General features: G+C 35.7%; 1 protein-coding gene and 1 long non-coding RNA gene across 2 annotated transcripts; one reads left to right on the top strand and one right to left on the bottom strand.

The window, feature by feature from the left end:
- Positions 1-63872: 63872 nt before the first annotated feature.
- LOC149144754 (uncharacterized) lies at positions 63873-65634 on the top strand. Its single transcript, XR_016265051.1, has 4 exons — positions 63873-64228; positions 65077-65167; positions 65321-65374; positions 65499-65634. It is a non-coding gene; the product is annotated as an uncharacterized LOC149144754 (long non-coding RNA).
- Positions 65635-71510: 5876 nt separating this feature from the next.
- Positions 71511-124380, bottom strand: LOC149144753 (FRIGIDA-like protein 4a). Its single transcript, XM_089452261.1, has 5 exons — positions 124254-124380; positions 73113-73338; positions 72439-72455; positions 72207-72307; positions 71511-72089 (listed from the first exon to the last, which is right to left on the bottom strand). The coding sequence occupies exons 1-5, from the start codon at positions 124378-124380 to the stop codon at positions 71511-71513; spliced, it is 1050 nt and encodes a 349-aa protein (XP_089308387.1).
- Positions 124381-144179: the final 19799 nt, after the last annotated feature.

Genomic DNA, 144179 nt, shown 5'->3' with positions numbered 1-144179 from the left:
GAAATTCCGTCATTGCAATTAGCCATAGAATTACTCCCATATACTCCTGAAGAAGAGAAATGTTTCTTGTACTTAGCTCAGCTAGATGAGAATCGACGCACTGCTGCAATAGCAAACGAGACTCATGCAAAACGAGTGAAAGCTCAGTACGATAGAAATGTTACACCTCGTAATTTTTTAGAAGGAGACCTAGTTTTATTATATGATCAAGCAAATGATAAGCTAGGCGCTAGAAAATTGGTACCTATGTGGCATGGTCCTTACATTGTTAAGCGAAAGCTGGCAAAAGGGGATTATGAATTAATAGATTTTGACAGTGTCTCTTTGGGTAAACCCAGAAATGGACTCTATCTGAAGAGATGTTATGCTTAAGTTCGGTGTGGAGATTTTTTGTTCGATTAATTTCTTTACTGTTGGTGTGTTTTAGATTAGAAAAGTGTGCCTAGTTTAGAGAGTGCTCTTATCATGAGTCCTGCTTATCTTGATTTTACTCTTGATATTGTAGATGTCAACGTCTCTTCAAACATACATTGGTTTTGCTGATGGTGCTTGTCGTAATACATGGAACATTTCTTTTGCAACTTGGGTTATCTATTCACCCTCTGATGAGTTAGTATCTATGCATGGGGTAAGCCTCGGTCAAACAACGAATAACATTACAGAGTATAGTGCAGTGATTGAGCTATTATCTAAACCCATTTCATTTGGGATTCAGAGTTTTATTGTTAGGTTGGATTCTGAACTTGTTGTATTACAGCTTAACAGGGTTTATGCCATTAGAAATCCAATGTTATTAAGGTTATTTTTGAGAGTTCGTTTCTTGGAACTTGAATTTGACTACATTGAATATCAACATATTCCAAGACATTTAAATACATTAGCAGATGCAATTGCTTCTATTATGATAAATAGACATTTGCAATAATCAAAACAATAAATTTAAAAACATTCAACAACATGTTACACAAGATAGCTCATAATAATGATATATCATAGCATAGAAGTAGTGTTTCAAAATATACATCGTATTCGATCATAAGTTTAAAAACACATTATGATCGGCAAAAATGATAATACAAAAGTCAAAATGTCATGAGTCTACAAAATCGATCATCCTATCCCTAGTGATGATCATGATAAGAAACCACTTCTTAGGCCACCCTACATAAGAACCTCCTAAAAGGTCTTGGGACCCCAACCACATATCTCTGCAACCTAAGTGGAATATCATGTATATCTATCTCTGGAATATCTAGCGTCAAATGCTCTAGATGATGCTCCAAACCAGTTAGGATCTCTGCTGATTGGTCCTGTGGGGCTAGTGCTGCTGCAGCTGTGTGTCTCCTCTCGAAAGGCTGGAGAGCGGCTAGTCGTTGTGGACCCACATTTGCATTTAAACTTTTAATTATCAGTTTTGGACGATTTAAAAATAAAAAAGTTAGAACTTAGAAAGTGTTGAAAATGATTTTACCTGAATCATCCCATTGTTCTCCTAGTGCTAGAATCATGTCTGGGTCACCACGATAATCCATCCCAGCGTATGGAAAATCTTGAATCGCAAAAGGCTGGTTGTTCAACCAACGAAAGTACTTGGGCAGAAATCGAACAACCTCTATACCCTCCTCAGGGTGGCAGGCCATCAAAGCAACCCAGCGAACTATCCTAGGCTCTCGAGGAAGACCAGCATCAACAGGAATGTGCTGCGGGGCTAGCATGGGGATCCTCTCTAGAGCAAAACTGATCACGATGAATCCATATCCAAAAATTTTCAGTTGTCTGTTCTTTGGTCTGGTTAGTTGGCCTTTCACATTTGCCAACATAGCCTCACACCAGTTGAATATTCTGCCTCAAAAAAAGTCTACTGCCATCTGCATCTGGGATCCTGTAGCCACATGCAATGCTACACTCCCGCACAGCCTGGTAACAGTGAATGCAATGACCTTAAGTTCAGGATGGCGAATAGTTTTAATATCAATCCGTTTTTCCTTAGTTTGATCATCGCAAAACTCTAATCAGAGACTAGTAACAGACCGGCCACCTATTCTAGTCCCAAAAAGAGATAATTGTTCGCCCCTCTTGGACAAACCAGTAAAAAAATATATGTCCTCTAGCTCGATTTCGAGCTGGTTGCCACCAATGATGAAACACTGGTCCTGTATGTTCCATCTGTCTACCAGCCATTGCAAGATGTCTACTTGGGCCCTCATACCCTGTATGCCCCAAAACTTTAACAATTTGCATGCTCTCAATGCCTAAATTGTGGGCATATGATTTAATGAGGCAAAATCCACATCCTCATGCTCGCATTCTCGCCATATAAGCATTTTGAATGTCCTACAATGCATAAAAGAAATATCAGAACCAGCTAGTTCAAAAAAATTTGGGCAAAAATGGAGAAAAATTAATTTTAAATTCATTTTCACAGGGTCTACGCCCGCTAGTTATAGACAGTGCGTAGGTGCGCATGGGCTGTAAGCAACAGGTGTGGATCCACAACTTTTTTCTTTGTAGAAAAAAGTCGGGGCCCGCGAGCGAATTTTTAAACCAATTTTTCCATTAAAAATTAAATCTAAAGCCTAAAATCAAAATGTAAGCAAATAGAATGCAAGATAAGGAGGTCGTGGATTACCTGGAGCTGACGATTTTTTATTCTGATGGACGGATTTTCCAGAATCTTCATAGGAACTTTCTTACCCAAAAGCTCTCACTTTTCACTCTGAACTCAAATGGTAAAAATGAAGTTGGAAAACCCCTTTTTATAAGTTTTTTCAAATAAATGAATTTTTAATTTATTTATTTTTCACTTTAAAAACGCAATTTTTAAATCATTTTATTTATCTTAAACAAGTATGTGTAATGTTTTGAGTTTTTGTGCAGAATATTGGAATTTTCAGGAAAATTTATCATTTTTCAACAAAGAGCATACTTTTATCACTTTTATGGACTCTTTCAAAAATTTACGAAAAAGCGAAACATTGGAGTCCTCTTTAAGCTCTTTTCAGACTCTCGAAAATTGAAAAGATTTCCGAGAACTTGATCTTTCAAATTCGTTAAAATAAATGAATAATCATCCCTTCAGTATTAGTTTACCCATTTTATGGACTGAAATGTACTATTTACGAAAAAGGTACACACTAACTAATTACAGTCAATAAAGTCCTCTTTAAACCCTTTTCAGACTCATTAAATATGAAAAGATTGTCAAACACTTGTCTTTTTCAGCTCGTTAAAGTATTGAAAAGTCATCCCTTTTGTATTATTTTATCCTTTTTCAGGCCTAAGGGATTATTTTACGAAAAGGTACCCCATGGATTTTTCTTAAGTTTTTCTTCTGACTCCCTAAAATTGAAAAACACCGAGTTTTTCCTATACTGGACTTGTTAAAATTTAACAGTAAAGGACCTGTTCAATTTCAAACAGGAACGAACCACTCCTTCTTAGGGTTTGAATTTTAAACTAAGTTGGACTCATCCGAAGGATGAGCTTATAAACAAGAAAATGTTATCCTCCTCAAGCTTGTCAAAAATAAATAGGTACTTGCCAGAAATTGTGGGGGAAAAGAGAGGAAAATGAACCTATTTGTTACACTTTGTTTTATAAAAACCCGTCAACCACTCTTGAACACGACACTTTTTGTTCACCTGGGTTGGGAAAATCCTTTGCCTAATAGTTAATCAAACCATATTGAAAGTCTTCAGCCGGTTTCTGGGTATTAGCTTTGGGTCAATTGCCACCAAACCATCTTCAGTGTCGTTATGCGCTCAAGAGAACAGTTCAAACAAACCATTCATCTGCAAAATATCTGTCATCCATTTTGACCATCCCTGAGTCAGTCCTTTCTAATATATTTCTTCAAAACTTGATCTATGATTTCGTGTTGTGAGCTTGCCTACGACGGATCACTTTCTATCAACTTCAGCTCATTATCTAGGAAGTTGATCTACAAATTGTCAGTACCTTGAAAGCTGCATGCCATAATGGCAGTTTTCTCACCTTCGATGATAGGTTGCATCATTGACCTTCGATCGAATGATTTTATGACATGTTCGACTTCGACACATTCATTCACATGGATAGAATCATACTAGTTCAAGAAACGGAAATCAAGACCCTGGATCTAGTTTCTATCATCCAGGATGCGAGGAATTTTGTTACTCATTATGCAATGGACTATTCATAAACAAATGACTGCATCCATACTTTGTCTACACATGTCTATACTCTTTATGTATTACAAAATCATTCCTGTATCAGAACAGTTTAGTTAGTTTTGATCTGAGTATGGGAATGCCTACCTCAGCGATGATATGTCTCTATATATATTTTGCATTGAATGTTTTTATAGGTTCCAACTGGGGTGTTGACAAGATGATTCTTGAAATGATAAAGTACTTCACTCTTCATACATGAAAGACTTCATCTTCATCTATTACAGACTTCGCACTTTAGGGGGCAATTTGTTGCACTAAAAAATGTCACCTTGACATTCTGCAATCCGTGTGAGTCCATTACCACTCATACTTTCCTCCTTTGCAAGTCTAAAGCCTCAGTTGTTCATATCAAGCCTTGAAAGTACGAGAAAAGCCTTAAAAGTCTCTAAAACTCTGGTTTCGCATCTTCTCTTTGCATTACCTGCAGTCCCGCACCTAATGGTCATGTCCCCTATGCACCTGACCGCTCTGTCCTTGTGTTATGGGTGCGGACCCCTGGAAAGTTAAAAAGGCGCGAGTACATTCTAAAAAAACTCACTTTCAGTTATTTCTAAAAGCTTCTGGAAGGAATATTGAGGTGGAAAGTTCACCCTCTTAAGGTTCATGCATCCCATACCTTAAGGAGCTAACCCCTTGATGTGAGGAGCTTATCCCTTTGAAGGAGGATTCTATCCCTTCATAGATGGAACTGTAACCTCCTCCTCTGCACTATAAAATGAAGCAATGGGCTGGTTACTAGGGAGGTTAAAAGCTGAACATTTTTGAGGTGAAATGCCGCTGGAACATAGTCTTCTTTAGTTGAGCTTTTATGGGGAGAGATTACATACCTCTAAGATCTCATTTGGAAGAGAGCAAGGCTTGTCAAAGTAAAGGGAATTCATGTTTCGGACCCCAGGAAGAGCTTGTTCAACATCAAGGCTGAAAAGGTTGTAAGGTTCTTCTACTTCAAAATTAATACAGATAAGTTTGTTTTTCTCAATAAGTTGTTCATTTATGGTTTATTTTATGGATTCCTTGATCACCATAATAGACATGATTTATGATATTTGCTATGCAAGTGCTATTTGAGGTTTGCGTATTTGTGATTGTAGGTCTTTAAAGATAACTCTTTCGGACGATTGAGGGATAACTACAACAAAAAAGCGTTGGATCTAAGGTAGGTTCTTAACCCCTTTATAGCATTTATTTGTAAATTGCATATGTCTAGAGAAAGATAGATTTGTTTGTCAGTTTCTTGCTAGATTATCTTGTGATAATAGGGAGATTGGTCTTGTCTGCAAGATCGGTTTATCCGGCCAACAAGGACTACAACTTTTGACAAAACAACACCAATTACAAGTCCTTGTTGGCCTTGGTTTTCCCGAAAAACGTCGTTTAGGGCCTCAAAACAGATCTGGAAGTTTAGGGGTCAGAAAACTACCAAAAATAGTAAACTTGCTATAATTAAGGAAACTGAAAAATTGAAAGAGACAGTGGTGGGGTCCCAGTGGAATAGGCGAGTGGCCACCAATATCCACCTGGATCACATATTCCACCATTCTTGTGTTTGGTGGAGAGGAACGTTGATTATATAGAGAACCGAGATTTGTAAAGACAGTTGCAAGGGCCGATTGTTCAAATAATGCTCCAATGTATGGTAAAGAGAAGGATTTCTCTTGTTTGTTGTTAGAGGAAAATGATAAAATCATGGATGAAACATAGGTGGAATGTTTTGTTCAGCTAAATAAACAATCACTAGAGTGTAATAATGTATGAAAGTTATACTTTGATGGTTCTTATTCCAGGGAAGGAAATGGGGCGGGTGTGTTGTTGGTGTCTCTAGAAGGTAGTCTGAATCCTCATTCTTTCAAGCTAGAGTTTGAAGCCGCTAATAATTTTGATAAATATGAAGATCTTTTATTAGGTCTACAAGTTTCCAAAAATTTCAACATTGGGTGCTTCGCAGTGTTTGGAAATTCAAATATGGTGGTGAAGGGAATCAAAAATCAATTCCAATCTAAACATCCAACATTGAAGGGTTATCAAAATGAGGTATGGGATTTGATTGAGAATTTTTTCCTAGCCTTTAATAGCCATTTTTTTCCCATAGATAGAAATCATATGGTTTAATCCTTAGTTTTAGCTACTATTAACTTCAAGCCTCCTCAAAACCCCTTTCTCAGATACAAAGTTGAGGTCACGAACAAACCTTCAATACCAGAAAATGTCAAGTATTAATAGGTCTTTGAATATGAGAAACAAATAAAATGCTTCATGGAGGTTATTGGATAGTTTTCAAGCCCAATGATTGACCAGGATGATAAGGAGATGACATGTGAACAACAGGTTGGTTGGGCAGAAACCATCGATGGTCACAAGATATTGCAGCTAAAGGGGAATATCATCCCCAAAGGATTGGTTCCATTGGAAAGGATTTTTAACTCAAGTGATGTGGCTACTAACCCAACTAAGTAAGATCTTGTGTTGGTATTATGATACAGGTGCTGTCCTTGATGGCAATTCACTCAGATGAAAGATCACAGTACAACAGGTTAACAACAAAGAATTACAGATCAGACTACACAAAATGAAGAAAGATAGGTATACGCAGGTTCACCTTAAGCAATCTACATATCCACGCAGGTTCACTGACCACAAGTAGCATATATGTACACACGCAATTTCATAGAAGGAAAAGCGTGTATACCTTGGAAAACTAAGTTTTTAGTCCGAGGTATTTGGTCCATGGTATTTTGATTCATGGTATTGGTCTAAGGTATCTGGTTCGAGGTATTGACCCTAGATATTTGGTCCAAGGTATTGGTCCTAAGTGGTTTTGGTCCATGGTATTGAGAAAGGCCTAAAACTATAAAAGGAGGAGAATATCATTAGGCCAGTCATGCAAGTATCGAATATCTGATGAAGTGTGAGATCTAGTATGCAAGTTATTGGCTTATAGTGATGTGCTTGATCTGAACCAAGGATGAACCTTAGCAGTTGATGAAGGATAAGATCTAATGATGGATCTAGATCTTAAGGCTTGAAATGAATTATCATTATGTGGTTAGATCATGTATAGTCTAGATCTGAATATTGACGCATGTGTTATTCTGTAAATATTATGATTTGGGTATAATTGAAGAATAGCTGCAGAATTTTGAATTAATATTTGCATATGTACACTTTGGTTGGCTTTAAGAAAAGTAAGTATACATGCAGGTTCGACACATGGAAGTAGTGTATACCTTATCAAGTATGTTTCAGTTGTTTTTGTTTGCTGTTGTAGAGTTTTGTGTTTTGGTTACTGTATTCTAGTGACAATATTCTGAATGATCATATTGATTATGATTTAACGATGGGTTGTCAAAGTGATTGAATGATTCAGTTGTCGTTGATTCAGAGAGTGATGATTATGTCTCAGTAATTGGTTGATGCAGATGTATTTGATGATTGAATTGCAGTTATGATGTTGTTGATGGATCTAATATGAAAATTTATGAAGCATGGTCCTTGGAGGAAGAAAGAAGGTCGTAGAAGAAAAGACTCTGTCCAAGTATGTTTAGAAAAATCATCTAGAAACTCAAATTTTAGAGGGAAAAGAGGCAGGTCTACAAACAAGAAGAACTATTATAGAAACCTCAAGCTATCTATCATTACTATCCTCCACTAAACCTCAAAACGTAAATGAAGCATGCAAAGATGAATGTTGGGTCAAGGCCATGAATGAAGAACTTAAGCAAATTGAAAAGAATAATACTTTGGAATTAGTTCCTAGACCTCATGATAAAAATATCATAGGAACTAAATGGATATTCAAAAACAAGCTGAATGAAAATGGAGAAGTTATTAGAAACAAGGCCAGACTTGTTTGTAGAGGGTATGCTTAATAAGAAGGTATAGATTTTGAAGAAACTTTTTCACCTGTTGCTAGAATTGAAGCCATAAGGATGTTTCCTGCTCTTTCTAGCTTTCAAAAATTCAAAGTATTCCAAATGGATATAAAATCTACTTTCCTTAATGGAGATTTAGAAGAAGAAGTCTATATTGAACAACCAGAAGGATTCATTCTTGGAAATGATGCAAAACTTGTATGCAGACTCAGAAAGGCTCTTTATGGTCTTAAACAGGCTCTAAGAGCCTATTATTACCGCCTTCACAAATATCTACACCAACAGGGTTTTTCAAAAGGGTCAGCTGATAGCAATCTATATACAAAGATTGACACTGATAAATTACTAATAATTGTTTTTTATGTTGCTGATATCATTTTTGGTAGCAATGAAGAATCCACGAGTCAAAATTTTGCTTCAATAATGTAGCAATAATTTGAAATGTCATTGCTTGGTGAACTTACCTATTTTCTTGGTCTACAAGTTCAACAAAATAAAGATGGTATTTTTCTTTCACAAACCAAATATCTCAAACAGATCTTGAAAAAGTATGGCATGGAAGATTCTAAACCTGTATGTACCCCAATGGTAACAGGATGCAGTCTCATCTCAAATGATGAATAAACAACAATACATCAACCAACTTACACATCCATGATTGGCAGCCTGCTTTATCTAACAGGTACCCGACCTGACATCATGCATGCAATAGGAATAGTTGGAAGATTCCAAGCAAATCCAAAGGAATCACACCTTTAGATGGTCAAAAGGATTTTTGAATATCTTCAAGGAACACAAAAACTTGGTTCATGGTATCCTAGAGATACAGATCTTACTCTTCATGCATATACAGATGCAGATTGGGCAGGAGGTGTTGATGACAGAAAAATCACTAGTGATGGTGCATTCTATATGGGTTCCAGGTTAGTGTCTTGGTTCAGCAAGAAACAAATTTCAATTGCGTTATCTACAGTTCAAGTAGAATATGTGGCTACTTCATCTTGTTGCACGCAACTACTTTTGATGATGCAAACATTGTAAGACATTCAGATCACATGCACTCCACCCATTTCCATTCTATGTGATAATAAAAGTGCCATCAATATTTCAAAGAATCCATTCATGCACTCCAAGACCAAGCACATACCCATCGAATACCATTTTCTACGTGAACAAGTGCTTGAACAAAAGGTCAAATTGGAATATGTTCCCTCCAAAGAACAGATTGTTGATATATTCACTAAACCACTACCCAGAGAGACATTTGAGTATCTCAGACAAAAGTTGGGAGTAGTTGCTACATCATCCTGCTGTTAAATATTTTTCAAAGAAAGGTGATTATATGCATGTTTCCTAAAATGAAGCGTGTACACACGCCGGTTTCTATGGGTCAAGGAGTGTATATGTTTTTCAGGCAAGAAAAAAAATGTGGCAGGCTCTGATATGGGTGCTCTGACTAATATTGATGATATGCTCTGTTCATTAATTTTATCTGACTAACAAAGATGCCTTGATCTTTGACCTGTTAAAAATACACAGGTAGCATCCGTTCAGGGGGAGCATTAGCCTTCACTTACATTCAGCATTGTTGGCATTATGGTTGTTGAGTCCAGTTATGGCTTCAAATATTTATACCATTGGCTCCTCAATCCATGTAAAAGTCTAGGGTGTGATATGTCTTCTCATACATTTGAATGGGTCCTCTTGGACGAATGATGTATTTTATATCCCCACTTTACATGGGATGGATGATGTAATATTTCTTGTTTTTCTCATTTATAAACAATTGGTATATCCCCACTTGGTTGGGTGGATGAGTCAAACTTAGTATATCCCCACTTGGTTGGGAGATGGATGTATGTATGAGTCATTGATGATAGGAAGGTCATTGGTGATGTATGTATAGAGTTATGTTATTCTTCTCAAAAATATTTTTGCAGACTTTGCTTGTGCTCAGGGGGAGCATGGACTCAATCATGGGAGCTCAATCAGTACATTTCAGCATAATAGAATTCAGTATGTACTGAGGGGGAGCATGACTAGCATAATGTATGTCAAAGGGGGAGCATGACCCTTTTCCCTTGATGTCAAAGGGGGAGAGTGACTTGGTGTTGTTGTTGCCATCAAGTCCAAAGGGGGAGATTGTTGGCATTATGATACAGGTGTTGTCCTTGATGGCAACTCACTCATATGAAAGATCACAGTACAGCAAGTTAACAGCAAAGAATTACAGATCAGTCTACATAGAATGAAGAAAGAGAGGTATACATAGGTTCACCTTGACCAGGCTGCGTATACATGCAGGTTCATAGACCACAAGTAGCGTATACGTACATGCGCATTTTCACAGAAGGAAAATCGTGTATACCTTGGAAAACTAAGTTTTTGGTCCGAGGTATTTGGTCCAAGGTATTTGGTCTAAGGTATTGACCCTAGGTATTTGTTCCAAGGTATTGGTCCTAAGTGGTTTTGGTCCATGGTATTGAGAAAGGCCTAAAACTGTAAAAGGAGGAGAAGATCATTAGGCCAGTCATGCAAGAATTGAATATATGATGAAGAATGAGATCTAGTATGCAGGTTATTGGCTTATGGTGTTGTTCTTGATTTGAACCAAGGATGAACCTTAGCAGTTGATGAAGGATAAGATCTAATGATGGATCAGGATCTTAAGGCTTGAAATGAATTATCATTATGTGGTTTGGTCATGTATAGTCTAGATATAAATACTAACGCATGTGTTATTCTGTAAATATTATGATCTGGGTATAATTGAAGTCTGGAATAGCTGCAAAATTATGAATTAATATTTGCAGATGTATACACTGGTTGGCTTTGAGAAAAGCACGTATACATGTAGGTTCAACACATGGAAGTAGCGTATACCTTATAAAGTATGTTTCAGCTGTTTCTATTTTCTATTGTAGAGTTCTAGGTTCTGGTTTGGGTTCTGGTTATTGTATTCTGGTGACAGTATTCTGAATGATCAGATTGATTGTGATTTAATGATGGGTTGTCAAAGTGATTGATTGATTCGGTTGTGGTTGATTCAGAATTTGATGATTGAGTTTCAGTAATTGGTTGATGCATATGTATTTGATGATTGAATTGCAGTTATGATGTTTTTGATGGATCCAGTCTGAAAACTTATGAAACATCATCCTTGGAGGAAGAAAGAAGGTCATAGCCTTCTGTAGGTCACCGCCTACATACTAGTAAACATATCGGCTAGTACAAGAGTTAGGGGGTTGTAGCTCCCTTCCTGTAGAAGCTAGAGAAAGAGAGAAGGTTGTAAGCTTCTACAAGTAGAAGCCTACGTACTGGTATAAGTCTGCACCAGTACAATATTGTAATCATATTTTCTTATTATTAAAAGAAGACAAAGATGACAACAGTAGGTGGTTTTCACCCACATTGAGTTTCCAACTTATATCTTGGTGTTCATGTGTGTTTCTTATGTGTGATGCTTTATTCTGATTTTACTACATTGTCTAATAAATCTCTGATATACTGGTTAAAGTTCAATGCATGATAAATTGGGTAAATCAAAAGTTCTCTGCATATATGCTGGTTTCTTTAAGTACAATTGCAGATACATGCTAGTTCACTTAGTTGAAGTAGCATATACAAATCTGTTTGGGAAATTAAATTATTGATCTGATAATACTGATTCACCCGCCCTCTCAGTATTATTTCCAATAGCTTGAAGAAGATGTAGAATATTGTAACATTGGCACCGAAAGAGATCCAAGAATCATCAAATTAGTTAAAGAAGTTCCTAGGGAATACAAAAACAGTCACCTGAACCTTTTTAAAGAGTACATGGATGTGTTTGCCTAGTCATATGGTGACTTAAATACTTTTTATTATGGTTTCATACAATGCAAATTTACCTTAAAAGACATAATGAATCAATATAAGTAGAAGCTTAGACAGATTAATCCTTTGTTGGTCCCATCCATTGAAAAGGAGGTGAAGAAACTATTACAGACTATGATAATTGTGTTGTTAAGGTACTTAGATTGGGTAGTGTTACACAACATTTTGTCATTGTCCCTATACTCCCTGTTCCTTGATCCTATAAGAAATCTACAGTCAAACCCGCATCCTTTGCCTTCATGAATAAACTCCCATTGTGTCCCTCTTCATGAGCAAATAAATTCCCTTTTGCACCATTTCGCCTAAGACTTTTGTTTTGCCCGGTTTACAAGACCGACACTAATGGCCTTTGTCTCCCCCGCACCGATGTGTAGAGATTATCACTACTCCTCGTGCTGAATGAAGCGATTGAGCTGTGCTTCATTCACGCTGGTCCTGTTATGGAAATTTTTTTAAACTAGAGCTAAACCTTCCAGCTCTAGATGCTTCGTAACAAAAGTTTGGTAAATGGTTTGGTCGAATGGGGTCGAGGATGACAGTTTGGGCTCCTTTCCCCTATAATGATGGAACTACCTCAAGGGATAAGTCCTTCTCCCATGAGAAGAGGATCCATCTCCCATCCATATTTCCTATATAAAATTCCCTTCTTCCCAAGCAGTCCTAGTTTCAGTCATAGTTTTTGGTTGAGTGTTGATGATATTTTGGTTTGGAGTAGGCAAGTAAGCTATTACTAGTTGTAGCTATCTAGTTGTGTGAGGAAGAAGTGTGATTTGTTTTGGAGTGAAGCCTAAAGGGAAGAGCCTTAAAACTATTGTTGATTGAGGCCATCATGGAATGCTAGCAAAAGTGTGTGGGAACCTGGTCTTGTCAGAGGAGGACTGCAACGTCAAGACGAATGGTTGTAATCTCTCTTTGATATTAATATATGCAACTATCAATTCATTTCTTACATGTTTTATAATATTACATATTCATGGCTTAATGTTTCTTGACTTGTTAAGTAGGTTGAATTGCAATTTGTCTATTATCATGTTTGTTGTCTATTGTTGTTTACTTGTTTCGGGAGCTTGAAGAAGAGATTGTTGGAGCAAGCAAGAGAGGACATCATCAAGCAGGATAAGAGGACCAAGAGGTAGGCCCTCTTAATTTATTCTAACCTAAGGAGATCTTCCATAGAATGTATCTATTGTGGCTAGACCCATTATTAGGCTAGAGGAATTCGTTCGTGTCCGCACTTATAATTTTAATTCACCACAAATTGGCGACTCTGCTGGGGAGTTCCCAATCCTTTTGTTTTTCTTGGATTTCATGATTTCGTGAGAAATTTTCTAGTTTCATGTTTTCCCTTTGGTTCTCTTTCTTTTCTTGTGCTTACTAGTCTGAGTTTAAAATTCATAGTAGCAGACCTGGTCCCTATTTCAAAAAAAAAAAAAATCCTTAGCTCCCTCGATCAACGCACTTAATCCAATGATAGTCGCGCCAACCAGCACAAGTTACTGAGAAACAATCGCGATGACTAGCCTCTGGCGCTTGTTGTCAATTAGGTAGTTGCACTGATGCCTGTAAGTGAAGGTTAGGGTTTGTCCCCAATCTTGGCCAGTGTGTTTTTTTGTTGTGGTTTTGACCCCGTAAGCCTTTTAGACTGTTTTCTCCCTAACTAGAGAGCTTCATTTAGCCTGGTTTGTGTGCTTTCTTGGTTTAGCCCACCCTCTGATGTGTTAAGCCTAGCCCTGTCTGAAGTTCTTTTTTTTTCCTTTTAATCCCTCGATCGACGCTATTTCTGGCCAAAAATATGCGCCAAAAAGTCATCAACGCTAGTTGAAGTACTGGTCATTCGTGTTGATCGACGCTACTTTTGGCCCAAAAGTAGCTTTGGTCTCTGAGTTAAGAAAAATCAAAATTTCTCCCATTCCAGTGCCAGTGTGTCTTGACCCTTAGACTCTCTTCTTCTACGTAGAAGTGACTAAGATGCTTTGTTTTCAATTGAATGAGTGAAAGAGTCTCGTTTGTTATCTTATTTCAAGTGTCTCTTTTCTCATTCCGAGCATAGATTACATTGCTTGGTTTGTTGATTGAAGCTTTTATGTGTTTGGTTTTGTCGATTCAAGGAAGAAGTTGCTTTTAGTTTCATTTATCATGCTTTGGATTTGATTGATGCTTGTTTGTTCGGAACTGTGAAATTTTCATTAAAGTGCTTTATGTGAAAGATTCATTTTGCATTTTATGAAAAGAATAACATCATTCCAGTTTAATTAAGTGAAAATATTGCATTAGTAACATCATTAAGAAGCTATAATTTCATCAGCATAGGCATGAAAAATGAAATGAAACTTATTTTGTTGTTAAGGGAAGATTAAATGCATTTAGGAAATGCATAAGTGGAATATTTCATTCCTTCATTGTTGCATTGGTTGTGTGATATCTATCTCTCATTTAGTGACAACTTTCATCGAAGACAAAGATCTCATTTCTCATATAGTTGTATATAGGAGTTTTCATAGGACAACAGTAGGGCCTTGTAATTGAGACCTAATTCTAGATAAACCATTAAAATTTATCGAATTAACCTAAGGAAGCATTGAAACTTAATGCTCACATTTAGTGGTCTAGGCTAGAGACGTGTTCCAACATCTTTAAACCTAGCAGCTGTCATTCGCTTCGGCATTAGACAATGCTAGTACGGACTTGTGCTCCCCATACCATCGTGTATATAAAGGGAGACCCCACTAGGTCTGCAATCCTTTATCTGTAGGAAGCCGAGGCTGCCACCTTGTAAACGTGACACACCGAACATAGCATTTGATGAGATTGCCTTCCCATACTTCTCGGTTTGCCGAGAGGTATTTTGTAGTTCACAATTACCTAGTAATCCTTTTGCCTAGATTATCATGAGTAGTCATTTTTTATCTTTACTGACTCTTTAAATTTAAAATATCATCGAGCACTTTTTGTTTCAAGCTCGTCAATTCTGAAAGTGACTAGAGTCACCTTTCTTCCTTTTCTTGACTCTTAAAATATGAAAAGGAAAATTTTTGTTTTAGTGTCTTAAAATTAACTGCCCACGAAATAAACTTGGTTAAAGTTATCTTCCTTAGTGATTCTTTAGGGTCGATTCCAATGCCAACATTCCTAGAGTCTACCAGTCAAGGGTTTCCCTTGGATGGAAATCCTGGTTCTTTTCCTTCTTTGGGTAATGTTGGTGCTCCTTATATGGCAATGTTGTCCCTCCCTGGGTTAACCATTGGTTTACCTGTCTAGTTATTTTCGACCTCGGTGGTCCTGAGTGTCCCAACTCCTGCCCCGACATTTCCTTCATTCAAATCACGTCACAATGATTCTAAGGTTGAACTCTCACCTTCTTCCCCTGTTTCTTCATCTTCCCCTTCTACTTCACTTGGTGAAAGTTTTAAATCCAGTAACCAGGAGGCTAAGAAGAAGAAGAAGTGAAATAAGCAAGAGGCCAACCATGTAGCTATTACTCCAAATGCACTTCCCATCGACAAACCTTCCGATCCTCCACGGAAGGTCAGATTCCCTTCCAAGGTGTGTAAGGGTGACCATCTCCTTTGAGGCTATCTTGGCATTCCCAAAGTCTTAGAGGTATGGTCTCAAGACCTGGATCGGCCATCCCCATCGACCTCTGGAGATCATGTCGATGTTGCACCTTCGGTTAGCAATGGTAAGAAGAACGGAAAGATTAGATTCCCTTGTAGGTTATGTCAAGGAGAGAATCTTCTTCACCTTTGTCCTCTTATGGAGAAAGCTTCCAAACTTTTGGAAAACCTTGCAACTCCTCAACCCCAGATTCTTGTTAGTTATCAGAGGTTTTCCTCTGACCCTCTCTTGGTTGGTAAAGAGATTTAATTGGATTCATCTCTTGCCCATCCTGTTCTCCCCGAGCGAGACTCTCTTATGTCCGTTTATGACCAACCATTGGTCGAAAAGAGTGTCAACTTGGTTTCGCCCCCAATTACTCACTCTATTTTGGAAGAGAGTGGTGATCATACTGGTCATGTTCTTCTTGTCTCCTAAGATTCTCACGAATCGAAGAGTGACCCTCTCGTCCTAGTTGTTCAAGAGAGTCCTTCTATTCTTGCAGAGCATGGGGGAAATCATATGATACACCCACCAAGTAGTTTTTTTGTCTCTTTCGATTGGGTTCCATTGACTGCTTTCTGCCTCCCATCTTATGTGCCTTTCTAGATCACAGTACAAGCTAATAATATGGTAGTACCTGGAACTATATTAGATGAAGGTACGTCTGTTAGCATAATGTCTTCTACTACTTGGCAAGCTTTGGGTTCCCCACAACTTGTACCAGTCACCCAGAATCTGTTGGCTATCAATGAAGGAACCAGTGAACCTTTAGGGATCCTTCCAAAGTTCCCTATTACTTTGTTAGGAAAGACCGTCTATATAGACATGATGGTAGTCCAAGGTCCCTTAGATTTCAATCTTCTCCTTGGACGCGACTACATTTATATCATGGGAGCTCTTATTTCTTCACTTTTTCGTGTGGTTTGTTTTCTCCATGAAGGGAGAATTGTGACCATTGATCAAGTGTCATTCATTTGTCACAAGGTGCCTCCTTTACAACCATCATCCCCTATCGGTTCTTGTTTGCAAGAATTACCTTCCCTACCATAGGTCAATTATGTGGTTATCTGTTCCATCTCCACGTCTATTGATGATCACATAGATGGTATAGTACATTATGTACTGGGGGCATTGGAACTGGATTTGACTTTGGTACCAAATGACATGTATTCCTCCCAGAGCATGGTCCTTCCATCTAGTGAAGACATCTTGGGAGCCATGTGCTTGTACGATCCATGAACAACTATATGAGGATAGTTCCTTTACTGTGTCAACCTCGTTAAAAAATGAAACAAAGGGTGTGAGGATAGTTCCTGGTCTTGTGTCAACCTCGTTGAAAAATGAAATAAGGAGTCATGAGGATGGTTCATTGTATTGTATCAACCTCATTAAAAAATGAAACAAGGGATGAGCATAGTTCCTTTTCTTGTGTCAAGCTCGTTAAAAAATGAAAGAAGGAGTCGTGAGGATAGTTCTTGGTCTTGTGTCAACCTCATTAAAAAATGAAACAAGGAGTTGTGAGCATTGTTCTTTGTCTTGTGTCAAGCTCGTTAAAGAATGAAACCAGGGATCGAGGATAGTTCTTTTACTATGTCAACCTCGTTAGAAAATGAAACACCTCCCTTTTCCAAATCGAGTCTTTGATTAAGATCTCGTAAAACCCGAGTCGAGTCTTTCCAAGATCTCATAAGTGAACCTTCATTCCATCCAGCTGGTTGATTGAAATGAAGCTTGGGGGGCATGTACGTCGATTGAGTCATTATGCTAGGGGCATGCAAAATTATAGCAAGCATAGTTTTTCGTTTCAAGCTTGTGTAAACATGAAACCGAATCCAAGCAGAGTTCTCCATGGTTCAAGCTTGTGTAAAAATGAACCCATGACCAATTTACATCTCGTGATTGCTATTTTTATCAGCTAATTTATGCTAGATGAGCCTTGGTTATTTCATTTCGTCACCACCATCTCTTTGGCTAATCATATGCTTTCACTTGGTTGTTTCTCCTTTCTTGAGGGACCACAACGATGAGTGGTTTTATTAGCCAGCCTCTTAACCATTACATGTTTTGACTAGTTCCACCATTTCTGGAACCAGTTGCTACCCTTTATACCACACATTCCTATAGGACGATTCAAATTTAAGCTCTTTTTTGAATCGTAAAAAATGTAAAGATTTCCGAGTATTTTTTCCCTTTTGACTCGTTAAAGAGAATAAAAACGGGGGGTCCGCTTTTAGCTCTTTTACGACCCTTTAAAAGTGAAAATATAGCCTAGCCCTTGTTGTTTCGAACTCGTTAATGGATGCAAAACGTCGTGCGCCCAGTATAAGTTTACCCCTTTCTTTGGCTAGGAGGCACTATTTACAAAAATTGTACTCCTTGACTGAAATGGTCAAGCGGTTCTCTCAAGTATTTTTTTCTACCTTTTCGGGCTTGAGAGACACAAATGTACGAAAAGGGACCATGTGAAGTTTTCTCTTACATGTATTTTTCAAACTATCTAAACATGAAAAAGATATCGAGTTACACCTTTGTCAGACTCATTAAACTATTAAACGACATTTGATTCGTCACCATGACGAACATGAGCTTCTCCTTCCTAGGGCTTGTTAAAATTACTCGATTGGATTCGTCTGAAGGATGAACTTACAGTTCAAGCATATGCTATCCCCTTCAAGCTTTTGATCAAAAAATAATTGGGGTTCTTGCCAGAAATGGTGGGGGGAAATTGGGAAATCTATAAGTCGTGTCGGCAGCTCACTCTTGAACATGACACTCTTTGCTTCGTGTCTTGTTGGTACTTCCTCCTTTGCATCGTTTACCTTCTTGGGTTTGGATCATTCATTTTTGCCTTCCATTTGATCTGTGCCACATCATTATGACCACTGATCCCATGGATCCAAAAGCTGCCAAACTTCCAATTTGTGCCGCCGATATGTTCAAGAGTTGTCCTTTTGCAGTTACACTTACCTCTGATTCTCTATATCATCCAAAATCATTTTGCATCCTCTCGTCTCGCGTCGGTGATGTTGGATTCATTATGGCCCTCCTTCGACACGGTCGCTTTCCATCGACTTCAACTCATTATCCGGGAAGTTGACTGAGAGACTCCCTTCCAGTACCTTAGAGATTGCATGCCCTAATGGTAAGTTCTTCGCACTCGACAACAAGCTCACATCATTGGCTTTCGATCGAGTGATTTCACAGATGTTCAACTTCAGTTCCTCTATTCACATTCTGTGGATTGTTCCAATAGTACCTTGAGGACCATTGTAATTATTGGTGGTTTCTCTTGCGCTTGTTAACATTTCACATCATTAACTGGTAACCAAGTGACATTTTAGCATCTTCGATGTCAACACATCTATTTGCATGCTAGGATTTGTACTTTCACTAGGTCATTTTGGAGCGCAAGACCCTGGACTCAAATCACAAAAGTCCAGGTTGTGAAATTGTGTGACATGGTTATGATGATATGCATGTCTCTTTCAGATGGCTGGCTGTAGCCAGAACATGAGTTACCATATGTGATCCTTCTCAGTATTGGATGGTTGTGACCATACCTTGGTTTCATTATGATCCTCTTTGACGAATGGTTTCACCCATACCTAGATCCATTTACATGATCATTCTCTATATGGCTATGTCCATGCCACTATTCATGTATCATTTGATAGAGGTCTCAGTATATGTATATGTACTTTATTGCGGGTTTTCTAACGGTAAACCGGTTCCTCGCACTGAATTATAAAGCATTTCATCCCTCACTCTAGTTCAGCCTTCACACTTTAGGGGGCATCTATGACACAACATTTTGTCACTATGCCTATATTCCCCATTCCCTGATCCTAGAGGACCTCTACAGTGAACCCCACATGCTTTGCCTTCATGAAGAAACTCCCATTGTGTCCCGCTTCATGAACAGATAAATTACCTTTTGCACCATTTCCCCCGAAACTTTTGTTTTGCCTAGTTTACAAGACTAGCGCTAATGGTATTTGTCTCCCCCGCACCGATGTGCAGAGATTAGCACTACTCTTCGCGCTGACCGGAGCGACTGAGTTGTGTTTCAGTCGCACCGATTGTCTTATGGAAAGTTTTTTAAATTAGAGTCGAAGCTTCCAGCTCTAGAAGCTTCACAACAGAAGTGTAGTAAATGGTTTGGCCAGTTGGGGTCGAGGATGACAGTTCTGGCTCCTTTCCCCTATAATCATGGAACTACCTCAAGGGATAAGTCCTCCCATGAGAAGAGGACCCATCTCCCATCCATATTTCCTATATGAACCTCCCTTCTTCCCAAGCAGTCCTAGTTGCAGTCATAGTTTTTGGTTGAGTGTTGATGATATTTTGGTTTGGAGTAAACAATCAAGCTATTACTAGTTGTAGCTATCTAGTTGTGTGAGGGAGAAGTGTGATTTGGTTTGGAATGAATCCTAAAGGGAAGAGCTTTAAAACTATTGTTGATTGAGGCCATCTTGGAATGTTAGCAGAAGTGCGTGGGAACCTGGTCTTGTCAGAGGAGGACTGCAATGTCAAGACGAAGGTTGTAATCTCCCTTTGATATTAATATATGCAACTATCGATTGATTTTCTACATGTTTTTTAATATTACATACTCATGGATTAATGTTTCTTGACTTGTTAAGTAGGTTGAATTGCAATTTGTCTATTATCATGTTTGTTGTATGTTGTTGTTTACCTGTTTCAAGAGGTTGAAGAAGGAAGTGAAATATTGCTGGAGTGAGCAAGCGAGAACATCATCAAGTAGGATAAGAGGACCAAGACGTAGGCCCTCTTGATTGATTCTAACCTAAGGAAATATTACATAGAATGTACCTGTTGTGGCTAGACCCATTATCAGGCTAGAGGAATTCATTCGTGTCCGCACTTATAATTTTACTTCACCTCAGGTAGCGAATTTGGTTCCTTGTTAGGAAGAAGAATGAATAAATAAGGTTATGTGTTGACTTCAAGAATCTAAACAAGGCCTCGCTAAAATATAATTACCCTTTTCCTAAGATGGGCTACATTCTATAGAAGGTGGGAGCGCTTGCTCGAATGTCCATGATGGATGGCTTCTCTGGATACAACCAAGTCATTCTGCACCCATAAGATCATAAGAAAACCACTTTCACTACACACTGGTGAACATTTGTGCATGCAAGAAATCCCTTTGGCCTCATAAACACAGGAGCCACTTTTTAGGGAGATATGGATATATCATTTGTTGGAGTGCAGGATAAAGAGCACCTCAAGCATTTTCAACTCACATTCGAAAAATGTAGAAGGTATGGTCTATCCTTAAATCCTAAGAAATAATTGTTTGATTTAATTGAAGGAAGGTTATCAGGCCACATTGTGGCAAAATAGGGAGTAAAGATTGACCCCAAAAGGGTGGAAGCCATCAATAACATTCCATTACCAAGAAATAAGAAATAAATTAATGTCTTCTTGGGCAGAATCAACTTTTTAAGAAGGCTCATCACAATTATACTGAAATAGTCAAAGAAATCACAAAGATGCTAAAGAAGAACAATGAGGTAAAGTGGACAATAGAAGCTCAGGAATCATTCTCTAGAATCAAAAAGTATTTTTCAGAGGCCCCAGTACTAGTCAACCCAGAGTTTCAAAAACCATTTTTCATCTTTTCCTCTACTTCTCCTCGAATGGTGGTTGTTGTCTTGGTGCAAAAAAATGATGAAGGACATGAGCAACCAATTTAATTTTTTAGCCAGGTTCTACAAGATGCTAAGCTAAAATATAATATTTTGGAGAAGCAGGCCTACACCTTAGTCAAAGCCCTGAAATCTTTCAAAATTTATGTCTTGCAATCAAATATAACATCTTATGTTCCTCCAATTTTTGTGAAATATATCCTTGTGTGGGGGAAAGTGAAGGAAAAAGAGGTAAGTGGATTTCCAAGATACAGGAATATGACATGGATATCAAGCCTACCAAATTGATCAAAGGGTAGGGGTTAGCTAAAATCTTTTCTGAAGAAAACTGCTAAGCCTTGAGATAAACTTGTTGGTAGGGAAGGATGGAGGAAGTGGAAAAGTAGAGGAACAATGAAAAATTGATGGCTCAACGTAGAAAATCCAAATGTAATGCCTTGTCTCCAATTGGTATAAACATATAGTCCATTATTTACTTTTATGAATTTCCCAGCCAATTTTCATAAAGTTAAATATAGGGCTTTGAGGCTACAAGCCTAGAAATTTGTGATCTCAAATGGCCAACTATATTGGAAATACCCAATGGGGATTTGGTCTTATATCTGGTAGAATAAGAGATCCATAAAGTAATTGTTGAGTTCCATAATTGTGTCTGTGGAGGACATTATAGTTGGACAGCTACAACCCACCAAATTCTCAAAGCAAGCTTTTATTGATCTAAGTTCTTTGGTGAAGTGCATCTCTATGTCCGAGCCTATGACAAGTGTCAAATGTTTGAGGAAAAATAGAGGTTGGCTCCCCTTCCTCTAATCCTAGTTTTTGTAGAAGAACCTTTCACAAAATGGGGATTAGACGTAATTGTAGAAATACATCCACCTGCTAGTGGCCAACGAAAATGGATACCCACAACCACTGATTATTTCACTAAGTGGGTGGAAGCTACCCGAGCTATAAATGTAACTGATGCAGTAGTCATCAATTTTATGGAGGAAAACATCCTCGCCAAGTTTGGCTTCCCAAAGAAAATTGTCACTGACAATGCTTAGGTGTTCAAGCCAACCAAATTTATTAAATTTATCAAAAGCTAAAACATTATAGTAGGGCATTCCACTACCTATTACCCACAAGGAAATGGATTGGATGAATCCTCTAATAAAACCTTAGTAAGGATTCTGAAGAAGACAATAAAAGAAAATTAGAAGAACTGGGATTCACAGCTGAAGTTTTCCCTATGGGATAATAGGGTTACCACCAAGAGGTCCATTGGGAAATCTCCTTTTGAATTAGTGTATGGGAAAGCTGCAATTTTCCCTATATAATTAGCAATGCCAGTAGCTAAAATTATACAGGATGTTGAGGAGGAGCCAAATTATCTAACTAGGAGGATTAATCAGCTAGTACAACTTCATGAAAGAAGGGAACATGTAAATCAGAATTTGATGAATTATCAGGAAAGAATGAAATATCTCTTTGATAGAAAAGCAAGGGATAGATCCCTGTAGTTAGGAGATTTGGTACATAGATGGGATGCCAAAGGAGAGGACAAAGGAAAACATGGGACGTTCGATCCCTTATGGTTTGGACCTTTCAAGATACCTGAAGCAAAGGGAATCAACACCTTCTTGCTGGAAAATTTGGATGGTGAGGTGCTTGATCAACCTGTCAATGGGAAGTTTCTCAAGCTTTATTTCTAGCATTAAAAGTGTCCATTTTCATCCATTTTATATACCAATGAGCCATTGTATATAACAGTAATTCTTTAATTTCTTAATGTTTTTGTTTTTTCTTTTTATGTACTTGAATAAAATGACTCCATTCACAATAGGTATAAGGCACAAATTTGACAGTTCTCAATGCATTTATTTCCATACATTGTCCCCAATTGGATTTGATGTTGTATCTATAATACTTTCTTATATTTTTGTCGAATGGTCCTGTTTTCCATCCATGATACAACAAGGAAGAGGTGTAGTCTTCGTCGCTCAAAGGGAAATAAAAAGGGAAAGCTAGCATATTGAATGACCATTTCGAAGAAGGAACAACATATCGGGGACTGATATCAGGTGGGAAACCCAAAATTTCAGGAGCTGGAATTCAAATGAGAGCTGAAAAAGAATGTTTCGAAATATCAAAGGCCGAAATGAAAATGTGTGTCGAAATTTCGGAGTCGATCACATTGGAGCATCATATAGGAAGAACGAGAAGGAAGATATACTAGGGCCCAATACCAGAGGGCTGGACAACAGAGCATAGGGAACATCAGAACCTGAATCTTAGAGGCTCAGTGATTTCGACACATCGAGACCTCGTAACCCTTTAAAAATATAATTCTTTAAAAGCATCAACATTGTTGTGAAGGGGAAAAACAAAGGAAATCGTTTTAAATTCAAGGACACCAAGGACCCTTTCTCTCTCCTTGAGACAGGACACATGGAAGCAAACAATTGTCTCATAGGAGTTGATGAGGAAAATGACATCAACGTGATTTGGTCGTACGGTGGACATGTGGCAATTTATTTCAAAATTTTTGAGGGCCTAATGGGGAAAACCTGAGTGACACGTGTCACCACCAAGGAGGCTCCACATGGAGATGATGACGTCAGTGTGACATCAATTCGGAGGTCAGCAATTCAAAGGAAAGAGATTTCATAATCCCCTATTTTAATTGTTTTATAAAAAATTCTGATCCGATGGAGGGGCTCTGATATTGTTATCACTTGGTCATGAGGGATCAAGGGACCATGAGCATAGAAAAGGTGAAGCACCTAGGTGCTATGTTGAATAGGGGAGGTCGGAAATCTCGGAACCCTTTTTGAAATTCCATATTTGAAAAGATCTCTATGAGAGGGTTTCTGATGTGTTGTTGGTGTTTGGTTTTGAGGGCCCAAAGAACCAAGGGTGTGGACCAAGGTCAAGCACCCAAGTACTACAGAGCCCATTGGAAGAGGGAGACATCGTAACTTTGGTTTAATTTCCAACTCAAAGAAGTTCTAATGGAGGGGCTCCAATGTTATGTAGCACTGGGTCATGAGAACTCAAAAGAACCGAGTGCTTAGGGTGGGTAGAGCACCTAAGTACTAGGAAGGAATATCTAAGCAAAGAGATATCAAAACTCTATTCTAATTTCATTTTAAAAAGGTTACAATAATAAGGAACTTTAATGTGTTGGTGGCACCCGGTTGTGGGAGAATTAAAGGAACCAAGGTAGAAGAACAAATATAAAGGGAGATAGGCCCCCGGCGGGAGCTCAAAGGCTTAAGCTCCCAAGTTCCCAAGCCACCAATCTCGACACCTGGTGATATGGAGATAAGCACGAGAGGGCTCTAGGAATTGGAACTTTGGAGTTTCATAACGACATTTTAATTAAAGTTATAATGCACCTCAATTTTGAAATTGCACCATTGGAGTGTCAGGTTATGTACTAGGCTCTGATAGCATACCAGACAGGAAATAAATGGATGGATAGATCAACAACTAGGTCACAAGGTGCCTTCAGTGCCACCAGGCTTGATCACAGCCAATTCCAAGAGGGGAAGTTTCAAGTTGTTAAAGGGAGAAAGAGACATGCAAACTAGCCGAAAATTCTGGGGGGAAATCATAATAGAAGTATGGCTAGGTCATCAGCCCACCACTGATCCAAACATTTGAGCTTGACTCTGCCTAAGGAAATTAGAGGAATTGACATGGATATATTTTGTTTTTTCCATCACAACACCTCACGTTTCTAATGTTTCTTTATTTTGTACTTTTTTTCATTTTCAAGAAGAGAATCATATATGTTTTGTAATCATTAGGACATCTACATGCTTAGACAACTATAACATTTTAAGACGTTTTGTAAGTTGTTTTTCTTTGGTTCTCCTTATAAAAAGAGGGAGGAAACTCATTAAAAAGGGTCCCAAATTCTGCTCTCAAAGGTTCCGAAGTTTGAGTTCAAGAGTTTTGAACTCTATTTTCAGAGGAGGTGATGCAGGAGCATCTCGCTCAGGGAGATCATGGCTGGAGTATTTGTCTTTGCAGGCAAAATGAGTTTCAATTAGTTTTTTTTATTCCATTTAAATTTCTAGTTAACGACATTTAGGACCTTATGTTAAGTTTAAGGCTGTCTCAGCCCACTGTTCATTTTTATTTACCGTTCCTTTTATTTTTTGTCTCAAATAAACTTTAGAATACAGAAAATGATGAATAGTTATCAATGAATAACTAAAATGTAACTACTAACTATTTAAATAACTATACATTGATCTTTAAGAGAAAAAGGAAAAGGCCACTGTAATCATCCATCATAGTATTTGAATAAAAAAGGAAGCATGCAATCATTTTAAAGAAAGAAAATCTGAGTCTATATATTTGCAGCTTAAATTTATTTAATCAAGTTCATCTACCCATTTCCTAACAATGACAAAGAGCAGGCATTATCACAGAGGCAAGAAGAAAACGCGACCGAGTTCCATAGAACAACAAAGAGGGTTTGCAGAAGAGTCAAATACAACAAGTATCTATAGGTACCAACAGAGCTCGTAACATTTCCATTTACCATTTACTTTTCAAAAATCGTTTTGTATATACAAATATAAAAAATTTACAGTCGAATACAGTTATAAAAACACAGACAAGCTACGAAACAGAGGTCCACCATAACAGTGCCAAACACATGAATTCACCGTAGAACCGACATAAATACAGTTTCATAAGTTCACAGCCCGGATGCATAAATACACAAAACCATGAAACAGTGAGGCCGAATCCACAACCCTCGACAATAGAAGACTACTAGTAGAAAATGTTTCGAAACAGATAGATAGAGAAACGACAAAGCACAACCCTACCCAATACACGAGTGTAGGTGTTAGAGCACGAGACCAGCAATCGGTGAGCCCAGTGATTCTCCTGTCGTGGCCACCAAACAAGGCCATCAAAATCCAAGTAACAGAGCCATGAAAAGAAATTGAAGATAGTGCCAAGGATTTAAAGAGAGCTCACTTACCAGAGGAGCCGAGCCTTGCTAACGGAGGAAGGAAGCTGCGGACCAAGGTCATAGTCACAGAGCGCCCACTGCTCACAAGGAGCAAGAATAATCAATAACAATAGAAAACAAAGCACAAGCTTAAAACATGGAGGGAGATCTTACCTCTGTTCGAATGCCGAATGAAAGCTAAGAGTCGAGCCACCCCACGACCATGAACTACAACAAAATGCCAAGCTTACTGTCAAACAACAAGGCAAACACTTTGAAATCAATAACATAATCGAAACCAACATACAACAAAGACCCACAAGTACAGGACCCAAAATCATAACCAGAGTTGAACAAACGAAGACCAAAGACTGAGACCAGGGGTCCCAGACCCGAAACTTCAGAACCGTTCTGAGAACAAGGAACATCACCAAAGTGCGCAAGCAGAAACCCTCACAGAGGACCATCCCCAGAGCTGGACAAGCGAAACCCTCGTGGAGCAGCAACCTGAGACCAGAAGCCAAGACCTCACCTCGACGGAGCAGCAGAGCACCGAAGCAACAACAGAATGGTCAGGGTTAGGGTTTCTTCAGTATAGTGAAGAGGCAAGAGAAGCAAGACCCGAGGACAGGATAATTGTCCTCACACCATTAAATCACCAGTACCACGCCATAAAACCAATCAACAATAAAATCATCCATGCAATCACCCAATTAATGATATGCCGTAAGTGATCACGGTTGGGCCCATTAGGAGGTTTGAAATTTTGTTCTAATTTCTTAGTCTTGAGGTTGTTATTGTTTCTTTGGCAAATTTTTCATGTTTAGGCCTGCGATCTGTTTTCTTTCTAGAAGATTAATAAAGAGGTTTTGCTGATTCCAAGAATTTGGAATATATAGTATGTGTTCTTCCTTTGTATGTCATTTCATATGTGTGACTCTTCCTTAGAAATTGTGTAAGTAGTAGTTGTTGGATTCACTTATAAATCATGGATTTACTATGTTATATTGTAGCAGACAGTACATGAGAGATTACAAATTTACTATGTTATCTTGTAACATAATGTACCCATGAAATATTGAGCCGAAAACCTTAAAATGCGTTCCATAATTTCTACATTCCATTTCCTTATTCTTTCATAATTCTGTCGGGATTTGTTGCATAGGATTATGTGTTTATCCAACCCTTTGCAGTAGGTTCCTTCCTTATATTTCTTCTTTCCATATTTACTGTAACAACAAATTAAACTTGCATTCTCTGTACATCGGCCACCAAACCTTAAACATTTATTTTGGGGAATGATGTCTTGTTACTACATATACTATATCTACCTCTGAGAAAAAGTATTGAACCAGATTTAAAATCATTTTCCTTTGTCTCTTAAGTAGCAATGAATTATCTTCAAGAGAGACTAAGATATCTTAGGCACTAACCTCTCCTCAACACAGGAGTTGCCTCTAAAAACTACAACAGAAAATAAAATGAAATTGAAAATTTTATTCAAAATACTATAAACATATGTAATGTCTTGTGTCAATTCATAAAAATAAATAACATTTCAAAACCAAAATATTATAATCATAATAATTTAATTTTAAAATCATACTAAAACAAACATTAAATTATTATATAAAACTAAGGCACAACCATTAAACTCTTAAAATTTATAATAATAAACCTACCTATCCCTTCTGAATTTAACTTAATGTAAAAATATATAATAGTAAACCTACTCTACCCCTTCAGAATTTGAATCTACTCTTAAAATTTATAATAATAAAGCTACCCTAGCCCTTCTAAATTTAACTTAAAAATTTATAATTATAAACCTACATTACCCGTTATGATTTTGAATCTATAATCGACCAGAAAGATAAATAACATTTCAAACATACTTCAACCCGAATAGAGAATAGTAGCTCGATCACATTCTGAATGAGAAAATTTCTGAAACTACCAAACTCGTATCTTCAGGTCCAAAAGGTACAAAAGTTTAATATCGAAAGCAACAAAAAGAGGTCAAATTGTCATGCTTTCAGTGCAGTGTTAACTAAGAATGCTTTCAGTGGTGTTTTTTTCTATGTTTGGCGCACTGCTGACCGAATTAAGAGTCTGAGGAAGCTAGGAATTCCTAGCATGCAATTTATCCTTTTCTTGCTTTATAGAAAAATATAGGAGACAAAGAGGAGAACTGAATAATATATTTAATTATTAATCATGCCCCACGAGGAATAATTACCCTCTGACCATGTCACAAACTCATCTGATGGCTTTTTTTTTTGCTGGATTTTGTTAAAAAAATTAAAATTAAAAATCAAAATATTAGAATGTTTAAATTTTAATGTAAAGAAATTTAACAACATCAAAACTTTTAAATATTCTAAATTTTAAAATTTAACACTTATAAGTTACATTTTAAAAAAAATTTATCATATTTTATCATGATATTTCTATTAGTTTCTAAACTAATTTATAAACTTTTTAAATAAAACTAATAATACTAATCTAATTTATAAACTTTTTAAATAAAACTAATAATACTAATCATGTTCAACTAGCATACCTCTTTTGTCGCGGAAGCCGTGTAATTTTTCAGCATAATTTTTTTCTTCAAAGGGTAAGCCCAACTCTACTGCTTGGTCTGAAAATCACTAGATGTTTGGAGACCGGGGAGTGGAGCGCGGTGGACGGGGAGCCGATCTCATTTGAACAGGTGTCTGAAGCCATCACTCTCCTCCAATCACTGCATTATCCAGTTTTCTACTGCCCCGACGATTGCTGCTCCATGCATGAAGACAAGGGTCCGTTGCGGTACATGTCTTAAGCTCCTCCATTTAACCATGCAAGCTTTTTTTCTGGACTGAGACTCTCGTCGTTAAATCCTCTCTCTTGCGACATCCTGCCTTTTTTCCTCCCCTCGCCTCCTAGGCTGGGGGTCTGCGTTTTCCTCACTTTCTCCATGATCCTTTCGGGCCATCCGAGGCTAGCCTGGCTTATCGTCTTGTTTTCTTTCTTGGCTCTTCGCTCCTTCGTGCTCGCGGCTTCTCCGGTCAGGTATCGCTTCTCCTCTCTGTTTTTCATTAAAAAGTATTGCGATTAGATGCTTGTTATGTTTTTTGTCAATTTTTCATGATATTCCCTGGGAAGTTAGTTTCCTCACAGGCAGAGACGACTAATGCTCCTGCTCATCTGATAACATGCTGAAGTCTTTTTTTAATAGATTTAGAGCATCTTTCTACGTCTACAGTCCCTGTTCAGATATCCGTTTCCGCATTGGCAAATGGTGGTGTATCTTCCATGTCTATTGTTGTTGTTGTGATTGCAACAGTCAGACGGAAGCATAGGCATTTTGGTCTATTGTTTAGGCCTTCATAGTCTTAGGTCTGGAGAAACACAGTTATTCAGCTTCTCCTCATCGAGCCGTCAGATTTCAGCTCTGTCTGCTGCCATTCATCCCTTGTTCGAACCCCCTTGGCTCACAGAGTTTGGTGGAAGGCCTTCCTACCGGAATTCACTGCCGGATAGTTGCCAGATTTTCTTTTCAAATTGGATATCAGTCCAATTAAAGTCGCATTAACTTCAAGGAGTGTAATTCTGCCACCCTTTTCTGCACTGAAGGTTCTCGACTCCAGGCAAAATGACATATTGACGGTTATATTGCCTCTCCTCTGTCATCCATTTACTTCAAGCAGATCCTAGAATTATGTCCTTATAGTTTCCTTCTTGGGGCTCGGGGTACTCTCATCCAGAATATCATTAATTCTAAATCTAGCTACTCTAACAAAATCTATTGGAACCCTCTTGGCGGTACTTTTTCCTATAGATTATTCCATCCTGTGATCTCATTATCCAGGTTTATTTGCAGTTGTTAGTACCGTTTGTCAGACTCATTCCCATCACCCTATTTGTCTCATTTATGTCGGTTGACGGTGACTCTCCGGCCACGAGGGCTCTTTTCTCGGCTACCATTGAGGCAGAGGAGGCACGTGAATCGACTGTCATTAATTCGACCTGGCACACCACGGTGGACGAGATGTTGCTTCAATCCTGTAAAGCCTTATCACCACCTCTTTGCTTTGGTTTGGTATCGGCCAGAAATGGTCCTATTCCCCCTTCAGGTAGCAGTGATCAAGATAAGGAGAACCACCCAAAGCAATCATGGAATCCGGTCAAAACTATCCCTCCCCCTAAAGTGGTTTCGGTCTCTGGTGCAACTTTGTCTGCTCGTATTGACAGCCTCCAGAAGCTCGCTCTCATTGGCAAATGGCATTTCCCAGTGATGGCCGAGGATGAGATGAGAGCATGGCTGTCTTCTAAATGGCTCCCTCTGATTGGCTATATCCCAGTCATTTCTCGTTTGATGAAAGACTGGTTTTCCTTTCACTTTCAAAAGATATCTGATCTAGAAATGATCCTCAACAAACCTTGGGTTGTAGGCAGGAGCTTCTTGTTTCTATCTCGTTGGTATATGGGTTTTGACCCTCTCAAAAATACCCCATCAAGTTTCATGATTTGGGTCAAACTCCCCAACTTACCGCTGGAATTATGGTCTGTGGAATCTCTTATGGAGATAGGTAATTCAGTTGGAAAATCTGTTTACGTTGATCCTTGGGTCAGAGGCGAAAAAGATAAAAGAATTGCTTGGGTGCTCATTGAAAAGCCCTACAAAGGGGGCTATCCGGAGCAAATTGAGATCACTTGGGAAGGCTCATCGATCTGCCAAAGACTAGACTATTGGGGAATCCCCTTCCGGTGTTCTCTGTGTCATCGCACAGGTCACCTTATTAATAATTGCAGGCTCCATTTTAAAAGGAAAACTAAGCGTTTTCCTCTCAGGAAGGGTAGAGTCACTGTTGTGGAATCTCAGTCGGAAGACACATAAGGACTTCTCAATCATGTGCCCTCCCAGGTTAAATCCTCTGCTCAGACCTTGTCCCATGATCCGCCCTCTCCGATATTGAATCGTCCGTCCATCCCTGAGCCTTTTGATGACAGCCCGGTGCCCTCCCGTCCCCCCATGGCTAAGGGCGACTTTATGGTGGGGTCTTGTCCCATTATTCTCAATTCTCCAACCCCTCCATCGGCCACACCCCCCGCTCATCTTCCCAGAGGCAAGGAACCTATGCCTATGCCCACGCCTGTAAACTCCCCGATTGAATCGTCAATTAACAAATCCGACAGCGATATTGATTTTCTCCTTCACAGGAATCTGCCGATCCTCGAGCCTTTAACTATTCATAAGCCCTCCTTTCCCTCCATCAGCCCAAATTCAACAAAGAATATCACTGTGTTGATGCCTCGAAAATCGCTGCAACAACATTGGGGGATAACCACCCGGTCCAGACCTTAAAAGCAGCTCCTTTTCCGTTTGGTGTGGTGGCTCCGACTGTTCATCTAGGTCCAGTTACCTTCTCCCTATTGCTATTGGTTTATAATGTATCTTTAACTACCAATAGACAGGGACATCAGATCACTTCTTGCTGATCAGGCAAGAGAATGACCTTTAAGCTGATTTGGGTTCAGCCAAGCCACAACTAAAGTTTTGCCTCTTCGAGAAGAGGACTTAAAAGAATGTAGAATTTATTCTAAATGCAAGCTTATTCTATGATGCAAGCAAAAGAAACTAATCTAAATCCTATCTTAATTAGGTAGATATAGATCTAACCCAATTAAGAGCAAGATAATTAAAGTATTGAGATTTAAATATGTATTGTTTATAATGAATATCAAGTTAATGAATTAGTTCTATTAACTGATATTATAATTACCAAAACACATCCCATTGAGACCTTTTAACTGAAATAATAAACCAACAAAACATAGGAAGTAGTTCACATAAATGATATTGATTATCAAATCAGCAAATCCAATAATTAAACAATAATATGTGGAAATAGTTCACAACATATTACCATTCAATAAATCAGTTTTAATAAGGCAGATTTCTGAATAAATAGTTACTCAGAAATCAGAAATTAATCCATAAGAACAGAGATATATAATAACAAGATTGAGACAAATTACCCATTTTGACAATAGTGCACAAACATGAATAAAATGACACATTCCTATTACCATAAAAATAAAACTGATATTTGAAACAGTAGTATTAGAAATACCAATTTATTGCATCCATTTCTCTGTCCTTGGTCTCCAACAGCCCTTTACATTGCTTGAATTTCTGCCTTCAAAACTAGAGCCACAATAGTGCAAGCTTTGTTCTTCATGCATAATTCAATATACAAAGGGAAAATCCTCAATAATCCCCAGATCTGAGATTTTTCACTCCTCCCTCCTACAACTCTAAATTCCAATTACAATAGTGCTTTTAGAAGCTCTAAAATTGCAGAGGAGAGCAGCCCTTTTTACATTCTGCAATCAGTTATTTATAATATTTGTGAAGGAATTTTTGGAGAGGAGAGTTTGTTGAAGAGAAATCTGCCAAATATAATTTTAATTGCTCCTAATTCTGATCTTCAATTGCTGGAGCATTCTCATTGCTTGAAATCCTTTTCTACATATCTCTTCCACTGTTTTCCTGCAAAAGAAATCAAAATAAATTAAAATGCAATCAAAATATCATTTCTGGCAATTAAATCCAATCCAATCAAATTCTATTTAAATAAATAATTAAAAACAAAATATAAGCTCTGTATTGATGCTTGGAATGGTTCGATTGGTAAATGATATCATTGACCTATGGATCTGCAATTAGAAGAAGCTTTGGACAAATGAAATTCAAAACAATAACTCAGAAAATTGATTTTGTTTTCAAAATTCGGAGCCTGATCTTCTGCCTGATTTTTGGCCCAATAAATGATCAAATCTGTTGGTGAAACCTCCTTCAAAATGTTCTCCTTGATTTTCTCTTTCCAATGAGCCGTCCTGGGCCTCATTTGTCCAAGTATAACTCAATTTATGAGCTTCCAAAGTTGAGGAGTCAAATCTGGCATAAATCTAGAAATTCTGCTGCTGGGCTAAAAAAAATGTAATTAAAAACTAATCCTAAATTAGTCCCTAATTAATTCTAATTTAATTGCTAATTATTAACTAAACTAATTATCAGTAAACTATTTATTAATTTAACTAACTAATATTTAATTAACTATTTATAAACGAATTTAATCTAATTACTAATTAATATTAATCTAACTGATATTTTAAATTTTAATTAAACTAATTAAATATTAAATATTATTAATTATAATATATTACATATTACTAATTTATTTAATTAATACAACATACTATTATATAAACTAATGTTAAGAATATACTAACCTACACTATTTTACTATATCTAATATATATATAAAATATTAAAACTAACCATATCTAATACGTATGAGTCCATGGAACAAGTCGTTTGACCCAATCATATAAAACTTTGCTTTTTATTCCCTTTTCGCTATCGGCATGAGAGGATGGATGGGTTAACGAACTTGTTTCGCATACATATAAGTTCCGATGCGAACGGTTATTGCCTTTTGCTTCATCGCATCGGCAAATCGGGAAGGAGGTGTCGGGGCTTTTTAATATAATGCGAAATGCCGATGCGATATATCGCATCGGGGGGTGGGTTATGGGTATATCGGTGGCTTTTAAAATATGTTGCGAATAGAATTCCCGATGCGATTATTATTTATTTTTTATATTTTTTTTGTTTTAAATTTTAATTTAATTAAATTAATTATATAATATATTAATTAATTTAAAATTTAATTTTAAACTTAAATTTTTATTTTTATGAACATAAGTTTCTAAACTATAGCTACTTGGAAAATAAACGAAAAATAAACTGCAGCCACTTGAATGTTTAGATTTTTGAGATTAAGATTTGATTTGGCAATTGGAGTGAATTTCTTAAAACCCCGATAATTAATAATTTAGCTGCATGATTAAAAATGAAAAATGTTAGTAAAAACTTGCTACGGGTTAATATTTAAACTGAATGCGTTATTGGACAAATTTATTTACAAAATGCGATATTGTACATTTTATGCATTTTTAACCCAGGCTAGATAAATGATGAGATTTCAAAGGAGTGCCATTTTCAAACCAGTTGACCAAATGAGGCGAAACAAGCGTCGATGGGAAGCTTATAAAAAATCGATTCTAACAAAGCAATCAAAACAAGAATCCAACGAAAACTAAAAATTAACAAAAGTGTAGGGCAATCAACTAAAATAAAAATCCAAAAAAGGTGCCTAGCCCAAATTTTTATAGAAAGGGTCCCCATTATTTGAAGTGAAGAAGTCAAAAATGGGGGGTTGTGTTTTTACCACAACAATGGCGACACACGGGAGAAGAACCAGTTATCTCTGCTTGATATGAATGAGATTTTCCAAAAATTAAAGTAAAATAATTTAAAGAAGAGAGGATTATGCTTGAAATGCTTGACTTAGTTCATTAGTCTGAATAAAAACCAGAATCATCTAACTGTAATTTTTCTTAAAATTCCTCATAAATTAAAATATTTCGAAACTCTATATCAGTCATTAATTAGCTGAAGGGATAAAGCAGGGGTCACTTTACAGCTTAGCTTTCAAAATATACTCATTTGTCACAGGTAGAGCCACTGTTGCCAGCAAACATCCATAGTTTCGACAGGGTTACCTTTTAATCACCAATGATTTCAGAATCCCATCTTTTTAAGAATTATTGATCTAGAGATAAATCCATTTATAAATGTTTATTTTCTTTGAATTTTTATTTTTTTTATTTTTCTTAAAAAGCCATTGTCCTGGTTTGGTGGCCAGATAGTTGACAATGCCATTCACTGGTTAAAATTGGACTGAACAAGCTGGTTCGTGATTAGACCCCTTGTCTTATAATTGTTGGCAATCATAAGCCATTACCCTGGTTTGTTTAGCAGTGTTGGTAATGCCAGCCTATTTTCCCCTATGATCATGGTAAGCAGGCTCACGATGAGACCTCCTATCTTTTAAGTTTAAATATATTTCTGGATTATTCTCTAGAAAAATAAGACTTGTTGAGACAGGGAGAATCATTGACTCCTTAAGAGTTAAGAATGACAATTTCAGAGTTAAAGGTGCTTTGCTGTAAAGTGTCTTTACTTGGTTAAAAATAACTTTTTTTGACTGATAATAGAACTTTGAAAGATCTTAATAAAATTTTGAAATCTCAAAATGATTATAGTTTGATGAAAAAGAAATTTTCCAGATTTTATGATACTTTGCTAACTTCTCTTGATTGATAATCTCTTCCTTAAGTATATCTACTTTAATAATAAGAAAATCAAACTTTACTAAGAGATTTAAGAAAAAGCTAATAGGTGACTATTAACAATTTTTCTCCACGTATCCTGACCATTGTTAGGTAACAAATAGGCCTTCCATATAAATCATGGCAAAGTCACCAAAATCAAAATTGAAATCCAAAGGAAAAGAATTCTTATGCTAAAATGAGAAAAGAAATCAGCAAACGAAATTAAAATGAAGAAATGTGAAAAATGAAAGAAAATCCAAGTTTCAAAAGATAAATTCAAACAAGAATGCTTATACCAATGTCTCAACAATATGAAGAAAAAGAAAATAATCATGTAATCATTCCTTCTTATGTTGAGATTTAGAAAAATCATACCTTGCAGGGTTGTAAGTGTTTTTTGGCTTTTTTGGATAGCAGCAACTGTAAAATTCAGCCACAATGAATACTTTCTGTCTGATATGAATCTTCTTGTTTCCAAGCATCATCTTAATCATTTTCTAAAAAGGAATGCTTAAAGAAACAGATTAAAGGTTCAGAAACTTCCTGGTGTAGCTGTTTCGATGAAGATTATCGCTTCTTATTGAAATAAAGCCAGGAGAAGAGTATGGACTTTGAAAATATGATCTGGCGGAGGATTGGAAACTTCAAATGGAGAGCTGCAAAACAGAGTTTTGTATCAGCATAATTTGAAAAACAAAAATGAAACTAGAGTGATGAAATGGAAATTAATGAAAGTGGGTACACGAATCTTACCATTGGATCATTGCTTTTGATCTTACCTGAAAGGTATCAGTTTCTCCAAAGTGGCTAACTTCTTATTTTAATTAATATTAAAAACATAAAGAAGTCAAACTAACCAAAATCATATAACCCCAAAATCATTATTTATTTTATTTAAACTAAAGCAAGCAATAAAAATAGAATGCTTAGTGCTCAACGGATTTGAAATTAAAAGAAATGCATCAGAAATGCGAATGAGAATTTGCAGCAATGACTGTTTCTCAGAATATCATAAGTTTCATATAAATTCCATGATTTTATAAATTGACAAGAATCAAGACCAAATTCAAGATAATAAAATTTAAATATGAATATAGAGAGGTCTTGAATTCCATCTTTTAATTATGGAATTATATATTTAAACTAAAATGTATGAGAAATTGAAATAATTTGAATATGCTGCAAATTGGTCATTAACTGCTTTCTTACCATAGTGGTTACCCAAGCTCGCTTTAACACATCGCCTCATCAGATGATCCACACAACATGTTTCTTCACCATGCTTGAATTTTAATTTGCAAGACTTTACCTTTTGTTGCTATGCCATAAATTGATTGAATCTTAATGGCTTAGAGGCATGCATTGGAAGCTATCGCATCAAAGGTTGCAATGGCGAATCGCCGATATGAAAATATGCGATGAGAAGTTGTGCTATGAGATGGAGCGATTGCATCATTAAAGAAATATTATATCGGGGTGGGGGCATATTTACACTGTGCTTCCCACATCGCGCATCGCACATGGCAGAATCAGAGATTTGATGTAAGCATAAATAACAATGCGACGAAGCGATTGCGATATCGGCGATTAGCAAACTTTTGGTACCCGATATAACACGATATGATTCTTGCGATGCCGATGTGCGATGAATGTCGTCGCTAATCGGCGATCGACAATCGGCACAATCAGCAATCTTGAGCACATGATGTAACTATTCTCGATACGCCGACATGCGATGAAAAGTGGACCCGATAACTTTATAATGAAAATTTGATAATATATCGGATCCAAGACATCGGCCCTTTAAAAGTTATGCTCTTACCATTATTGCGATTAAACGGATGCGATAGTTTTTAAACTTTGATTTGAATTTCATATCGGGTCCGGAATTATGTGTTTATCGCAATATTGGTAAAGTCGATTATCAGAGATCGGCGATTCATGTTCATGGAAGTATACTTCACTTGGAAAGCTTCGATATGCGAAATGTGATATGGCATATGAGTAAGATAATACATCGGAGGTATTTGATGAGCAAAGAAATGCTAAGAACTACTTCCAATGAAATCTTATGATGCGAATGGTCTTTTGATATTTCTTGGAATTTCAATTGGGTTTTCTAAGTGAATAAAAGCAAAATTTTAAAATGCTTAAATTCTAATGCATCACAAATAAAATTTCCCTGAGCCTGTTGCAAATTTGAAATGGGTTTGCTGCTTACTTCAAGTTTTGATAGCAAATGAAAACCTGCAAATAAAACAGAACGAGAAATAAAAATAAGCTGAAGAAAAGAGGAACTAATAAGAGATGAAAATGAACTTGTAGATGCGTACCTGGAAGGAAATTGTCTGCAAATTTTACCTTATGAATCTTCAAATTCTTCCTTTGATTTATCAAAATTTTGACTTTGTTCAAAATCATCTCATCATTTATTCTAAATCTAAGTTTGCAATCAGCCTAAATAAAATCTGTTTATTCATGTCCAGGGAATATAAAATTTATCAGAAATAAATATTAAGCTATGCTTCCCTTTTGAAGTGAAACAACAATTTATTACCTCTGCTCATTGCGAATTAATCTTGAGAAGAATCTGTATTATTGCAGTGACTATTCAATAATGCCTTCAGTAAATAAAGATGATGCATTTTACAGCATCAGATAATAAACTAAAGATCAGAATGGGATAAAGCCACTAATTGAGGAAAAATGTCAAAACAGATTTGAATGTGTGCACTTGGCAAAACGGATATCCTTAAGATCAGCTTTTGGCAAATTCCGAGGAAGATAATATGAACTTCATATGATTACCGTGAAAGGTTGGACTGACTAATAATGATGGAATTAAAATTAAGCTTATCATAGACAGTCATTCATTTCATGGGATAATGAGATCATGAAGCTTTTATATCTTCAACCTTTATCATATAAATTTTAAAAGAAAACCTTAGAAGGAAATCTCAAAATAAAGAAAAGTGGCTTTGAAGCGATCGATGCCATGTGCAACTTTAATTGAATCAAGAGATTATTCAGAATAGGCAGAGTAGAGGTATTGCTGTAAGAAATTTAAAAGAAAGCAAGAATTAAAATTTTCTGATAGGGAAAAATGTTTTTACTGAACATGTATGAGAAGGCTGATTGCTTTGTTTTATTTTTTTAATCTACAGAACTAATGCAAATAAATTAACTTCATAAAACAAGCTAACTAAGTTAATTCTACTCCTATTCTAACCATATACATGAAAATGACTAGGTATAGTCATATTTCCAGTGTAACCATTCTCTCATTTTTATTCCCGCGTTTATGTACAGTTCAAATGTTAGTAATAAGAATAGAAATCTAACTAAACTAAAGAAAATAAATATGAAATCAAAATGTACAGTTATTGTTAGAAATTTAATTAAAATCTCTCTCTCCTAAAATTTCCTTTCCAATTGACTACCAATTGGATCATAAAAATCTAGATGGATTTCTATTAAGGATTGAGAAATGTTCAAAGGAAGAGATAACAGGCTAGATTTTGAAGATGAGCTTTTAAATTCAAAGGCCTGGAAAAAATTGTTAGTGTTATGTACAAATGTTAAATCACTGTCAATTTCACTTGAAGGAAAAATTTCCAAACAATTTTCAAATGAGTCAATGAAAAATGGATAGAAGCCTTTCAAATAAAATGACAATTTATTAATTGAATTGAATTGCTGGCCAGATTGCAAAAATACATTCTCTTGTTGATATTGCCTTTGAGAAGATAGAAGCTTTTGATAAGCAATGAACATCGATTGACATTGATATGTTAACAGTTTTCTATGTTCATGGTTATAATATGAAACTTCAATTTCCCAATTCGGCAATGCCTCAATTGAGTGTTTGATAGTAAGGTATTCAATATGCCAGCGAAAAGTGTGGAAATTTTGCAAAATAAAATCAGAAAATAAATCTAAGTTTAAACAAAATAGCTGTGAAAGAAAAACTAAAATGAAATCACTATTTGTACAACTAATGTTACAGCACATTTGGGATCGTTTTGAAATTATTTCATTTTCACAAGGAATGGCCAGAATTATGGAATTTGAATAATTTTGAATTCCAACTTGTGAAATAGAAAACGAATTATGATTATGAATAGGAATGGGAGTTTGATCCTCATATGAATCATAAATTGGACTGCTTTCAAGAATAATGAAATCATGAAGATAATTAGCTACTCTAAAATGAGGATTGGTTGGGATAATTTCTAAATTGAAGCGTTCCTCATTCTCATATGTTATTTGAATTTTATCATGAGGATTCTTTTGAGAAAAATTGAAATCAACATCCTCAATATCAGAGTAATCATCATAAATGACCTCACAAGACTCTCTAGAATTCCCTTCAATCTCATCCAATATATCCAAACAAGGAGGAACAAGAATTTCATGTTCACTAATGGCAAAAGAATGATCATTAATTACTTCTCTATCTTGATAAAAATTTAATGGTAATTCATTTAGATCAGCCTCTGTTTTTTCTGAAATATCATTAATACCAAGAGGAAAAATATTACCATCATTGAAAATATCAGGATAAAGGGAAAAATGTGAACCTGAAACAATGCGTTTAAAACTATCTCTGTTTGAGAATTCTTGTGCATTATGCTCATTGTAAATTTCAGATTGCAGATCATTCCTTTGCGTGCATATGCTTTCTTGAAGAACGTTGCTTTGCTTCTCTGATTTTGGCATTTGCTCATCATGGAGAAATTCAGAAATTTGTACAGCAGTTTGCAGTTTATTTACTTTGATTGCTTCTTGTACTTGCTGATTTGCGATTTGATTTTCCGAATTTACTTCAAAGTAGATATCAGATTTCAAGGCGGCTTTTTCTCCAAAATTGCTATTGTTGTCTTCTTGCATTTGAATGGAAATATTTTCCAAGCTTTGTGAAACCGCTTCATCAGCATTTATTTGCACATCCGTGTTGGGATTTTCATTTATATTGGAAGGGGATGGAACAAATATTGAATCAATCTCATATGGATTGGGAATGGTTGGAAGAGAACAAATATATTTAAACCAATGTAATGATTCTTCTTCTGTAGGTTTATCTTCATCCTTAAATCTTAAACAATTCAAGTGAAATCGAATATGAAAATCATTAACAAACTCATTTTTAAACCTTCGTAGATTTTCAATTTCTTCACATACCTGTTCATAATCAAAGCCGTCAAATTTACAAATGAAAATTGTAACAAATTGATCCCAGCTATGGATTGAGGCAACTGGAAGAATTTTGCACCAGTTTCTGGCTTTTGCCGCAAATGTGAGAGTAAAAATTCAGCATAAGATGCCTTCATCAATTCCTTGAAAATCATAATTTGAAACATTTTGAATAAATTGAAAGACATGATTAAAAGCAGAAGAATTTCTCTTACCATTAAAATTTGTCTGAGACAAGAGTCTTACCACTTCGAGTGGAGTATTGGAGGATGGACGTCCATGGATACAACTCCAAATTGGAAGTTTAAGAGGAGGCATAAACAAAATGTTAAAATTGAAAAGACTCCAATAGACAAATTTCTCAGGCCCTCCTTCTAGCGCCAAAAATGTTGATGCCTCGAAAATCACTGCAACAACATTGGGGGATAACCACCCGGTCCGGACCTTAAAAGCAGCTCCTTTTCCGTTTGGTGTGGTGGCTCCGACTGTTCATCTAGGTCCAGTTACCTTCTCCCTATTGCTATTGGTTTATAATGTATCTTTAACTACCAATAGACAGGGACATCAGATCACTTCTTCTTGCTGATCAGGCAAGAGAATGACCCTTAAGCTGATTTGGGTTCAGCCAAGCCACAACTAAAGTTTTGCCTCTTCGAGGAGAGGACTTAAAAGAATGTAGAATTTATTCTAAATGCAAGTTTATTCTATGATGCAAGCAAAAGAAACTAATCTAAATCCTATCTTAATTAAGTAGATATAGATCTAACCCAACTAAGAGCAAGATAATTAAAGTATTGAGATTTAAATATGTTTTGTTTATAATGAATATCAAGTTAATGAAGTAGTTCTATTAACTGATATTATAATTACCAAAACACATCCCATTGAGACCTTTTAATTGAAATAATAAACCAACAAAACTCAGGAAGTAGTTCACATAAATGATATTGATTAACAAATAAGCAAATCCAATAATTAAACAATAATATGTGGAAATAGTTCACAACATATTACCATTCAATAAATCAGTTTTAATAAGGCAGATTTCTGAGTAAATAGTTACTCAGAAATCAGAAATTAATCCATAAGAACAGAGATATATAATAACAAGATTGAGACAAATTACCCATTTTGACAATAGTGCACAAACATGAATAAAATGACACATTCCTATTACCATAAAAATAAAACTGATATTTGAAACAGAAGTATTAGAAATACCAATTTATTGCATCCATTTCTCTGTCCTTGGTCTCCAACAGCCCTTTACATTGCTTGAATTTTTGCCTTCAAAACTAGAGCCACAATAGTGCAAGCTTTGTTCTTCATGCATAATTCAATATACAAAGGGAAAATCCTCAATAATCCCCAGATCTGAGATTTTTCACTCCTCCCTCCTACAACTCTAAATTCCAATTACAATAGTGATTTTAGAAGCTCTAAAATGGCAGAGGAGAGCAGCCCTTTTTACATTCTGCAATCAGTTATTTATAATATTTGTGAAGGAATTTTTGGAGAGGAGAGTTTGTTGAAGAGAAATCTGCCAAATATAATTTTAATTGCTCCTAATTCTGATCTTCAATTGCTGGAGCATTCTCATTGCTTGAAATCCTTTTCTCCATATCTTTTCCACTGTTTTCCTGCAAAAAAAATCAAAATAAATTAAAATGCAATCAAAATATCATTTCTGGCAATTAAATCCAATCCAATCAAATTCTATTTAAATAAATAATTAAAAACAAAATATAATCTCTGTATTGATGCTTGGAATGGTTCGATTGGTAAATGATATCATTGACCAATGGATCTGCAATTAGAAGAAGATTTGGACAAATGAAATTCAAAACAATAACTCAGAAAATTGATTTTGTTTTCAAAATTCGGAGCCTGATATTCTGCCTGGTTTTTGGCCCAATAAATGATCAAATCTGTTGGTGAAACCCCCTTCAAAATGTTCTCCTTGATTTTCTCTTTCCAGTGAGCCGTCCTGGGCCTCATTTGGCCAAGTATAACTCAATTTATGAGCTTCCAAAGTTGAGGAGTCAAATCTGGCATAAATCTGGAAATTCTGCTGCTGAGCTAAAAAAAATGTAATTAAAAACTAATCCTAAATTAGTCCCTAATTAATTCTAATTTAATTTTTAATTATTAACTAAACTAATTATCGGTGAACTATTTATTAATTTAACTAACTAATATTTAATTAACTATTTATAAACGAATTTAATCTAATTACTAATTAATATTAATCTAACTGATATTTTAAATTTTAATTAAACTAATTAAATATTAAATTTTATTAATTATAATATATTACATATTATTAATTTATTTAATTAATACAACATACTATTATATAAATTAATGTTAAGAATATACTAACCTACACTATTTTACTATATCTAATATATATATAAAATATTAAAATTTAACCATATCTAATATGTATGAGTCCATGGAACAAGTTGTTTGACCCAATCATATAAAACTTTGCTTTTTATTCCCTTTTCGCTATCGACATGAGAGGATGGATGGGTTAACGAACTTGTTTCGCATACATATAAGTTCCGATGCGAACGGTTATTGCCTTTTGCTTCATCGCATCGGCAAATCGGGAAGGAGGTGTCGGGGCTTTTTAATATAATGCGAAATGCCGATGCGATATATCGCATCGGGGGGTGGCTTATGGGTATATCGGTGGCTTTTAAAATATGTTGCGAATAGAATTCCCGATGCGATTATTATTTATTTTTTATTTTTTTTTGTTTTAAATTTTAATTTAATTAAATTAATTATATAATATATTAATTAATTTAAAATTTAATTTTAAACTTAAATTTTTATTTTTTTGTTTTATTTTTATGAACATAAGTTTCTAAACTATAGCTACTTGGAAAATAAACGAAAAATAAACTGCAGCCACTTGAATGTTTAGATTTTTGAGATTAAGATTTGATTTGGCAATTGGAGTGAATTTCTTAAAACCCCGATAATTAATAATTTAGCTCCATGATTAAAAATGAAAAATGTTAGTAAAAATTTGCTACGGGTTAATATTTAAACTGAATGCGTTATTGGACAAATTTATTTACAAAATGCGATATTGTACATTTTATGCATTTTTAACCCAGGCTAGATAAATGATGAGATTTCAAAGGAGTGCCATTTTCAAACCAGTTGACCAAATGAGGCGAAACAAGCGTCGATGGGAAGCTTATAAAAAATCGATTCTAACAAAGCAATCAAAACAAGAATCCAACAAAAACTAAAAATTAACAAAAGCGTAGGGCAATCAACTAAAATAAAAATCCAAAAGGTGCCTAGCCCAAATTTTTATAGAAAGGGTCCCCATTATTTGAAGTGAAGAAGTCAAAAATGGGGGGTTGTGTTTTTACCACAACACACTGCCAGAAAAGAGAAGAAAGGGGATTCCCGCCATTTTAGAGGCAGAACTACTGTTTCAGACCGCGGCGTTACCAACCTCTCCCTCGTTGAAGTTCCAATCTCTGAGTCTCCTGCGCCTCAGCCTCTTAGAGCATGCATGGCTGGACAGCCTTCTAAATGACCTTCCTCACTTCAATGAATATCAGGGGTTTGGGTGCCGCCCCTAAATTTCTGGCACTCAAACAGATCTTCTTGTCCGCCCACTCTCATATCATCTTTATTCAAGAAACCATGCACTCCAGTCAGATCTCCATTGCCTTCTTCCGAAGGATGTTTCCATCCTGGTTCATCGTTGCTTCTGATGCTGATGGGTTGTTCGGAGGATTGGTAGTGATGTGGGATCCGTCTCGGGTCCAAGCTAAGGCCTATAAATGCTGTGCCGGCATCCTTATCTCAGCTTTGGTCAGGGGTCAACCTAAGATCTTAAATATTTTGAACATCTATGTGCCTTACAGGAATAAATCATCCTTTTGGGAGCTGTTGTTTGCGTCTGAATCCTAGATATCGAATCTCTTTTGATTGCAGGGGATCTTAATATAGCATTGAATTCTAACGAATGTTGGGGCAACTGCAGGAAGTCTGATCCTTTCGCTGACAGAGTTCGTTCGGAATTCCTTAATAGGAACCTGATTGATGTAATTCCTAAAAAGATGGCTCCTACGTGGAATAATTGCAGGTCCGGTTCGGGATTCATTGCTAAATTTCTCGACCGGTTCATCATCAATGCCAGTGTAATTGATCAATGGGGTATGCCGATGGCAAGCACTAGAAATGACTATACGTCTGATCATCGCCCCATCTTCCTTGAATGGAGGATCTTGGACCGCAAGCTGGGTTACTCGTTCAAGTTTAACAGAACCTATCTAAAGGATGAATCGTTCAATGCTCTTATAACAAAAAAATGGGATGAATTAAAGCAGGTCGAGAGAACATCCTTCTCTACCTTTCGTGATAAAATTCACTCGCTGAGAGAGGCTGCAAAAGACTAGATTATCAAAAAGAAGAGGAATGATAAAAAGGCGCTTGAAGACATAAAGAAGGAGATATCGATTATATCTGACTCGGCTCCCTAAGACTCTATGCCTTTTGATCAAAAAATTCATCTCAATTCCTTGGAAAAAATGAAACAAGCTTTGCTGCTTAATGAAGAAGCATCTTGGAGGCTCAAAAGCCGAGCAATCTGGCTCAAAGAGGGTGATCGTAATACAAGATTCTTCCATAACTTTGCAAATGCTCGCAGGATGAGGAACTCGATTTGGAAGATCGAGGACGAATCCGGAGGCTTTGTTTATTCTCAGCAGGACATCGAGAGGGAGGCTACAAAATTCTTCCAGAAGCAATACAGGAGGCGGCCTAATGAGATTAATGACGTCCTTTGGATGATTGATCAGGTTCCTGTTATGTTCGATGAAGCAGCCAATGTAGAATTTTTCAAGGCCATCACGGAAGAGGAACTTCATGAAGTCATAAAAAAGTTCCAAAAGGACAAAAGTCTTGGGCCAGACAGATGGCCAATAGAATTCTTCTCTCACTTCTACGACTTGTTCAAAGATGATTTGTTGGGGATGGTAGACGCAACCTGTATGTCAGGGAATATCAACAGCACTCTCACAGCTACATTCATAGCACTCATTCCTAAAAAGGAACAGTCTGATTCACTTGCAGACTACAGGCCAATTGCATTGTGCAATATCCTCTTCAAAGTCATTTCAAAGATTATTGCTGAGAGAATGAAGCCGGTCCTCAACTCTTTCATCACCAAGGATCAATATGCGTTTTTAAAACACAGAAATATTCTAGATGCTCTCGCCTCGGCCCAGGAATGCTTGTTCTCTGCTTTATCAAAAAATATTGATGCGGCTGTTTTCAAGGTTGATCTGGAGAAGGCGTTCGACTGTGTGGACGGGGGGTTCCTCTGTATTCTTCTTGGAAAAATTGGTCTGAGGTCTCAAGGTATCAATTGGGTAATGGCCTGCGTTGAGAACGTTCAATACTCATTTATCATAAATGGATCCCCTTCATCTCCCTTTAAAGCTGAAAGAGGACTCCGTCAAGGATGTCCTCTCTCCCCTCTTCTCTTCATCCTAGTCATGAACACTCTCAGTTCGCAGATCAACAATGCATTGGCTGAGCATTGATGTGTCCCGATAAAGATCTGCAAGAATATCTTTCTTTCCCATAATCTGTTTGTCGATGACATTCTAATTTTTGCTATGCTTTCTAAATCTAGTTGGTTATGCATTTCAGGTATCTTTCAAAGGTTCCAGTCCATAGCAGGTTTGGTCATTAATAGGGCCAAATCCACATTATATCACAACGACTCTAATGTGGAGTTGGCGCAGTGGATTGCTGATCTTTTTGGTGTCAAATTGGCATCAATTAAAGGCGGCTTCAAATATCTGGGCTTCTTCCTCAAGCCTAAAGCGTATCGTATCCAGGATTGGGCTTGGCTGATCGACAGGTTTTACAAAAAATCTCAAGATGGGAGCTGCGCTTTTTATCCCTTGGAGGCAGACTCATCCTGGTTCAATCGGTTCTCTCCCAGCTTGCGGTCTACTGGGCCCACCTCTTCTTCCTGCCTGCTGCTATTGTTCACAAAATGGTCTCATTATCTGCAAATTTTTTATGGGGAGGACGTTCTCAATATTCAAAAATTCACTTGGCAAAAATGGATTTAATTTCCAGACCGAAGAGGTCGGGCGAATGGGGTCTCTTGCATCAGCGGTCATTCGGCAAGGCCCTTCTCTGAAACTCTCTCCACAGAGGTGTCTTTGGTAACAGTAAATGGAGTGCTATTATTAATCAGAAATATTTGAAGGGTCGATCCATGGTTTACTGGTTCAGGAAAAAGTCTCTTGGCTCAAAAAGGGGGTCCGCTATTTGGCTCGGATTTAGGAAGATAAAGGACCTCTTCTTTGCCTTTCTCAAATAGCGCTTTTCTTCCGGCTCCAACATCCTCATCGGTATTGATCCTACTGTATACGGCCTGGAAAGCAAGCTCTCCCCCGATCTGCTTGCTGTTTTACACTCGCGGGGTCTTTTCACATGGGATAAACTGATATCGTCGTGGTCTTCTTCCTTGCCAATCTGGAAGGACGCTAATGAACTTGGTCTGCCTCATCCGCTGCGACAGTCTTGGGAGCTAGCGACAAAGTTTTTTATTGACATTAGAATCAAGCAGACAGGCTCCTCTGATGAATTGTCATGGACTAAGCAGAACTCATCTCTTCCAGTACGAGTCAAGGACTTATATGAAGCTGCCTCATTAAACCTTCAGGCACAGCCCGCTCCATTCTTCCCTTCAAATTTCTGGAAAGCATCATGCCCGCTCAAGGCAATCTTATTCTCTTGGCTGTTATTTTTCAACCGGAACCTCACATGGGAGGTCCTCCGAAGAAAGGGATGGTCTGGACCAAGCAGATGTGTAATGTGTGGACAAGCGTCTGAATCCAATGACCACATGTTTTTACTGTGTCCTGCTTCAGCTCTAATCTGGCATGAACTTTCTATTTCACATGGTTTTTCTCTACAGGTTTTCTCTACAGTTCAAGAGGCTTTTAAGTGGTGGAGCGCCCAACGCCCTGAATGGCGATCATTATTTATCACCACGTGTTAGTGCCTTTGGAATTGGAGGAATCCCTGCATTTTTCAGGACTCCAAGGCTCCTATCAGCTCCACGTTGGTGCACATTTCAGCTTTGCTCCTGCCCGCTTGTCAATGATGTTTCTTCTTCAATCATTTTGTTTCTGTCCCCTCTCATCTTTCTTTCTCTGCTCTATGCTGATGCTTTCTCACAGCTCCACCTTTTCTTTTTTGGAAGACAATCTGATTGTCTTCATATTTTGGGTCTTCACATAAGAATATGTTATGATCTCTATCGACTATGTCCCAGATTCTAGCTTGAGCCAGGCTTCAGCTATACTTTTCCTGCATTTTCAGTTCTGGATGCTGACATGTAATGGTTCTATTGTAAATGCTCATTATATTTTCTTAATATAATACTGTGATGATTTTCTCTCTGAAAAAAAACTCTACTGCTTGGTCGTTCAAGTCGAGGCTCCATAACTGAGTAATTTTGCATTGGAATTAAGAGCATAAGGTTGAAATAATAATATATCCAATTTTTAAATAAATTTAATTGAGATAGGTAGTTACTTAAATTTTAATAAATATTATTTTATTTTATAATAATAAAGATTTTTTTAATGTATGAGAAATTCAATCATAATTGTAATAGTGAGGACAATTATTTTTTGTTGCTATGTGCGGATGCAAACTGACTCATTACAGTTATTTAAGGAAAATCAAGCCATTCTGAATTGCTTGCTGGTAGTCCTTAGGGAGACAAACTTTCACTCTTCCATATGGCCTTGGACCAATAACATGTTTCCTTAAATTAAATAAAGACAAATTTTTAAGAAACAAAAGCCACTAATAAAATAAAATAAAAGCTACATAGTAGCAAGTACCTGCCTCCTAGCTTAAATATCATTTAAGTAAATAAAACGATTAATGAAATGTTGTATTGTTAAATGGCATCACACAAAATTTAAAAATATAAGTAGTTAATATTGTTTATATATATATATATATATATATATATCATTTTAAATTGAAAATATGTATATAAAAAAAAGTAACTAAGAGAAATAGAAGTTATTAAAAAGTCCATAATAAGATCTCAATCAATAATCTTACAAATAAATAAATTTAAATAATAGTAATAAAAAATAACAAAAATTGAATTCCCAATGTTAAACTATGGATAAGGGGCATAAATTTTTGGTCAAAGTCAAACAAATTCACTGTCCAAGAAAAACTGAATGAGTAGTACCATGCTTGCAGTAGGTATAATAAATTATAATTTAATTATTTTTATATTTTTTTCTAATTTTGATAATGTTTTGATCCATGTCTATTATAAATTAATGCTTATTTACGTTATGATTTTTTTTTTTTAATTTAATAATATTTTAATCAATATCTATTATGAATGAATGCCTATTTATATTTAACAACTATTTCATATAGCCATAATATTATTATTGTGTTTACCAACCAGCCATAATATTATTATCGTGATTACAAAGTTCAACTAACTTGGATACTTTTATTGCAATGCAACTCAACTAGTCCATCGCCAAACTAGGAGTGCAACGGGTGCTTTCAGGGCTCTATGACTATCGACTCCATGCCGACCACGACTGTTATGTAAATGAGATGAATTAGCTGCTGCTGAAATGGTCAAGGCACATATACACTTATCTGAGGATGAGGTTCTTTAATCTACTTGGGTTCAGTATACAGTCAAATTGGGTTACTTGTTCATCTATCTTTTGATTCCGAATAACAGGTCAGTGGAGAGTGGTTGAAAAAGTTTAGGAAAAGTAAAAAGTTAATTTTAAGGAAAAAAGTTTTTGGAAAATAAAGGAATTATTGAATTAAAGAGTATGTTTTTAAAGTTATGTAGAAAAGAATGAGTATATTTTTAAGTTAAATATGAGAGAATGAGGTTTAACATGAAATAGGATTAGGATTTAGGAAAAAAACTGAGTCCATTATTTCTGGCTTAGGTAAGAAGAATAGCGAATCAAATGTTTATTTATTTTTAGAATATCCATTTACGACATAAATTTGGCTTGAGATTGAAGTATTGATTTAAGAGAATCACTTATGGATAAAAAACAAATTATTAATTGTTTTCAAGATTACTTCATTAAGAGATCACTAGAAACATTGTATCTTATTTATTTTAATTACTTAGGCAATTTGGCACATGCACAATGTTAGTGTCTTTAAAGATTCTCTTTAGCCTACCTTCAAAGTATTACAATGTTTGAGCACCTATATCTTAATATAAGCTTATGAACTTTTTGAATAAAGTGATATATTTGGGCTTTTTTGAAGGGACTAATCATGACAGTTGGGTTTTGTTTTGTATTTCTTGGACTTTCAATACAACTCTAGGAAAGCAAATTTAAGCCATTGTTTTAACATTGAGGTTGAATTCAATGCATTATGTGTTTTTTTTAATTGTGTCATTGATTATTTTCATAAGTTAATAATTAAATGGATCATTGCTCATGAGGTGATTAAGGTGGGCCTATTTCATATAATGCAACAATAGAACACAATCTTATTAGAATTTTAGAGTGTCAAGTTTTGACACATTTTTCATGAACTAAACAATAATGTTGATAATCTATCCAATGATGCATTTTTCATTGGTGTAAACATGTTAATTTCATAAGATTTTAATGAGGGAGAATTTCTCCATAAAAGGGAGAGAGAATTCTAAGAATTATTTGTCTCACTAACATGTAATAATTAATATTCTCCTTTTCTTTGAAGGACATGATACTATTATTTATTTTTTTAGCCTTGAATATGTTCATTTTATGTATCATTTTTAGTTGGTTTGAGTGTTGTTTAGATAGTGGTCAGATACCTATGCCATTGCTATTTAAGGTCATCCTACCTTATAGCTTTGGTTATGAACCTTTTTATTACTTTTGGATAGCACAAAATGCCTAAAAAATATCAAAAATTAAAAATTATATACATGTTACAATTAAACCAAGTAAAAAAAAATGTATCTTTGTGCTATCAAGTAGGATATAAAATCTCACAGGGTGTAGAATAGACGGTGATGCACCCAGAATAGACAGTGATGGGGTGCACTCTTAAATTCACTTAGTGATGTGAAGGTCACGTGTTTGAAACTCTGTGGGCAAAAATCTAGCCATGTTAAGGGTTGGTGTGGCTTATCATTGGGTAATTTTGATGGCTTAGATACCCTTAGGACATGATTTCCCAAGCCTAATCTTATCTTTGGAGAACACAAACAACTTGGAAAAAAATATATGTGATATAAAACATGAGATTAAATATTCAAATCCTTGTGAGTTAAGCCAAAAAAAAAATAAGATATTAATAATTTAACATTTACAATTATAAAAATAAAATTTTATACGAAATAAATTTCTAATTTGTAAAAAAAATACAACCTTTCATTTTCATAACATAAAATAATACAAAATATTAAAATGTTAACCCGTCATGCATATATCATAATGTTAAAATTGGTTAAATATCATTTCATATGGATAAAAATATTGCATATTAAATCTCTCGAATGATAAATTAATTAAATATCATTTCCTTGACCGGTACATTAATTATTTTTATTATTTTTATTTTAATTTATTATATAATTTATTATTATTTTAAATATATTTTAAAATAAATGAATTTAAAATTATCAATATATCTTAAAAAAAGATTATTGAAACCAGATAACGTTTAGAATACAGCACCTTTCATAGATTCACTTTTTCTTTAAATTATGTAGATAACATTTTGACCAGATTAATAATGTTATAACTGAAGTTTAGAGCGTTAGAGTTGCTTTTCTCGGGTTTCTTGTGCTTCCCAAAAAAAAATTAGTGTACAGTACTTACAAAAAAAAGTATTTGCAGCCCTTCTGCTTGCCATTAACCAGCACGTCTTGTTTTAACAGTCTTGTGCCATCCTGTTTCCCTTCGCTGCTCTCATCGCCGGCTGTCGAGGAATAAACTCGTCAATCAAATGATGAGGGGCGGAATTATCAACGCCAACCTTTCCTTGTAGATGTTCTATCAGCTCCTGATCTGTAGGGTCAAATTTTCCTCCAAAAGAGAGCCGGTAACAAACAAGCATCTCGTTCTGAGCATCTACTCATATAATTTTATGGGCTAATATTTTGTGCTCCCCTCCATTATTTTGAGCTAAATAGCAGCGCAGATTGTTAGCTATGGGGTTTAAAGAGTTAGCTCAATATTATTGAGCATTTTATTAATTAGAATTAATAAATTAGAGCATCAAATTTATCAAGATTCTGCACAATCCCATCCACATTCTTTGAATTTTTTGAATAGGATTTTTATGAAGCAAAAACATTGGCGGAAAAGAGGTTATAAGAATACCATCCACCATTGATACCCAAAAGCATTCTTGAATTTTCAAAGAGTTTACAAGAATACCCTCCACCAATAGGCAAAAGCATCTCTTGGATTTGATTTTCAAATAATTTACAGCAACGTCATCCACCAATACTCAAAAGCATCCCTCTGATTTTCTTGATATGGTTTCTAGAGAGGAAAAGCAACCCGCTGAAATGAGTGCAACCACATAAATTGTTAAAGAATGGTAACAATTAATGATGTAATTTTCTGAGTGAATTTAGTTTTTCCGTTCACCCAATTGTGAAACTATAGGGAGCTATGTAACCAAGTCTTTGTATTAAAATGATGATTGACCAAGAGGCTTGATATAACTTGGAGAGTCATTTTTGACTTTGGAGCAATAAGAATTCCAATCCCTTGCCCCATAGAAGTTTCTTTACATAATGTGAAGGTTTTACCATGTAAATTTTTGTGTTAGTTTATGTGATTCAATTTCTATTATTTATACATTTCTTTCTTAATTAAATGTTAATGGGATCAAAATACCAACAAGTGGTATTAGAGCCCTAAGTTGTGAGGGTCCTAAGGTTAATTTTTTTTAAACTTTGTCCACCCATAGAGTAAGAAGTTGAGTAGGTAAGAAGCATGTCTTCCATCCAGTGATCAAGAAACATGTTTTTCATCAAGGTTGTCTGTCATTAAGTGATCAAGAAACTTGTCTGTCATCAAGCAATTAGAAAGCCGCGGATAAGAAATTGAGAAGTTAACCCATAGTGAAGAGTCATTCGTGATAGAGTAAGGAGTGAAACATTGATGAGTCAGTCTGCGGTGCCACACCTCACTCAGATTATTGGTATTATGAACCTATGCTAGAAGTGGTCTTCCAATGACTCTATAGAGTCCTTCAAATCTTGATCCTAATGTGAATGCATTTCTCATAGGTGAATCAGTAGACCAAGTCAAAACTTTTCCTTTGATGAAGGCAACCCTCATCACTTTATCTTCCATTGCAGATATAGATACCAAATTCTTCATTAATCCTCATACATACATAACATCATGCAACAGAACCAATTCCCCATAATTCAACTAAAATTTGACGGACCCAAAGCCTTTCACGGGATGAGTGGAGTTGCATTCAAGAATGATTTTCAGCTTAGTCTTCCTCTCCACCATATTAGAGAGGACTTCCTTGTATCGAGATAAATGATGAGTGACCCTACTATCAACCAACCAACTATCCCATGAATCCGGTGGAGAAGAACTAGTAAGGGCAGAAATAACAATGTATTAAGATTTATTTACAACATTACTTTCATACCTGGGAGCTCTTGACTTCTTTTGAGGAGGATGATCTTCTTCATGGTTGCTTGAGGAATCTCTTCTTCTTCTTTCATATCTTCTATCGTGGTTATTCCTTTGACTGTGTTTTCTTCTATTATTATTGTTGTTGCTTCTGGTGTTGCAACATGGCCTTTTTCTTTTCCCGGGCTAGTCTCGAACATAATGACCTTTCTTATGGCAATTATAACATTCAATATGAGATAATGATCTATCATTCCTTCCTTTTGCACTATGAGAAGGAGACTTCCTTGATGGACCTCCTTTTCCCTTCTTCCTTTTGTCATGACTGATATATGCAATGGGCTCTCCCTCTTCATGCTTTTGAATCCTTCCTCTAGCTATCTAGAGGATCATGCATCCTTCATTGAATATATTCCAGCACATCATTGTTGTCATCTATGATCTCCAACTTGACCTTCCATGCAACAAAGTTTGATGCATCACCCAACTTTTCATGCTCCTTGAAGGTAGAGGAAGACATCTTGACCTGGACTAGGCAATATTATTTCTAATAATGAGGGCTTCAGTTCTTGTCTTCATCTCGGCTTGTCCTTCACCTTAGCTCAGATAGCATGTTAATTTTTTTGGTTGTTCTATGTTGTATCAATTACTTTAGCCCAAATTACTTCTTCATTAACAATGCATCAAATTATTAGCAATGTAACCAATCATAAATTGTAACAAAAGATAGAACAATGTATGCAATGACAAAGAAGACAACATCACAACCATAAGAGACAACAGATTGGCCAAGACCAAGGAAAAACCCCACAAGGGGAAAATCCCTTTCAAATTTTCTTCTTTATTAGATCGTCATAAAAAAAATTCAAAAGAGAGTACAATGAGTGCAATACATAAATTTGCAGCAGAGGTTTACAGAAACAAATTGCAAATCTATAGAACAATAGAGAGAAACCCTAAATCCATCATATCACTGAAGCCAACAGAAAGAAATTGCCAAACCCTAGATCAAAATCCAAGACACTCCAAGTGAGACTAACTGCGAGCATCTGAAACTCCTTGGATGATCCCTCAGCCACTATGTGAGGGTGTCTGTATCTGCCAAGACACTCTCAGGAAGGTTGTATGCATGCATCCAGAGTCAAACTCACCCAGATCTGCTCCAAACCCCAGACGCTATCTTCTAGTTATTGTGCACGCATCTGAGAGTGCCTAGACACTCCCTTGACTACTCTGTTTGAGAATCCAGGGACTAATAATGTCTGATTTACCTTTGAGACCCTAGACACTCCCTTCATGCCTATATGCAACCGTCTAAGACATTTTGGACTCTCTCTTAGTTACTGTGTGCATGCATCCAGGGACAAAAAAGCTCATTTACGTTCCTGTGTCTGAGAACTAGAAACCCTAGATCTCTGTGAGCTTCTCCCATGTGATTTCGGACCCTTGTGTGAACTTAATCCGTCAAACCTGTACGAACCAAGATAGAAGAGAAGAGTAGAAGATGGCTTGATGAATGTGTGGAAATGAGCTTGAGGTATCTTATATTTATTGGCTTCCATGAGGGTCCACTTGGGGTTGAGGCCAACCTGACCAATTTCACATGTTCTTAGGGCCAACCCATTCCATTATACATGAGTGAATAAAATAATTCAAAAATCAACTTCCTCTTGTCCAAATAGGGTGATATTTAGCTCGATTTTAGTCGTCTCAAAAAGAGGAATTTAATGCAATCATCATCTCGGTCATCTGAGCTATCCAAGGTGGAATTTAAAGGTAGTTGAAAAAATTAACAAACGTAGGCTCTGATACCACTTTATAACATGCCCTCCTACCCCTTTGTTCAATCTCGAGTTGTAATAGGTGTTACTTATTATTTGAACCAACCCCAATAATCTATTATGAAGATGGGGTCACCAAATTCACCTTCTTCCATTGTGTTAAAACTAGAAATTAATGCCACCATTGCATTTAGTTCAAGAGATTTCCAGCAATATAAAATTTATCTCAATCCAATTCCTCAATTTAAAGTTATGCCCTTCTGAAGTTTGACCGATCACGATATGCCACATCAGCATTGGGCTACCACATTGCACCCATGTGGCAACCCCATGTTGTCCACATGGTACTACCACAACATCCTAATGCAAATCCTTGACACTATGTTCTCTTACATAGCAAACCCTCCTCGTGATCACTACCACATTGTCTCGGATGCAAGACCCACAGGGCCTTCTCCTTGTGTTTTGTAGGCATTCCCCGTTATGAGAATTTTGGGTCGATCTCGCCTCTCACCATCCTACCAATGATATTTTGTATGTGAATAACAATGAGGCTATTATTGGTAAGTGGTAGACATTCACATGTGGTCCCCATGTTCCCTGATAAGTCAGCAAAAAGGGCCCATTGGGTCAAGTCTATTTCCTACTACCTAGTCATTTACCATCGCAGTGATCTACACTAAAAAGGGCATCGAGTGATAAGTGACATGTGGTGAAAACCATTTGGTCCATCTCTCATCCAGCCTCCACCGGAGTGTACACTTGGTTCACATCTAGTGCACATCAGGCACACATTTAGAGCACTTTCAAAGCCTATCATAAACACATCTGGCGCACACATCTAGTGCATGTCTGGTGCACATTCAAACATAGTTACAATTTGGTAAATATCTTAAGACTTGGGATATTGGCCCAAACACCCAACTTTCTACATGAGACGATCGAGGCCTAAACCTTGGCCTCCATTAGTGAAATGAGCCTAATGGTCCATTCTCAGGGGTTTGATATGCATTGTCTCACTATGGTGGTTTATGAGTGAATCATTTAGATTTTTCCTTCAAGAAAAAAACTACACAGTAAATTGTTCAAAAACTTATAGCCTCCATATAATTTCATGGTTTACAAGCCTACCATTACAACCATACAACACTCAGCTACCATCATACACTTAACTTATAATTCATAGACATAGTAGTAGCTCCATGGTGCTACAATCTAGTGGAACTTAACATTCAAGATATCCAATAACAGGTTTAATAGCAACATTCATCACCCATATATGAATAGACATGACCATAGCAACATTCATCATTAGAACAAGGCTATCATACCCTGAAGCTCAATACTCACAATTTTTACTTATCTGAATGAGCTAAAATGGCTAGAAAATGAAGGATGGAATTTGACTCTCTACCCAACCATAGGTAAGCTACATTATGGCCTCCCTTGTAGCTAACCATCCCCAAGCCACGTCTAGAGTCTAAGGGGTGAGGGGGGTATAGGCTTCAAAAAGCTCACACTAAGGCTTTACAAAACCTTCATGGTGAGGATTCACTATTCGGGTGGTTTATCAATTGTTCTCAAGAAGTAAGCACCACAACGACCCTTGACCCCTTTTCTTCCAAGAAAACAACATAGGACTTCACCCAAGGTTCATCTATGGTCTTGCATAATTATAGGAGATTGAATCCACCGTATAGGAAGTTTGTTAGCTAGATATTCAAGGAAATCACTACAGGAGTCTGTAGCCCATTGTTCAGCTGGCTTATCATCTTACTTAGCAAGAACTAAGTGGCTTATTAGCTTTCCAAGAAAGAAAATAGTGGTTTATCATCTATTTCAACAAACAACAAAGTGGCTTAGCTTACCTACCTAGTGGTTTATCATCCTTCCAACATGCACCCAAGGGATTTATTAGGCCATTCAACAAGCACTATATAGTTTTAGAAATTATCGATTAATAACTTCAATATTTATTAGCTTACTGACCAAAAACTAAGTGGTTCACTTCCCCATTGAGCCTCCCACTAGCCATATTGGCTTAGACACACACAGTCTAGTCTGAGTCATTCTTCTCCAAAAATTATCTTCTATCTTTTGTGTGTCATCCTTGCATCCATCCATGTTGTTATATGTTTATTCTTTCCAATCATATCTCCTCTACTCTTCTTGTGATCCTAAACCAAACACCCGATCCCCCAGTTCTCTTGCATGTTGACCTTCTTCTCCTCATCCCAATGTAGCCTCCCTTGACCCTCAGGGATGATGGGAATTGTCCTTTTTCTCTCCATGCCCACTCGAGAGATTTATTAGCTATCAACATAGGTTACTAGAGTTAGGGTGGTTGAATGATATATTGAATTGGCGTCTATGAAGGAAAATGGACTTTGTGTTTGATAGCTAGCGTTTCCTACTTCATTATTTTCTCGTCCATCACTGTGGGTTAGGAGCATGGTTTACGATGCGTGGAAGCATAATGGTTTGGTGTTGTAGTGGCTAGTCTTTTCTTGGCCATAGCCAAAGGGACTTTCAAGTTGTTAGACATGGTGGATAGGTTTGTTCTCTCCAACTGCTCATTACTAGTCTCAACAGATAGGGAATGAATTTGCATTGTTGTCTCTTATCAAGAATGGGTTTGTTTTGCAAGAAATAACATGTTGCAAATATATTTTATGGGAGACAAAATTTATTTGATGGTTTCCTTTTGGTTTTCCTTGAGGAAGATGCGGAGAGTGAGCCTAATAGGGTTGCAATTTGTTTGTCCCTTATGCTATGTTCCAGAGTCCCCTTCATGCTCAGCCTTGGGGGTGCCAAGGCTAGTGGTGGCTCACCTATCTATTCACAAAAGGGATTTATTCCAACCAATAATTGTCAAATGGTCCATCTTTTCTTAGTAGAATGAATCATAGGCATAGTGGAAACCAATTTTTTCTAGATTTTCATAAAGAGTGTCATGGTAAATCGTCCCTTTTTCTCGAAAAAAAACTCACACTCTATAAAGATTCTAAAATAGATTATAGAGAATAAATGGGGCATCCATGTAACCCTTTAAAGTATGATATATGATGGAAATTTGCTCCATGAATCTTTATACAATAAAGATTATTGCATCATATGGAACTCAACCATAGTTTTGAACTTGAAGCTACATGGAGGAGCTCTAAGATTCAGGACACAAAATGGACTAGTTTCCTACAAGGATGAATAAAAAATAAAGGATTCCCTTCGTTTTGAACAACCCCAAAAAAATCTAGGATCTCAGATCCAAAACATCCCAAGATCCTACATTGTAGAGAAAATGGAACAAGTACCAACCTTGGAAGTAAATATTTCATAGGTAAACTCTCTCTTTTCTCCCATCCAACCCAAGGATATTATTTGTAATTTTAATGTTTTTTGGCCCAAAACTAAAGCATTATTCCAGTGCCTTTTTTCTTCTTGGGTTCCAAACAACGATATCTATTTATGTTCCAAAGGCTTCTTCATTGTTCAATTTGATACACAAAAAGGCCTTGAGTTTGTCCTGAATGAAGGGTCGTGGTTTTGGGCTAGTGCTAGGCTCTTCATTATGCCATGGTTCCCAACATTTTATGCTACAACTATGTTGGTCCCTACAATTCTGATATGGGTGAGACTTCCAAATATCCCTCTTCCTTTTTGGCACCAAAAGGTCCTAGAGGATATTGGAAACAATCTTGGAAAATTCAATAAAATGGATCTAGAAAGAATAGAGAAAGCCCTATTTACTTTTTCCATAATTTATGTAGAGATAAACCTTAGGAAATATCTACCTCACAATATTCATATGAAACAAAAAAGCTTCCAATGGACCAAAGTTTTAGATTATGAGAAAACGATTTTCATACTTACAAATAGGACACTTGCATAACACATTCCCACGAGAGAAAAATAATCCAAAAAAGATGAAAAGGAAAGCCCATAAGCCAAAACAATGGCAATTTCTAGATCCACACCTATAAGAAGAAGAAGAAGAAGAAATCCTAGAGATTCAACTAGTCCAAGTAGAAGTGGATGCTTAGGCTCAACATGACAACCAAACAAAAAGGGAAGTTACAACTCATATCGAAATTAAAACTCTTATTCAGAAGGATACTAATTTAGTTGAGATCCAGGCATCTTATGGGTTGGGGGCACCAAAAGAGAACATCTATATAAGAGTTTAGATTCAAACAAAGAAACCTCAACAAAGACATCAAGAAGTGGGTTGGAAATGGTTTTTGTTGAACCAAACATTGATGGATGGCATAAAGTGCAAAAAAAGAAAGGAAAAAAAGAGAAGTTAATTGATTTATTTTACACTTAATTGTGATTTTTCCTTGATGTAATTTTTTTAATAGTTTTTTTAATTCGATCATTGTTGAGAGGCGCATTTCTCGAATTTTTTTAGCATATGAAAAATGTAATTTTGTTCCTTCAATCATTATGAATAATATTACGGGTGTTTTTCTATGAAAAAGGAAAAAACTCGAGTGAGGGTGATTGTTGCAGGTTTATTGTGTTGTGTGTGGTTATGTCAAGGCCCTTCATAAGCCCTTCCTCCTTCAGAACTCTGAATCAATGTCCCCTCCTCAATTCCTCAAATAAAATAATTTTTTACACAATTTCACATAAGTTTACACAATGGCATTTACATACATGGAGCGTAGAAAAACATGCTTTTACAAAATTTATGGTTGAATTAGTGTTCATAATTTTGCAAGTTAATGATTTGTTGAATCCTTTCCATTAATTTATTAAAATGCTAAATTTATTTTGAATGAAGGTTTGGGTGTTTTATTGTATAAAGATGTCACATAATATTGGTACTGGAAGATTGTTGTGATATATCCCCTGCAAAAGGAGAAAGAACATACTAAATAGAATTGATTGATTTTCTCCTCAATCAATCTACTTCTAAATGTAGTTATTTGATTTAAAGGATAGGGAAAGAGTATTTTATCCATGTTAGTCAATTTCCTTTCTACGAAGATAGAATCCCATCACTAGGGACCTTTGGTCCTTGTAGAGTAAAAATTTTCTCAACATTATAGCAACTTATATTGAAAAGAGAACTTCTAAGCAAGGCCAAATGGCACTCCAAGGAGAATGTAGAGGAATTGTTTCCTCACCTCCTTCAATAAAATATATTAAGGACCAAAAAGCCTTTCCAAATAGGAAGATATGATTTAAGATAGATCCTTAAATTGTTTTTTTTTTTACTATAGTTTTTCTAGTGGAAAAACTAGAGTTTTTTTTTTCTTAAGTAAAAAAAGCTGCATTATATTCATATATGATGTGAATATACATCATGGGGCAGATATTGTAAGCGAGATATACATCATAGGCAGATAGTATATGGAAGATATACATCATGGGTCAGTTATAAAATACATCATGGGCAGATAGTATATGGGAGACCATATGTCAAATAGAAACTGATGTTAAGACTACATTCCCTGTGGAAGACAATGAGATCTTTTGCCCCCAATGAGATAGAAAAAGACCAAAAACCTCCCAAAACATAACTTATATATGAAGATGTCTGCAAAAATCCTCAGAAACATAGATGATAGTAGAAGGATGGAAAAACCAAAATATTTACAGGATTATCTTCGTACCTGATGTAGAGTGTCATATTAATAGGACTAAAAAGGTGCATTCAAATCTTACCAGAATTTGGGGAATAAAACTGTTAGCCTATACCAGGGAGACTAAACTCCACAATTTCATGCTGAATTTCTCCCACAGAGATTTGTACCTGCCATGATTGTTCTGTAGTGGAGAGACCTGCTTTAGATAGAGAATCAACATCTATGTTGTATGCTCTTTGAATATGTTGAATGGAGTAATCCTGGTGAGCATGCCAAATATATGATATTCTATGCAACCACCCCAAAAGATTGATGTTCTGAATGTGATGAACTGATTTCACATGATCAATAATCAGTTCATAATCACCAAAAATATGCAGTCCAGGTATACCAAGAAAGTCACAAAAGTAAAGGAAGCCAGCTAATGGAAAAACTAGAGTTATGAGCCTATAGAGACCATTTTATTGGTATATCCCACTTTGGTGTTCTAGATTTGAAAAATTTTCAAATCCTAATTGAGCCTTTTGATGGTATTTTTTTATGTCAAAACTTTGTTAACAAAGTTCATAATGCCTTTTCTATGTTTGGCGCACCGCTGTCCGAATTAAGAGTGTGGGAAAGGTACGAATTCCTAGCATGTAAGTTATCCTTTTCTTTATAGAAAAATACACGAAACAAATAAGATAACTAAATAAATCAAAATTCAACCAATAATGTCAGAAGATCTGGTTTGATACCGTCACTCCTATCAGAAGATTACAAATTAATTTTATACTATTCTGCGAATAAAACGAAAACAGTCGGAAGGAACCACTGACTGTGGGATAAGCTTCCTGCACCTGTACGCGGCCATGATAATATATTTAATGATTGATCATGTCCCATAAGGAATAATTTGCCTTTGCCAAATATATAATTTATTGATGCTATAAATTAGTTTGTATGGTACATTTTTTTGGTTAGAATTTGGTAAAAAAGTTAAAAAACAAAAATATTAAAATATTTAATAATTTTTTGATAATAGAAATAGATTTAGTAATATCAAGACCCCAAACACTCAAAATCAAAAAATTTAATAATTTTAACCTAATTTTATCATAATTTTGTCAAAATTTCTATTATTTTCCAAACTAATTTATAAACTTTTTAAACTACACAATCCTAATCTTATTCAATTAACCTACCTTATTTGTCATAAAAATTGTATTCAAAGATATTTCAGCATTTTATTTTTATTAAAAGAGTAAACCCAACTCTACTGCTTCATCGTTCAAGTAGGCCGCCATAAAGTTGAAATTTTGCATTGGACTTAAGATTAGTGTTGAAATAATAATATATTTATTTTTTAAATAAATGTAATTGAGAGGGTTAGGTTTAAATTTTAATGAATATTATTTTATTTGATAATAATAAGATTATTTTTCATGGGATGAATTTTTATGATTTTTACGCCGTAAGGCGTTTCCCTCTGGGAAGAACTCCCTTATATGCCACCGTGTCCTATTTTCGACCATTGATCTGATGTGTTAGACGATTAAAAGAGATTGTGTCGTTGGATCAGATCATTATAGTTGGAATTTTAATCAGCGCTGGTTGAACTCCCTGTTTATCTCATGCTGGAGAGATTGCCCGCTCGAAACCCTTCACAGAAAGTAGTGATGGCTTTGTTGGAGTTTCGATTTCCTTGGCATCTTCTGAATTTTCTATAGTTATCTGTAGACAAATTTCCTGGCTACCTGCTCAGTTTGAAAATCCCAATTCAGTGCGGATAGACCGCTTCAATTTTCTGTCTGAGTGCAAAGATCTGCAGGCCCTGAGCGAAATTTTGGATTCCCTCAAATCTAAGGGTTTTGTTTTGCCATTCAGTACCCGCAAACAACTTTGCTCTCAGCTGCTCCGCCGAGCCCTTAACGCCAATTCCGTTGTCGAGGCCCAGAGTTTGGTGGATTACGCCAAATGCATTGTAGATTTCAGTTGTCATGCCCTCACGGAAGCAATGTTCGAATTAGGGTTTGGAAAATCCTCGAATGAGAAGATGCTTTATGTTGTGGAGGAGAAGATTTGCAGCTTCATTTTCGATCAAGATCGTCTTTTAGAGGTATTTAATTTACCTCATTTAAGGTTCAGGATTGAATTTTAAAGTTCAGTAGAGATCGACCAGGTTCGTAATTCATATCTTAGAATTTAAACTGCAACGATAGGTTGGGATTCATGATTTCGGTTTTAAGGATCCATTAACATTGTGTTTAGAGTATAAATGATGTATTTTAAACTGCATATCTGACTTAGGAGTCTAGGGTTTAGACTTGAGAACGCCAACAGGAAACGGCTCTGTTCTAGAGTGCAGGTTTTAGATTTTATAATTCGAAGGTAGCCGAGAGTTAACGTTTAGGATTTATTATTAAAAATGGGGGTTTAGGGTTTAGCGTTTAACGTTTATGTTCAGAAGTTAATGGTTATTTCATTTTGGTGATTTTTAGTATGTGCTAGAGAAAGAGGCAAAGGAGGAGGAGGAAGCTTTGATGAAGTCTAGACTAGCAATTTATCTTGGAAATGGATTGCAATCTAAAGATTCAGAGACCAGGTTGTTGGCACTTAAATTGGCATGCTCCTGCTGCTTTAATTCCAGACTCATTTTTTTCAGGCTTCTACCTATATTTGAGATGGCACTCTATCATGAGGATTGTTCCATGCGTGAATATGTGCTGGCATGTCTGATGGATTTGATCTTTATCCACCATTCAACTATCCATTTACAAACTGTCTTCCATTTTATTTCCCCCTTCCTGTATGCTCCAACACCTACCCTTCAGCTTGCGGCTATTATTGGTTGCGGTAAGTTCTGTTCATCTGTGTCTAGAATACATTTGTTTTGATGCCACATTTTTGTGCCTCTTTCTTCTACATATTTATTTTGTTTTTTTGGGTTTGATAGCCTAGGTATAGGATCTGCTTTGGCATCCTACTTGTTTTTATACTGATGTGCTTTTAAATTCCGATTTACCTGCTTTTATGTTCATTGGTTTCAGATTAATAAAATTATCAAATCTTATCTTTTTCCTCACGTTAGAATTTTGGTGAATTTCATTTAGTTATAATTTTGATGAAATTGATAGTGTTCATAATATTTCCAGGGTGCCTTCTCCTGTATGATTGCTTCCCAGCCGAAACAGAGTGCTTATTGAGTATAATGCTTCAACGCCATGTTTATAGGCTCCCGGATTACTGTTCCCTGTGAGTATCTCCACTCTTAATTGAGAGCCACGAGAAATTGTTTGTCAACTTTGGATTCCTATCTGAGTGAAATCTGTTATGCATCAGCACAAGTGCTAAGAATGAAGAGTAGACTGACAAAATAGTCAGCCTGCAAGCATGGAACAATTTCAACCAGTAGGTTTTTACTATTTCATTCATTTGACAGCTTGAGAATGGGCACCATACTGTAATCGGTAATAGGGCCTTGGAAGGGTATTAAAGGTGACAGATGCCACAACCAAGTATACTGATAAAATCCTTGATGTATCTCGGGGCACTGTGTACATTATCTGTATCTTCATATAGGTACAAAGGATTGCATTTGCACCATTTTCAAATTGTTTTATATTTTAGACCCTGTACCATCTGAGAAATGGACCAAGCTGAGTATCATGATGTATATTTTGTATAACTACGACACATTTGGTGTGGGCCTGGCTCTCTTTCCCAAGGGTAATAATCAAATTGTAAATCTCTCCTTGCAGAAAGTTTAAAGCCCTAGTTGCCCTTGTGTTGCACACAGATAGGGCACTCCTCAGACAATTTAATTACCTACACCAACAGAATTCACAGAAATGGCAGCCTGAATCAGTTATATATGTTCTTTCAAAAATATATGGATTTAATAATGCAAATGAGTGCTTGGTTTATCTCACATTTGGCACACATTTGAAACAAAATAAGTGGCTACATCCTAATTGCTTCGGCTCCACAACGGCATCTGCACATAGATTTATGGGTAGAAGTTTCAGATTTTTTTGTCTGTTGTTAGAATACAGATAAATCATTGAAATAACAATGTAAAAAAAACGAATATTCTAAGTACCCAGGCATATAGAACAAGTAAGTTCCTTATCGATAGCAGATTTTGATGATGCTTGTGTTAAAACTTTGGAAATAGTGGGCATGTTCCCCATTGTTTTCTCTGTAGTATATAATACTGTTGTAATACCATTGGATCCATTAAGATTTGAAAATGGACTCTCTGGAAGGTTATGTCCATAGCTGTTGCAAGGAAAGAAACTCACTGATCATTACCTTTTTATAATAATCACCAAAACAAAACAAAGTAGCTTCTATTCAACTACTTCCAGAAACCCATTATTGACAGCTTGTTTTCTAAGTAAATCTTTGTCATGTTCTTTATTTTACAGAACTGCAGACTGTGGATGATGGTCTCTACTTTTCTTGATCATCATTGTCCCGCTTAGGCTCATCTTCGTTATTCTCCAGTACCTCAAGCAGGTACCCAAGATGATCGGTTGAAGGAAACTTGTTGAGATATGCATAAGAGGATGAATGAAATTACTTAAATGCAAAGTGACAGTCTCTAGAGAACATGTCTTGAATAAGTGGGTATCCTAGGTTTACATTTTGATGCCTTGGATTCTATTTCAGACTGTGGGAATCCATTAGTGAATCTATTCTCGAGGGGGTGAGAAACAACAATAGGTAGTGATGTTGTAGGTACATTTGGGTAAATATCCATTTCTTTCTTTACACCAGCTCTTTCTTTAGGAAAATAAATGTCATTTATAATCAAGCCTTCATAAAACTAGCTGCTATCATATTTCAGGTATCTGGCTCCAGAATATTTCATGTATGGCAAGGTTAATGAGAAGATGGACGTGTATTCCTTTGGAGTAGTTCTTCTAGAGCTAATAACTGGAAGAAAACCAATCAATGACAAGAATCCTAAAGGCCAAGAAAGCTGGTTATGTGGGTAGGGCTCTAGTGTCATTGCTTGTTTTGTATTTGATAATTTTGGATTCTTTTGGTTTCTTTGTCTTGGTTCAGAATCTTAATCTCTTGTAAATTTCAAAATTTAGGCAAGGCCATTACTGGCAGCTGACTCTGTAAAAGAACTTGCAGATCCACTTTTGGAAGATGCTTATGACATGAGGAAGATGAAGAGAATGGTCATTTGTTCAGCATGTTGTCTGAGACAGGCAGCTCAGTTTCGACCTCGAATGAACAGAGTAATCACTCTTATTCTCATTAGTTGCATATATATGTTTCATTTTCTGATGTCAAATTTAGTTTCTTGAAGACATTTCCTTTCCTGTGAGGAGTTAGTGCTAGAATTGTTTTTTCCCATAACAAAGAATGGCACCTGAAATATCGAGTTGATATCCTTCTGACATAGAGTAAGGGGTGTTTAGACCTAGTGTTTAGGGTTGTAATCTAAACATTTGTTTAGTAGTTCAATTTGTGAAATCATCACCCTTAAACAGGTTAGCCCTAAATGCTGATGGTGGATTATGGCAAAATATTCAAAGCCTCAATTGCCAATAATCTCTTTTTCCATTAATGAAATATAATATTCTTTGAATATTAGCAAAAGAGATTACATCGTATCTCAAACCAAAGCTTCAGTATGCAAATTAACCCTCCCTGAATAGGCAAGAAGAGCCAACTACGGTATCATCAAGGTAAGAATGCTTTGTGGAAGGTGGGTTAGATGGTACACAGAAGAGATGTTGAGATTCATTATGTCCCTTCAGTGGCTGCAAAAAGTGGATGACAGTTAATTTACCAATCGTTTTAACCATGTAACAAAGGTGCTCAATGTGCTTTAGTCATGGGGTGTTTTGTGACAGCCAGAGGGAGGCCTAAAGTCTCAACTCAACTATGCCTTTTCCACCACACACTCACTTGTTGATACATATCATGACAATACTTGTAACTACTAACGCATTCAGTTTCTGCAGCAAACCCAGCGACAGAAAGTTTCAAAAGAGAACCGTGCAGAACAATATCTTTTTCTTGCACTACAAATTGTGGTGCCTGAGTGCAGGTCAGCCCGGCATGTGATAACTCTACGTGTGTTAATTGGTCTGTGAATTGAAGAATCTAATTTCTATCTATATATATGTGTCCCACAAAGTCCATTCAAACAAATAATATATCATCAAATATGATTCATCCACATAAAAATCACCATCAGCACCAAATGTATGAAAGTTGTATACACATCATGTGAAAAATCTTTTCGTCATTCATTGTACTATTCAAAGACTTTTTATAAAAAATGATACTTTGAGCCATAATGAAAGGGAGCTTTTCCATAATTCTTCTATGCTTTTTTGTTTTCTATACACATTTTTCTATACTGAAGAATTACAACTTGATCACGACTATAGTTGTTTTCTAAAACTGCAAGTCATAGCAATAGTAGCAGCAGTAGTTCACTAGACTAGGTAATAATTATTCCCTAGGTTAAAATACCCAACACTTTTCCTGTAAACTATACTTTTTTTGGCATCTTCTGAATTTTCTATAGTTATCTGTAGACAAATTTCCTGGCTGCCTGCTCAGTTTGAAAATCCCAATTCAGTGGGGATGCAGATCTCAGTCGGAAAAAACAAAATATAAATCAGGCCCCAGGGCAGAACCTTGATGTATCCCGGGGCACTGTGTACATTATCTGTATCTTCATATAGGTACAAAGGATTGCATTTGCACCATTTTCAAATTGTTTTATATTTTAGACCCAGTGCCATCTGAGAAATGGACCAAGTTGAGTATCATGATGCATATTTTGTATAAATACGACACATTTGGTGTGGGACTGGCTCTCTTTCCTAAGGGTAATAATCAAATTGTAAATCTCTCCTTGCAGAAAGTTTAAAGACCTGGTTGCCCTTGTGTTGCACACAGATAGGGCACTCCTCAGACAATTTAATTACTTGCACCAACAGAATTCACAGAAATGGTAGCCTGAATTAGTTATATATGTTCTTTCAAAAATATATTGATTTAATAATGCAAATGAGTGCTTGGTTTATCTCACCTTTGGCACACATTTGAAACAAAATAAGTGGCTACACGCTAATTGCTTCAGCTCCACAACGACATCTGCACATAGATTTATGGGTAGAAGTTTCAGATTTTGTTGTCTGTTGTTAGAATACAGATAAATCATTGAAATAACAATGTAAAAGAAACGAATATTCTAAGTACCCAGGCATATAGAACAAGTAAGTTCCTTATCGATAGCAGATGTAGATGATGCTTGTGTTAAAACTTTGGAAATAGTGGGCATGTTCCCCATTGTTTTCTCTGTAGTATATAATATTGTTTTAATACCATTGGATCCATTAAGATTTGAAAATGGACTCTCTGGAAGGTTATGTCCATAGCTGTTGCAAGGAAAGAAACTCACTGATCATTACATTTTTATAATAATCACCAAAACAAAATAAAGTAGCTTCTATTCAACTACTTCCAGGAACCCATTATTGAAAGCTTGTTTTCTAAGTAAAATCTTTGTCATGTTCTTTATTTTACAGAACTGCAGACTGTGGATGAGGGTATCTACCTTTCTTGATCATCATTGTCCCGCTTAGGCTCATCTTCGTTATTCTCCAGTACCTCAAGCAGGTACCCAAGATGATCGGTTGAAGGAAACTTGTTGAGATCTGCATAAGAGGATGAATGAAATTACTTAAATGCAAAGTGACAGTCTCTAGAGAACATGTCTTGAATAAGTGGGTATCCTAGGTTTACGTTTGATGCCTTGGATTCTATTTCAAACTGTGGGAATCCATTAGTGAATCTATTCTCGAGGGGGTGAGAAACAATAATAGGTAGTGATGTTGTAGGTACATTTGGGTAAATATCCATTTCTTTCTTTACACCAGCTCTTTCCTTAGGAAAATAAATGTCATTTATAATCAAGCCTTCATAAAACTAGCTGCTATCATATTTCAGGTATCTGGCTCCAGAATATTTCATGTATGGCAAGGTTAATGAGAATATGGACGTGTATTCCTTTGGAGTAGTTCTTCTAGAGCTAATAACTGGAAGAAAACCAATCAATGACAAGAATCCTAAAGGCCAAGAAAGCTTGGTTATGTGGGTAGGGCTCTAGTGTCCTTTCTTGTTTTGTATTTGATAATTTTGGATTCTTTTGGTTTCTTTGTCTTGGTTCAGAATCTTAATCTCTTGTAAATTTCAAAATTTAGGCAAGGCTGCTTGTTTTGTATTTGATAATTTTGGATTCTTTTGGTTTCTTTGTCTTGGTTCAGAATCTTAATCTCTTGTAAATTTCAAAATTTAGGCAAGGCCATTACTGGCAGCTGGCTCTGTAAAAGAACTTGCAGATCCACTTTTGGAAGATGCTTATGACATGAGGAAGATGAAGAGAATGGTCATTGGTGCAGCATCTTGTCTGAGACAGGCAGCTTAGTTTCGACCTCGAATGAACAGAGTAATTACTCTTATTCCCATTAGTTGCATATATATGTTTCAGTTTCTGATCTTATGTCAAATTTAGTTGCTTGAAGACATTTCCTTTCCTGTGAGGAGTTAGTGCTAGAATTGCTTTTTCCCATAACGAAGAATGGCACATGAAATATCGAGTTGATATCCTTCTGACATAGAGTAAAGGGTGTTTAGACCTAGTGTTTAGGGTTGTAATCTAAACATTTTTTTAGTAGTTCAATTTGTGAAATCATCACCCTTAAACAGGTTAGCCCTAAATGCTGATGGTGGATTATGGAAAAATATTCAAAGCCTCCATTGCCAATAATCTATTTTTCCATTAATGAAATATAATATTCTTTGAATATTAGCAAAAGAGATTACATCATATCTCAAACAAAAGCTTCAGTATGCAAATTACCCCTCCCTGAATAGGCAAGAAGAGCCAACATATCTCCTTTCGCTCCAATATCAAGAGAGTATATAGCTTTCTTGAGAATCACTATCCTAGCTGAAATCTGGATTGCAAGATTTGAATTGAAAGCTTTGGTTTCCCCAAATAAAGTGGTTTACCTTTGCATTAAACTGACTTTGTGAAATTTCAAACAATGGATAAATGTTAATGTAAGAACGTGAACTTATTCTTCCTCATTGTTTGTCTGTAACTTATTATTGCAGACTTTGAAATTACTACGAGGAGAAGGAGATGACCTACCTTATTGGACCAAGAGGTAATTGACAATGTCCATGGAATTAGATGAGTTGATTGAGGATGAATCTGGAGAAAACTCTGGGAGTTGTGACATCCAAACTCATCTATCACTTGCAATGCTTGGAGTTGATGATGATTTGGTATCAAACAGTAGTCCATATCAAAGTGTAAATCTTGTACATGAGAGCAGAACATTGGAAGATTATTTCTATGGACATTATAGCCGTTCAACAAGCTTTGATTGATTTAAATCTACTTCTCTGAGCTTCATAATTTTTCTTACTCCTTGCTTCTGTAAAAGCTTAAATATTTTATACTTGGTGTATTATTGTGAGCCAATGCCACTACTTAGCTATGTTCAATTTCAATCACTCTCCATATTGGCTGAAGCTGTGTCTGAAGTTGAGTGGAGTCCATGTAAAGTCCCTTGCCAATTCCTTGTATAAATGTGAAAGCCATTAGTGCTCACTCGTTTTGCTGACCCACTGGTGCTCACTAGAGCTGAAAATTTTTCTTGTCCTTGCCTTTGGAGCAATTGTATGTATGTGGAAGGAAAAGCAATTATGATATCGCTATTGATATGCCAAACCATTGTTATGTACTTTTTTAGGTCTGAAGATGTGTAACTTGTCGTTTAGCTTGGTACATTCTCTTGTATACCAGTTTACTTTGAATTTGTCAATATCATAAGCCCAATAGCGATTTAAGTGTATGTCTGCATGGAAGAACTGCATTGCAGTTGAAATTTTTCTAAAATTAAGTTGTATTTAAAGAAATATGGTGTCTAAAAAGCATAGAACTCCAAACATCAAATCTCTTTGCTCCTTGTAGGCTTGAACCAACATCTCTTCTAGAGAAATTCAACAATTCTAATTTATTAATCCTATCGGCCTCTCTTTGTACCTTTTAGAAAATTGCTCATTCTAGATGGGACATATAACTCCAATGTGCTTTGTCCTCGTTACAGAGAACACAAAAATATTAATGCAGGGTATAACAACTATACCACTAGCACTACAAATCATTTCTGCTCAAAAAGGGGGATTTAAATCATGCAGCAGCTTAAGAGGGGCAGGGTCCAGCTTAAGAGGGGTAGGGTCCAGTTTCAAAAATAGCCTTACAATTGGACTAATCAAAATAAAATCTAATTCGCTTCATAGGCGTAGAGTAAACAGGTACCAATGAGGTAACGTGCAAGTGGACAATTAAATCATATTCAACATAAGACCAGCCCTCGACATACAATGCAATTGAAAGTCTTGTGTTATGAGCTCCGAACAAGATCACAAATGATATATTATTCACCAAATTTTAATCTTCCACAAAGAGACAGATTGATTCTCTCTGATTTGTCAAACAAATAAAAAAATACCAAAATTATGCATAGAATCATCTTTGAACTGTAAACACTACAGTATATAGTAACCTGGGAAAGTGATGAAGCACTCAATACCATACAAAAATAAAATTCCTTAATTAAAGAAAACACCACTGAAAATTGTGAAAAGCTGCCAAATGAACTTTGCCAATCTTTTAGATTTACAGAAACAAAGTCAAAAAACCTCTTCAAAGCTAAGTGCTTACTACCAGCCACATCCAATAGAAAAGGTTTTATGGGGCCTGATAAGATCAGAACTTGCTTGACCACGGTAAGATAAGCACCGTACCTACCTAGTGTATAAAAGAAGACTGATAAACTGGAGGAGGGGCAGGTAGTCTACTGCCAAAGTGGTGGTTGCTGTAATTAGTAGAGGAATTGTAAGAATCGGAACACAACAACGAAGGCCCCATGTTATCTGATGGATACATATATGGCCTTGAGAGCGAGACTGGAGTCCTATTTCCAACACCATAGCCTGCTCCATATAATCCTTGGTTTGATCTGTCATATGCATTTTGGCCCTGTAGGTTGTAGGATGTAACACCTGGAGCTGCACCAGAATATTGTACTCTATCCAAAGACCTATAAAAGCTTCTGTCTGCACCATTGGAAGAAGCATAAAGAGTCGGAGTTCTTTCATCTGCACTTAACGGAGGCATATATACACCAGCATTTCCTCCATTATCACGAGGACGCTTAGGTTGAGACTTAACAGCACCTGCAGACCTTTTTCTGTCAGCCTTAGCTTTCTCTAGCTGAGCTACACGCTTTTGAAGAGGATTTGGTGAGAGCTGCGATTCAAGTTTGTGCTCCTCAATGCACTTTATAACAGCTCTATAAGCAGAAAGCTCTTTTTTATTTACTTCATTCTGTAGCAGCAAATAAAAATATCGGTCAAAAAAGGAACTTCCGATATAACCAACAATACTAAGCCGACATGATCATCACATAACAAGACATTTTGTATAACAGTAATACAATCGTACTTGTGCAATAGTAGAGTTATTCCCGCTTTTTAAACTTGCCTCAGAAGCTTTCTTAGCATCTTTCAGATATTCCTTCAACAAAGGAACAAGTGCAAACTTCTCTGTCAGCCCAAATGCATGAGCAAAGTTGACTGCCTCAATTTGTTTTCAACAAAGGAACATGTGAAAACTTCTATGTCAGCCCAAATGCATGAGCAAGGTTGACTGCCTCAATTTGTTTTCCACTATTGACCAGGGTTTCTACAACATCTGCATGAAATTGTCACAAAATTTTCAGTTAATCTGATATGTCACAAACATTTGAAATACCAAAAGACAATTTACTGTGAAATAAAAAACAATACAGACAACTTCAACGGATTTGTCAATAAAGATAACAGCTATGCCAGCTTGAGACCATTTTCGTAAGTAAACAGTTCCCCACTCATGAAAGGCCTTATGACACTTTACCATAGTTGATCATCTTCAGGTGCCTTTATTAATATCAACAAAATAACTTACATACAACTTTCTACCTCATAAAAAGATGTCTACCTAGTAGAGGCCACTTAGTATCTGCCTTGCATATGAAATGTTGAGATCTAAAGAAAAGACTACCAACCCCGTCAACTTAGAAACCCGTTCACTGGACTAAACAAAAAACGTTGGGAAGGTTTACTACAGCCAGGATTACCAAAATTTATCTTCAACTCAATCAGCCACAACAAAGTATACTGATAAAATCCACCAGTCCCTCAAAAAAACAAAGCTAGCCATGAATGCCAGAAAAACAACAAAAAGCCTATCTACCAAAATGGATGGAAATTTTGCCAGCCTACCCACTGAGGCTAACATTACAGAACACCAGCCAACCAAGCTGGCATTTTTGATTCAAGTCCAAGGGAACGACAAAGTTCAGGTGTCTACCTGCACCGTGCAAATGCAAGAACAAGCTTGCATAAGTCATCTTTATCAAACTCTGACGCAATTCCAAAAGTAGATAGAAGTTGCAAGAAGGCCTGGGCCTCCAACGAATTGCCATTGGCAACATCTCCTTCAAGGTTTATCTTCGACTTCCATTCATGTGCAATACTTTTGGCTTGCTCCTTTATATTTAAGGGCAGAACTGGATGTTCAACACCCAAAATAGGATCTGCCAAAACAGGTACAAGAGATTCCAGTAATAATGTACAGGCCCGGCGTAGAGCCGAGAGCCTAGACTCTTTCTTGTCACTTGACTTTTGTTCAAGAGAATAAAACCCCTCCAAGGACTCCAACACTAACTGTGGTGGGTCAGTTGCAAAGTTTAATGCAGAGGGAACCTAATTGCAAAACCCTATTTCCAATTGCAAAAGTCATTAAGAATGGGAAGAAAGGATTTTGGGGATTATAATATCTGAAAATTTCTATTTTTAAAGTATTATAAAATGAGTTTAGATATTTATATAACAATAATAAGTGGAAATCAGAAAAAGAAAAAGAAAAGAAAAGAAATTGATTGGAGATAAACTTTTTATAATTTTGTAAATGTTATTGAGTTCCAATGCTCAAACAAAATATTTATAAAAGGTAATTCACTGGTATGTGGATGAAGTAAGCATTTGGAGGCTAATTCGTGAAGTCTGACAATAAAAGAGGTGAAATTAGAATGAGTAATGATAAGACAGACATCCTTGTATAGAAATTGCAATGAGGTTCTTCTTAAAGGTGACTTAATTGTATCACATTGATTTTGACATGAAAACATCAGCAAAATGATATAAAAGTCGTTGCAACTAGTACATCTGTGTTTGGTGCATTAATCACTATATGAGATTGAAGGAATCTGGTGCATTCTCGATCAGAACTATTGCTTGATTGACAACAACATGAGTCTTGTGTTGTACAACAATTGTATAATTGGTGCATTAATCACTATATGAGATTGAAGGAATCTGGTCGCATTCTCAATCAGAACTATTGACAACAGCATGGGCCTTGTGTTGTACAACAATTGTATAATTTGATTGTGAAGGATTTAAGGAGAAGTAATGTTGTTTTCTCTGATCCTAGCAAGGATTAGCAAATATACTATTTATTGGTCCCTGTGGTATACATTGTTTGGACCTTGTTTTCCCCCTTAATTGTAAGTGCATAAAAATATTAGATTCATAGGACAGGGTACCATTAATCATGTGATCCAATGATCTTGGACATTTTTTATTAAATTCTTCAAAACTTATTTCCATTTGATCTTCCAAAATGTGAAGATAGTTTTATTGGTTGGAACAATGCTACAACTTACAAGTTATAATAACAGAGATTTTGTTCTGCATAATGCTTTCCACCTTGCAATCTTTTTGTGGATATGGTTAAGCAATATTCTCTTCGAGTAAAGAATAAATTATTGTGTGTAGAGTCATTGGGTTTACTATAGTAATGATCGTAACATTTTGTAGTCTTTTGTTTGTTGTTATGTGGTTTAGTGGTTGAGACAATGCATTACCATGTTAATGACCCAAAGTCAAACTTAGAGATCAGAGCCCTCAATTATAAGTTGGTTGAATTTTATGAGATTTATATGCAATATTAATTCAATAATTAAAAAAAAATATAGACTTAAGCACCCTAAATAAACTTCAATTTATACATCTTTAGAATCTCATTTATGCTACATATCTACATCTTATGTACATTTTCCCATTCCCATGTCAGAATTGTTCCTCAATCTATGCCGTACTGCGTTTCCTTTGCAACATTTGGTGCAAATGCTAGTTTTATACAGTGAGAAAACTAATTATAACTCAGTTGTCAAACGAACAGTGAGAATAACTATTTTGGAGTGTTATTTTTGAAAGCAGACTAACTCATCACCCTTATTGAAAAAAACTTAAACAGACTGAAATGACTTGTTGGTGGTCCTTGAGAGAGTAAACTTTCACTCCTCTACTACGCTAGGACTATTGACCTATTTCTTTAAATTCATAAAAAAAAAAAGTTAAACCAAACAAAAACAATTAATAAAATAACTTTTTTATTTTTTATAATGTTTTTGTAATTTTGATAATGTCTTAATCAATATTTATTATTAATTAATATTTATTTACATTAATACTAATATTATTATTGTAATTACAAAATTTAACTAACTTAATACTTTGATTGCAATGCAAGTCAACCATTCCATGGCCAAAACTAACGGCTGCTTTCAGGACTCTGTGACTATTTATTCCCTGCCTGTTACGTAAATGAGATGAATTGAAAAGCCTCAACTTTCAACTGAAGCGTTGTTGTATGTTACAAGAAATAGGAAAGGCTACGTTGGGATTTTATTATTTAAATGAAACCTTCTTCAACGGCAGTTTATCTGTCAATTGCACTTGAATTTTTTCGGTATATTTACTATTTCAAAGTGAGCTGTCTGCTTCAAGTTTCACTGAGAGATCCAGACTTTTTAACAATTCTTTTAAATAAAAACATTTTGCAACACATTTATATTCGAAGTCAAAACTCCTAATAATCTTTTTAATAATTTTTTTATTTATTTTGCAACTATCGATATTAGAAAATATCGATTAAGTGAGATTATTTACTGCTCAAATGGTCCAGGCACATATACACTTATCTGAGGATGAGGATTACCTGGTTGGGTTCTTTAATCTATTTGGGGGTTCAGTGTACAGTCAAATTAAATAACAGGTCAGTTTAGAGTGGTTGAAAAGGTTTAGGAAAATTAACAAGTTAATTTTAAGAAAAAAGGTTTGTGAAAAATAAGTAATTATTGAATTATAGAGTATCTATTTTAAGTTAAGTAGGAAAGAATGGGTATGTTTTTTAAGTTAAGTTATGTTAAGCATGAGGTTGGAGCATGCAAGTCTAACTTTGGAAAACCCAAGTTGCAATCCACCTTCCAAATTGTCACTAGTCCACGGCCAAAGTAGAACACCAATGTGGAAATTTTAATTATTTATAAGGATGTAGGATTTCTTATTTGAAAATATCTCTGATTTCTCTAAATGTCATATCTTGAAAATGCATAATCTTCCTAATTTCTAGGTTCCAAATTGATAACCTTTAGACCTTCTTATCTCCACTAAAGATATGATTTTCAACTTTATTATCCAACTTACCCCTATTCTCCTTTACAATGTGTATATAAGAATCACAGCTAAATAGAATCATTTTTTTAAGAGGGTTTCTTACCAAACCATACCTCATATAGAGTCTTTTCAGCCAACACTAAGGAGGGTGATATATTCAGGTAACATGCAATACCCACTACCTTTGCCCAAAATTCCTATTGTAACCTACACTACTTAGCACGTTCCTCAGTTTTTCCATTAGTTTAACGTTCATCCTTTCTGCAACCCCATTCTATTGAGGTGTGCATGGTGTAATCATTTTCCTTGCTACATTCCATTACTTACAAAATTCCTCAAACTCATTCCCTTAAAATTCCCCACCATTGTCTATCATCAACATCTTAATTTTATTCTCTATCTGATTTTCCATAAGATCCTTAAACTCTTTAAATATATCAAAGAGTTTATAATTTTTCCTAAGGAATTAAATCTATATATTACTCAAGAGGTCATCTATAAATGAGACATGCTACAAATATTAACCTAGTGATGGAACTGATATAGGTCCAAAAAAATTATCATGCACCAATTGTAATATACCCTCTATTATCATAGCACCAAAGGAGAATCTTGCTTGATTTTGTTTCCCATATAAACAATGTTCACAAAAATCAAATTATAGAAATAAATTAGATATTCCTTCAACCATACCTTTACTGGGTAGTACTAGAAGTCCCTTCTCTCTAATATGTCCTGATTTTTACGCCACAACATAGTCTTTCCTCAAGATACTATATGATTTTTTCCTTCTTCACCTCCACTCTCAAGAACAAAGGAATTGTTGCACTTGTCACTAATGGAGCATCCTAGGCTTATAAAGAGTTCCAATCCATTCTTCCCTCATCAATACCATTTCTCTTCAAACCATCCTATAGGTTTCCATTTCAAACATTTTTTCACATCTGTATCACTCATTTTTCTTACAAAAATCAAACTTTTGGTCAATCTTCGGATGTGCAATACACCATCAAAAGACACTAGGATTTTTTCCCTCTTCAACTTCACTCTCAAGAAGAATGGAATTGTTGCACCTATCACTAATAGAGAATTCTAGTAGCTTATAAAGAGTTCCAATCCAAACTTCCCTCATCAATACCATTTCTCCTCAAACCATCCTATAGGTTTCTTTTTCAAATATGTTTTTCACATATGCATCACTCATTTTACTTACAAATATCAAACATTTGGGAAATCTTGGGATGTGCAGTACACCAAGGAGTGTTCTAATCCTTCAATTCATGAGCTTCAACTTGAATTTTCCTCATCTTATGGTTCTGGTTGTTGACTCATCTCCTAAGAAAACATCAAAACCATCATATATTTCATACTCACAAAACCACCCCCTATGAGGAGTCATATGAAAAGATTCACCTAAATCAACCAACCACACCTCATGATCTACATGTTTGTTTGATGAATCTATACACATCTCCTCCTTCATTTTGAGGATATGTTTGCCTCTGTAGAAAGAGCATCATAAAATACCTTCCCTTTCTCAGCGCTTTTGTATTTTTAATGTTTCCTTTAATGCCCTCATTTTCCACATATTTAGTATACCTTTACAAATTATCCTAGATATTTAGATCTTCTTCTAGATTTAGATTTCCCACTTGATGAATCATTTTTATTTCTCTCTTGAGAGCATCCTTGTATAAATAAGGAATTTTCATTTTTACTTTCCATGCTTTTTTTTGTCACATCTCCTCTGATAACTAGGATGAGACCATTTCATTAAAGATTGAGGTAATTGCATTACTACCTATGAAAGCAAGCAAAATATCCCATGAGTTTGATAAATAACACAACAAACTAATAATCTTATCTTCACCTGAAATATTCATATTAACAAATAATAGCTGACATGCCACAATATTGAAGAAATTCATATTTTTGTCACCAAGTCTCCATCGTTTATCCTCAAGTTATACAACGTTTGTAGGAATAATTTTTTCACTCAATACAAACTAATATAAATCTTGTAACTTGTTTCACAATTCCTTCATTGTAGCTTCATCTAAAACATTCAGTAATAATGAACTTGAGAGACAAAACCATATTGTGATCTTTCCTTTCCAATCCAAATTGGTCGAGTCTTCTATCAACATCCCCTAAGTGTGATACCACAATCCATAGAGATCTGTTGATATTCCTCAACCAAAAGATCTTATGTTTTTAATTCCATAGCTCAAAACACCACCCATTTAATTTCTTAATATTTATCTTTGAAATTCTCACCATTTCCTTTCACCACAAGTGTCGATACCACAAATCTCCAACTGTAACATGGTTTTCCATAAGATTGAGCTAAAACCCTTAGCCACAAAAGCATTCTCTTGAATCCAAATTTCTGTGGTACAAAATGTAGGTTTTAAACCCTTAGAGTTAATAACTATGAACATATCCATCATAAAAATAAAAAAGATGCAATGGCATACCCACACAAAATTAACATAGATATTTTACCCTAGAAACCCAAACTGGAAAGAAACTAAAATATTTTTCAATATATAATGTCTTTAAAATTTTGCAATACAATATAAAACCCAATCCATTAACCCTAAATTAGAATATAGTTGCATTTCCCCTAATCATAATTACATTACCATATACCTCAAAACTATGTGCCATGAAACCACAAAAAAATGAAAACCATATCGAGAAGAACCACCTAATAAAAAACTCTAAAGAAAAACCTATCGATAAAAAAATATCGATGATTTTCACTCAATGGACCCATTCAAGCCTTTGTACATGAGCTATGACCTCCCATGTGACCACCCATTATGCTCAACACAATTAATAATGTATGGGGCTAGCTGTGCAAATAATATAACACATACCCAATCTGGTGCATAGGACTTCACTATTGCTCATGTGTCAATTCCTTCTTAAAGCTATTATGATGCATTTTTACCATCAATTACTCCTCTAAAATCATACATTAAGGGCATTGATTATATCGTATTTAACCACCTTTTGGTTAGAGAGGCCAAGCTTGGTTCATCATTATATTGTTTTATATTTTGCATATCAATTTCTATAGCATTTCATACATGAGCACTAATCTCCTAGTCTAATTAGCAATTGCCCATTGTTTTTCCTCCATAAATACTTGATCTCATATAAAATGACCCAAAAATATAAAGAAAAACACAAAATGCATCATCTGGAGTGGAGTTAATGGATGCCAAGCCCTTATATAGTCTCATTCTCACTCCTAAACTATATTAACTTATTTTCCATAATATAGAAGGAGGTCTATGAGGTCGGTAATAGTTAGAATCAACACCTACACATAAAAATAATGAAAATTTACATTTGTATTGAATAAAATTTGGTATAAACATAATTAATCTGCCTTTCTAGTTGTTCTTTTTTACATCATCATCTTGTTCGGAATCCCTTGGTCCAATTATATAGTCCATCCTTGGATTTTAAAGAATATTTTAGATTTATTTCCTCCATAAGGATTGGTGGTTTTAAAATATTAAAAGTGATCTAGTACATTGCTAGAGTTGAAAGACTATAGGCTCAGGTGAATAAGGTGATGCTTCATAAACCAACGTACAAGCTTTACTTGTACTTATTATAATGAATCAATATATATCCCTTATTTCCTTCCCTTATTTGGATGTGCATATTTTCATTCAGTTTATGGTTAAATCAAAGTCCATATTTATGAAGTTTAATGACTTGTTGGATTCTTTGAAATAAATTGTTGAAATGCCAAAATATTTTTGATTGATTGTTTGGTTGTTTCATTGTTTAAAGATATTATATTAGGTTGGCAATAGATGATTGTTGTGATCTATCCCTTTGCAAATAGAGAAAGGACATACTAAATAGAATCCATGAATTTTATCTTTAGTCAATATACTTATAACTTTAATGATTTGGTTTGAAGGAAAGGAAAGGAGTATTTTATGCATGTTAGTCATCTTCCTATCTATGATATAACCCCTTCGCTAGGGACCTTTTTTTCCTATAGAGTAAAAATATTTTCAACATTCTAGCAAGTTATATTGAAAGGACAACTTCTATGCAAGGCCAAATGGTACTCCAAGGAGAATGTAGAGGAATTTTGTCCTCACTCTTTTCAACAAAAACTACTAGGGACCAAAAAACCTCCATTTTCAAAATATATCCTTCTATGATTTGGCTTCTCTTGTGGTATTTTCTAGTTTGGAAAATTAGAGCTATGAGCTTATAGGTTCCATGTTATGATCCATAAATTATCGTGGATATTCCACTGGATAATTTATCACAACATATATATTAAAATATATTTCAAAACAAAAATTTTGAGACAAATCCTCAAGCCAAAAACTCTTCCTCTTTCATATTTGCACAAGAATAGCAAGGGAAATCCAAATATATACAAAAGGAATGTGATTTATGTACAAAAGGGTTAGAATATATACAAACTTACATTATAAAATCTAAAAGTTACATTATGAGTGTTTATTTCTCCTTATATTTTTGGATCTGCTAATTACTATTTGTTATGTATGCATGTGAATTATAATTATCTATAATGTCAAGAACAGCAAAATATAACTCACAAACAACAAATTAAAGAAAGATTTAATCTAGGAAACCCTTTGTTAAAAAGTGAGGCTTCTTTGCTCTCTTTCTTTGAATGGAAAATGGATGCAAGTACAAAGAAGTGAGGCCTATGGCCCATGGACAGTTATAATTCACAAATCATCTCTTTTTTCTCTCCCGCTATCCGCTTTCGGCTACTCTACTCTTCTATGGAATGAAATGCACTCGAATAGAATTGAACCCCTTTCCTCCTATTGGTCAAGTTATAACATAGCTCAACAGCCTAATAGTGGTTATGTTTGACTTTTTCAACCCTTAACTAGAGTTACAATATGAAATTTTCTAGTATTATTCATCATGACTACTTGGTTAGCCTCTTCTCCATGAGTAATGGGGGCTTATGTGGCATCCTCCCGAATTGTGGTGGTCAAAAATAGGAAGGTCAACTTTTGAGGGGAATAACATTTGTATCAGTTTCCGATTAAGGAAATTATTATACATTTGGAAAGGATGTGTAGAATATCATAATAAGGTGAAGCACTTCAAAGGAAAATGTTTACCCAAAAATTATATGCCTCAAATTTCTCTAAGAAGGTTTTTGGCCACAATTTACCAAACTGGGTCCCACTAGTAAAAATGGTCCTGTAAGTTGATTCCTCCACTTTTTCCACTCCAAAAGCTTCAAGATGGATGAAAAAAGAATATAATGATCCAATTTGAATCACACATCCCCATTTTGGAGGCTTTTGGTTCCCAAAAGCTTATGTTGAATGAGGTAATGAAATTTTTTGTCCACCTTTTCTCGAGTGTACCATTTAGCGTTTCCCATAAGTTATCCCTTCAACCCAATAAACCAAAGGTTATGTTTCCTACGTATTGTAATCTAGGATCTCTTATACAAAATTGTATCCAATGTTAACTATTCTTGAGCATTTGGTGTCAAATCCTCTATAGAAGGTAGCACCTATTCCACTTTCTAATCTGGCATGAAAGGCTCATATGGTTTCATATTCTCTACATTCACCACTAAGTAAATGCACATTCATGGGGGTGGACTAAGTTATATGCATTATCTCCCACCTTTTCCAATATATCAAACAGATCATATTATAGAGCCTTGATTTTCTTACCGAGACATTGTAGCCTCTCCTTGCTCAACTATAACCATACCTTGTCTCCCACCTTGAAGGACTTCTCTCTTTTTTGTTGATCATACATAGCCTTATATTTTTCTTGTGACTTCAGTAGTGTCTCCTATACCTATAGATGGATTTATCTAATTTTCTCACAAAAAAAATTGACCCTTAAATAATCCCCTATAGGATCCTCCCTCGCTCCTCCTTCCTACCCATATGTAAATTTAAAGGTGAAGGTAGGAGATATCAAGAACACATTTCAAATGGGGAATTACCAATAGAAGTGTGGAATTTTTTATTATAAGAGTGATGTATATATACCATATTTTCTTCCCGAGTCTTTGGATGCTTCTGATTTTAACCCCATAAAAGTTGCACCAAATTCTTGTTCTCATATCTACTCATTTATCTATGGATGGAATGATATAGACCTATTTAACTTTGTGTCCGTATTCTCTCATAGTGTAGTCCAAAAATCTTTGAGAAATAATGTGTCCCTATCTGAAATGATGCTCCTTGGTATCTCAAAGTGCACCCAGACATTTCCAAATAACAAGTTTGCTACTTCTTTCAAACTAATGGTATTTTTATGGGGCATTCGAACACCATCTTGTTGAACTTGTTAACTACCATGAACAGGTAGTCATGTCCCTTCCTGGTTATTGGTGAACCTCTCAAAAATTCCATGGAAATGCTTTCACAAGGATGAGTGGATACTAGTAAGGGATGATATATAACATGCATCATGTTACTAGGCTTACTAGCGTTGAACATTGTAACTAGGTTCAGTCTTCATAATGACATGTGTAATTGTGATTTTTAAATAATTGATGTAAAGAAGAAAAATAAAATGCTTGTATGATTGCTTCATGGGTTTCATGAGAAAGAGATTTTATTTTTAGATGGCTCCTTTTGTGAGCCTTTAGGATTTGTCATAAAATTCAAAAGAATCAATGTCATGTATGGAAAGACCTTCTTGAGCATGTTACAAATGTATACAAGTCTATAGGATTTTAAAATAGCCCTCCAAGACAAGCACTTGTTACTCCTTTTCAAGTCGGCCTCAAGACAAAGATAAGAATTCATGTCGGCTCACCTAAATGGAGAGACACCTATTCAGTTTCACTGGTCAGCTTATTTATATGGCACAACTACTATAAATAGTAATGTAGGGTGTTAGCATTTCCACGGTGAGTAAGTTTAGACATATCCCTGTGATTTCGGGTGAACAGTTGCAGCGAAGAAGTTCGGATCACCTCTGAGACTCAGATTGAGGAAGTTTCAGTGCCCTAACAAGGAATCATAATTCGGTGAGGATACTACAGTTTGGTGGAGTCAAGGAGCTCGATTTACCCTCTTTAATTCATATCAAAAATGAGGTAAAAATTTCGATATCGATTTAGGAAAGAAGCTCAGATAAGGGTACCAAGAATTTTGGTGTAATAGCACGGATTGGAGCAGAAAAGGTAGACAGAATTTCAGTGATACCACAGTGACATCCCCTCCTTATCTTGGTGCTATATCAAAGTAAGGTTGTGGTAATATGGCAGGGAGGAGACCCCACTGTAAATGATATCGTGGGGTCAAGACATTGATAAGATCTTAGTGGTGACATGATCCAAGGGATTAGTAAAGTGCTCAAAATAAAAAGTTTTCAAAATTGCTCGAAACTTGCACCATTTCTTATATACCGACGCTGTGAATCCCACACAAGTTGAATCGCTCAAACTGATATCATATGCTCCCAATATAATGTTATGATTATCTTCCCAAATAGGTAAAAAACTTTACAGATTGATTGAAGGACTACTGACTGGGAAATCTGCACGATGACTGGGCAAGTGACTCGGTGGGTTGACTATACACATTGGTCCAATGACATGTTGACAAGTGCCCAAGTGTGATTGGCTCAAATTTGGTTAAATTTTATTGGTGGTTGAGTTTTGGGTTAGACCAATTGGGGGGATGTCACGTAGCCCAATCATGGGCTGCCATGTGGCACGTTGGGGTCCACCTAATTTTGGGAAGGTTGAACTGCAACTGGTTAGATTCAAACATAAAAACTCTGGTTTGGGAGTAAGGAACCTTACCACCAATCCACTGGCGTCACTTAACTATATTGGTGGCATGATTCCATTTAAAGTTTAACCGTTAAACATTTAGGTAACGGTGTCGAGGCTAGGCCATGGTCCCTGGTCACCCCATGCCCATAGGACCACAGGTGGGGGAGCTAAGGGTGCGAGCATAGCCCCGACCCCAGGTTCTGTCACCCATAGTAAAATAACAAAAGGACCATAACCAAATAGCAGTGTGGAGCCAATAAGAAAGGGCACGCAGATGGGGACCGAACCTGGGTCACATTACACCACCATATAACTAGTGGCGTATGGCTCAATGGAGGGTGTTACAATGGGCGTGTAAATTTTGGAATGGCCCCAGTTATATTCCACACATGGAACCAATGCCAAGGTGACAGGGGCTATACTGACAAGGGTGGGTGGTTAGCCCCATGCCCCAGGCACATGGCCCCATGCAGCCCTAGTTTTCCACCCAAGGCCTTACTAGGAAAGTTAAACAAGTGATATTTTGCGCCATTTTCGGCATGAATTTTGCTAGTGCCAGGTGAAATTTTCACTTTGCATGCCCTTGAAATGTGGAAATCATAGACCAGTTAGCAATCTAGTGCAGTTTGTGGCTCAGTCTGAAGAGGAAACTTTGGGGGAGCATAACTTCTTCAGTTTTTTGCCAAATTGAGCCCAACAAGAGCACAGTTAGGGGTTTTTGATAGTTATGAAGCCATGGGAGACATAATATTTACATTATGAGCACTTCAAATCCATGTAAGAAGAAATTGGAGCATCTAATGAAAGAGGCCCAACATTGGAAGTTGGATCAAGAGATGTAGCCCAAGCGAGGGGTAAACTCCTTTATCATTTTTGTTGTTACGTGTTTTAGATATAGTATATTGTCTTTGTTTTATGATGTTAACTAATTTTAAAAACCATAATTTTATGTGTTTTAAAAATTGATCCATTTGCCTACAATACATAAAATTTTACTTGCAATTTTACCATCACCTTCAAGTTTACATTGCAAATCATTTTGGTATCAAAGCTCAAGGTTATTATGAAGGTTTCATTTTGTTTGCAAGTGTTTTCTGATGCTTACAAGGTTGAAACTTAGAAGAGGAGAATGAGAACTTGTGGAACCAAGGTGTCACATTGTTTTAAGGAGAACTCATACACCTCAAGCTTCAATAGTCATGGCATGTGATGAAGGTCCTGACAGGATGTCTGAGGATGAAAGAACCTTTAGAAAATCCTTCTTTGATATTTCTAAAATGTTAAAATTTCTTTATGAGGAGAGGAATTCAAGGTTCCAAGGAGAGAGCTCAATGTTGGGCAACTTAATTGTTTAAATTGCTTTCATTAAATTATCAACCAGGGAAACTCGTAAGCTTGTGATGATGCCAGCAAAATATATGCAGGAGTAGGCAACTGACTCTATGTCTAACTAAATGATTTATGATTCAATATAATATGCAAGGGAATAGGCTCCTAATTGAGGAGGTCCTGGTTGTCCTTCCCTACAGTATTATAGATTGAAAAGAAATCATTAATTACATAAACCTAGAAACTTGAAATAAAGACAAGAGAATGAATTTAATTGTTGTTTAGATTCAAATAGAGAGAGAGAGAGACTAACTTAGTCCCTTGATTTTCCCCTCATATACTGATCCAAACTAAACTAAGATTCATTCATAAGCATAAGAAATAAAATAACTTGAAACTTAAAAGCAAAAGAATGAATTTCAATTATCATGCAAATCAAATAGAGGGAGAGCCTAACTTAGACCCTTGGTTGTCCCCTCATATGCTGATAAGATTTAAATTTAAAAACTCATTCATCAATCACAAACAAATCCTCAAACATCTAAGCAATGAAATAAGATCTATTATGAAATAAAATGTTTCTTTGATCCTTTTAGAGTGAGCTCAATTCTCTTAAGAACAAAGTGACAAATTATTCCATATACTACATTAAGACAATTTATATCTAAACTATAGAATGGAGATTTATGTAAAATGAAGCTTTATTCTATTCCATCATAAGTTGGATACATGCTCCAAGAGTCCTCCCCCTTTGGAATGGAGGAGGTACTACTATTTATACAAAAACTATGATAACAACCTCATAAATGTAGACCCACTATTCCCTCCTTTGACCCATATATTTCTCAACCAATGGTGACACATAACCCTATCCTCCATGAGGTCCATGATCTTCTCCATGAGGTTCATGATCTTCTCAAATTCGAATTTGAACATAGAGTGCCACGTAAGGATGCCTTGGAAGCTTCCTTTGTACCTACACATGTCAACAAACTCATTCTAATTGTTAGGTATAAGTATAAGCATATTATTTTCTAAGTTTTAGCCATAAATCCACTTTAAAATGTTAAGAATTTATAAACTTTGGAAAAGCATAGCTATAACACAATGATGAGGTAAATGTAATGATGTGGAGGTGGAATGGAGGTTACATGAAGGTAATATGGAAGTAATGTGAAGGTATTGGTGAATAATGGAGTGAGAATAAGCACTATTTTGAGGCCCAACACTCAAAACCTATCAAGGGAGATCGAGAAAAATGAGACAAACCTCCAAAATGGAATGGAGGAAATGCTGACAAGCCACCACCTTCACATCCATCCTCATCCTCATCTTCATCCTCATATTCTACTTCTTCTACCCTTTCACAAACACCTCCAAATTCTCTAAATGGACATGGTAAAACTCCTTTCGTAAAGCTTGACATTAATTTTGAATTGCCTATGTACAATGGAGAGGTAAATGCTGAGAAATTAGATAAGTGGATTCCTCATATTGAAGTGTATTACAATATACAAAGAATCAAGGATGAAGACCAAAATTTAGCTTGCTTCTCTTAGGTTGGAAGGTGCAACACTTATTTGGTGGGAGGCCAAAACTCAAGAGGACATGAAGAAACATGGTAAGGTTTTATCCTCTTGGAACAATTTTGTTGTTGCAATAAGAAGGAAATTGTATCCATTAGCATACATGCAAAAACATATCAATGATTTGGCAAAACTTTAGGCAAGCTAAGGGTCAAAATGTGCAAAGCTATGCTCGAGAATTTAGGAAAAGAGCTTTGATTTTGGGTATAGATTTATCCTCTCAAGACACTCTATTGAAATGCATTGAAGGATTGCATAGTTATTTAAGACATAAAGTTCTCATGTTTAACCCTACAAAACTAGATGAAGTTTGTGCATAGGAAACTCATTTAGAAGAAAGAGGGAATAATGCTCCTCAAGAGGGTAGCAAAAAACCATTCAAGAGGGAGACAAAGGAAAGGGGAAATTTAAAGGAAAAGGGAAGAAGAATGCTTCAGTCAAGAAGGAGGGAAAAAAATCACATGTAAACATTATTAAAATGAAGGCCATGATGAAGACCATTGTTGGAAACTTCATCCTGAAATGAGACCCAAAATTTTAACAACAAAGGGGAACAAAAGACTGTTGCAACTACATAACATGATTTAGGATCCGATTACGGGGATGAAACAAAGATCACAACCATGGGATTTAAAGGTAAGGGCTCTATTTCAAGTACTATTTCTCCAAGTAGCATCAATGAAACTCAACATGAAAAAGAAAGAATAGACCTTTTCCACATTAGAGTCATTTCAAAACATACCAACATAGATACATTGTTTGACAATGGATCACAAGCAAACCTTATTTTAGAAGACATTGTTAAGAAATTGAATTTGGAAACCACTCCTCATCCTAAACCTTATCCTTTAGGTTGGATATCTGACAATGAAAAATTGCATGTGACAAAAAGATGTAAATTGATATTTGCCATCACTGCAAACTTTATAGATGAGGTAGAGCTTCATGTTATTCCACTTGACATTTGTGGTATTGTTTTGGGAAGCCCATATCTATATGATTGGAGAGCCATATTTCTTCACCATGACAACAAATATCACTTGTTTAAAGATGGGGTTGAGTACATTGTTAGAGCACATATCAAGAAGTTGAATTTATCACTTGTGAATGCTAGACAAATGAAGAGGATTGTTAATGCTAGTAAGAAATTTGTACTCTTAATGATCAAACCAAAAGAGAATGTTGAAAATGAAGCCTTCCAAGGATGTGATGCAAGATTAAAATTTGATTTGTATGAGGTTGTTAACACCTATTATGAGATGTTTCAATAACCCAAAGGACTCCATCCTAAAAGAGGAATCCAACATGAGATCCAATTGCAACAATATTGTCCCCTTCCAAACATTGGAATGTACAAGATGTCAGTTATCAAGAATGCAGAAATCAAGAAACAAATCCAAGAGTAGTTTGATAAAGGGGTCATCATACCAAGAACACCAACATGTGGGTCACCAATTGTTTTAGTACCAAAGAAATATGGTACATGGCACATGTGTGGATTTCAGAGCCTTGCACAAGATTACGATAAAGAATCATTACCCTCTTCCTCAAATTGATGATTTACTTGATCAATTGAAAGATGTTGTGCATTTCACTAAGTTGGACTTGAGAAGTGGCTATCATCAGAGTAGGATTGTTGAAGGAGATATATGGAAGATAGCCTTCAAAACAAAGCAAGGCTTGTTTGAATGGTTGGTTATGCCTTTTATGCTTTGTAATTCTCTTGCAACATTCATGAGAGCTATGAATGATGTTTTAAGGTCTTTTCTTGATGATTTTTTAATTGTCTACTTAGATGATACATCAATTTTTAGTAAAATCCATGAAGAACATGTCAAGCATGTTAGGAAAGTCTTACATGTCTTCAAGAAAGAAAATGCATTATTAAAGATGTCAAAACATGAATTTGGAAAGACCTCATCAGTGTATTTGGGACATATTTTTGGAGGGGGTGAATTGAAGATAGATCCCTCAAAGGTCAAAGTCATTGTAGATTGGCCTAAGCCCAATAATGTAACTAAGGTTAGAAGATTTTTGGGAGCAACCCAATATTGGAGAAAGTTCATTTCTAACTTTTCTTCAATTTCAGCTCCATTACATGCCTTGAGAAGTGTGAAGCAGTTTTTTCAGTGGGGAGGCAAGCAACAAAATGTATTCGATGCATTGAAGGAAAGAATCAACACAACTCCAGTTCTTGCACTTCCTGATTTAAGACAACCATTTGAGATCCAAACATATGCAAGTGACTATGCCATGGGAGCGGTCTTGATGCAACATGGTAAGCCCATATGTTACCATTCTGAAACTTTTAATGGCGCTATAGTTAACTATCCTACATATGAGAAGGAATTGTATGCATTAGTGGCAAGTGTGAAAAAATGGAAGCACTATTTGATGGGAAATGAAACTATCATTCACACTGATCATCAACCATTGCAATACTTGTAATCACAAACCAAGCTACAACAAGCGAGGCATATCAAATGGACGGGTTTCTTGTAGCAATTCCACTTGGTGATAAGGTATAAGAAAGGTATCTATAACAAGGTTACTAACACGCTTTCTAGACCAATTTTTAGTGCTTCATTTATTCTTAAGCATAATTCTATCATGCATGAGAGCTATGTTCAACAATATGCTTTAGATGATGACTTTAAAGATGTATATGTGATTTCATGTCAAGGAAACCAAGTAGAGGAATTGGATTACGATGTACATGATAAACTTTTGTATCCTCTTGGAAAGCTATTCATTCCATGGGGTGAAAGAGTCAACATCATAAGGGAAGTGCATACTTCTCTTATTGTTTGCCATTATGGTGTAGGCAAGACGATGGCACAATTACAAAGGTATTGTTATTGGCCTAGAATGAATGAAAGTGTGTCTCAATATATAAGATGATGTTCTTTATGTGCTACAATTAAGCCTAGCAATAGAAAATTAGGATTGTATACTCCACTTCCAGTTCCTTCCCATCCTTGGGAAATTGTTTCTATGGACTTTGTAGGAGGACTGCCTATGTCTAAAAAAATCATGATTATCTTTATGTTGTGGTTGATCGTTTCAGAAGGATGTGTATTTTGATGCCTTGTAAGAAGCAGGTTATAGCTAAAAAAATAGCACAAATGATCTTTCAAAATGTATGGGTACATTTTTGGTTTCCCAAATCCATTATTTCAGATCGAGATTCTCAATTTTTTGAAAAATTTTGGTCAAGATTATGTGGACTCATGGACACCAAGCTGAAAAAGAGCACAACATTCCATCGACAAATTAATGGTCGGACAAAAGTGGTAAACATAATAGTAGTACATCTTCTTCATGGTTATTGTAGTAAACATCCTAAGATTTGGTATGAACACTTAAAATACATTCAACATGTTTATAACTAGGAAAAGCATTCATCGACTCAAACATCTCCATTTGAGGCATGTTGTGGTTACTTACCAAAATTTCCTTTATATTTTATCTTTGGGAAAGATGTTTCTATTAATGGTCATAGTGACGTTGATAAGGCCAAGTGATTCATTGAACAAGTCTAATTGGTGCATCAAATGGTTCAAGAACAGTTGGAAAAGAGCCAAGCCAAGTACAAGACAGGGCATGATAAGCATGATGTTGACCATAGTTTTCAGGTTGGAGATGAAGTTTGGCTTTTCATTATCAATGAGAGGCTTAAGGTAGCAGGTAAGAAACTAAACCAATAAGTTATGGACCTTTTAAGATTCTAGAAAAGGATGGTAATAATGCCTTCTAGTTGGATTAGCCTCCATATATGAAAATGTATGTAGTTGTTAATGTTGAGAATTTGAGATTATATGAGCCTCCTCTGATTGATGATCAAGGAAAGCATGTTCAGATACCTTCAATAGAAGATTTCTCTCCAGAATTTCTTGAAGAATTACAGCAAGACACCATCCTTGATAGAAGAACAAGAACATCAAAATGAGGGAATGTGGAATACCTTGGTGTGGGACTCAAAGGCACAAATCCAAGTAAATCCAAATGGATTGAGATTGGAAGGGTGATGGAATGATATTCGCATATTCTTGTTGACTAAAAGTAGTCTTTTGGAGGTCCAAAAGTTTCTAGCGGGGAGGAGTGATCCAAGGGACCAGTAAAGTGCTCAAAATTCAAAGTATTCAAAATATCTCAAAACCTGTATCAGTGCGTATATCTTGACAAATTGAATCTAATGCAACTTGAATCACTCAAAACCAATATCATATGCTCATGATATCGCGTTCCGATCATTTTCCCAAACAGGTAAAACAAATTGTAGATTGGTTGCAAGGCTGCTGACTAGAAAGTTTGTACAATGACTAGGCAAGTAACTAGACAGATTGATTATATACATTGGTCCAATGACAGGTTGACAAGTGTCCAAGTTTGATTGGTTCAAATTTGGTTGATTTTTATTGATGATTGAGTTTTGAGTTGGACCAATGAGGGGATGCCATAAGGCCCAATCATGGGTTGCCACGTGGCACACCGTGGTCCATTAAAATTTTGGGAAGGTTGAAATGCAACTGGATGGATTAAAATGAAAAACCTTTGGTCTGGTAGCAAGGTGCCTTACCACCAGGCCACCGATGTCACTTAACTATATTCATGGCACGATTCCAATAAATTTTAACCATTAAACATTTGGGGAACAGGGTCGGGGCTAAGCCTTGGCTCTCAATCAACCCACACTTACAGGACCACAGGTGGGGGAGATAGGGGCGTGGACTTAGCCTCGCCCCCAGGTTCCAGCACCAATGGTAAGAAAACCATAGGACCACAACCAAACAACAATTAAGAGCCAACAGGAAAGGGCAGGGAGATGGGGACCAGCCCTGGGTCATATTACACCACCATATACCCAGTGGTAGAGGGCTTGGCAGAGGTTGTTAAAAAGAACACATAAATTTTTGAACAACGTTGATTATATGCCACACATCGAACCAACGCCAAGGTGCCAGGGGCTATGCCAATGGGGAGGGTTGTTAGCCCTAGCCCCCAGTCACATGGCCCCACGTGGCCCTAGTTTTCTGCCCAAGGGCTTACTGGACAAATTAAAAAAGAGACATTTTGCACCATTTTCAGCATGAATTTCTCTGGCACCCTGGTAAGGTGGAAATCATAGATTAGTTATAAGTCTAGTGCAATTTGTGGTTCAGTTAGTAGAAGAAACCTTGGGAGAGCATAACTTTTTCAGTTTCTGGCCAAATTGAGCCCAACAAGAGCCTAGCTAGGGGTTTTTGACAATTCTGAAACCATTGGAGACAAAATATTTAAATTCTAAGCATTGTATATCTATGTAAACATAAATTTGAGCACTTAATGGAACAAGCCCAACGTTGGGAGCTAGACCAGGAGATGTAGCCCAAGAAAGGGGCGAACTCGTTTATCATTCTGATTGTTATGTGTTCCTGATATGGTATATTGTCTATTTTTTATGTTTTTAACTGATTTTAAACACCATATTTTTATTATTTTTTCAAAGTGATCCATTGCCTACAATACATAAAATTTCACTTGTAATTTTACCATCACCTTCAAGTTTACATTACATACCATGACAAATGTCTCGATGTTAAGAAGGTAAAAAACAAAGAGGAGTTAAGAACAAGGTTTACTGTCAAGAGAAATTGTGTCTTGGTCTTGAAGTGGCACATAGGTCAAGGGTCTTGGTCCTAGTATTCATCAATTAGAATCTCTGTAAGAATAGTCTGTGTGGTTTTTCCCCTCAAAGAGTGAGAGGTTTTGGCCCTGGAAGATAGCCTACATTCTATGTCTCTTATCTATTTATGTTCATGCATTGGTAGTTATTTGATGAAGAAGAACACTAATAACTAAATTAAAGTAGATCCTAATCTAAAGTTGTAAAAAGTACTCATAAGCAGTTACTAATGGAAGAGAAATCACCTAACTATCGATGCCCTAGATTTATCAAGATGGTATCAGAGCTAAGGTAACCAAGTCAAGGAAGGGCATCTAATAAAAGAGACACTCAAGGATCGGTTTTCAAGAGAGGAATCAAATAAAATTAAATTATAACAAATTTAAGTGGAGATCTACATCGAAGTATCAAACCATAGATCAAAGAAGAAGTCTACACCAGCAAAAGTGTTGGATCCTCTAGTCATCGTCAAAAGATCACAAAGACCCTCATCAAGTTGAATATATCTAAAAATCAAGATAACCCAGAATATAGACATCCAAGAGAATTGCTTTAAATATCACATAATCTTGGAGAAAATAGAAACCCTAAGAAGCACTCCTAGGATCCAATCTCAATCAACTTGAAGTTGAAGTATCTTGAAGGTTGTGCATCCATAAAAGGCTAGATCGAAATGTGTTGTCATAAAAAGGGAAATCTTCTCTTTATTGAAGCAAGGATTTCATTTGGAAGAATATCATCCAAAAGGAAGCATTCTCCCCCTCATTGAAGTAAGGACCTTCTTATTCTTAAACAGGATCATCCTAGAAGCATCAAGTCATCTTCATCGATCATGATTAACAAAGAAATAAAGTTGAAGATTTCATCTTCCCTTAACAAGTAATTATCTTTATTCTATAATCTAAATATCATAAAATGACTTCATTTTTCAAGGAGATCTACAAGATGGTTCAGTCATCGAACTTCCTTGCATGGAAAAGGAGGTTAGAAATAGTCATCAAAGAAAGTGAAGTCCTTGCTCATATCAGTGGAAAAGTCTCCAAACCATCCAGAGGTCAAGCACCATATGAATACATGGAAAGGGATCAAAGGGCTCAAGGGATTCTTATGAAATTAGTCAAAGTTCCCCTCATTCCCCCATATAGCAGGATTAAAGACATGAAAAGAGATATATGATAAACCTGGTAGAACTACTCTTTGAAGATGCAATAAGAAAGGTTATATCACTTAGATATGATCTACAAAAATTGAAGGTATCAAAGGATGAAGGGATATGTTCACAAGATCTCAACTACAAGGTTTGGGAGAGATGATATCGAACAAGGATATAATCCTAATTGTTCTAAATACACTAACTAATGAACAAGGTAACAAATGTTTGTAAGGATAAGAAGGCTATCCCATTCAACAACTTGTGGTTTCTATGCAAGATAGAAGAAGATAGGTTGAGGGAAAAATTATTCAGACATTTGTCAAAAGAAAAGAAGAACATAGCTAATATTCAATGATATGAGCATTTAAGGAAATATTGTCCTAAGCTCAAGCAGGGAATTAAAAAGGTAAATAGAGAATAAGTCCATTTCACAGAAGAAGTGGATGAAGAAGAAAAATGAAAAGCATTAGAAGAAAGAGATTCTAACATCACCATAGGGAAACATGAAGGACAACTGGAACAAAATATATTGCATTAAAATATGAAGGATATGTCTCTTAGGAACCTCACTAGAAGCTTAAGGAAAGGAAGAAGTCATCTAGGACAAGGCTCATCATACATTAAAAGGTAACATCTGTTGGATGGAGATATGCAAAATCCTAAATGGAATATTCATTGGAAGGTTCACCAATCTAGAGAGGAAGAAAGTGTTTCATCAGGAACTCCAACTTGTGGAATTCATGGGATGATGGTATGATGACAGAAGAGATGAACCAGATCAAGGGGTTGAAGCTCTTTTTAATCAAGGAAGCTACTGAAAGAAGCCTACATGACCTAAAGATAAATGAGGTATGTATGCTTGTATTCAATACTATAAATTCATGTTGTATGGTTGGAGATAACATGGATTACTCCTCTATCATGAGAAGCATGATCAAAGGAAAAGGATCTCTCCTCTAAAAGGATGTAGGAAGGCATAGGTCACACTAGATGAAATCAACATAATATGTCCTCATATCAAAAAGAGTTAGTTGATAGTAATTAGAGGAAATCTGATTGGAAGTTCCTGGGAATGAAATATTTGAAGAAAGGAAGGAAGATATCTTGTATTATGCAACCATGAGAAAAAGGCCATCAACATCCGAGGACTAGAAGATTTGACTAGGAAATCTCATGGAAAGATATGAAGACTTTGATGGAAGTCTAAACAATATGGAGACCCTTGAAAATGGATATCTTTGGAAGATATGTCAACATGTATGCAGGATTATGATTCAAACTAGAATATGTCATGATGAAATACCATCATAAAAGTAATTTCGGTTTAAGTGTTCATTTCTTATTTTTGAACAAATAGCTGAATGAGTCTGTACAGGTCTTCCAAGGGAAGAATTGTGGATGTATTCCAAGAGGACCATATAGAAGGATGTTAGATCCTTCCGGAAAATATGGTATGAAGAAGGTAGCATGACATGAAGCAAGGCCAGATGTAGACTGGTAGATCACTTTTTGATGAAAGGAGTGGTGACATGACTGACTCATGGATGAAAGTGATGGATGGTTTGTTACCTATGAAGAAGTCCCAAAAGATGAAGACTTTGTGTCAAAGAAGAAAATCATGACATTGAAGGAAGGAGTTCTTCAAGCAGTTTATTTTCCCATCATCCCCACCATAGGATCTATTGTAAGGCCATCATTAAGAGGGAGTCTGGAAACAATTTTTTTACTTGGAAGAAACTTGGAAATTCCTAAGCCAAGAGGGAGCTTAGGTACATTCCTTCTGTAGGAGTGAGTAAATTCCTTTATTGGAATAGATATTTCCTCCCTAAATGAGAGGGAGAGATAGACACATCATTCTGGTATTCACCTAGGAAGACATAATGGAGGATTGGGTAATCATCTAGCATCTGATGCTCTTTAAGGATGAGATAGGACATCCAAGATAAGAGTAGTCATACAGGACTGATATTCTTGGAGGACTGGGTATCCAAGATAATAATAGTCTGAGTGCAACACACCTTGAGAACCTAGGTGGGGTGTGTTCCAGGAGAGACAATGATTAGGGTGTCTAAAAATCATTGGTCTTGCCAACATTGAGATCATATATTGTGGAGAGATAGATTTGTTAGTCAAGGCCTTTCTATGTGACAATGCTAGTTTATGTGATGTTGTATAGATAGGTTACCAATCTGATTCTTCTTATGAGAAATTCTTCAGATTGAGAATGACCAAGTACCATTATGAATACCTCCCTAGTTAAGAGGGAGTCTTGAAAAATGTAACTAGGTTCGGTCTTCATAATGACATGTGTAATTGTGATTTTTACATAATTGATGTAAAGAAAAAAAATAAAATGATTGTATGATTTCTTCATGGGTTTCATGAGCAAGAGATTTTATTTTTAGATGGCTCCTATTGTGAGGCTTTAGGATTTGTCATAGAAGTCAAAGGCGTCAATGTCATGTATGGATATCCCTTCTTGGGCATGTTACAAATGTATACAAGTCTATAGGATTGTCAAATAACCCTCCAAGACAAGCACTTGTTACTCCTCTTCAAGTTGGCCTCAAGACAAAGAGAAGAATTCATGTCAGCTCACCTAAATGGAGACACGCCTATTTGATTTCACAAGTCGACTTATTTATATGGGACAATCACTATGAATTGGCATGTAGGGTATTCACATTTCCACAGTGAGTAAGTTTGAAAATATCTCTGTGATTTCGGGTGAACAGTGGCAGTGAAGAAGTTGGAATCACCTTTGAGATTCATATGATTATTTTAGAGAGGAAGGTTCGTATCCCTAACAAGGAATCATAGTTCGGTGAGGATACTACAGTTCGGTGGTTTCAAGGAGATCAATTTACCCTATGTAATTCAGATCACAAGTGTAGTAACAAGTTCGATACCAATTCAGGAAATGATCTTGGATAAGGGTACCCAGAATCTGAGTGTAATAGAAAAGATTATAGTATAGATTGGAGTAGAAAAGGTAGACAGAATTTTGGTGATACCACAATGATATTCCCTATATCTTGGTGTTATATCAAAGTAAGGTCTTAGTAATATGATAGTCATGAGGTCTCACTATAAAGGAGATCTTGGTGGTGAAAAATCTCTCGATGCTAAGAAGGTCAAAGCAGAAGAGGAGTTAAGAAGAAGGTTGACTATCAAGAGAACTTGTGTCTTGGTCTTGGAGTGGCACAGAGGTCAAGGGTCTTGGTCCTGGTATTCATTAATTAGAATCTCCATAAGAATAATCTGTGCGGGTTTTCCTCTCAAAGAGTGAGAGGTTTTGGCACTGGAAGATAGCTTACATTATGTGTCTCTTGTCTATTTATGTTCATGCATTAGTATTTGTTTGATGAATAAGAACACTAATAACCAAATTAAAGTAGATCCTAATCTAAAGTTATAAAAGTCACTCATAGGCTGTTACTAATGGAAGAGAAATAACCTAACTATTGATGCCCTAGATTTCTCAACAACTAGTACAACAATTTAAAGTTTCATCCTCTTACAAACATAGTTACTTTCTCTTGCATCTTGGGCCAATACATATACCTCTATAAGTCGGGCATTACATTCCCTACACCAAAGTTCCATACAACCTTAGAGTTGAGCCTATCTAATCATCTACACTCACTCACCTTTAGAAAAATATAACTTAATTATCCAAGTTGTAGATTAACCCATTCTAGACATGGTAGTCAACAATATTGTCACCATCATGCACGTGACTCTAGATTCGCAACTACTAAAACACTTCCATGAAGTCCTCATCCTATTAATATGTCTCTCTATATGTATCATGGGTGAATTTCTCCATGTGCATGATGTAGATTGTTACCTGTAAATTCAACAACTTATGTGATATGATAAAACACAAGGAAAGAATATACTCTACTCTTCATTGGAAACCAAAATTGATCGATGAAAACAATAAGAAAAAAAGGAAGAATATCAACCGCACATAAAAAAATATTTCTCTAGGGAAAGAAACTGCTAAAAACCCTGACTATCTATATTTCATTAACCAGATATCAGAGAAGAAAATACAATGCTTTCTCAACCCAAACAATTCCTTCACTGGTGCCATCTATCTCTCAGCCTCAGAAGCCATCTCAAGCCAACACTTAGCCAATTCTGCTGCTTGCCAAGCCCCTACTAATTCCTGGGAGAATTAGCCCATATTTAACTGTGAAATCCACTCTCCATAATTGTGCAATCTCTAAACTCTAATCTCAACTGCCTCTTCCTCTGAATTGACATGCATGAGCTATTTATGAGTGAATCTTCAGTTAACTAGTGTGGCACTAAGGACGCACTAGTGTCCATCCGCACTACCAGACCCCCTACTAGTTCCTCCAACAGTTAGAACCACTTTAACTGACCACAACTCAGTTAGACTGAGTTAATTAGTTACAACTCAAAAGAACTCAACCTGGGCCACTAAAATTTAGGGATCACTCTACATGACTCTAGATATATTTCCAACTCAAATTTCTTAAGCTAACTAAGTCAAATTAACTTAGTTAACTATTACAAGTTGCTATGAGAATAAAATTTCGATTTAATTCACAATTTAATTCAAGAGAAAATTAAATTGGAATTTCATGTTGCTATTTTTAACACTTCCTCTCAACAAGAAAGGTATTATCTGCTACCTCGATCTTGCCTCTGTGAAACTCAAATTTACATCTTGACAATGCCTTTGTCAAAATATCTACATCCTGCTCCTCTATGGGAATGTACTCCAAAAACATAATTCTCCTCTACACACAATATCAAAGATGATGATACTCGATATCAATATGCTTGGACCGATCATGAAAAAATGGATTTTCATAAAGTTCGATACAACTCTGATTGTCACACTAAATCATATTTGGATCCATCTGCACACCAAACAAACCAATAAGAATCTTCTTCATCCAGATAACCTCACAAGCTGCTTGACTAGTAACCATGTACTTTTCTTCTACTGAACTCAGTGCAACTGATCTATGTTTCCTATTGTACTAGCAAATAACTACTGACCCAATAATGAAGATCCCACCTAATGTGATATTCCTATTTGATGGACTCCTTGCCCAATCGGCAATGGTGAAGCATTGAAGCTTCACTCCCTATCTCCTTATGTACCATAAACCTTACTAAGTAGTGCCTCTTAGGTATCTCAACACATGTTTGGTTGCCTTACAATACATCTTGGTCGGGAAACCATCGCTTGACTAATCTGGTTAACTACATAACAGATGTCCAGTCATGTGTTCACGAAATACATGAGTGAACCCATAAGATGCTTGTAAATAGTAGCCTCCACTACTTCACCAGAAATAGCATCCTCCTTCCTCCAGTTACCTGCTAGAGTCTCCATGGGTTTACTACTCTCCATGTGGAATATTTTGAGTATTGCGTTGGCATACTTTCCCTTAGAGACAAAAAGTTTATAATCACCTTGCCATACTTCCATACCTAAAAAGTAGTGCATAAGCCCCAAGTCCTTCATTTTGAATTCTCTTGCAAGATCCTCTTTGCAACACTTGATAAGCTTATCATCATCTTTCAAAATCAAATTGTTGACATATAAAACAATAATCAACAATTTACCTTCAACCACAATATGGTAAAGGTTTGCATTTTCTTTACTTTTGGCCAAGCCCAACCTGGTGAAGTAACTATCGATCCTGGTGTACCAAGCATGGGGTGCTTTCTTCAGTCCATACAGTGCTCACTTGAGTTAGAACACATGCGATTCTCTCTTGAAGGTCTCAAATCCTTCAGGCTACTCAATATACACCTCTTCCTCAATCACATCATTGAGGAATGTTGTCGTTACATCCATCTGATGTATTTTCCATCCCAAATTCGCTAACAGTGCTAGAATGGATCTAATTGATGAGTACCTTGCTTCAGGAGAAAAATTCTCATCGTAATCAATCCATTCCACTTAATAAAAACCTCTAGCCACAAACCTGGTCTTGTGTTTCTCCATGCTACCATCTGTTGCTTGCTTTACCTTCTAAAGTCATCCGAAACTCACCACTGACTTATTTTTCGGTCTCATGACCACATCCCAAACATTGTTCCTGACAATGGAGTTATAGTCCTCAACCATGGCATCAACCCAAAATGGTTTTTGCACTACTTCCTCAAAAGAGGATGGCTTAGTCTCTACACATCTGCTCATCAAATCCATGTAGTCATTGTATCTCTCTGGTGACCTCCTCTACATGCGCTATGATGTGGGTGCTCCCACATTCCCTCTAGGATCATGTAGTAACCTGTCATCCTCTCTAGTGCACTTTCTTCCATCTCTATAAGACTCTACATGAGTGGGTGCTTCACTCCCTAATCCTCTGCATGTGGATGCTCCACATCATCCTGAGGTTCCTCCTTAGGAGCTAAAATATCCTCAACCACATGTAGTTGAATCTCCCTCTCAAGGGAACATCTTATGGTCGTCTCTTCATCAAATTTTACATCTCTGTGAACCACTATCATCCTATTGTTTGGCAGGTACACCTGATAGTTATGAGATGTATCAGTGTACCCCACAAATATCCCCAACTCTATTGTTGGCTCAAGCTTTTTCCATGCATATTCGGTTATATGGTAATAGATTGATGAACCAAAAATCCTGAAGTGTCCCACATCTAGTTTCTTCCCTAAAAAATCCTCTTCCCGTGTACTCATCCCAAGAATTTGATGAGGACTTATGTTCTCCAAATAAACAATTGTGTTACGTGCTTCAACCCACAAGTGTAATGGTAGGTCCTGATCATGCAACATCCCTCGTGCCGCTCCCACAATGCTTCTACTCTTCCTCTCAACCACCCCAATTTGTTGTGGGTTACGAGGTGCTATCAATTCCCATCGAATGCCTTCTAATGCAAAGAATTTTTTGAACTCATTCGTCACATACTCTCCACCATTATCACTCCTGAGAGCTTTAACTTTTTTGTCAGCATCTTTCTTGACTAGTGCTTTAAATTCGCAAAACTTTGCAAAAGTCTGATCTTTCTTCTGCATGAAGAGGATCCAATACTTACAAGAAAATTCATAAAAAAATATAGCATAGTACCTATGATCAGTTGTGGATGTTGTCGAGAATGGTCCACACGCATCTGATTGAACTCGATCAAGGATCTCCATTGCTCGATTGTCTTTGTCATGAAAGGAATCTTTGGTGTACTTTCCCAATGTACACCCTTTGCATGTGTCAACCTGCTCTAGTGTACCCTTGGGAAGGCCAATAGAAATTTGTTGCATGATATTCAAAGTGCCATGGTGCAAGTGACCTAACCTCCTATGCCACAATTCACCGATATCTCAGCTATGCACTTTCTCTTCATTCATGCTCAAGGCAACACAATATTCTACCTCCAACTTGTATGGATTCTTCACTCGATCCCCTATCCTCTTCACCTATCTTCTGGCTATGTGACAAAGGAACGCTTTTCCCTTACTAAATATCACATCATAGCCTTCATTCTCCAACATGGCAACATACACCAAGTTCTTCTTCAAACTAGGAACATACATAACATCTTGCAAAGTTAGGGGAGAACCTCACTCCCTCTAAAAGGTAGTTGTACCAAGCTTGGTAGAGCTATACCTCCCATCATCACCATTAGGGGAATTTTGAGGTCTAAAATGGGCCTCCTAAGAAAAATGTACAACCAAAATAAACTTTATAAGAACCAATAGGACTCAAGATGATGTTGTCAACCATGAGAGATGATTCACCAGTTTTGGAGTAAAAAAGTAAAAATATTAAAAATAATAAAAGAATGAAACTACTTTTTCAACTCGTCTTTTCAACTTACCTCCCTAAGGTTTTACTCAAATTTCGAGTGGGAGTACTCGTTGGATGTAGAGTTCAATTCCTCATCCAAGGAGTACCCATATTGCATACTTTCGATGGACCCTGCTACAAAAAAAATGAGAAATACATGGAAACACATGATTGCAATCACGTTTTTCATGTATTTCTCATTTTTCGTGTAGTAGGGTACATCAAAAGTATGCAACATGGGTACTCCTTCGATGAGGAATCAAATTCCACATCCAACAAGTGTTTCCTCTTGAAATTGGAGTAAGCCCATAGGGAGATAAGTTGAAAATATGAGTTGAAAAAATATTTTTTTCTTTTTTCCCTCTAAAATTTGATAATGTAATCTAATCTTATTTTATTATTTCCACTATTATTTTATAATTTCCTTAGGAGGACCATTTTAGACCTCAAAATGCCCCTAATTCCATCTCGATATGCATCTGGAGGTCCTTCTCCTCCAAGTTACTGAAGAGCTCTTTGTTACCGGTCATGTGGAATGAAGCTCCACTGTCTAGGTACCACACACTAGCCATAATCGATGACACCATACAAGAGATGAGGGTAAATTCCAATTCGAATTGTGAGGCAAGAGACTCACCTTCCACTCCTCCTAAGGGCTTCTTACTAGCCTTCTTGAGTACACACTTTATGGCAACATGTCCCATCTCGTGACAGTGAAAGAACTTAAATTTAGACATGTCTTTCTTCTTGCCACCCTGACAAGAATCTGATTTGGAATGGGATGAATTCCCCCTCCCTTTCTTTGCCTTACCTTCTAAGGCACAATTCTCCTCATCATCAACCTTTGATGAGGATTCGTCTCTAGTGTTTCATCGAATCTCTTCCTGAACCAAATCCGACCACAACCACTGCCAATATGATAGCTTCTTCCTCCCATTAATTGAGTCCTGGTAACTGTGCCAACTCTTGGGAAGTCCTAGAAGAGCTAGTCTCACCATATCATCTTCGGAAATAATAATCTAGACACTTCTAAGCTCATCCTGACAATGGGTGAACTTGGTCAAGTACTTCGGAATTGATTCGCCCTTCTCCATCTTGATATTTCTGAGTTTTTCCTTTAGTTCCAACTTCCTATGGTCACTTCTATTTTGAAGCATGTCCATCAATGTCTTCCACATTACATATGGAGTGTCCGTACCGTGGATACTCGAGACAATGTGATCTCGAACTCCTTCCAGGATAATCCTTCTCACTTTTGCCACACACTTTCTCCATTCGGACAGATGTTTAACATCAGATGTTGGATGCTTAGGAATGTCATGATTTATGAATTCCTTAAGGCCATTGTCTTCTAGCACTACCTCCATCCTGTCCTTCCAAGCTATGTAATTTGAGCTTTCCTCTAGGGTATACTCAAGTCTTAGGTCATAGAATGACATATTTCTGACTCAAAAGTATCAACCTGCAAATTTGATTTCACCTGCACAACAAACTCGAATTTTCCTCTTCTTTGTTGTCTTCAGCTTTGATACCATGTATATTTTTACTTGTAGATTCAATAACTTATATGATACGTTAAAACAAAACACAAGAATATACTCTACTCTTCAGCGGAAACCAAAATTTATTGATGAAAACAATAAGAAGAAAAGGAAGAATACCAATCACACATAACACAATATTTCTCTGGGAAAGAAACTGTTAAAAACCCTGACTATCTATATTGCAGTAACCATAAGACCTGAGGAGAAAATACAATGCTTGTTCAACCTGAATAATTCTTCCACTAGTACAATCTATCTTTCTGCCTCACAAGCCAGCTCAAGCCAACTCTTAGCCAATTCTATTACCTGCCAACCCCTACTTCCCTGCAAAATTCCTGAGAGAATTAGCCAATATTTAATTGGGAAATCCACTGTCCATAATTGTGCAATCCATCCATAGGCCCTTAAAGGATTGCATGCACCATATGTACAACTCAAAAAATTATACAACTCATAGTACAATGTCCCTAAACTCTAATCTCCACTGGGTCTTCCTCTAAACTGACATTCATGAGTTATTTATGAGTGAATCTTCAGTTAACTGGTGTCGCACCGAGGATGCACTGGTTCCTGTCCCCACTACTATATGTCCTACTAGTTCCTCCGAAATTTAGAACTAGTTTAACTGACCATAACTCAGGTAGATTGAGTTAATTAATTACAACTCAAAATAACTCAACCTATGCCCCTAAAATTTAGGGATCACTCTACATGACTCTAGATAGACTTCCAACTCAAATTTCCTAAGACAACTAAATCAAATTAACTTAGTTAACTATTGCAAGTTGATATGAGAATAGAATTTTGATTTAATTCACAATTTAATTAAAGGACAAATTAGATTGGAATTTTTTGTTTCTATTTTTAACACATAAGAGTTCCAAAATCTATTATCTTTATAATGTGAGTGGTCTTTAAAACATTTCAACCAAATTGCTTGTGCTTCCCTTCTAGTAATTAATCACTAAATGAATTTTTTGTATAAACCCCATTGACTTGTGATACCTAGTCTATTGTATCTTACTCTAGGCCTGCATGTACTATAGTGGTTGGTGATATGCGTGGATTATTACTTCCTTTCCCATCAAATAATATTTCCACTTATTTACAATTTTCTATAGGGCATAGAGCTATTTGTCGTAGGTAGGGTAGTTGAGAGCTGCCCTATGAAATGCTTTAGAATGGTAGCATACAGGCCTTTCTCCCTACATCAAGACCACTTCCATATCATACCCTCTCACATTTGTGTCCACCTTGAAGGGATTCTACAAGTTTGGTGATTCTAGAACCAATGTTTGAGTGATATTATTCTTTAACTCCTCAAACGCCCTATGTTTATTATTTATCCACTAGAAACTCTTTCCACTTATTGTTATGGCATGGAGTGTTGCTTCTATTGTTGAAAACTAGGCTATGAATATCCTCAAGTACTGAGTTTCCCCAATGAAACTACTAACCTCAAAATCAACAGTAGGAATTGTCCACTTCATGATGGCCTCCATATTGGTGGGATTTATCTCTATCTCTCCTCCACCTATCACATACCCCAGGTACACCAAAGACTACTGTGAAAACTCACACAATTTGAGATTTTCTAGTTACTTGTGCTTCTTTAATCTCTCTAACATATGTGAAAATTGTGGTATTTGCTCCTCCCAAGTAGCATTGTTACCAATATATCATCCAAATAGAAAATAATAATTGAATGTATAAAATGACACAACATATCACTTACTACTGAGTTAGTTACCAGAGAATCCACAGTAAGAACCATTTTCTGCCAACGTTTCAAATCCCAACCGGGATCCATCATCAGGATCATGATGATGGATCCCAGTTGGGATTTGAAACATTGGCAGAAAATGGTTCTTACTATGGATTCTCCAGTAACTAAGTCAGAAGAAATAAACCACAAAGGTCTTAAATCCAGATATCACTTACTAACCTCATAAATTTCGTTGGTGCATTTCATAGGTCAAATAACATAACTAACCACTTAGTACAAATACTTCTTGGTTTTGAAGGAGGTCTTCTAGGCATCTTCCTCTCTAAACCAAACTTGGTGATATTCTAACATTAAATCTAGTTTGGTGAATTATTTGGCTTGCTACAAATCATCTAACATATCAATTATCTTGGGTAAGGGGTACTTGTTCTTGAGTGTAATTTTTTTTAACACCCTATAATCAATACAAATCCACCAAGCCTTATCCTTTGGCATGATAATTATGGGTGACCCACGTGGCGAGGTGTAAAAATTCCTTGTAGATTCAAATTCATAATTGTAATTTACTAAAACAATAGACTTGCATCTACTCTACTGACTACGGAAACAATTAACGATCATGAAATCGTGAAGCATACAAGAGAAAGAATTCAATCAACACATTACACAATGATTTCCTGGGGAAATCCACAACTAAAAACCCCTACTATTTGTATATTGCATTAGTCAGAAGAAAATATGGGAAGATTACAATGCATTGCTCAAGCCCAAGCAGCCTCTGCACTATCTCTATCTATCTCACTGCTTCCTAGACAAGCCTTGGCCAATACTTAACCAATTTTTTTCTTACCCAAGTCCCTATTTCCTTGCATTATTTCCATGGTAATTAGCCCCTATTAATTATGGAAATTCCTCATCCATAACCGTGCAATCCATCATAGGCCTCCCTCTAACTGCATGCACCACCTGTACAATTTGGATGCTTATACAATTGATAGTACACTTCCCTTGAACTCCAAATTCAACTGAGTAACTCATAGATCACACATGCATGAGTTATTTATGGAAGAATTATCAGTTAACTAGCTGAACAATGAAATTGCATCCCACTGCTAGACCTCCTCCTGGTTCCTCCAATAGTTGGAACTAGTTTAACTAACTTTAACTTCGCTAAACTAAATTAATTAATTACAACTCAAAATAAACTCAACCAGGGCTCCTAAAAATTAGAATCCACTCTACATGACTCAAGTTAGACCCTCAAATCCAATTAACAGAGTCAACTGAGTGAAATTAACTTAGTTAACTTTTACAAGTTATCTTGTGATGTCGAAATACAATTTTTCACCTAATTTAATTAAAGGGAAAATTAAATCAAGATTTTCTTATTGCATTTTCAACACTCCCTCTCAACAAGAAAGGGATTATAATATACCCCAATCTTGCTTCTATGGAACTCGAATTTTCCTCTTGATAGTGCCTTAGTTAAGATATTTACATCTTATTCCTTTGTAGGAATGTACTCTAGCAACATGATCCGCCTCTGCACATAATCTCCGAGGTGGTGATACCAAATGTCGATATGCTCAGATCAATCATGAAAAGCTAGATTCTTAGAGAATTTGATACAACTCTACTTGTCATAGTAAATCACTTTAGGATCCATCTACTGACCAAATAACCCAACAAGGACCTTCCTCATCCATATAGCCTCACAAGATGCTTGACTAGAAGTTGTGTACTTTGCTTCTTCTAAACTAAGTGAAACTGATATATGCTTCTATTGTACCAAGAAACTGTTGTTGACCCAATATTTAAGATTCCCCCTTATGTGCTCTTCCTGTCTGATGGAATCCCTATCCAATCTACATCTGTGAGTCCTTGCATCTTCACTCCCTCTATCCATCTTTACCAAATACCAAACTGAGTGGTGCCTCTGAGGTATCTCAACACATGTTTAGATACCTTCAAATAGAGTTTGGTTGACTTAACCATTGCTTGACTAAGATTGTTCACTGCATAACAAATGTCTGGTCATGTGTTCACCAAATACATAAGCGAACCCACAAGCTTCCTGTAAATGGTAGCCTCTACCACTTCACCTCAAGTAGCATATTCCTTCCTCTAATTCACTACTAGAGGAGTCTCCATGGGTTTCTTGCTTTCCATGTGGAACTTCTTCAATATCTCATTGGCATACTTTCCCTGAGAGACAAACAATTTCTCATTTCCTTTCCATACTTCCATACCAAGGAAATAATGCATGAGCCCCGGGTCCTTCATCTCGAATTCTCTTACAAGATCCTCTTTACAAGATTTGACTAACCTCTCATCACCTCTTAGGATGAAATCATCGACATAATACTATAATAAATTATTTACCTTTAATCACAATATGGTAAAGGTTTGCATCTGCTTCACTTTTAGTGAATCCCAACTTAGTGAAATAGTAGGCCATCCTGGTGTACCAAACATAGAGTGTTTGTTTCAATCCATACAACACTCGCTGGAGTCTACACACGCGAATCTTTGTCGAAGGTCTCAAATCCTTCCAGTTTCTCTATGGACACCTCTTCCTCAATCACTCTATTGAGGAAGGTTGGCTTCACATCCATATAATGTATCTTCCATCGCATTTGTGCTGAAAGTGTTAGAATATATCTAATTGAATAGTACCTTGCTACTGGAGCAAAGGTGTCCTCATAATCAATTCCCTCCACCTGAGAGAACCCCTTGGCCACAAATTTTTCCTTGTGTTTCTCGACACTCCCATCTCTTGCTTGCTTCAGCTTGTAGATCCACCTTGAACCTACCACTGACATGTTCTCTAGTCTTGGTACAACTTCCCAAAACACTGTTTCTAACTATGGAATCATATTCCTCTACCATGGAATAAACCCATACTGGCTTCTACACTGGTTTGAATCTTGAATGAGGATGGTTTTTTGCCTCAACTAGCTCACTCATCAGATCCATGTACCCAGTATACCGATCTGGAGACCTCCTCTACCTGTGTTATTATATAGGTTCTCCTACATTCTCTCTAACATCATGCAATAATTTGTCATCTTCCCTCATGCACATCCTTCAATATTTGGATGTCTCTGCATGAGTGGGTGCTTATGCTCACTATTCCTCTACTTGTGGTTGCTCCACAACATTCTGAGGTTCTTCCTTTTGAGCCAAAATCTCCTCATCTGCATGCAACTAAAGCTCCCTCTCAAGGGAACATCTCATGGCCTTCTCTTCATTGAAATTCACATCTCTATGAACAAATTTCATCCTATGAGATGGAAGGTACACCCGATAGTTGTGAGGTGTATCAGTGTACCCCAAAAATATGCCCAACTCTGTTGTCGGTTCTAACTTTTTCCTTGCATCCTTGGAAACATGATAGTAAACTGATGAACCAAAGATCCTGAGTTGTGCCATATCTGGTTTCTTACCTGAAAAAATATTCTTCTAGTGTACTCATCCTGAGAATCTGATGATGACTCTTGTTCTACACATATACCGCTATCCCACAAGTGCAACAACAGACCCTGATCATGAAACATCACTCATGCAACTCTCACAATACTTTTTTTCTTCCTTTTAGCAACCCCATTTTGTTGTGGTTTATGGGGTGCTATTAACTCCTGTGTTGAAAATAGCAACAAGAAATGCTAAAAAAAACATTGCTATAAATAGCATTTCAGGATATACTCCAACTCTGTTGGAAATAGCAAAAAATAGAAATGCTAAATGTAGCATTGATATAAATATCATTTCGAGATATATTCCAATTTTGATTTGTCCTTGAATCAAAATTGAGAATTAAAATTCAAATTTAGTCTCACCAACTATTTGAAAAATAATTAATTAATTCATCTTGAGTTAATTAGTTGGTGAAAATCAAACATGAAGTCTTTGTGAAGACATGCAATAGTTATCCCTTTGATTGAGGAAGTTATCCCTTAATTAAGGAGATAAGGATGAGTTGTATTTGAGTTATAATTAGTTATCTCAGTTAACTGAGTTAAGTCTAGTTAAATTAGTTCCAAACAGTTGGAGGAACTAATTGTGAGTTCAGCTAGTTAATGCATGCATGCATGAAACCATTATTCTCCAGATAACTGAATATTCTCTCATAAATAACTCATGCATGTAAGTTTAGAGAAATACCTAGTGGAGATTAAAGGAAGGGACAATTTACTATCAATTGGAGGAATTTTCCTATATAGGAAACTCATCCATGCAGAAGGAATTATCTCCTTCAGGATTGCACAGTTATTTCAGAGGTCAGTGTTGTGTGTGAGGTGAGAATCACACAGGCTGTAGCTGGGGGACACAGGAGAAATTGCGCAAGGAAATAGGAGGCTTGGAGGATTGAAGGAAGGCACAGGTGTTGTCTATTCTGTCTATGAGCAATAGTGAGGGATTATACTGAGATCTGGATAACTTGTGAGCTAAAGCTTTGTGTAATCCTAAGATATTTCCACTTGTATGATAATACAGATAGCAGGGTTTTTAGCTGAGGCTTTCCCTAGATTATTCTTCTATGTTTCATGTGTGATTGTTTCTTCTTCATCTATTATATGTGTTCTATTTGATCTTGCTCAAAATTGATTAAGCTTCTGCAGGCTTTTTTGTAGAAGTTGATCAATTATTTTGCTTTAGTCTATTGCATTATCAGGTGATCTACAGTGAGAATTTCTACATCCTGTTGAATGTCTTTTGATGCATAGAAGTTATTGAACTCATTCGACACATATTCTCCATCATTATTGCTCATGAGATCCTTCACTTTCCTTCTTGTTTCTTTCTCAACAAGTGCTTTAAATTCACAAAATTTTAAGAATGTTTGGTCTTTCTTCTATGTGAAGAATATACAACACTTACATTAGAAAACATCTACAAATATCACATAATACATGTGCTTGTCCATGGAGGCTATCGAGAACTTTCCACACACATCTGAGTGAACTATTTCAAGGATCACGTTTTCTCTACTTTCCTTATCATTTAAAGGTGGCTTTGGTGTACTTCCCCAATGTACACCCTTTTCATGTATCTTTCTACTCTAGTGCACCCTTGGGAAGTCTTGTAGAAATCTGTTGCATGATCTTCAAATATCCATGGTGCAAATAGCCAAGTCTCATATACCATAATTCACTGATGTCTCGACTCTACACATTCTCTTCTTTCGTGCTCAAAGCAACACAGTATTCTACATCCAATTTGTAGAGGTTCTTCACCTGAAGCCCAATTTGTTTCACCTGTCCCATGGCGATATATCTAAGGAAATCCTTTCCTTTGATAATTATCACATCGTAGCCACAGTCTTCCAACATAGAAACTAAAACTAAATTCTTCTTCAGACCCGGAATATACATGATATATTTTAATGATAGAAGAGAACCAGACTCCCTCCGAAAAGTAACTATATCAATACTCGTTGTGTTATACCTTCCATCATCACCCATCTCGATGTGCATATGGAGGTCCTTCTCCTCCAAGTCACTGAAAAGTTCTTTGTTTCCCGTCATATGGAATGAGGCTCCATTATCGAGATACCACACACTACCCATCACTAATGGCACTATACATGCAATGAGGGTGAAATCCAACTCAAATTGTGAAGCTAGATCTTCACCTACTGCTCCTCCTAAGGGATTCTTGTAGACCTTCTTATGCAGACACTTTGTGGCATAGTGTCCTAGCTCATGACAGTGAAAACATTTAATCTTCGACAAGTCATTATTCTTTCCTACCTAACCAAAATCTCCTTTGGATTGGGATTTATTCCCTTTCCCTTTCTTTTCCTTTCCATCCAAGGCACATTTCTCCTCTTCCTCGTGCTTGGATGAGGTTACATCTCTAGTGTTCTGCCTTATATTTTATTACACCAAGTCAGAACACAATCACTCCAAATGTGGTAGCTTCTCCCTCCCATTTACCAAATCCTAGTAGTTGTGCCAATTCTTGGGAAGGCCTAGAATTTCTAGGATTACCAAATCATCCTCAACAACTGTAATACCAACACTTCCAAGTTCATCCGAACATTGGGTGAACTTTCTTAGGTATTGTGGTATTCTATCGCCCTTCTCTGTCTTGATATTCCGAAGCGTGTCCTTCAATGCTAGCTTCCTGTGATCACTGTAGTTCTAAAATAATTCTATCAAGGCTTGTCACATTGCATATGGGATATCCTTCTTGTAGATATTCGAGACAATGTGATCTCAAACTCCTAGTATGATCCTCCTCACCTTTTCAACACATTTCTTCCACTCTACCTGATCTTGAGCATTAGTTGTTGGAGGCTTAGGAATATCATTGTCTATGAAATCCTTCAACCTGTTATCTTCCAAAATTGCCTCCATATTTTCCTTCAAAGCAATATAATTTGAGCTAACCTCAAGGGAATACTCAAGTCTCAATCCTTAGAATGACATCCTACTGGCTCTGAAGAATGATCCTGCAAATTCGCTTTACCTTAAAAGACAAACTTGAAATGTTCTCCTCTATTATGATTGTTTCTCTGATACCATGTATAAATTCTTTGTAGATTCAAACTTCTAATTATAATTTACTAAAATAATAGAGTTGAATCTACTCTACCAACTGTAGAAACAATTAACAATCGTGAAATCACGAAGCATACAAGAGAAAGAATTCAATCAACACATTACACAATTATTTCGTGGGGAGAACCACAACTAAAATCCTCTTCTATATATATTTCATTAGTCATAAAAAATATGAGAAGATTACAATGCTTTTCTCAAGCCCGGGCAACATATGCACTATCTCTATCTGGATCACTACTTCCTAGACAAGTCTTGGCCAATACTTAACCAATTTTCTACTTGCCCAAGTCCCTATTTCCTTGTGTTGCTTCCTTGGGAATTATCCCCTATTAATTGTGGAAATTCCTCATCCATAATTGTGCAATCCATCATAGGCCTTCCTCTAACTGCATGCACCACATGTACAATTTGGATGATTATACAACTGATAGTACACTTCCCTTGAACTCCAATCTCAACTGGGTAACTCATAGATCACACATGCATGATTTATTTATGGATGAATTATTAGTTAACTGGTTGAACATTGAATTTGAACCCAAGTGCTAGACCTCCTACTAGTTCCTCCAGCAGTTGGAACTAGTTCAACTCACTTTAACTCAGTTAAACTGAATTAACTAATTACAACTCAAAATAAACTCAACTAGGGCTCCTAAAAAGTAGGATCCATTCTACATGACTTAAGTTAGACCCTCAGCTCAAATTAACTGAGTAAACTAAGTGAAATTAACTTAGTTAATTCTTACAAGTTGTCTTGTGATGTGGAATTAAAATTTTTCTCCTAATTTAATTCAAGGGAAAATTAAATCAGGATTTTCTTGTTGCATTTTCAACACAATTCACTTGGTCAAATGACAACATGTTTCAATTGTTGTTTCATTTTTTTCTTCACCTCACTTGCTTCTATAATGAACTTCATGTACAACAAAATGTTTAGAAATGCAGAGTCCAAAAAAATTTGGATCTCATGCTCAAATTTCCATTGAGGTGGTAGTCCTTTAGGCTCCTTGAAAATTTCCCTATATGTCTATAAAAACTCTTCTAGTTGATGTCTCTATCTCTTAATACACCCCTCCAAAAATGAATTTACTCTCACTAATTCTTCTACAGACTAATTTTCTCTCAAAAAAATTAAAACATGTTACTTTCTAAAACTAATCAATTTCTTGACTGGATTGGTACTTACCAACAAAATGTTGGACTTCAACTTGTGTGTGTTTATGGTCAAGGATTTTCCATCCTTGACGAGGTTGTATTGGTTGGATTTCTACATAAATATTGCATCTTATATGTACATATAAGGACTTCCAAAAACCACTACATATACATCAAGGAGAACTACATCTAGTTCTACTTCATTAGTAAAATCAACACTAATAACAAATCTTATTTTACATTGTTTGGTTACCTCTATTTATGCATCCTTATTTATCCATCCAAATGGATATGGGTTTCGATGATTACAAACATCCAGTCCCAATTTGTTGTCTAGCTTTGCTGCAATGGGATTCGCTTGTGATCTTGAGTTAAACCTAGCATCAATCTTTTTCATCTTGACTTGTATCATTATATGGAAGAGTCTAGTCTTTCCATTCTATTCTTAATGTTGAACACTACTCAGTTTCACCTCCTTTTGCATTGATGTATAGACGATATTTCATCCATGTATGAGTTTCCTTTAACCTGGTTGCTTAAATTAATCACCATGAGATTCTTCTTCTTAATATTTTTTTTTTCTTCAAGTTGAGATTTGGGTGAAACTTCCACGACTTCTCCTTTCTATGAACATCAATATTATAGTGTCTATAAATGTTGCTAGGATTTTTGCATTGATGTGTTCTGGTTGTTAGCTTTTTATTATTTCCCCCTTTCCACTTCTTCTTCCCCTCCTACTCCTTCTACATCAACCGACTATAATGTCCTTCCTTTTTGCCTTTGTTCTCTAGGTCCTATACCTGTACACAAGCCTTGTCCACCGACCTAGGTTTGAAAATCATCACTTCCTTCTACATACGGTTGTGTAAACCCCCCAAATACTTGAAGAGTACATCTAGGTTCTTTAGGGATATACTCAACATTATCGCCATCTTTCTAAACTATGTGGTGTACTGTTATACGTGCTACCCCTAATTTTCACTAAAGTAATACCACCAGATCCACTGATCTTATACAAACCTGATAGGGTAAAATTGTGACTTTATAAGGGTTTTAAAATCCTCCCACTTAGTCACTAGAGTACCTCCGTCCAACATCAAGGTCTTTGTGTGTCTTTCCCACAAGGTAAGGACATGGCCATCTAATTTCATATGAGCTAATAAGATATTTTTTTCTTCTTCCATATGATGAACACTAAAATAAATCTCTAATTTTTGTACCAATGATTTATATTTAAAGCATCAATCTCACCTTGATACAACTTGATGTTGACCTTCTCTTCCATTTTGAACTGGGAATATGAATGGTTTAAGACACTCAAACTGGGTTGATCGTTCTCAAATTCTTTTTTATATTCCCTCTCTAGTTTTTCTTGATTTAATAATTTCTCCTTCAATCTGACCTTTGCATTAGAACCTCCATATGTTATGATTACACAAGCTTATTAGTCAAGGACACCATGAGAAGGCTCACATTACAATTTATATCTGTGAATTGTGCTTCTAGATTGCAAACCTCTCCTCTATGGGATCATGAGGGTTTTTCACAGTTTCATCAACCATGACTACATTTTTGTGACTTTGGGCTTAACCTATCTAGATCCCCATGTATCACAAAAATATACCCAAATAAACTTACTCTTATACCAATATGATCCATAAACTGCTGAGGATATTCCACTAGACAATTCTTCACAATAGATCTACTAAAATAGATTATAAAATCTGAAATTTACACTATGGGTATTTATCTCTCCTTGGATTTATGTATTTATGGATTTATTAATCATTGCTTATTATGTATGCATGAAAATTATAACTATACAGAAAATAGAGAATAGTGAAATAAAAATCACAGACCAAAAATTAACACAAGATATAACCTAGAAAATCCTTTTGGGAGAAAACCTAGCAGGAAGGTGAGGCCACTCTACTCTCTTTCTCTAAATGTAAAATGGATGAAAGTACAAATAAATGGCAATCATTTCCTATAGACTGCTACAACACACAAATCCTCTCAATTTCCTCTCTCCCTATCTACTCTTAGCTACTCTTCTCATCTATCGAACAAAATGCACTCAAATAGAATGTAACCCCTTTTCCCCCTAGTAGTCTAATTAAAATGCATCTTGGTGACATACTAGTGGTTAGGCTTGACTCCTTCACCTCTTAACTAGAGTTACAATATGGGCGTCGTATCCTTTCAAATTTTGGTGGTCAAAATAGGAAGGTCAACTTCTGAGTGGCATAACTTTTTCTTACAAATTCTGATTGAGGTAATTCTTGCACCTTTGGAAATTTTGTGTGTAGAATAATGAAAGAAGGTGTTACACTAAAATATAAAATTTATACCCCTCAAAATTCATCATTTGGTGCCTCAAATTGCTCTCGAAATATTTCATACCTCAATTTGTCAAACTAGTTCCCACTGATAAAAATGGTGATGTGAGCTTATTCCTCCACTTTTTCCACTCTAAAGGCTTCAATATGAATAAAAAACAATATAGTGGCCCAATCCCAATAATTTTATGGGTATATCCCATGGTCATTTCGATTTGAAAAACTTTCGGATCCTATTTTAGCCTTTGAATGGTCATTTTCAGGGCCAAAACTTTGTGAACAAATTTCAAACTATTTTGACAATATTATATATATCAAGTATTACCAATGACATAACTATAAAGTCAATTAGAAATGGAATGAGGAAGTTGCCTCCTACAAGTTGAACTATAATCTTAACCATAGTGATACAGAGTGGATTCCATGTTGACTTCCATTACTGAAGCATGTGGAACTAGTTACATGTGGATTTTAAAGAAGATTCTATAGGGTCTAAAACCATAACCCTAATCAAGGTTTGAATCAAGAAAAAACCCTAACCCTAACCCTAGACATCTAACATCTATCATGAAATATTAAATATTTGAATCAAGAAAAAACCCTAACCCTAACCCTAGACATCTAACATCTATCATGAAATATTAAATATTTGGTCACTAGAATAGGGGTTTAATTCGTATTTTATTAAATATCATTCCATAATAGGTAAAATCAATGAGATTGACATATTCAACAAGAACATAAGAATTAAAAGGTCGTATAGGAAGTCATATAGCCCACAAGGTCCATGGTAATTTTGTTGTGAGTGTTTTATCTTTTTATTTGAATTTCATAATTAAGAAGAAAATAACAAGTCATTTCCTTCACCTTTGAGAAGGTTTTTCCTATATTCAGTTTCATTAAGATACAACTTGTGTTTATTGTGGGTTGCCTACTTAGTTTTATTTCGTTTAGTATATTGTGTATTAAATTCATTATATTAAATATGAAATTTAAAAGTAAAATATTGCATAGTAAGAAATAGTTTGTTATAAAGAATTTTTTAATAAAATATGCATGACACTTTATAAATCATTATAATAAACAAAAAGTGTAAATTAAATGTGAAAAATACATACATGGAAAGTATTAAGGAATATTAAAAACTTTTAAAATTAGTATTATAACATTTAAAGAAAATATGGTATTATTTTATTTTAAAATATGTATAGGAAAATATATTAACATTTAATTTTGGTTGGTAAAAATAATTTAAAAATAAATAAATAAATATTTAAAATGTTATGAATTTATGTACTTTTCCATCTCAACTCATATTAATAAAGATCATTTCTAAAAAATAAAGTATATAAATAATTCATAATCATAATTACGTTGTAAGGCGTTTCTCTCTAAGAAAAACTCCTCTCCAATGCCACCTATCCCTTTGTGTAACTTTGATTTAAGTGTTTGACGATAGAAATGGTCTTTGTCGTCAAATTAAACACTGGTATTATTCAGTTACAATTATCTAATGAAATTTTCTTAAACCGCCTTCATCTAAATCCATGCACTGGCAGTGCTTCTACAAGTTCCTCCAAGCTAGGCATTATCGGTTTCTCCAACCAGTTTGAGAAAGATGGCCTTCGTGAGGACACGGGAATGGCTTTATTATAGGGGTGTTGACTTAGTCTCTTCTACTAGCCATGCTTTGAAATTATTGTATGTGGGACCTTATGAAGTAGAGGAGGAGTCATTGCCTAGCGTCTCGAGTGGGGATATCAATCCTCAGCCTCTCCCTTGGCTTATAGGAGTGGAAACCTTGCTCACCTATTGTCTCAGCAATTCTCCTTTGTGGCCTCATCCGACAATGTTCTTCTGTTCTCTGTCTCTGTTGTTTCACCAATTTCTTCACTATGGATTTTTTCTTTAAACTAATAATGAATCGGGTATGTATTTACCAACGTGCAATTCTTGTTCATGAATCGGAATTCATTTAGACCTTTCTTTGGCTACTGTCATGATCCTTCACAGACTTGATCTTTAATTGAATGAAGTTGATATGTACATAAGTTTTTAAGTAGAGCTTCAGCGTAAATCACATAAAGAGAGACATTTGTCGACGCGTTTCGAACCATCTTCGAAACGCGTCGACAAATGTCTCTCTTTATGTGATTTACGCCGAAGCTCTACTTATAAATATTATGGATCACAGAAGCCTTAATTCAACAATATACATAAGTTTCCAAGGAAATTATAGATACATATTTGAATTTAATCATCTTAATTTCTACTCCTCCATGGATCGCCAGGTGGAGACTTCTTACAGTATTAATTACTTTTCAAAATATTCAAATTCTCTATGGGGATCTACAGTTTGCAGTTTATGTTTCTTTTTCCCCACCTTCATTTCATGAAGTTGTGTGTTTCCGGGTGAGTGAACGAGTCTTTCATGTGGTACTTTTTTGCAAGATGGGCTAGGCCAAGAAGGGTGGTCACTTGGGTTTCAGACACTGAACTTGAGCGTACACATAATGGATGCCATGAGATGTGGAGACATTGGTTTGATGAGGATGTCCACGCCCAGTTTTTCTTCGATTTATTGCTCGGATTTCGATATGGAGGTAATTTGATGAGATCAATTTTGGATTTTTCTATGAATATGCATTTGGCACTTTCAGATTGAATTTGCTTGCAAAATGTTTGAATTCTGGAGAGAGATATTCTGGCATGTTTCTAGAGTAGAATAGTTGTATACTGTTCAAAGTTTTGAAAAAAATCAGGATTAAACTTATCTGTAATGATTATTACGAACCTACATTTCCCTGGGTATGGATATTTGATCATTACTTCTGTTCCACCTCTTATTTCCTTTAGCTTTCTATCAAGTTATGATTTGGCTCTTATCCATCTAGATCGTTTTGTATTTATAAGTCTAAGAGCTATTTTGATTTTCGTTGGGTAGGGTTTATCTGTCATTTAGAGCATGCAGAGAAGAATTAATGAGATTTTACAGTTAAGCCCATTTAGAGCCACGGTGATTTAAAGAGTTTCCTAGGTCACTAGTACTATTGTGACCGAAAAAATTTTGTAGCACATACAGACCTCCCAAGGCACAATAAGAACATGGGTGTCCACTAAGTTGAAGCCCTGAGCTTGACCATCTCAAACTCATAGTCAAACTTGTATGTTGCAAATCATAGTAGAATTAACTTCATTGGAATTGAACATTTAGCATCATCTCATTCTAATTGGTTTATTGGACCTAGCACAAATAATATATCTTTCATTAAAAGGTTCAATTTCCTTTCAAGTGTGAGAATTTTTATAATGACCTTCTAGTGTGTATTGGTTTTCTAAGTGTCAAGTTTTTTTTAGCTTATGGAGTGTGTGATACGAGTATGTTTTTTCTAGTTTTGTCATATGTTAAATATCTCCTTATTGTATGTTTCTGATACTCAAAATTTACTTCAGTCACAATATTCACAAATCATTTTATCCCATATTAATTTTCAAAATGTTTGTCTGCAATTATCACTTCTGAACTGATAAGAATTTGTTCAGAAAGAAAGGATGTTTTACTTGTTCTTTTGCATCCTGACTAGCAAGGCTGCAAAGAGAAAATGGCGGTATGGGTACTAGGCTACAAATGATGATATTTTCCTTTCCTTTTTAATGACATATTCTTCTCATGTCTTGAAATGTGTTAATGCTATTCATGTCCATCATTTAGGCACTCAAATTCTATAACCCATTCTTCCATCCATTTGGAAACATATTTGGTGTGATTTTTGGTTGTAGGGTCTGATGATTCTGAGCACTACTAGCTACTAAAACGGGTTTATTTCCTAGTTTTTGAATGATGGATTTATGGCTTAAAGTATTTGTTCAATGTTTTTTCCTTTGTTAGTATCTACAGAATAGAGCAGGGCATTATTTCCTTAAATTTTATATTGTGAACTCAATCTGTTCAATCTTCAAGACCATTTAACTACAAATCTTAGCTAAATGACACTAAAAGTTATCTGACCATGACACCCTATGGGATGTGGCCTTTTTTAGGGTAAACATTTATGGTGTGGAACCTTTTTCCATTATATTTTAAATGCATATACTTTGTGATGTCCAAGACCTGATTCATTAATTTTATGCTTAAAATCCAAGTATGTCGAGTCAAGGCATTGTAAGTATTGTTCTAACAAAATTTTTATTTTGGTTTGGGCTGATGGCAGCCTTCTTTATCATTCTTCTTGATAAAATAACCACACTTAGAAACCCCATTGGTATTCAGTCCAATCGTAGAACACGTCATGCCAACAACAATGTTCATCCAGAAGAAAAAACTAAAATATTACATATGGGTATTATTGCAAGAACACCAAGAAGTAATGGAAGGGTGACAACATGGAAGTACCTCACATGTTATTTTCATTTAAATCCAAGGAAGAATAATGTTCCCCTATCTCTTGCAGATAGAGAAAAGAGATGAATCTTCTACTCATCTTGTCTCGAGAAACGAAAAACTAGACACTAATGCAAGCTATGGCAGATATGATGGGATATTGCCCAATAAACAAATTTTATTTTATGGTAGGGTCAGATGGATCACTCTTCAATTGTGGAATCTAAAGTGATGGTTGATCTAGATTTGGCAATGATTGAGAAAACTTCATCCAAATTAGCTGACATGAATAATCTTCAAAAATGGGAGTCCTCCAAGATTTTACGACGAAGCTATCATCACAACACAACACAACACAACAACGGAGCTTTTGTATGCCCTGTGTCTCAGACATTTTTTTGAAGCCAAATCAAAGCAGGGGTAGTCCCACGAGAAAATCAATTGATCATTTGTGACCTTAAATCCAGAGACTCAAAGTGCTTTATTCTGAATTTTTTTCCTAGTTTCTTTTGTAATTTCTTACTTCCCATGATGGTGCTTCATTTCATGCACTTATTTTCATTGTAATCTGATTCTCGCTTGTAAACAAAAATTGCTCATTTGAATCAGATATTGGATTTGTTTGTCATTTTAATTGTTTTCGTCTAGGAATCACTCTTCTCATAGGATAACAAATTTGAATTCATAATGGCCTGTAATTACAAGACACAGGTTTTTTGAGATTGTTGTACTTATGTGATCCTAGGTCACATCTCATGCATCTACTTCCAAGAGAGTTTTTACAATTATGCCTAGTATCTAGGATGTTAACTGTCACTATTTTACTGATTAGATTTTGTTAGTGTAGTAGTTGTGTTATTCAAATTAAATTTTCAGCTTTGTACTGTTGGAACATGTACAGCGAAAAATACCCTTTCTAATTTTAGCTTCATTTAAGCAATAGGGTAGGTCCTTTGGGATCAAACTAAAGATATTATGTTGTCATATATTTAGGTTTTGTTTAATGTTTTTTGTGAGAAACACTATGGGCATTCGTTTGGAAGGTTTTGGAAATTTAATGTTTTTGAATTGAAATTTCTCTGTGAAATTAATACAACAAAATGGGAAGTTGTTTCATTTGGTTGTTGAAATTTTAACGACCTGCATCCTTCTCTTCTTCTTAAGACTTAAATATTATGTAAAAATGTCGGATGAGCCAAAGTTGTCAAGTACATTCACAAAATATAACTCTTAATTAGTGTTATCAGTGTGGTCCAATGATCCACAACCCAAACTTTGAGTTTGCAAACGACGATTGTGGAGGGGCTAGGAAAGTGGAACCACAATTTGGGAAGAGTAATTCTTAAAGCTATGATAAAATGAAGAAAGAATATTAGATCTTATGCAAAATAAGCAAAGGTGTTTCATCACTATCACTGTAGTGATGGTTTTCATTTTTCAATAACAAAGAAACTTGTAATACCAATGTATTGCAATGTTATTATGTAAAATAGTATGAAACAATTTGGATGATGGCAATACTATAGTAATAATGGTTTAATTTTAAGGTCATAGCTATGCCAGATACCAAATTGGTGTATGAGACTCTTTTGTTTATCGAATAAGGGGACTGTTTCTTCACGGTGATTTGACTACTAAAGTCTATGAAAATGTACATATTATACCCCACTCTAGATTTGAGCCTATGACCTTTCAAGAAGAAACATGTATTATTAACCATTAAGTCCACTAAATTTGTAAAATGGTAAGTAAAGTGCCAAGACCTATTAAATTAGAGTTGAATGTGTGTATAATCTCACTCAATTATATGAATACAAACCCAAACTTGAGCCATAAAAGATTGGGCAAGTTGAGTGGGGACTGTGAAAGAGAAATTGTAACATGATCAACATGGATCAATAGATTTTTTTTATTTATCAACAAGAAAAACATATGCCTGGAGAGAGTTTTCTCCAAGTAGTGGAACCCCCTCTCTTATCTCCCTATGGTGCAAAAACAAATCCAAATAGATTCTAAGAAACCATTTCATGTTGAAGGTAGGACAATATGTTAGATGCATAGAAATGTACTAATGGAGTTCTCTTTATATGGTCCTAATGTTATGGAATACAATAGAACAGTACAAACTAATCTAACCATTTCATGTTGAAGGTAGGACAATATGTCAGATGCATAGAAACGTACTAACAAAGTTCTCTTTATATGGTCCTAATGTTATGGAATACAATAGAATAGTACAAACTAGTCTTTCTCGAGTGGACCACACAAAAAAAATCAAAATTGAAGGCAAAAAGGTATAGAGATGGCCATAAAACATGTAAAAATAGGACAAAATAGAACAAGCCAGTATCAATAACTGCAAGATCTAGGTCAGGTAAGCAAACAAACTAAATGTCCAGCCTAATCAAAATAGAAATAAAGTCAAATTTGGGGGCAAGTGATAGCAATAATATAAAGACTTGGACCAAGTCTGAGAAAAACGTGTTGCAACCATAATAACAAAATTGGATGTTTTGTTTACAGGGGCCAGTTTTTTTCGCTCCAAACCTCAAACTAGGGCTAGAATCAATTGTCTTAATGCCTGTAATATTCGATAAACTCATAACTATCTTTATTTCATAGTTACTATTAATAAGGCTATAGGGTGGACATTATGTGTGTTACACCTCATATTGTATGGATTTTCACACTGATGTTTATCAAATTGATGTAGATTTTTAGCTGGTTTCTTAGAGCATTGGAACAACCTAACGGGATACATCTTCATAGAGCCCTTTCTCTACATGGAATTGGATCATTTGATGGATTTTCTTGGTTTCATTTAGCCTGGCTTCTCCTAGCACCTTCTTGGACATAGACCTTTTTGAAATCAATCGGTTTCTTCTTTGGGGCATGGGCTCTAGAGAAGAGAAACAATACATGCATCACATCTCTGTTACCAACGTTATTACATCAACATCAACTTGCAGGGACATGTTCTCGCATTTAGTGTTAGTCATTCTGACAATCTCACAGGATTCTGGTTTTGTGGGAGAACATTTGTATTTTCCATCCAGATGAACAAAGATGAGTTTAGGTGCATGGACTATAGTGATGTTGAAGCTTATGTAGCTCATTCCATCTTTCAAGGTGAAGACAATTTGTCCACTTGGGCTTGAGACACTGAACTTGAGGGTACACATAATGGATGCCACGAGAGGTGGAGAAATTGGTTCGATGAGGATGTCCATGCCCAATTTTTCTTTGGTTTCATTTGGCACTTTCAGGTTGAATTTGCTTACAAAATGTTTGAATTCTGGAGAGAGATTGACTGGCATGTTTCTAGAGTAGAATAGTTGTATATTGTTCAAAGTTTTGAAGACAATTAAGGATTAAACTTAACTGCAATGATTATTATGAACCTATATTGCCCTGGGTATGGATATTTGATCATTACTTCCCATCCAATTCTTATTTCCTTTAGTTCTCTATCAGGTTATGATTTGTCTCTTAGCCATATAGATCCTTGTGTATTGATAAGTCTAAGGGCTATTTTTATTTTCGTTGGGTAGGGTTTATTTGTCATTCAGTGCATGCAGAGAAGAATTAATGGAATTTTATTATTAAGTGCCCTTAGTGACCGAAATATTTTAGAAGCACATGCAGACCTCCCAAGGCACAATAAGAACATGGGTGTCCACTAAGTTGAAGCCTTGAACTTGACCATCTCAAACTCAGAGTCAACCCTATATGTTGCAAATCATAGTATCATGAACTTCATTGGAATTGAATATTTAACATCATCTCATTCTAATTGGTTTATTGGACTTGGTACAAAATATCTATCTTGCATTAAAAGGTTCAATTTCGTTCCAAGTGTGAGGATTTTTATAATGAATTTCTAGTGTGTATTGGTTTTTTAAGTGTCAAGCTTTTTTTAGCTTATGGGATGTGTGATACAAGTATGTTTTCTTTGGTTTCATCATATGTTAAATATCTCCTTATTGTATGTCGTTGATACTCAAAATTTACTTGAGTCACAATATTTACAAATCATTTTCTCCCATATTGTTTTTCAAAATGTCTATCTGCAATTATCACTTCTGAACTGGTAAGAATTTGTTCTAAAAGCAAGGATGTTTTACTTGTTCTTCTACATCCTGACTAGCAAGGTTGCAAAGACAACATCACGGTACTGGTACTAGGATGCAATTGATGATATTCTCCTTTCCTTTTTAATAGAATCTTCTTCTCATGTATTGAAATGTGCTATTGTTATTCCATGTCCATAATTTAGGCACTCCAATTCTATAACCCATCTTTCCATCCATTTGGAAACATCTTTGGTGTGATTTTTTGTTGTAGGGTCTGATGATTCTCAGAACTCCTAGCTGCTAAAATTATTTTATTTCATGTCTTAAAGTATTTGTTGAATGTTTTTTCTTTTGCCTGTATCTACAAAATAGAGCAGGGAATTATTTCTTTAAATTTTATATTGTGAACTCAATCTACTCAATCTTCAAGACCATTTAATTGCAATTCTTAGCTAAATGACACTGAAATTCATCTAACCATGACACCCTGTGGGATGTGGCCTTTTTTAGGGTCAACATTTATGGCGTGGACCATTTTTCCAATATAGTTTAAATGCATATACTTTGTCGTGTCCAAGATCTAATTCATTAATTTTATGCTTAAAATCCAACTATGTGCAAGTCTAGACAGTTTAAGTATTGTTCTAGCAAATTTTTTATTTTTGGTCTAGGGTGGTGGCAGTCTTATTTATCATTATTCTTTTGGTATTTGGTCCAATCACATAACACGTCATGCTAATGACAATGTTCATCGAGAAGGAAAAACTAAAATCTCATGGATGGGTATTATTGCAAGAACACCAAGAAGTTATTGAAGGGTGACAACATGGAAGTCCCTCACAGGTTGTTTGTCTTTAACTCCAAGGTAGAATAATGGTCCACCTGGCTCAATTGATGCAGTAGCCTCAAGCATCAACATCCTCTCAGGACATCTCTCAGCAACCTGCCCAACCTGGTCAGCCCTCTCAGCAGTCACATCTTGCACCAGAATGGTTACAACAGAAAGCATAGCTTCAGCAACAATTTCAAATACAGCTAAGACCTTGACAACCTACTACAATGTAGCAAGGATCTCAAATAGACAATAGACAATATAAAATACATCAACAAAAGCAACATGGAAGATAAAAGATGATTCACTAAAGGAAAACGTAAGAGGAAACTTCCTAATACAATTTGTTTCAAAATTCTTTGTTGTTTTAATGTAAAAAAGGGCTAATTGGCGTATATAAGGACCAATTCGACTCATTGTTAGGGGTGATCATTTAGAGGAGCGAAAAAAATTCTCTTAAAAGCAGGAAACCACTGTGTATTGCAATTTAGGGTTTTTGAAATAATAGATTTGTGCTTATTATTTGTAAGGAAGTAAGGCCTTAGTAGACTAGCATCTTAGCAATTTCAATAGTTCGATTATAAATCTTAGATTCTGATAGCCATTGGGTTCTTGTTCGAGTTCTAAAGGATACCCATCCTACCTCAATTTCAACATCTTCCTTAAACAACTCCCGCACCAATCTAGATGATCACTACATTATGCAATAGGGCTAGAATCAATTGTCTTAATCCCTATAATATTCCATAAACTTAGAATTGTCCTTATTTCACACTTATAAGGCTATAGGTTGGAGATTATGTGTGTTACACCTCATATTGTATGTATTTTCACACTAATGGAGATTTTTAGCAGGTTTCTTGGAGCATTGGAACAACTTGAGAGGATACATCTTCATAGATCCCTTTCTCTTCATGGCATTGGGTCATTTGATGGATGTTCTTGGTTTCAGTGACTCTGGCTTCTTGGGGCACTTGCTTGGATGGGCTGTAGAGAAGAGAAACAATACATGTATGTCATCTTTGTTACCAACGTTATTACATCAACATCAACTTGTAGGGACATGTTCTCACATTTATTGTTAGTCATGTTGACAACCTCATAAGATTCACGTTTTATGGGAGAACATTTGTATTTTCCATCCAGAGGAATAGAGATGAGTTAGGGTGCATGGACTACATTGATTCAAAGCTTGTGTAGCTCGTTCCATCTTTGACGGTGAAGGAAATTTGTCCTATATAGAATCTATAAGTCTTGCCAGGGCAACTTATGGTAGGATTTTCCCTCATGGTCATGTTGGTCATGTTAACATTGTCAGCAAACTCCTATGGATACCAAGTCACAAGTAGTCTACCACCTACAACAGCGTAAGCCTCTTGGACTACAGGTTGCAATTACCCATGCCCACCAAATATTCTATGAATTTTGTACTGTGATCAGATGAAACTGACCTAGATGGTATTTCGAGCATAGTTATTTAAGGTTGTGTGTAGAATATTTCATGACAAGCTATGCATGACAAATTTGATTTGTTCAATGTAAAGCTATTAATATTTGTCAAATACAATGAGCTCACAATATTTTTGGAGTTGGCATTTTCCTTGTGGTCTAGAGGCCATAGTAAGTCTAAATTCATTGGACAAACTTCTCAAGCATGTTATTTATGAGATCTATAAGTTCCTACTATTTGGGAGGTTCATTTTCCATTGAAGCATCTATTTGTAGTTACATTATTGTTAGTACAAAGCTCCTCTGGTTAACAAATGTACCTGGTTGTGAATGTTGTGAGTATTAGTAGAATTGTGGAATTATTCCCAATATACAAATTAGAGATTGATCTAAACTCTAGGTCCATGGAAGCAGCTAGAATCATCTCATATTCATTTTTTGAGTAAATTAAAAAATGACGCTTATTTTTGGTGAATCTAGCTCGCTAGCATTTCCTTGGAAAAGTTATGGAAGAGGTATTATACAATATTAAACGTGAAGAAACCTAACTACAGATGGTGATTACCCATGTTCTTATTTAATGGCCATGTCCTCATTTCTGAATCACCATGTTCTTCTTTCTTCTTATCATGTTGTAGCTTGAAGTTGGGTGGAATTCATTGTTAAGTTCAACCAATGGAGGTGTTCTATAACTTTGTTGAAGGTTGTTATCCTGAGTAGCTTGATTCTCAAGGACAAGGCTATAGGTCACGAGATTATGTGTGCTACACCTCATATTGTATGGATTTTCACACTCATTTTTATCACATTGATGGAGATTTTTAGCTGGTTTCTTGCAGCATTAGAACAACTTGAGGGGACACATCTTCATAGAGCCCTTTCTCTTCATGGAATTGAATCATTTGATGGATGTTCTTGGTTTCAGTGAGTCTAGCTTCCCCTGGCACCTACTTGGACATAGAAATTTCTGAAATCAATCAGTTGCTTCTTTATATGTCATAATTCTTCTCGAATTTATACCTTGTGGCATTTCCATTGCAACGTTTGGTGCAATTGCTAGTCATAATACTGTGTGTAGTTCAATAAGGGAGAGATGTTGTCGTAACGTTATATTTAAAAATAATAAAGTAATACTTATATTAACATATTAAAAGTATAAATAACCAAAAAAATGATTTGGACCATAAATAAAATACTTTAATTTCCACCTTAATTTCACATTAGCTTTGTATAAAGAGATAAATTAATTGAAAGGAGAAAAAGTAATTTACTTTTTAGAATAAGGGAGAAATGTACTTTCTTCACTATTTAATATGGAATTGACGGAAAATAATATTATTGGTTTTCTTCACTATTTAATATGGAATTGATGTAAAATAATATTATTGATATTATATGATGTTTAATTAATTTTACATTTAGTTTGTTTATATATATATATATCTATATATATATATATATATATATATATATATATATATATATATATATATATATATATATATAATCAAAAGAATTATTGTCAATCATAAACAAAATATTTCAATGTCCATATTAAAGAAAAACAAAGTAATTTAAGTTAAAAATATTCTTATATATCTCACTTCCGACTACTAAGGAGACGTGTAATTTATTTCAATTTTAAGATGGAGTTGATATATAAGATTTAAAAAATAAAAATAATAAAGAAAAGTTTAATAAGGGTTATACATCAAATATTTCAATATGTGTGTTGAGTAAAACATTTTAACATGAGACATATATAGTGAGAGAAAGAGTGAGAATTATTATTCCATAAATAGGTGCTTTCTAATTCAAAGTATGAGGGATATTTGAAATTTTGTAAACAAGTTGACTATCGTGTTTACTTCTCCCATGTTGATTGGAATCAATGCTCGAAGTTGGATTAACAAAATGAAGTGTCTTGGAGTTTAAAATACATAATAATATTGAGATTCGTGACCTCAATATGAAGTTTTATTAGAATTTGTGACTCTAACAAATGACAAGGAAGTTTTGTATATTTTTTGTCTGGTAAAAAGTGCAAAACCAATTATTCACCAATGTAACAGAATCCAAAATAGTATCAATGCTCGAAGTTGCATTTACAAAATGAAGTGTCTTGGAGTTTAAAATACATAATAATATTGAGATTCGTGACCTCAATATGAAGTTTTGTTAGAATTTGTTACTCTAACAAATGACAGGGAAGTTTTGTATATTTTTTGTCTGGTAAAAAGTGCAAAACCAATTATTGACCAATGTAACAGAATCCAAAATAGTGATTCTTGGTGTCAGAAACCCTTGAACATGTCACTATTTTGATTGTGTTTACATATTGCTATGATTAATTGTTCTTGGCACTCGAAAATCCCTGAACAATGGCTAGAGGGTATAATATGAAATCCTTGTGTGTTAGACAGGGCAAGTTTTAATGGATAACTGAAAGTGAAATATCCAACAAATGGTGGTAGGTCCATAGAGTGGTTCATTAATTGACATATTTTATCGTGAAATATCCAAAAAATGGTGGTAGGTCCATAGAGTGGTTCATTACTTGACATATTTTATCAAGTTTTAATGGATAACTGAAAGTGAAATATCCAACAAATGGTGGTAGGTCCATAGAGTGGTTCATTAATTGACATATTTTATCATGAAATATCCAAAAAATGGTGGTAGGTCCATAGAGTGGTTCATTACTTGACATATTTTATCGTGGAAGCCCTGATGAGCCGAGTATGTGAATATTGTTGATCTTACAAGTTCCTCAATGATGGTCGAAGATAATTGCATCTTAAATGAGTCAATTGGGAAGCTTGAAGATTGTGGTGGAAAAGGAGCACATTCTGTGAGATTTCAAATTGGGTAGAAGTTCCATTGAGACCATATCAGACAAATGTGACTTATATGTGAAATGTAATTTGCGATTCTTTGTAATTGCTCCAAGAAGCCCTCTACAACCAAGTATAGAGTAGATGTGTAGTGTAATGTAAGCTTGTAAATAATTCTAAATGTCGGCCTAATTAAAAAAACTAAAATTAAAAGTCAACTCAGTATAGAGTAGATGTGTAGGTGTAATGTAAGTACATAAACAAAATTAATTTAAGTGAACCGAGTATAGAGTGGATGTCTAGGTGTAATGTAAGTACATAAACAATTCTAAATGTTGGTTTAATTAAAAAAAAAACAATTCTAAATGTTGGTTTAATTCAAACATTTAAATGTTGGGTCAATTAATAATATAAAGTAAAGTAATAGAAATAATAAATTCAATTAAATGTTGGGTGAATTAATAATGTAAGGTAAGTAATAAAAATAATAAAATTCAGTTTTTTATATTTTGACTTTTTTATTAACTTGTGAATAGGCCTTGTTACACTATACCATGGCTTATCAATTCTTAAATATTCACCCCCACTTTACCGTGGATATTATTAACTTATAAAAATAAGGCTTTGCTACAATACCATGGGCCAATATCATGGCTTATCAATACCACATGCCCAAAAAACATAACTTATTTCACAATTGAAATATTTTATAACAATATAACAAGATTCTTAATCATGGATATTTACCCCCACTTTACCATTGATATTATGAACTTGTGAATAGACTTTGTTACAATATTGTGGGCTAATATCATGGTTTATCAATACCACATGCCAAAAAATGATAACTTATTTCACAATCACAATATTTTATAACAATATGACAAGATTCTTAACCATAGATATTCACCCCCACTTTACCACGGATATTATTAACTTGTAAATAGATTTTGTTACAATACCATGTGCTAATACCATGGCATATTAATACCACGTGTGGAAAACCATAACTTATTTCACAATAAAAATATTTTATTAATATGACGTCTGCAAAAACGATAACTTATTTCATAATAAAAATATTTTATTTTATTTTAATTTTAAAACATCTTTTTAATTTAAGCAAAAAAAGAAAAAGGTTATAATTAGTTTTTACATATATCTAAACCCTCTTTTCTACTTTGCGGAATTTTTGGACGCTCGTTGTTTTACCGCACCTTTGTTCCAGATGAACAATCTGGTTTTTTCCGCACCTTTGACTTTTTAGAGCAGGCTAGCTTGTTCTCTTCAACCTTCGCACTTATCAACAACCAGGCTTCGGCATGATTTAGTGTAGATCGTAATGTAGCTTGGAATATGTCATTTTAAGATTAAATGTGGAATTTGGGATTCACTCTCCTTTTAGTTAAGGGCTACATTTGGAACTTTTCAAAGCTGGGCAGACTTCGAGATTACAATACTGCTAAGATCGTTAATATCTGGATTAATTTAAGGTTTTTTTTTATTACCTATTTAGGGTCGAAGTAGGGTTTTGACCAGTGATACTTTGAATGTAGAGATCTTGTTTTTGATTTATTGTTATTTTACGTGGGCATATCTGAATCGAGTGGCTCATAGTTGTCTTGCGCAGGCACCCCGGGATCCAGTGATATTTTCTTTTTGTTTCAAGGGAAAGTTGGTGATTTATTTTTCATCTAAAGCAGGATTTGATTCTCGATACTAAAAGCAAGATTTTTCGTATTAGGGTTTCTAGCATATTAAAAGGTTTAATAAGATTTTGCGGCTGGGTTTTAGATCTAATCTTCTGCGGCTAGATCTAGATCTAGATCTAATCTTCTATGGCTAGATCTAGATCTAATCTTCTGCCTTATTTCTCTGTGGCTGGATCTCGACTCCCACGTTGTGTTTCGGCACTCTCCGTTGTCTCACACTGTGGGGCTATCAAAGGAAACAACCAATTTCATAGACGAACCACCTGTTCAATCTTCTGCGGCTAGATCTAGATCTAATCTTCTGTTTTATTTCTCTGCGGCTGGGTTCTACAAGCAAGTAAAATATGGCTCCTAGCTTCGCGAAAATAGTCATTGGCTCAGTTCTGTCCACTTCTGGAGGGCAAACTCATGCCCATATCGTTAGTGAAACCCTAGCTCCCACTATCCAGGTAGTCCAGGCCTCACTCGATGAGGCTTTGAAGTTTTCCGAAAGTGCCCTAGTCTATTGGTTCAACGGTTTTTGTCCACTGCTGACAGGTCTCCACAATTGGATCTTGGAGGTATGCAAGCCTGTCATTTCTAATGAAATTAATATCTACCCCTGTGCTAGGGGTTTCTTTATAGTAGATTTTGAAAATCCTGAAAGCAGACAATGTATTCTAAATTCCGGCCCTTGGTTTTAGGAAAAGTCAGGCCTATTCATGAAGCCATGGAACCCATCGTTCGATCCCTCAATAGCAGTCATAACCTCAGCACCAGTTTGGGTGAGATTGCCAAGCCTACCCTTGCATCTCTAGAATCTCTCATCACTAAAAGCCATTGGAAATGCAATTGAGAAATTTTACTGCAGGTGCCCAGAAACAGAGGAATATGCCAGAACCACCTATGCACGCATCTGTGTGGAAATGGACTTCAGCGCTGGATTCCCAGCTAAAATAAACCTAACAAGTAAAAACTATGTGTGGAACCAGAAACTCGATTATGAAAGTGTCCTCTTCAGATTTCAATCCTGCTTTGAGACAGGCCATCTAGCCAAAAATTACCCAAAAGCCTCCCAAAAAAATTCTGCTAGAAGAAACCACCAAAGATCTACATGGTGAGAAGGAGCACAAAAAGAACACTACACTGTCATCAAAGGAGAATACTATAGAGAAAACTCAAAATCACAAGAAATCGGGCAAGAAAGAAACAACTCTCAAAACAAGCAGGGAGAAAGCCCCGCCCAACAACAAAAAAGTGAACTCGACAACCCCTTAAGCATCAATAGTTATGAGGATTCAAATACCGCACAAAATAAATCTTCATTTAATAGCAAAGAACCTCTCCTAGACCAAACTTCTTCTGCGACTATCTTCAAAAAGACGAACACAACAGATCGCAAAGCTAAGACACCAATGTTCCAAGAACTAAAAGAGATGAAGGAGATGTAAGATAAAAGAAGTTGCAAGACTGTAGAGAAAAGAAAGAAAGCTACAACACCAATCTCACCAAGAAAGACGAAGAGCCAGACAATTAAAAACAAAGAAAGTTATAGGTCTGATAGACCAATTTGGTCTCAGTGGACGTTAACCACTATCATCATCATCATCAAGACTACTAAAAATATTTCCATAGAAATTAAGTTAAGGTTTAAATAAAATTAAAAATGAGAATACTTTTATCTTTAAAGATGTGAAATTTATATAATATAACTAGTATTAGTAAGAATCAATATAGATCCATCTTAAGTAAGAATCCAAGCAATGACAACAAGCAAAGTGAAGGGAAGAGAGGAGGGGGATATTGACAAAACTAGAGAGTGGAGAGAAAGAAGCAAAGTGAAGGGAAGAGAGAAGGAGGGGGATAATGACAAAACTGGAGGGCGGAGAGAAAGAGAAAGAGTCATGGGGGGACGCTCTGAGAGAGAGAGAGAAAGTTGGAGGGAGAAAGAGAGAGAGGAAAGAATAAAGACATATAGAGATAGAGGTGGAGAGATAGGGGGAGTGACAAGGGAGGGATGAAGAGAGAGTGAGGGAGAGAAGAGAGAGAATAGGAGGAGAGAGAGATAGGGAGAGAAGGGCAAGAGAGAGAGAGAGAGAGAGTGATGGTATGGAGAAACACAGGGAGGTGGGAGAGAAAGAGAGAGAGAATGAGAGAGATGGAGTTGTAGGGAGGGAGAGGGAAAGAATAAGAAATAAAGGGAGAAAGGTAGAGAGAGAGAGGGAATGATGAGGGAGCGATGGAGAGAGAGTGAGGAAGGGAGGGGAGTGGAAGGAAAGAGAGAGAGAAGGAGAGAAGGAGAAGAAAGAGAGGGAGAAGGGGAAGAGAGAGAGGCACAGAGGAAGAGGGAGGGAGAGAGAGAGTGTGTGTATGTTTGGGGGTGAGATAGAGAGAGGGAATAAGAAAGAGACACATGGATACAAATATAAACATTATATAGTATGATATAACTAGCCTAGATTCATGTTAACTCGGATCTATCAAGGGTAGAGGGAAATCAAATCTCTAGAGGTGCAAACATTTCTTCAAGTTTGCACTCAAAAAAGAGGTTTGCACCTGGATATTAGATCTCTCTTGGCGCTTGATAGATCCGGGGTTAAGTTGGATCTAGGGTGATATTAATCATGTAATGTAAGCATTAAGGAAAAGAGTTAAATATAAGTATTAAGGGAAAGAGTTAGAAATAATGCATACAAATAGATTTGGTTCATTACTTGAGATATTTTTTCAACAGACAAACAATGTCCTTGTTTGGAATCTATTTTCAACAAACCAACAATCTACTTGTTGGAATTTGTTGAATTTCATAAACACTATATATGTCACGTAATTATAAGTTTTACGGTGAAATAGAAGAATAATTTTGTGTGTAACCAGTTCACTAATGTTTGCTCCTCTAATATCTTCGTTCAATCATAATTGAGAACAACAGCTCGTTCGCATTTGAATGAGAAAATTTCAGAAACTACCAAACTTGTATCAAGGTCCACAAAAGTTTAATATCGAAAGCAACAAAAAGAAGCCAATTTGTCATGAAAATGCAGTGTTACCTGAGAATACTAAAGTGGTGTTTTCATTCTATGTTGAGCGCACTGCTGTCTGACTTTGAGTTTGGGAAAGGTTGGAATCCTTATCATGCAAGTTATTCTTGCCTTTCTTTATAGAAAAATACAGGAGATAAATAAGAGAACTGAATAAATCACTCTTTTTCATTCTAAATCCAATTTCAACGAGTAATGTCAGAAGCTCTGATTTAATACAGTCACTCCCATCAGAAGATTACAAATTAATTTAATATTATCAGCAATCTGCGAATAAAACGATTAATTTAATATTATCAGCAATCTGCGAATAAAACGATAACAGTCAGAAGGAACCACTGAGTGTGCTATAAAGTTTCCTGTACGCCAATGATAATATATTTAATTATTGATCATGCCCCACGAGGAATAATTGCCCTCCGACGAGTATGTAATTTATAATAGTAATCCTGTTTACGGAAAGTGTAAATCCAATTCTGCTGCTTGGTCGGCTCCCATGACGTTGAAATTTTGCATTGGAATTAAGAGGAGAAGGTATCTAATATTTTAATTAAGTTGTTTTTTGTTTTGGAAGTTATAGGAATTCCAGTTATATTTTGAAAAAATCTGGTAAAGGTTTTTGTAAATCCAAATTATAATTGTTAAACTTCAAAATTTTAGGTGCCTTGTACGTTTTTGATGGCTCTGAATCTATTTCCACCATCAAAAACATAATTTAGACACTCTCTCCACAAGTTTTTTTGAAATTTTTTCGCCCATATTCCAACCAATTTTTTGAAATTTTTTTGCCCAGATTCCGACCACTTTTGGCCAAGCAATTCCTCCCCCTCCATAGACGACTCCATTTTTTTCAAAAATAATTTTTTATAAAATATTATTTATTATTTTTTCATAAAGAAATGAGATGAATATAAACTAGGATAAACTAGTACAATATTTTTAATGTGGTTGATATAGGCGAAGGCTTCATAAATATAATCAAAAAAATTATTGCAACATGAAGAATGTCTTACTAATGCACACATTTACCGAATTAACATGTATAAAAAAAAATTATGGGTCACCTTTCACTTAAAAAAAAATGATAAATGAAGGTTATAAATGCGAAACTTATCATGGAGGAACTTATTAAAATTGGAATAATCTCAAATCCCTAAGAAATTGGTGGGGAGCCACATGGCACAATTTTTTTTTTAATTTATTAAAAGAATGTACCATTTTGCTAGATAAAATCTGATTAGATATAAATGAATGTTATAAATAATAATGAGGAATGAGGAACTTATTAGAATTGAAATAATCTCAAATCCCTAGGAAGAGTGAATCTAGTTCTTTAGATTTATTAAAAGTCGACGCAACCTAATAAACTCAACTCTTTAATACACATGTTGAGCATATTCCCTTGAGAATCAATCTAGACCTTTAATTAAAAAAAAAATCAACAAATCCTCATCCACCTTAAGTTGAAATAAAAATAATTTTTTGCATTTATTAAAATTCAATGCAACTTAACAAACTTAACTTTTTAATACACGTTGATAAACATTTAGACTAAATATATATTGAAAATATTCTTTTGAAAATCTTTAAATTAAAATAATAAACTTTAAACAATTAATTAATTTTTATAATTTTTCATCATTTTAACACTAACAAATATATTATAATATTATTATTTTTATACTTATTTACCTTTACTAACCATTTACTTCGTATAACTCGAATTATTATGATTACTAAGTTTAACTAATTTAGATACTTTATTGCAATGCAAGTCAACTATTCCATAAACTAGGAGTGCAACGGGTGCTTTCAGGGCTCTCTGACTATCGATTCCCCGCCGAGCACGACTGTGATGTAAATGAGACTAAATGGAAAGGCCTTAACATTTAACTAGGCTACGTTGGGATTTTCATTTTTCCTTTTTTGTAAGAATGAAACCTTCTTCCACGGCAGTTATCCGTCAATTGCATTTCATGTTTTCGTTATACCGACTATTTCAAAATGACCTCTCCGTTTCCAACTTTCAATCCTTTAACAATCCTTTCAAACTTTTAAAAAAATTTGCAACTCATTTATATTTATATTCCTAATCCAAACTGTTTAAGAGTCCTTTTAATTAATTAGTTTGGATTAAGAGTCCTTTTAATTAATTAATTCATTTCGAGTTTACATCACTAAGGGATTCTAAAAACACTATGTCTTACTATTATAGTCACATGGGAAATTTGGCGCAAGGAGATTTCTAGTAGGGACTAGTTATGCGAATTGGGTTTTCTTTTGCAACACTATGTCTTACATATTATGGTCACATGGGAAATTTGGCACTAGGAGATTTCTATAAATAAAGTGATGTCTTGGGTCTTTCTAGTAGGGACTACTTATATGAGTTGGGTTTTCTTTTGCATTCTACTCTCACTGTATCTCAAGAAAATTTTGGGTCATGATATCAATAAAGAAGTCAAATTTAATGCATCTCGACAGACATAAGCTATAATTGTAGGTTTTTGAGAACTCTATTTTAACTAATAGACCATTGTTGATCACTACGTTCTTAACTTGGATTTGCTTCATAACACAAGAATTGAAAACAATATCATCCCAATTTCAGTGTATTAGCTTCAAGCACATTTTCCATTAAGTAAGCATTAATGTTGATAGCATATCCAATAATGTATTTCACATTAATGTAAACAAGTTAATTATGGAGGATTTTGATGAGGGACAGTTGTTCCACATAAAAGAGAGATAATTATGAGAGCTATATGTGTTTTTACTAATAGTGGTGATTGACATGTGTTGGTTGAATATGTGTCTTTACTAGTAGTGTTGATTGACATGTGTTGGTTATATATGTATCTTTACTAATAGTGGTGATTGACATGTGTTGGTTATATATGTGTCTTTACTAATAGTGGTGATTGACATGTGCTGGTTATATGTGTCTTTACTAATAGTGGTGATTGACATGTGTTGGTTAATTTGCTGCTTTTTTTAAGGACCTACATCATTGTTATTAATTTTTTGTGTTTAGGATATGTTCGTTTTATGTATCACTTTCGGTTGGTTCTAGTGTTGTTTAGATTGGTGATCATTACAGAGCGTTACTGCCATTTATGTTCATCCTATCTTATAGCTTTGGTTATGAGTCCTTTTTACACTTTCAATAGCACAAAATGCCTAAAAAAATATATTTATATTTATTTTGAAATCAAATATCTTTTTGCATGAAAATAATAACAAAAATGGAAAATTATATACATTTAACAATTACACCAATTAAGAAAATAAATAATATCATTGAATTTAGGCTTCTATGATCCATAGTATGAAAAGTAAGAAAAAATTTGGTAAAAATCACATCAGCATATTGGTAATATCACATTTCCAATTACTAAACTAACTATTGATAATAAATGAGTTCATAATTTTAACCAATGATGCATATATCATAACACTAAAATTAGTTAGCATTAGTTCATATTGATAACATATTGATTTGATGTTGATTCATGTGATAGAGCATGGGTGGCACAAGCTGGAAGATCAGTACACAAAGGCGTGTACAAGTCTTCTCTCTAAGTGGCGAGCTATCCTGAGGTGCGCAACAATGGCTAGTCAAGAATTCAGAGACTTATGAGCTAGGGGATAAACCTTATTGGCATGAGACCCACTAGAGGATAGTGATCAGGCATAGGGGCATAGGTGCACCCATTTTTGTATGTAGCATGTTATTGGCACACCAGATGTATTTAGAGTAGTGGACTCCAAACACTATATGATGGATATTATGACACATAATATGGTTATGCATATTTTTGACAATGTGGTTCACCATTTGTTTATTATATGGATGTCTTCTAGTATATGCATGTGATAAATGCCAATATACAATGTTCTTTGCAATGGTATCTACATAGTTATTTTTTTCTCTAAGAGAATGATTGAATAAAATGGATTCAAATTAACATGCCAAAACCTTAACTTGTAGATATTTTCTAAATAGGAATGATTATGCACATGATAAATGTCATTCAATTGCATGATGAGTAGCAAGGAATCAAGAAAAACGTGAAGGTGAAGGATGCAATGATCAAGGGAATCTGCTAACAAACATATCACTGCATCATATTCAGCCTAATTATTGGTGGCATATCATATCCAGATGTTATTAGAGTGGGATAACAAATGCTAAGGGGATAAAATGGCACAAGCTACCGAGGATAGATTCCTAGAGAAGTGACTCACACCATCAGCATAACTAATATATCGTGTGGATGATGGATCCATTTGAAAGGCACAAGAAGAAAACAAATGAAATGATTGGAGATGTGAGCTACCTATATGAAAAAAAGAACAAACAACATGCATTTCAATTGGAAATGTTTTAGGTAGAATTTCTTCAAGTAGAGTTCATTGCGAGGGTTGGGGAGAATATCTCCCTCTAGACCCTCTAAAAGGTATGTCCCATTTCCCAATGCTTTGAACTTCCCATGCCCCAGGACATCATGAGCTTGGTCATATATAAGAATAAACTCGCCTTCATGAAAGATATAAGGATGTATTTTACAATCATACTGGACTTTTGTGGGATTTTTACTTTCTTCAATGGTTTTCAATGTAACATGATGGTCTTCATTGGTGCGTTGAAGCATGATGAGTCTTTTTTCTAAAGGTTTTGTGTCTGGGAAGAGTTCAACAACAAGGTGGAGGGGGGGGGATTTCACACTCGATTGGTAAGACTGCTTCCTGTCCATAGAAAAGGTGGAAAGGAGTGAACCCGGTGGTGGTTTTGATAGAATTTCTATAAGCCCACAACATAGGGAAGATAATTAGATGTCATTTGGTCTTGTGTTTATTCACCATCCACTGAAGCATAGTTTTAAGGATTTTATTGACAGCTTCAACTTGTCCATTTCCTTAAGGGTAATAAGGTAATGAATATTGGTGTTCAAAACCCAACAGTGAGGATAGCCCATACTAGATCTCATCTTCAATGTATCATCCATGGCTGGAAACTAATTATTTTGGATCCCCAAATAGAGTGACAAAATGGTTAAAGAAAAACAGGGTTGTAGTAATTTTGGTGTTATTGAACGTGGTCATGAGTTCTTCCCATTTTGTAAAATAGTCGATGACCATGATAATATACTTATGGTTATTAGAAAATGGGGGTCCACACTCCATAAATTTAATGGCCCATTTACAAAAAGGACTAGTTGCAATGACAGGATGGAGGGGAGCAGGTGGAGCTTGCACCTTCGGGGCATGTAATGGGAAATTGGGACAATGTTTAACTATCTCAATGCAATCGCTAAAGAGAGAAGGCCAAAAGTATTTGACATGCATGATTTTATAGGCAATGGCCATTTCAGAGAGATGTCCCCCATAAGTGCCACTATGACATGCATTGAGCACTTTCTCAACTTCAGTATGGGTGAGACAACGACGAAGGATAGTGTCGATACCATGACGATAAAGGTCATCACCAATGAGGAGGTAGCTAGGGGCTTGATGTTGAATGTATCATAGATGATCACGAGTAAGATGGGGGTTGAATTTCTGGGTTCACAAATAAGTGAGGATGTTGCAATAATAGGGATCATCAAATGTTATAATGAACAAGTGTTCATCTGTAAGGTCGTCATTTATCGTTGGATCTCGCGCACCAGTAGGAAATTCAGAGATGAATTTAGCAAGGGCCAATCCTTTCTTACTCTTGGGCATGACAAATTCCAAATGAAATTCTTGGAGGATAATGATCTAATGGACATACTTTCAATTGATGATCTTTCGACTTAACAAGATTGCCATGGGATTGGAATTAGTCACAACCTTGGTCATATGCATAAGGATATAATGACTGAGTTTTTGAAAAGAGAACACAATAGCCAAGACCAACTTTTCCTTATGGGAGTAGGACATAGGGGGTATACTAAGGTTCTTACTAACATAATAGATTATGTGCTCATTTCCAGTTCCATCTTCTTGTATTAAGACCTCGACAACTGAATAGGTGAATGTTAAAATATACAAGATGAAGTCCCTTTTAAAGTTAGTGTTGGGTGACATAATTGAAATTCAATTGCTCAACACTTAATTATTGAACCAGGGCTTCGTAAGCTTCGAGGCATAGCATAAGTAATGCCATGGGTTTTGGGTTCACTCTGTAAATTCTATCTCTTATCCCTACAATTAAATCACTCAGGTTCAAAAGAACAACTTTAAAGAAATCCTTTTAATTATATTCTTGCACTGTTAACACAATGACATCATACCACTCTAGAGACTAGACACTCACTCAAAAAATAACAATCAAAGACTTTGGAAAATGTTTCAAAAGAAAACAAACTAAGGATATGTTTCAAAAGAAAACAAACTGAGGATTCATTCCAATCCATGCAAGCTCAATCATTTCGAAACTAACTTGTTCTTGCACTGAAAAGATTTTCAAAACAAATCTATCCTGACACTCAGTTATTGTACTAGAAAAGACAAAACAAATTTGTTCCTGTACTATGTTCCTCTACTAGGAAAATATAAAAACTTTGTTCTTGCACTCAACAATCCTTTGTTCCTATACTAAAAATAATATTCTGCAACAAGCCTGGACTCAATTGATGTAGAAAGAAACCTTGCTTGAATCAAGATAAAATTGACAAATAAATCTGAAGATAAGATGAAGAATTTATCAAATAACAGAGAAAATATTAAACTTTTGTGCACAAATAAAGAGATCGCCTCATAAATATAGTTCCATTTATACCTTGTTATGGTTTGATTAATATTGTATCTGAGATTCAGCCCATGGGGCTTTGGATTGATGGTGAATGGGTGCATTGTTAAGGCACTCCTTGCGATAGGTCATTGGTTCAAATCCCCCATGGGTGCTTACCTACCAAAACAAAAAAAAAAATACTGTATCTGAGATGAAATTCTGCATTTATTAGAGATCCAAAACATTAATTCACAAGGAATATTCAACTAATAACTTCAAGCAAAAATATTCAATTCATGTACCTGAGAAACCCAAGTAGGAAAATGATAATATGAATTCAACAGGACCAAAAGTACAATGTAACATTGAAATCATAAAGTTCTCAGAAGAAACAAACAAGTCCACTCTCACAGTGACACTATCACATAATAACATTCACCAGAACGGAGGTTTTCACTTGTGTTCCGCATATAAACAATCTAAAATATATATATCAGTCACCAAGCAAGATCTAATGAATAATCTCCTTTCAACCCTACAAATATTCACTCAAAATAACTGTACGCACCATAGAGTAGATATCAAACTCTCAACTGAAGATGTGACTTTGAAAATAAAAAAGAACTTTCGAGATCAAAATTCTTACTGCATCTTACAATAAACATAAATATTTCTTCAATATTAAAATTTAAGAAGCAAAACCAAATATGAATGCAAGAGTTCATATCTAAGCCTCTATTACCTTTTTCAAAAGGAATGCACAAGGGTTTATCTAGTCATACACACCTGTTACATGCAACCTTCACACACAGATAACAGACACGCCATTTACTTATCACACAATAAAATAGATAGAGGGAGAACGAGTTTGGTTGGTTAGGCCCTAGCCAACCAGCTCGTTTCCTTTTTTAAGGAAATAAGTTAATCTACTAGAAAATATTTATCATCACAATAAATAGATGAAACAGATGAATGAATCTAGAATTAGTCCTATTTTATTAAATAAAAAAAGTCTTTGCTCAGTACATATCATATAATGCTAGATCCAGTCCCAGATAGGTTGTGTAGATACAAGCTTCTTACAATGTCAACACCAAAAATTGTTCACAATATCTCTAGCTTACATTCTAATCTAACATGACATATATACAAATTACATTCGCTCATGACCATATCAATTTGATAAAAAAATATGAAGTTGTTTTCAACTAATCCCTAACTTTAGAAACCCTCAAATGCTCCTAGCCATTTACAAGAAGATAGGAACAAAAATTCAAGAACGAATGCAATCCATTCTCTTTGAAATTTGAGACTGACTCCTAGTCAGACTTCTCAAATCAGTGGCTTTCTAGATCTAGTGCGGGACTCGAAATAAGTGTAGGAATCTCGAGATCTTCTTGTACCATGACCACTTTGATTTCAAATTAGTGAACATTTATTGCAAAAGTCATAAGGTAATGTAAATGGTAAGTTAGATAGAAAAATATCGACCTATTTGACCTTTAATTAAGATAAGCATACATTCTCCATTTACCCAAAGAATCTTTAAAAGAAACAAAAAATACTTGCAGTGAGGTCTTATTTGAGTTGTGAAATAGAGGCTAAGGTAGGCTAATTTAGCTAAAATGTAAGACAATTATGACAACCAACATTCCCCCAACCTCATCTTGCTGTGTGTCCTCACACAACCACTAATCTCTGCAAAAAAAAAAATTGGAAAACCCTTACTTCTCATTTATGGATCTGGATATTGATTCTTGAACCCTTTGCTTTAACCTTCTTCACTCCAACCTTCCTCATAAGTCTTTCCAAATTCTTAACACAAGTTCTTATATGTGCCGCATGGAATCTCCACTTTCTAACCAACTTCTTCAATTCAGCCACCGCTACTAACAAATCTCCATTCCTAGTCTTTAATGTTGCATTCTAAGTTTCCACACACCCATTCAAGACCTCAAGCTCGTGAATTTGTTGTTTCAAATTTTGAGTTTTATTTACCTTCTTCCCAGGAGAAGAGTCCTTCAATTCCTCCTTTTCCTTTTGTTCTTCATGTATATTCATTTTTTCCACCATGGATGCAAGAGGAACATCATCCTCATGCTCTTATTCTTTCTTCTGCTCTTGAACTCCTTCTTGTTCCACCTCTTTCTCATGGGTCACCTTCCATCTTTTGGCCTTCTTCATCAAATATGCCAAAGGAACATCATTGTCATCCTCCTTCTCCTTGTTCTCTTGACTCGTGACAGGGGTTTCCATTACTACTACTCCTTCCAAGAGAGAGAGAATATCTTTCACACATATATTTTCCATGGGGATATCCAATGGAGGTTCTTAAGGAGAAACACAATCTCTCCTAGATGACCCAGAGTCCTCAATGACCTTGACCTCAGATGGAGTCATAGGTTTCAATTTCTTCTTGCTAGAAGAAAACCCTCGTGTTATTCTTTGGGGTGGTTCTGGCACCACAATCTTGACTTTAACACTCTTCTTTACCTTTTGGCCTTTCCTTTCCTACTGCTTTATTTTCTGAGGCCGAGTAGTCCTAGGTTTTTTATCATCTTTACCTCCTTACGTTTTTTCCTTTATGATGTTGGATACCCTTAGGTTTTATAGTTTTCTTACACTTCCCTCCTTGTTGACTTTTTATGCTAACAACCTTCACAACACCTTCACTTTGATACAATTCCAAAAATGCTTCCCAAGTAGATCCCCTGTTTTTCAATTCCTCGCTAACCAAAATATTTATTAGCCCATAATGATATAGTTTAGAACCTACTTTATTCTTCTGGGATTTCTACACACTTATAGACATCTTATCCAAGATTTTTAACAGAAAGTGTGGGAATTTAATCAACTTACCAAACTGAAAGTGCGTAAGGAGTCAAATATGGTACAGGTATGCCAGGAAGTATCTTCCTTCGCAAGTAAGGAATTTCTGTCAAATATATAGTTGACATCACTATTTCTCAACCATCTCGCTCCTCAACACTCCTTTCTTCCAATCAACTATGTAATCCACTTTTGCCAAAAACTTACACCATGCACCTTTTGCTACTTCACCTTTATTAAACCATTTCTCCCCAGTAGCAAGAAGCTTCGTGGCTTGCGAAATGAACTTCTCTATCACTTCAAACTTCAACAAGCCTATAGTAACTGTATTCCCATCGAAATTGTGTGAAAAATCATGGGTAATGGCTAAATCTTAGTCATTAAACTTATACAAGAAGGGAAGAAAGTCTACTTCCTATAAAATAGGCAAACTCATTTCATATTCCACTGTCACCTCCATCTCTTTGACAAAGCCTAGTTCCATCCACATCGGTGCCATATTGTATGTAGTATTGTTAGATCTAAGACTTTTGTGATCCATAATGTAGAACAAAGTCTTTCGGATGAATCACATAGTTAGGATTTGGTCGACGTTCAGTATGTAGTATTGTTGCAACCTCCTGTCCTTCAACTGTTCAAAACTTCAAACTTCTTCAAGGACGTGATATGAACTAACATGTTTCCGAATGAGTATTTGGTACAGGAATCATGTGATGATTAAAGAAAATCATTCCTGCATTGACACCATCACGTTTAAACTCCACTTCACCCAAAAAAGTAGTTACCTTCCTTGAAGTACGAAATTTGGTTAACAGATGCAATAAGATTTTTAAAACAGGAAAAGCAATGATAATTAGGAGTGGTGATTAGACCAACTACACTTTCGAGGGATTAGATGGTAAAAACTAGCCAGCCTACACATGGTGGGAGGAAAAGTCAATTAATGGTGGTGTGAATTTGAATATAATGATGAGGAATTTGAATGAAACGACCTCCATACATGCATTTATCCCTCATAATGACATTCTATGGGGATGGTTGTTTCTTATTATGACGAAGGCCGCCTAGATCTAATGTTAATTCCTGCACTTAAACATTCATTTACCTTTAGACGTAACAATAATGATCACTAGTACAAATAAGAATATGGCTACTTATTTTATAACAAAGCCATGATTCTTACACATCGCTACCATACTTTTTTAAAAATAATTGACCCATAAAGGCAAGAAGCTCGAAATCAATTCATAATGAATCCTTGTACTGACATAAAAACTCTATGACAAAAAATTTCTCACACCGTAACAGGAGGGATTCTTGCACTGTTTTGACTGAGATTCCCACACTGTAACAGGAGGATTCCTGCACTGAACAAAAAAAAATCCTATACCATGATGAAAAAATAAAGGTTTCT

Source organism: Pinus tabuliformis, chromosome X, assembly GCF_031772625.1.
Source record: "Pinus tabuliformis cultivar Carrire ecotype Pingquan chromosome X, CPIR1, whole genome shotgun sequence".
Taxonomy (NCBI): Eukaryota; Viridiplantae; Streptophyta; class Pinopsida; order Pinales; family Pinaceae; genus Pinus; species Pinus tabuliformis.
The sequence above is the reverse complement of the archived record's forward strand: the minus strand, read 5'-3'. Positions and strand labels throughout refer to the sequence as shown.

Bases quoted from the DNA above. Each gene is read 5' to 3' on its own strand.
- LOC149144753 (XM_089452261.1), bottom strand. From the start codon at position 124,380: ATGCTTTCTGTTGTAACCATTCTGGTGCAAGATGTGACTGCTGAGAGG. The intron at 73,339-124,253 runs GTGGACCATTAT...CTGTTTTGGCAG, and splicing joins TACTGCATCAATTGAGCCAG to ATCCTATTTTGGGTGTTGAA. The intron at 72,090-72,206 runs GTACGATTGTAT...TTGCTGCTACAG, and splicing joins ATAACTCTACTATTGCACAA to AATGAAGTAAATAAAAAAGA.